This window comes from Oncorhynchus masou, unplaced genomic scaffold (genome assembly GCF_036934945.1).
Source record: "Oncorhynchus masou masou isolate Uvic2021 unplaced genomic scaffold, UVic_Omas_1.1 unplaced_scaffold_747, whole genome shotgun sequence".
Classification (NCBI taxonomy): domain Eukaryota; kingdom Metazoa; phylum Chordata; class Actinopteri; order Salmoniformes; family Salmonidae; genus Oncorhynchus; species Oncorhynchus masou.
The window spans coordinates 171921-297515 of NW_027013929.1; the positions used below are offsets into that span (position 1 = coordinate 171921).

Sequence of the window (125595 nt, forward strand, 5' to 3'; positions counted from 1 at the left end):
TAGACCTATAACTGTAGAGGGCTAGAGGCAGGGTCCAACCATAGACCTATCATAACTGTAGAGGGCTAGAGGCAGGGTCCAACCATAGACCTATAACTGTAGAGGGCTAGAGGCAGGGTCTAACCATAGACCTATAACTGTAGAGGGCTAGAGGCAGGGCCCAACCATAGACCTATAACTGTAGAGGGCTAGAGGCAGGGCCCAACCATAGACCTATAACTGTAGAGGGCTAGAGGCAGGGTCCAACCATAGACCATGTCAACTGTAGAGGGCTAGAGGCAGGGCCCAACCATAGACCTATAACTGTAGAGGGCTAGAGGCAGGGTCCAACCATAGACCTATAACTGTAGAGGGCTAGAGGCAGGGTCCAACCATAGACCTATAACTGTAGAGGGCTAGAGGCAGGGCCCAACCATAGACCTATAACTGTAGAGGGCTAGAGGCAGGGCCCAACCATAGACCTATAACTGTAGAGGGCTAGAGGCAGGGTCCAACCATAGACCTATAACTGTAGAGGGCTAGAGGCAGGGTCCAACCATAGACCATGTCAACTGTAGAGGGCTAGAGGCAGGGCCCAATCATAGACCTATAACTGTAGAGGGCTAGAGGCAGGGCCCAACCATAGACCTATAACTGTAGAGGGCTAGAGGCAGGGTCCAACCATAGACCTATAACTGTAGAGGGCTAGAGGCAGGGTCCAACCATAGACCATGTCAACTGTAGAGGGCTAGAGACAGGGTCCAACCATAGACCTATAACTGTAGAGGGCTAGAGGCAGGGCCCAACCATAGACCATGTCAACTGTAGAGGGCTAGAGGCAGGGCCCAACCATAGACCTATAACTGTAGAGGGCTAGAGGCAGGGTCCAACCATAGACCATGTCAACTGTAGAGGGCTAGAGGCAGGGTCCAACCATAGACCTATAACTGTAGAGGGCTAGAGGCAGGGTCCAACCATAGACCTATAACTGTAGAGGGCTAGAGGCAGGGTCCAACCATAGACCTATAACTGTAGAGGGCTAGAGGCAGGGTCCAACCATAGACCATGTCAACTGTAGAGGGCTAGAGGCAGGGTCCAACCATAGACCATGTCAACTGTAGAGGGCTAGAGGCAGGGCCCAACCATAGACCATGTCAACTGTAGAGGGCTAGAGGCAGGGCCCAACCATAGACCTATAACTGTAGAGGGCTAGAGGCAGGGTCCAACCATAGACCATGTCAACTGTAGAGGGCTAGAGGCAGGGCCCAACCATAGACCATGTCAACTGTAGAGGGCTAGAGGCAGGGTCCAACCATAGACCTATAACTGTAGAGGGCTAGAGGCAGGGTCCAACCATAGACCATGTCAACTGTAGAGGGCTAGAGGCAGGGTCCAACCATAGACCTATAACTGTAGAGGGCTAGAGGCAGGGTCCAACCATAGACCTATAACTGTAGAGGGCTAGAGGCAGGGCCCAACCATAGACCTATCATAACTGTAGAGGGCTAGAGGCAGGGCCCAACCATAGACCTATAACTGTAGAGGGTTAGAGGCAGGGCCCAACCATAGACCTATAACTGTAGAGGGCTAGAGGCAGGGCCCAACCATAGACCTATCATAACTGTAGAGGGCTAGAGGCAGGGTCCAACCATAGACCTATAACTGTAGAGGGATAGAGGCAGGGTCCAACCATAGACCTATAACTGTAGAGGGCTAGAGGCAGGGTCCAACCATAGACCTATAACTGTAGAGGGCTAGAGGCAGGGCCCAACCATAGACCTATAACTGTAGAGGGCTAGAGGCAGGGCCCAACCATAGACCTATAACTGTAGAGGGCTAGAGGCAGGGCCCAACCATAGACCTATAACTGTAGAGGGCTAGAGGCAGGGCCCAACCATAGACCTATAACTGTAGAGGGTTAGAGGCAGGGCCCAACCATAGACCTATAACTGTAGAGGGCTAGAGGCAGGGCCCAACCATAGACCTATAACTGTAGAGGTCTAGAGGCAGGGTCCAACCATAGACCTATCATAACTGTAGAGGGCTAGAGGCAGGGCCCAACCATAGACCTATAACTGTAGAGGGCTAGAGGCAGGGTCCAACCATAGACCTATAACTGTAGAGGGCTAGAGGCAGGGTCCAACCATAGACCTATAACTGTAGAGGGCTAGAGGCAGGGTCCAACCATAGACCTATAACTGTAGAGGGCTAGAGGCAGGGCCCAACCATAGACCTATAACTGTAGAGGGCTAGAGGCAGGGCCCAACCATAGACCTATCATAACTGTAGAGGGCTAGAGGCAGGGTCCAACCATAGACCTATCATAACTGTAGAGGGCTAGAGGCAGGGCCCAACCATAGACCTATAACTGTAGAGGGCTAGAGGCAGGGTCCAACCATAGACCTATAACTGTAGAGGGCTAGAGGCAGGGCCCAACCATAGACCTATAACTGTAGAGGTCTAGAGGCAGGGCCCAACCATAGACCTATAACTGTAGAGGTCTAGAGGCAGGGTCCAACCATAGACCTATAACTGTAGAGGGCTAGAGGCAGGGCCCAACCATAGACCTATAACTGTAGAGGGCTAGAGGCAGGGCCCAACCATAGACCTATAACTGTAGAGGGCTAGAGGCAGGGCCCAACCATAGACCTATAACTGTAGAGGGCTAGAGGCAGGGCCCAACCATAGACCTATCATAACTGTAGAGGGCTAGAGGCAGGGCCCAACCATAGACCTATAACTGTAGAGGGCTATAGGCAGGGCCCAACCATAGACCTATAACTGTAGAGGGCTAGAGGCAGGGCCCAACCATAGACCTATAACTGTAGAGGGCTAGAGGCAGGGCCCAACCATAGACCTATAACTGTAGAGGGCTAGAGGCAGGGCCCAACCATAGACCTATAACTGTAGAGGGTTAGAGGCAGGGTCCAACCATAGACCTATAACTGTAGAGGGCTAGAGGCAGGGTCCAACCATAGACCTATAACTGTAGAGGGCTAGAGGCAGGGTCCAACCATAGACCTATAACTGTAGAGGGCTAGAGGCAGGGCCCAACCATAGACCTATCATAACTGTAGAGGGCTAGAGGCAGGGTCCAACCATAGACCTATAACTGTAGAGGGATAGAGGCAGGGTCCAACCATAGACCTATAACTGTAGAGGGCTAGAGGCAGGGTCCAACCATAGACCTATAACTGTAGAGGGCTAGAGGCAGGGCCCAACCATAGACCTATAACTGTAGAGGGCTAGAGGCAGGGCCCAACCATAGACCTATAACTGTAGAGGGCTAGAAGCAGGGCCCAACCATAGACCTATAACTGTAGAGGGCTAGAGGCAGGGCCCAACCATAGACCTATAACTGTAGAGGGCTAGAGGCAGGGCCCAACCATAGACCTATAACTGTAGAGGGCTAGAGGCAGGGCCCAACCATAGACCTATAACTGTAGAGGGCTAGAGGCAGGGCCCAACCATAGACCTATAACTGTAGAGGGCTAGAGGCAGGGCCCAACCATAGACCTATAACTGTAGAGGGCTAGAGGCAGGGTCCAACCATAGACCTATAACTGTAGAGGGCTAGAGGCAGGGCCCAACCATAGACCTATAACTGTAGAGGGCTAGAGGCAGGGCCCAACCATAGACCTATCATAACTGTAGAGGGCTAGAGGCAGGGTCCAACCATAGACCTATAACTGTAGAGGGCTAGAGGCAGGGCCCAACCATAGACCTATAACTGTAGAGGGCTAGAGGCAGGGCCCAACCATAGACCTATAACTGTAGAGGGCTAGAGGCAGGGTCCAACCATAGACCTATAACTGTAGAGGGCTAGAGGCAGGGCCCAACCATAGACCTATAACTGTAGAGGGCTAGAGGCAGGGCCCAACCATAGACCTATAACTGTAGAGGGCTAGAGGCAGGGCCCAACCATAGACCTATAACTGTAGAGGGCTAGAGGCAGGGCCCAACCATAGACCTATAACTGTAGAGGGCTAGAGGCAGGGCCCAACCATAGACCTATAACTGTAGAGGGTTAGAGGCAGGGCCCAACCATAGACCTATAACTGTAGAGGGCTAGAGGCAGGGTCCAACCATAGACCTATAACTGTAGAGGGCTAGAGGCAGGGCCCAACCATAGACCTATAACTGTAGAGGGCTAGAGGCAGGGCCCAACCATAGACCTATAACTGTAGAGGGCTAGAGGCAGAGTCCAACCATAGACCTATAACTGTAGAGGGCTAGAGGCAGGGTCCAACCATAGACCTATAACTGTAGAGGGCTAGAGGCAGGGTCCAACCATAGACCTATAACTGTAGAGGGCTAGAGGCAGGGTCCAACCATAGACCTATAACTGTAGAGGGCTAGAGGCAGGGCCCAACCATAGACCTATAACTGTAGAGGGCTAGAGGCAGGGTCCAACCATAGACCTATAACTGTAGAGGGCTAGAGGCAGGGCCCAACCATAGACCTATAACTGTAGAGGGCTAGAGGCAGGGCCCAACCATAGACCTATAACTGTAGAGGGCTAGAGGCAGGGTCCAACCATAGACCTATAACTGTAGAGGGCTAGAGGCAGGGCCCAACCATAGACCTATCATAACTGTAGAGGGCTAGAGGCAGGGTCCAACCATAGACCTATAACTGTAGAGGGCTAGAGGCAGGGTCCAACCATAGACCTATAACTGTAGAGGGCTAGAGGCAGGGTCCAACCATAGACCTATAACTGTAGAGGGCTAGAGGCAGGGCCCAACCATAGACCTATAACTGTAGAGGGCTAGAGGCAGGGTCCAACCATAGACCATGTCAACTGTAGAGGGCTAGAGGCAGGGCCCAACCATAGACCTATAACTGTAGAGGGTTAGAGGCAGGGCCCAACCATAGACCTATAACTGTAGAGGGCTAGAGGCAGGGCCCAACCATAGACCTATAACTGTAGAGGGTTAGAGGCAGGGCCCAACCATAGACCTATAACTGTAGAGGGCTAGAGGCAGGGCCCAACCATAGACCTATAACTGTAGAGGGCTAGAGGCAGGGCCCAACCATAGACCTATAACTGTAGAGGGCTAGAGGCAGGGCCCAACCATAGACCTATAACTGTAGAGGGCTAGAGGCAGGGTCCAACCATAGACCTATAACTGTAGAGGGCTAGAGGCAGGGCCCAACCATAGACCTATAACTGTAGAGGGCTAGAGGCAGGGCCCAACCATAGACCTATCATAACTGTAGAGGGCTAGAGGCAGGGTCCAACCATAGACCTATAACTGTAGAGGGCTAGAGGCAGGGCCCAACCATAGACCTATAACTGTAGAGGGCTAGAGGCAGGGCCCAACCATAGACCTATAACTGTAGAGGGCTAGAGGCAGGGTCCAACCATAGACCTATAACTGTAGAGGGCTAGAGGCAGGGCCCAACCATAGACCTATAACTGTAGAGGGCTAGAGGCAGGGCCCAACCATAGACCTATAACTGTAGAGGGCTAGAGGCAGGGCCCAACCATAGACCTATAACTGTAGAGGGCTAGAGGCAGGGCCCAACCATAGACCTATAACTGTAGAGGGCTAGAGGCAGGGCCCAACCATAGACCTATAACTGTAGAGGGTTAGAGGCAGGGCCCAACCATAGACCTATAACTGTAGAGGGCTAGAGGCAGGGTCCAACCATAGACCTATAACTGTAGAGGGCTAGAGGCAGGGCCCAACCATAGACCTATAACTGTAGAGGGCTAGAGGCAGGGCCCAACCATAGACCTATAACTGTAGAGGGCTAGAGGCAGAGTCCAACCATAGACCTATAACTGTAGAGGGCTAGAGGCAGGGTCCAACCATAGACCTATAACTGTAGAGGGCTAGAGGCAGGGTCCAACCATAGACCTATAACTGTAGAGGGCTAGAGGCAGGGTCCAACCATAGACCTATAACTGTAGAGGGCTAGAGGCAGGGCCCAACCATAGACCTATAACTGTAGAGGGCTAGAGGCAGGGTCCAACCATAGACCTATAACTGTAGAGGGCTAGAGGCAGGGCCCAACCATAGACCTATAACTGTAGAGGGCTAGAGGCAGGGCCCAACCATAGACCTATAACTGTAGAGGGCTAGAGGCAGGGTCCAACCATAGACCTATAACTGTAGAGGGCTAGAGGCAGGGCCCAACCATAGACCTATCATAACTGTAGAGGGCTAGAGGCAGGGTCCAACCATAGACCTATAACTGTAGAGGGCTAGAGGCAGGGTCCAACCATAGACCTATAACTGTAGAGGGCTAGAGGCAGGGTCCAACCATAGACCTATAACTGTAGAGGGCTAGAGGCAGGGCCCAACCATAGACCTATAACTGTAGAGGGCTAGAGGCAGGGTCCAACCATAGACCATGTCAACTGTAGAGGGCTAGAGGCAGGGCCCAACCATAGACCTATAACTGTAGAGGGTTAGAGGCAGGGCCCAACCATAGACCTATAACTGTAGAGGGCTAGAGGCAGGGCCCAACCATAGACCTATAACTGTAGAGGTCTAGAGGCAGGGTCCAACCATAGACCTATCATAACTGTAGAGGGCTAGAGGCAGGGCCCAACCATAGACCTATAACTGTAGAGGGCTAGAGGCAGGGTCCAACCATAGACCTATAACTGTAGAGGGCTAGAGGCAGGGTCCAACCATAGACCTATAACTGTAGAGGGCTAGAGGCAGGGTCCAACCATAGACCTATAACTGTAGAGGGCTAGAGGCAGGGCCCAACCATAGACCTATAACTGTAGAGGGCTAGAGGCAGGGCCCAACCATAGACCTATCATAACTGTAGAGGGCTAGAGGCAGGGTCCAACCATAGACCTATCATAACTGTAGAGGGCTAGAGGCAGGGCCCAACCATAGACCTATAACTGTAGAGGGCTAGAGGCAGGGTCCAACCATAGACCTATAACTGTAGAGGGCTAGAGGCAGGGCCCAACCATAGACCTATAACTGTAGAGGGCTAGAGGCAGGGCCCAACCATAGACCTATAACTGTAGAGGTCTAGAGGCAGGGTCCAACCATAGACCTATAACTGTAGAGGGCTAGAGGCAGGGCCCAACCATAGACCTATAACTGTAGAGGGCTAGAGGCAGGGCCCAACCATAGACCTATAACTGTAGAGGGCTAGAGGCAGGGCCCAACCATAGACCTATAACTGTAGAGGGCTAGAGGCAGGGCCCAACCATAGACCTATCATAACTGTAGAGGGCTAGAGGCAGGGCCCAACCATAGACCTATAACTGTAGAGGGCTAGAGGCAGGGCCCAACCATAGACCTATAACTGTAGAGGGCTAGAGGCAGGGCCCAACCATAGACCTATAACTGTAGAGGGCTAGAGGCAGGGCCCAACCATAGACCTATAACTGTAGAGGGCTAGAGGCAGGGCCCAACCATAGACCTATAACTGTAGAGGGTTAGAGGCAGGGTCCAACCATAGACCTATAACTGTAGAGGGCTAGAGGCAGGGTCCAACCATAGACCTATAACTGTAGAGGGCTAGAGGCAGGGTCCAACCATAGACCTATAACTGTAGAGGGCTAGAGGCAGGGCCCAACCATAGACCTATCATAACTGTAGAGGGCTAGAGGCAGGGTCCAACCATAGACCTATAACTGTAGAGGATAGAGGCAGGGTCCAACCATAGACCTATAACTGTAGAGGGCTAGAGGCAGGGTCCAACCATAGACCTATAACTGTAGAGGGCTAGAGGCAGGGCCCAACCATAGACCTATAACTGTAGAGGGCTAGAGGCAGGGCCCAACCATAGACCTATAACTGTAGAGGGCTAGAAGCAGGGCCCAACCATAGACCTATAACTGTAGAGGGCTAGAGGCAGGGCCCAACCATAGACCTATAACTGTAGAGGGTTAGAGGCAGGGCCCAACCATAGACCTATAACTGTAGAGGGCTAGAGGCAGGGCCCAACCATAGACCTATAACTGTAGAGGTCTAGAGGCAGGGTCCAACCATAGACCTATCATAACTGTAGAGGGCTAGAGGCAGGGCCCAACCATAGACCTATAACTGTAGAGGGCTAGAGGCAGGGTCCAACCATAGACCTATAACTGTAGAGGGCTAGAGGCAGGGTCCAACCATAGACCTATAACTGTAGAGGGCTAGAGGCAGGGTCCAACCATAGACCTATAACTGTAGAGGGCTAGAGGCAGGGCCCAACCATAGACCTATAACTGTAGAGGGCTAGAGGCAGGGCCCAACCATAGACCTATAACTGTAGAGGGCTAGAGGCAGGGTCCAACCATAGACCTATAACTGTAGAGGGCTAGAGGCAGGGCCCAACCATAGACCTATAACTGTAGAGGGCTAGAGGCAGGGCCCAACCATAGACCTATAACTGTAGAGGGCTAGAGGCAGAGTCCAACCATAGACCTATAACTGTAGAGGGCTAGAGGCAGGGTCCAACCATAGACCTATAACTGTAGAGGGCTAGAGGCAGGGTCCAACCATAGACCTATAACTGTAGAGGGCTAGAGGCAGGGTCCAACCATAGACCTATAACTGTAGAGGGCTAGAGGCAGGGCCCAACCATAGACCTATAACTGTAGAGGGCTAGAGGCAGGGTCCAACCATAGACCTATAACTGTAGAGGGCTAGAGGCAGGGCCCAACCATAGACCTATAACTGTAGAGGGCTAGAGGCAGGGCCCAACCATAGACCTATAACTGTAGAGGGCTAGAGGCAGGGTCCAACCATAGACCTATAACTGTAGAGGGCTAGAGGCAGGGCCCAACCATAGACCTATCATAACTGTAGAGGGCTAGAGGCAGGGTCCAACCATAGACCTATAACTGTAGAGGGCTAGAGGCAGGGTCCAACCATAGACCTATAACTGTAGAGGGCTAGAGGCAGGGTCCAACCATAGACCTATAACTGTAGAGGGCTAGAGGCAGGGCCCAACCATAGACCTATAACTGTAGAGGGCTAGAGGCAGGGTCCAACCATAGACCATGTCAACTGTAGAGGGCTAGAGGCAGGGTCCAACCATAGACCATGTCAACTGTAGAGGGCTAGAGGCAGGGCCCAACCATAGACCTATAACTGTAGAGGGCTAGAGGCAGGGCCCAACCATAGACCTATAACTGTAGAGGGCTAGAGGCAGGGCCCAACCATAGACCTATAACTGTAGAGGGCTAGAGGCAGGGTCCAACCATAGACCTATAACTGTAGAGGGCTAGAGGCAGGGCCCAACCATAGACCTATCATAACTGTAGAGGGCTAGAGGCAGGGCCCAACCATAGACCTATAACTGTAGAGGGCTAGAGGCAGGGCCCAACCATAGACCTATAACTGTAGAGGGCTAGAGGCAGGGCCCAACCATAGACCTATAACTGTAGAGGGCTAGAGGCAGGGTCCAACCATAGACCTATAACTGTAGAGCCTCAAGAGGTGCTGAATGATTCGTACTGTAACGTGTTGTTCATGGCCTTGTTCCAGGAGGCAGGGCCCAACCATAGACCCATAACTGTAGAGGGCTAGAGGCAGGGCCCAACCATAGACCTATAACTGTAGAGCCTCAAGAGGTGCTGAATGATTCGTACTGTAACGTGTTGTTCATGGCCTTGTTCCAGGCCTGTAGGATGGATGGTGAAAGCTCATCATCTTGGACATTGATCATGAAAAGGATTGTATTACACAGGTTAAAGTTCAGCGTGTCAATGTTAGAAAATAAACCACATGTTGTATACCGTTTCAGATTTTATTTCAACAGTCAACATACATCTACTGCTTATCAGCTTCATCCAAATGTCTGTTGTAAAACTAGCTATATTCTGACACAGCAACAACAACCCCATGACAGACCTACTGTCTCTCTCACACGTCCACACACTGTGGGAGCTGAACCTGTCTCAGGTCTGGGTCAGGACCACTGGTCTCAGGTCAGGGTCCAGGTCTGAGTCAGGACCACTGGTCTCAGGACCACTGGTCTCAGGTCAGGGTTCAGGTCCGGGTCAGGACCACTGGTCTCAGGTCTGGGTCAGGACCACTGGTCTCAGGTCAGGGTTCAGGTCTGGGTCAGGACCACTGGTCTCAGGTCAGGGTTCAGGTCTGGGTCAGGACCACTGGTCTCAGGTCAGGGTTCAGGTCCGGGTCAGGACCACTGGTCTCAGGTCAGGGTTCAGGTCCGGGTCAGGACCACTGGTCTCAGGTCAGGGTTCAGGTCCGGGTCAGGACCACTGATCTCAGGTCTGGGTCAGGACCACTGATCTCAGGTCAGGGTTCAGGTCTGGGTCAGGACCACTGGTCTCAGGTCTGGGTCAGGACCACTGGTCTCAGGTCAGGGTTCAGGTCTGGGTCAGGACCACTGGTCTCAGGTCAGGGTTCAGGTCCGGGTCAGGACCACTGGTCTCAGGTCAGGGTTCAGATCTGGGTCAGGACCACTGGTCTCAGGTCAGGGTTCAGGTCCGGGTCAGGACCACTGGTCTCAGGTCAGGGTTCAGGTCGGGTCAGGACCACTGGTCTCAGGTCAGGGTTCAGGTCGGGTCAGGACCACTGGTCTCAGGTCTGGGTCAGGACCACTGATCTCAGGTCAGGGTTCAGGTCCGGGTCAGGACCACTGGTCTCAGGTCAGGGTTCAGGTCCGGGTCAGGACCACTGGTCTCAGGTCAGGGTTCAGGTCCGGGTCAGGACCACTGGTCTCAGGTCAGGGTTCAGGTCCGGGTCAGGACCACTGGTCTCAGGTCAGGGTTCAGGTCTGGGTCAGGACCACTGGTCTCAGGTCTGGGTCAGGACCACTGGTCTCAGGTCAGGGTTCAGGTCTGGGTCAGGACCACTGGTCTCAGGTCTGGGTCAGGACCACTGGTCTCAGGTCAGGGTTCAGGTCCGGGTCAGGACCACTGATCTCAGGTCTGGGTCAGGACCACTGATCTCAGGTCAGGGTTCAGGTCTGGGTCAGGACCACTGGTCTCAGGTCAGGGTTCAGGTCTGGGTCAGGACCACTGGTCTCAGGTCAGGGTCAGGACCACTGGTCTCAGGTCTGGGTCAGGACCACTGATCTCAGGTCAGGGTTCAGGTCTGGGTCAGGACCACTGATCTCAGGTCAGGGTTCAGGTCCGGGTCAGGACCACTGATCTCAGGTCAGGGTTCAGGTCTGGGTCAGGACCACTGGTCTCAGGTCAGGGTCCAGGTCCGGGTCAGGACCACTGGTCTCAGGTCAGGGTTCAGGTCCGGGTCAGGACCACTGGTCTCAGGTCAGGGTTCAGGTCCGGGTCAGGACCACTGGTCTCAGGTCAGGGTTCAGGTCTGGGTCAGGACCACTGGTCTCAGGTCAGGGTTCAGGTCTGGGTCAGGACCACTGGTCTCAGGTCTGGGTCAGGACCACTGGTCTCAGGACAATGTTCAGGTCTGGGATGGGACCACTGTTCTCAGGACAGGGAAGGGACCACTGGTCTCAAGACAGGGAAGGGACCACAGGGTTCAGGTCAGGGAAGGGACCACAGGGTTCAGGACAGGGAAGGGACCACTGGTCTCCAGTCAGAACTTATTCAAAGCCTTTACCACAGGTATCAGTCATTACATCATTCCTTTACCTCAGGTATCAGTCATTACATCATTCCTTTACCTCAGGTATCAGACAAAACCCACAACCACACCGTTAATAATATATCATATTTAGCGCTTTAATCCAAAGTGACTTACAGCCATGCGTGCGTACATTTTACGTCTGGGCAGCCCCGGGAATCGAACCTACAACCCTGGGGTACAAGCACCATGCTCTAACAACTGAGCTGTTCGGTAGCTGTTCGGGAACTGTTCAGTTGTTCCAGCATCTTTTCTTGCTGCTCAAATAAGCCCTGAGATTTGAATTGTCAATCAGAAGGAGACAGAGGAACAGGAGAAGCCTCTAATTTGGATGCGTGAGTATTGGATGATTTGACACAGGGCTATCAAGGATCTCTGATCACGTTCTTCTTAAGGCTTCATAAAGACTTCATAAAGACTTCATAAGGCTTCATAAGGACTTCATAAGGCTTCATAAGGCTTCATAAAGACTTCTTAAGGCTTCATAAAGACTTCATAAGACTTCATAAAGACTTGTTAAGGCTTCATAAAGACTTCATAAGGCTTCATAAAGACTTCATAAGGCTTCATAAAGACTTCTTAAGGCTTCATAAAGACTTGTTAAGGCTTCATAAAGACTTGTTAAGGCTTCATAAAGACTTGTTAAGGCTTCATAAAGACTTCATAAGGCTTCATAAAGACTTCATAAGGCTTCATAAAGACTTCTTAATGCTTCATAAAGACTTCTTAAGGCTTCATAAAGACTTCATAAGGCTTCATAAAGACTTCACAAGGCTTCATAAAGACTTCATAAGGCTTCATAAAGACTTCATAAGGCTTCATAAAGACTTCATAAGGCTTCATAAAGACTTCATAATGCTTCATAAAGACTTCATAAGGCTTCATAAAGACTTCTTAACGTTTCATAAAGACTTCTTAAGGCTTCATAAAGACTTCATAAGGCTTCATAAAGACTTCATAATGTTTCAGAAAGACTTCATAAGGCTTCATAAAGACTTCATAAGGCTTCATAAAGACTTCATAAGGCTTCATAAAGACTTCTTAAGGCTTCATAAAGACTTCTTAAGGCTTCATAAAGACTTCATAAGGCTTCATAAAGACTTCATAAGGCTTCATAAAGACTTCATAAGGCTTCATAAGGCATCATAAAGACTTCATAAGGCTTCATAAAGACTTCTTAAGGCTTCATAAAAGCTCCATGAATCCAACGTCAGGCAGACATCTACTGCTCCTTGACGACGATCATCAACATTCAGAAATAAATGAAAACGATGAACACTCATCCAAACAAAAGACTCAGTTTGTCTCAGTCCTCTCAGAGTTCACCTCTTCATCACATTCATCATCGTCACACAGCTGCGTTCTGCTTCCAGGTCAAAGTTCAACTACATTAATGCCAACTGTCGCGACAAGAGTACACATAGAGCCGCTTAAATCAACTCAAGGTTCAAGTCCCTAGTGGATAATCAGATGGGTCCATAACAAGTCTTTCCCCTCAACATGGGTCTGATCTGAGGAGGCTATACTCCCTAGAACGGACGTCTCCATTCAAATCAATGATTCCGTAAGGGGTGGACTGGAGGCCATATTGAACGTTCCTCTCAGGACACCTCTATGACCTCCATGCTTCCTGAGAAGCTGCTGTGACTCCCCATCTCCTCCCTGGATCTAGTTTCGCCTCCTCCTCTCATCCTGTCTCCGAGTTCCATCTGACAGGCCCGTCTCTTCAGCTGCTTCTCCAAGGTGCTCTCCTCGTGCCAGCTCCTCCGTGAGTCCCCGTGGTCTCCGCCCCGCTGCCGCCCGCGCCGCCGCACCTCCTCCAACCCCTGACTCACGCTGTACGCCGCCACGCTGCCACCCCCCAGAATGTTAGCCCCGCCTCCTAAGATGGCGGAGGTGGAGTAGAAATGGTGTGACTCGGAGAGGTACCATCCCCCCGACGACACGGTGACGGGACCCAATAGGATGTCAGAGTGCCAGCCCTTCAGGGCGGAGCCTAGGTTAGGGGCGGGCTTGGACAGGTGCTGCTGGGAACGCGACAGGCCAAACAGGAAGCCGGTGGTGTGAGGGGTGTTGTTAGAGCTCTCCTCCATACTGCCACTACGGTGGAGCTGCTGGGAACAGGAGAGGGGAGGTGGAGGAGGCTTAGCCTGGCTGGGCTGCTTCATGCTGGGCTGGTTGGAGGTGGTAGTGCTGGTTGTGGTGGAGACTACAGGAGCAGCAGTGGGAGCTGCAGACGTAGCAGCAGGGTCTGCGGGACCGTCGTCCTGCTCCTTGTCAGGGCTCGGCTCAGGTGTAGACTGCTCTGACATCTCCTTCACAGGAGAGAACTGATACGGTTTCCCTGCAGGCTCCATGAAGCTCACAGATGGATTATAATACTCCTGGGCTCCGGGGTGGGATGTAGGGTGGGGGTACGGCCTCATGGGGGCGCTGCTGCAGCCCCCTGGCTCCCTGTACGACTTGATGTCCAGAGAGAAGGACCTTTTCAGCCGGGCAGCGCTGTCCTCCGTCCCCTGGTCCAGCTGAAGGCCTTGGAGCCCCTGGAGAGCCTGAGCCAGGAGCCTCTCCTCTGGAGGCCAGGGGGCCAGGACACACGGCAGGGTCAGGGGCTCCAGCAAGGCCAAGGCAGGGTCTGGGAGGCTGGGGGTAGGGGGGTCCTGCTCTAGTGGGGGGTGGAGGAGAGGAGAGGGTTTGATCCCGATGGTTTCTCTGATCTCTGACCATCCAGGAGTCTTGATCTTCTTTTCAAAGTCCAGCAGCTGACCCAGGAAGTTGAAGTTAGGAGAGATGGTGGGTCTCTTCTCCTTCACGAACCTGGAGAGGAAAGACAGAAACATACAGGACATCAGTAGAGACACACTGGGTTGTTATAGAGTTGGGAAAACCTAGAGGGTCAAGACAGGGGACATTTATAACTGTAACACAGGACATCGGTAGAGACACACTGGGTTGTTATAGAGTTGGGAAAACCTAGAGGGTCAAGACAGGGGACATTTATAATTGTAACACAGGACATTAGTAGAGATGCTGTAACACACTGGGTTGTTATAGAGTTGGGAAAACCTAGAGGGTCAAGACAGGGGACATTTATAACTGTAACACAGGACAGTAGTAGAGATGCTGTAACACACTGGGTTGTTATAGAGTTGGGAAAACCTAGAGGGTCAAGACAGGGGACATTTATAACTGTAACACAGGACATTAGTAGAGATGCTGTAACACACTGGGTTGTTATAGAGTTGGGAAAACCTAGAGGGTCAAGACAGGGGACATTTATAACTGTAACACAGGACATTAGTAGAGATGCTGTAACACACTGGGTTGTTATAGAGTTGGGAAAACCTAGAGGGTCAAGACAGGGGACATTTATAACTGTAACACAGGACATTAGTAGAGATGCTGTAACACACTGGGTTGTTATAGAGTTGGGAAAACCTAGAGGGTCAAGACAGGGGACATTTATAACTGTAACACAGGGCATCAGTAGAGATGCTGCTGAGGGTACCATCCCAGCCATCATTACAGCCCCCCACAGTGCAGTGTGTTCATTCAGGATGACAAGCTGGGCCTTTCATGGGGTCATGTGACACACAGTGTTGTTTAATCAGGGGTCATGTGAGGATGGGTTCATTAAGACAGACAGGAAGAGGGGGTATCCTCTTAGTTACGGAGAACTTGCAGGGGGGTGGTTGCTGAGTGGTCAAGTTCATAAGCAGGAAGGTGACGTGTACATGAGGCCTTGTGCCTCATTATGGTCCTACAGGGTTCAATCATCTCACCTGTATATCCTTACTATGGTCCTACAGGGTTCAATCATCTCACCTGCATATCCTTATTATGGTCCTACAGGGTTCAATCATCTCACCTGTATATCCTTATTATGGTCCTACAGGGTTCAATCATCTCACCTGTATATCCTTATTATGGTCCTACAGGGTTCAATCATCTCACCTGTATATCCTTATTATGGTCCTACAGGGTTCAATCATCTCACCTGTATATCCTTATTATGGTCCTACAGGGTTCAATCATCTCACCTGTATATCCTTATTATGGTCCTACAGGATTCAATCATCTCACCTGTATATCCTTATTATGGTGGTACAGGGTTCAATCATCTCACCTGTATATCCTCATTATGGTCCTACAGGGTTCAATCATCTCACCTGTATATCCTCATTATGGTCCTACAGGGTTCAATCATCTCACCTGTATATCCTCATTATGGTCCTACAGGGTTCAATCATCTCACCTGTATATCCTTATTATGGTCCTACAGGGTTCAATCATCTCACCTGTAAGCTTCGTCTAGTGACATGTCCATCCTCGTCATGATGTAAGCGATAGCGATGGTTGCCGAGCGGGAGATGCCAGCCAGACAGTGGACCAGCACACAGGCGTTGGAGGCTTTGGCCTTCTCTATGAACTCTACAGATCTGTCCAACCAGGGGAGGATCTTCTCGCAGAAGCTGTCGTTGACAGGAACTCGCAGGAAGTGAGACTCAGGGATGTAGTCTGGTTTGGGACATGTGTTACTGGCATTCAGGACGTACGCTATCTCATTCTGCTGCATCACTTCCTGCAGAGGAGGGAGGAATACAGCTGGTTAGAATGCTTTGCACACATCACTTCCTGCAGAGGAGGGAGGAATACAGCTGGTTAGAATGCTTTACACACATCACTTCCTGCAGAGGAGGGAGGAATACAGCTGGTTAGAATGCTTTACACACATCACTTCCTGCAGAGGAGGGAGGAATACAGCTGGTTAGAATGCTTTACACACATCACTTCCTGCAGAGGAGGGAGGAATACAGCTGGTTAGAATGCTTTGCACACATCACTTCCTGCAGAGGAGGGAGGAATACAGCTGGTTAGAATGCTTTACACACATCACTTCCTGCAGAGGAGGGAGGAATACAGCTGGTTAGAATGCTTTACACACATCACTTCCTGCAGAGGAGGGAGGAATACAGCTGGTTAGAATGCTTTACACACATCACTTCCTGCAGAGGAGGGAGGAATACAGTTGGTTACAATGCTATAACATTTGTAATATATCTAATACCTTGTTGAGCACGTCTCTCTGACAGCCCAGGTAGAGGTGAGGCAGGATGCGTGTTGGCCCAGAGGTGTTGAGGGGCAGGCAGGGCTGAGAGAGGCAGGTGGGGACCAGGCAGGACGTGGCCAGAAGAGACGTACCTTCACATAGACCTGGAAACAGCTGGGAAAATGCTGAGAAACCACCTGAACACAGACACACAGAAACATCCCAATCAAATAAAGGAAGACAGAGGTTACTGTATTAGAGATACCAGAGGTTACTGTATTAGAGATACCAGAGGTTACTGTATTAGAGATACAAGAGGTTACTGTGTTAGAGACACTAGAGGTTACTGTATTAGAGACACTAGAGGTTACTGTATTAGAGATAGAGGTTACTGTATTAGAGATACTAGAGGTTACTGTATTAGAGACACTAGAGGTTACTGTATTAGAGATACTAGAGGTTACTGTATTAGAGATACTAGCAATTACTGTATAAGAGAGACTAGAGGTTACTGTATTAGAGACACTAGAGGTTACTGTATTAGAGATACCAGAGGTTACTGTATTAGAGACACTAGAGGTTACTGTATTAGAGACACTAGAGGTTACTGTATTAGAGATACTAGAGGTTACTGTATTAGAGATACTAGAGGTTACTGTGTTAGAGATACTAGCAATTACTGTATAAGAGAGACTAGAGGTTACTGTATTAGAGACACTAGAGGTTACTGTATTAGAGATACCAGAGGTTACTGTATTAGAGACACTAGAGGTTACTGTATTAGAGACACTAGAGGTTACTGTATTAGAGACACTAGAGGTTACTGTATTAGAGATAGAGGTTACTGTATTAGAGATACTAGAGGTTACTGTATTAGAGACACTAGAGGTTACTGTATTAGAGACACTAGAGGTTACTGTATTAGAGACACTAGAGGTTACTGTATTAGAGATACAAGAGGTTACTGTATTAGAGATACTAGCAATTACTGTATAAGAGAGACTAGAGGTTACTGTATTAGAGACACTAGAGGTTACTGTATTAGAGATACCAGAGGTTACTGTATTAGAGACACTAGAGGTTACTGTATTAGAGACACTAGAGGTTACTGTATTAGAGATACTAGAGGTTACTGTATTAGAGATACTAGAGGTTACTGTGTTAGAGATACTAGAGGTTACTGTATTAGAGATACTAGAGGTTACTGTATTAGAGACACTAGAAATTACTGTATTAGAGAAACCAGAGGTTACTGTATTAGAGATACTAGCAATTACTGTATAAGAGAGACTAGAGGTTACTGTATTAGAGACACTAGAGATTACTGTATTAGAGACACTAGAGGTTACTGTATTAGAGACACTAGAGGTTACTGTATTAGAGATACTAGAGGTTACTGTATTAGAGACACTAGAGATTACTGTATTAGAGACACTAGAGGTTACTGTATTAGAGATACTAGAGGTTACTGTATTAGAGATACTAGAGGTTACTGTATTAGATATACTAGAGGTTACTGTATTAGAGATACTAGAGGTTACTGTATTAGAGACACTAGAGATTACTGTATTAGAGACACTAGAGGTTACTGTATTAGAGACACTAGAGGTTACTGTATTAGAGATACTAGAGGTTACTGTATTAGAGACACTAGAGATTACTGTATTAGAGACACTAGAGGTTACTGTATTAGAGATACTAGAGGTTACTGTATTAGAGATACTAGAGGTTACTGTATTAGATATACTAGAGGTTACTGTATTAGAGACACTAGAGGTTACTGTATTAGAGACACTAGAGGTTACTGTATTAGAGACACTAGAGATTACTGTATTAGAGACACTAGAGGTTACTGTATTAGAGACACTAGAGGTTACTGTATTAGAGATACTAGAGGTTACTGTATTAGAGACACTAGAGATTACTGTATTAGAGACACTAGAGGTTACTGTATTAGAGATACTAGAGGTTACTGTATTAGAGATACTAGAGGTTACTGTATTAGATATACTAGAGGTTACTGTATTAGAGATACTAGAGGTTACTGTATTAGAGACACTAGAGGTTACTGTATTAGAGACACTAGAGGTTACTGTATTAGAGACACTAGAGGTTACTGTATTAGAGACACTAGAGGTTACTGTATTAGAGGCACTAGAGGTTACTGTATTAAAGATACTAGATATGACTGTATTAGAGATACTAGAGGTTACTGTATTAGATACACTAGAGGTTACTGTATTAGAGATATAGGTTACTGTATTAAAGATACTAGAAATTACTGTATTAGAGACACTAGAGGTTACTGTATTAGAGACACTAGAGGTTACTGTATTAGAGATACTAGAGTTTACTGTATTAGAGATACTAGAAATTACTGTATTAGAGATACTAGAGGTTACTGTATTAGAGACACTAGAGGTTACTGTATTAGAGAAACTAGAGGTTACTGTATTAGAGAAACTAGAGGTTACTGTATTAGAGAAACTAGAAATTACTGTATTAGAGATAGAGGTTACTGTATTAGAAATACCAGAGGTTACTGTATTAGAGGTACTAGAAATTACTGTATTAGAGACATTAGAGGTTACTGTATTAGAGATCACACTAGAGGTTACTGTATTAGAGATCACACTAGAGATTACTGTATTATAGATACTAGAGGTTACTGCATTAGAGACACTAGAGGTTACTGTATTAGAGGCACTAGAGGTCACTGTATTAGAGATCACACTAGAGGTTACTGTATTAGAGATACTAGAGGATACTGTATTAGAGTTACTAGAGGTTACTGTATTAGATATACTAGAAGTTACTGTATTAGAGATACTAGAGGTTACTGTATTAGAGATACCAGAGGTTACTGTATTAGAGGTACTAGAGGTTGCGGTATTAGAGATAGAGGTTATGGTATTAGAGATATTAGAGTTACTGTATTAGAGATACTAGAGGTTACTGTATTAGAGATACTAGACGTTACTGTATTTTAGATACTAGAGTTACTGTATTAGATACTAGAGTTACTGTATTAGATACTAGAGTTACTGTATTAGATACTAGAGTTACTGTATTAGAGATACTAGAGGTTACTGTATTAGAGATACTAGAGGTTACTGTATTAGATATACTAGAAGTTACTGTATTAGAGATACTAGAGGTTACTGTATTAGAAATTCCAGAGGTTACTGTATTAGAGGTACTAGAGGTTGCGGTTTTAGAGATAGAGGTTACTGTATTAGAGATATTAGAGTTACTGTATTAGAGATACTAGAGGTTACTGTATTAGAGATACTAGAGGTTACTGTATTAGAGATACTAGAGGTTACTGTATTAGATACTAGAGTTACTGTATTAGATACTAGAGTTACTGTATTAGATACTAGAGTTACTGTATTAGAGATACTAGAGGTTACTGTATTAGAGAACTAGAGGTTACTGTATTAGAGAACTAGAGGTTACTGTATTAGAGATACTAGAGGTTACTGTATTAGAGACACTAGAGGTTACTGTATTAGAGACACTAGAGGTTACTGTATTAGAGACACTAGAGGTTACTGTATTAGAGACACTAGAGGTTACTGTATTAGAGACACTAGAGGGTACTGTATTAGATACACTAGAGGGTACTGTATTAGAGACACTAGAGGTTACTGTATTAGAGACACTAGAGGTTACTGTATTAAAGATACTAGAAAATACTGTATTAGAGATACTAGAGGTTACTGTATTAGAGATACTAGAGGATACTGTATTAGAGTTACTAGAGGTTACTGTATTAGATATACTAGAAGTTACTGTATTAAAGATACTAGAAATTACTGTATTAGAGATACTAGAAATTACTGTATTAGAGATAGAGGTTACTGTATTAGAGACACTAGAGGTTACTTTATTAGAGACACTAGAGGGTACTGTATTAGAGACACTAGAGGGTACTGTATTAGAGACACTAGAGGGTACTGTATTAGAGACACTAGAGGGTACTGTATTAGAGACACTAGAGGGTACTGTATTAGAGACACTAGAGGTTACTGTATTAGAGACACTAGAGGTTACTGTATTAAAGATACTAGAAAATACTGTATTAGAGATACTAGAAATTACTGTATTAGAGGCACTAGAGGTTACTGTATTAAAGATACTAGAAATTACTGTATTAGAGATACTAGAAATTACTGTATTAGAGATAGAGGTTACTGTATTAGAAATACCAGAGGTTACTGTATTAGAGGTGACTGTATTAGAGACACTAGAGGTTACTGTATTAGAGATCACACTAGAGGTTACTGTATTAGAGATACTAGAGGGGACTGTATTAGAGGCACTAGATGTTACTGTATTAGAGATACTAGAGGTTACTGTATTAAAGATACTAGAAATTACTGTATTAGAGATACTAGAGGTTACTGTATTAGAGACACTAGAGGTTACTGTATTAGAGACACTAGAGGTTACTGTATTAGAGACACTAGAGGTTACTGTATTAGAGACACTAGAGGTTACTGTATTAGAGACACTAGAGGTTACTGTATTAAATATACTAGAAATTACTGTATTAGAGACACTAGAGGTTACTGTATTAGAGATACTAGAGGTTACTGTATTAAATATACTAGAAATTACTGTATTAGAGATACTAGAGGTTACTGTATTAGAGATACTAGAAATTACTGTATTAGAGATAGAGGTTACTGTATTAGAAATACCAGAGGTTACTGTATTAGAGGTACTAGAAATTACTGTATTAGAGACACTAGAGGTTACTGTATTAGAGATCACACTAGAGGTTACTGTATTAGAGATACTAGAGGGTACTGTATTAGAGGCACTAGAGGTTACTGTATTAGAGATACTAGAGGTTACTGTATTAGAGATACTAGAGGTTACTGTATTAGAGATACTAGAGGTTACTGTATTAGAGATACTAGAGGGTACTGTATTAGAGGCACTAGAGGTTACTGTATTAGAGATACTAGAAATTACTGTATTAGAGATACTAGAGGTTACTGTATTAGAGATACTAGAGGTTACTGTATTAGAGACACTAGAGGTTACTGTATTAGAGATACTAGAGGTTACTGTATTAAAGATACTAGAGGTTACTGTATTAGAGACACTAGAGGTTACTGTATTAGAGATACTAGAAATTACTGTATTAGAGATAGAGGTTACTGTATTAGAAATACCAGAGGTTACTGTATTAGAGGTACTAGAAATTACTGTATTAGATACATTAGAGGTTACTGTATTAGAGATCACACTAGAGGTTACTGTATTAGAGATACTAGAGATTACTGTATTAGAGACACTAGAGGTTACTGTATTAGAGACACTAGAGGTTACTGTATTAAATATACTAGAAATTACTGTATTAGAGATACTAGAGGTTACTGTATTAGAGATACTAGAAATTACTGTATTAGAGATAGAGGTTACTGTATTAGAAATACCAGAGGTTACTGTATTAGAGGTACTAGAAATTACTGTATTAGAGACACTAGAGGTTACTGTATTAGAGATCACACTAGAGGTTACTGTATTAGAGATACTAGAGGGTACTGTATTAGAGGCACTAGAGGTTACTGTATTAGAGATACTAGAGGTTACTGTATTAGAGATACTAGAGGTTACTGTATTAGAGATACTAGAGGTTACTGTATTAGAGATACTAGAGGGTACTGTATTAGAGGCACTAGAGGTTACTGTATTAGAGATACTAGAAATTACTGTATTAGAGATACTAGAGGTTACTGTATTAGAGATACTAGAGGTTACTGTATTAGAGACACTAGAGGTTACTGTATTAGAGATACTAGAGGTTACTGTATTAAAGATACTAGAGGTTACTGTATTAGAGACACTAGAGGTTACTGTATTAGAGATACTAGAAATTACTGTATTAGAGATAGAGGTTACTGTATTAGAAATACCAGAGGTTACTGTATTAGAGGTACTAGAAATTACTGTATTAGAGACACTAGAGGTTACTGTATTAGAGACATTAGAGGTTACTGTATTAGAGATACTAGAGATTACTGTATTAGAGATACTAGAGGTTACTGTATTAGATATACTAGAGGTTACTGTATTATAGATACTAGAGTTACTGTATTAGAGATACTAGAGGTTGCTGTATTAGAGATAGAGGTTATTGTATTAGAGATAATAGAGTTACTGTATTAGAGATACTAGAGGTTACTGCATTAGAGACACTAGAGGTTACTGTATTAGAGGCACTAGAGGTCACTGTATTAGAGATCACACTAGAGGTTACTGTATTAGAGATAATAGAGGATACTGTATTAGAGATACTAGAGGATACTGTATTAGAGTTACTAGAGGTTACTGTATTAGATATACTAGAAGTTACTGTATTAGATATACTACAGGTTACTGTATTAGAGATACTAGAGTTACTGTATTAGAGATAGAGGTTACTGTATTAAAGATACTAGAGGTTGCTGTATTAGAGATAGAGGTTATTGTATTAGAGATACTAGAGTTACTGTATTAGAGATACTAGAGGTTACTGTATTAGAGATACTACAGGTTACTGTATTAGAGATACTACAGGTTACTGTATTAGAGATACTAGAGTTACTGTATTAGAGATACTAAAGTTACTGTATTAGAGATACTAGAGATTACTGTATTAGATACAAGAGGTTACTGTATTAGAGATACTAGAGGTTACACATCAAACTTCGGTGTGAATGATAGATGCATCAAAATTGGAATGTGTATTTTTTTTACGGAATTCGGATGAAAACATTACAACACAGTTGGTAAAAAAAGGCCTTTAGTAACAAACTCTAATCTCACAAAGAAGCCCTGCACCATCATAAACCAATACAAGCAGGCTCTGATTTTGGACACTAAACCTGCCTAGCAACAGCAGCCAAACTGAATGGTTGTGTTGTACATTATTATCTCGTTGTGTTTATAGAGGACCAACCTGACCTGCTGAGTCCATTACACATTACTGATACACTGCCTTCTGTACCCAGCGACACTACACTGATACACTGCCTTCTGTACCCAGCAACACTACACTGATACACTGCCTTCTGTACCCAGCAACACTACACAATACTGATACACTGCCTTCTGTACCCAGCGACACTACACAATACTGATACACTGCCTTCTGTACCCAGCAACACTACACAATACTGATACACTGCCTTCTGTACCCAGCGACACTACACAATACTGATACACTGCCTTCTGTACCCAGCGACACTACACAATACTGATACACTGCCTTCTGTACCCAGCAACACTACACAATACTGATACACTGCCTTCTGTACCCAGCAACACTACACAATACTGATACACTGCCTTCTGTACCCAGCAACACTACACAATACTGATACACTGCCTTCTGTACCCAGCAACACTACACAATACTGATACACTGCCTTCTGTACCCAGCAACACTACACTGATACACTGCCTTCTGTACCCAGCAACACTACACTGATACACTGCCTTCTGTACCCAGCGACACTACACTGATACACTGCCTTCTGTACCCAGCAACACTACACAATACTGATACACTGCCTTCTGTACCCAGCGACACTACACAATACTGATACACTGCCTTCTGTACCCAGCAACACTACACAATACTGATACACTGCCTTCTGTACCCAGCAACACTACACTGATACACTGCCTTCTGTACCCAGCAACACTACACAATACTGATACACTGCCTTCTGTACCCAGCAACACTACACTGATACACTGCCTTCTGTACCCAGCAACACTACACTGATACACTGCCTTCTGTACCCAGCGACACTACACAATACTGATACACTGCCTTCTGTACCCAGCGACACTACACTGATACACTGCCTTCTGTACCCAGCAACACTACACAATACTGATATACTGCCTTCTGTACCCAGCAACACTACACAATACTGATACACTGCCTTCTGTACCCAGCAACACTACACTGATACACTGCCTTCTGTACCCAGCGACACTACACAATACTGATACACTGCCTTCTGTACCCAGCGACACTACACTGATACACTGCCTTCTGTACCCAGCGACACTACACTGATACACTGCCTTCTGTACCCAGCAACACTACACAATACTGATACACTGCCTTCTGTACCCAGCAACACTACACAATACTGATACACTGCCTTCTGTACCCAGCAACACTACACAATACTGATACACTGCCTTCTGTACCCAGCGACACTACACAATACTGATACACTGCCTTCTGTACCCAGCAACACTACACAATACTGATACACTGCCTTCTGTACCCAGCGACACTACACAATACTGATACACTGCCTTCTGTACCCAGCGACACTACACAATACTGATACACTGCCTTCTGTACCCAGCAACACTACACAATACTGATACACTGCCTTCTGTACCCAGCAACACTACACAATACTGATACACTGCCTTCTGTACCCAGCAACACTACACTGTTACACTGCCTTCTGTACCCAGCAACACTACACAATACTGATACACTGCCTTCTGTACCCAGCGACACTACACAATACTGATACACTGCCTTCTGTACCCAGCGACACTACACAATACTGATACACTGCCTTCTGTACCCAGCAACACTACACAATACTGATACACTGCCTTCTGTACCCAGCGACACTACACAATACTGATACACTGCCTTCTGTACCCAGCAACACTACACAATACTGATACACTGCCTTCTGTACCCAGCAACACTACACTGTTACACTGCCTTCTGTACCCAGCAACACTACACAACACTGATACACTGCCTTCTGTACCCAGCAACACTACACAATACTGATACACTGCCTTCTGTACCCAGCGACACAATACTGATACACTGCCTTCTGTACCCAGCAACACTACACAATACTGATACACTGCCTTCTGTACCCAGCAACACTACACAATACTGATACACTGCCTTCTGTACCCAGCAACACTACACTGTTACACTGCCTTCTGTACCCAGCAACACTACACAATACTGATACACTGCCTTCTGTACCCAGCAACACTACACAATACTGATACACTGCCTTCTGTACCCAGCAACACTACACAATACTGATACACTGCCTTCTGTACCCAGCGACACTACACAATACTGATACACTGCCTTCTGTACCCAGCAACACTACACTGATACACTGCCTTCTGTACCCAGCAACACTACACAATACTGATACACTGCCTTCTGTACCCAGCAACACTACACTGATACACTGCCTTCTGTACCCAGCGACACTACACAATACTGATACACTGCCTTCTGTACCCAGCAACACTACACTGATACACTGCCTTCTGTACCCAGCGACACTACACAATACTGATACACTGCCTTCTGTACCCAGCGACACTACACTGATACACTGCCTTCTGTACCCAGCGACACTACACTGATACACTGCCTTCTGTACCCAGCGACACTACACAATACTGATACACTGCCTTCTGTACCCAGCGACACTACACTGTTACACTGCCTTCTGTACCCAGCAACACTACACAATACTGATACACTGCCTTCTGTACCCAGCAACACTACACTGTTACACTGCCTTCTGTACCCAGCAACACTACACTGATACACTGCCTTCTGTACCCAGCAACACTACACAATACTGATACACAGCCTTCTGTACCCAGCGACACTACACAATACTGATACACTGCCTTCTGTACCCAGCAACACTACACAATACTGATACACTGCCTTCTGTACCCAGCAACACTACACAATACTGATACACTGCCTTCTGTACCCAGCAACACTACACAATACTGATACACTGCCTTCTGTACCCAGCAACACTACACAATACTGATACACTGCCTTCTGTACCCAGCAACACTACACTGATGCACTGCCTTCTGTACCCAGCGACACTACACTGATACACTGCCTTCTGTACCCAGCAACACTACACAATACTGATACACTGCCTTCTGTACCCAGCGACACTACACAATACTGATACACTGCCTTCTGTACCCAGCAACACTACACAATACTGATACACTGCCTTCTGTACCCAGCAACACTACACTGATACACTGCCTTCTGTACCCAGCAACACTACACAATACTGATACACTGCCTTCTGTACCCAGCAACACTACACTGATACACTGCCTTCTGTACCCAGCAACACTACACTGATACACTGCCTTCTGTACCCAGCGACACTACACAATACTGATACACTGCCTTCTGTACCCAGCGACACTACACTGATACACTGCCTTCTGTACCCAGCGACACAATACTGATACACTGCCTTCTGTACCCAGCAACACTACACAATACTGATACACTGCCTTCTGTACCCAGCAACACTACACTGATACACTGCCTTCTGTACCCAGCGACACTACACTGATACACTGCCTTCTGTACCCAGCAACACTACACAATACTGATACACTGCCTTCTGTACCCAGCAACACTACACAATACTGATACACTGCCTTCTGTACCCAGCAACACTACACTGATACACTGCCTTCTGTACCCAGCAACACTACACAATACTGATACACTGCCTTCTGTACCCAGCAACACTACACTGATACACTGCCTTCTGTACCCAGCAACACTACACTGATACACTGCCTTCTGTACCCAGCGACACTACACAATACTGATACACTGCCTTCTGTACCCAGCGACACTACACAATACTGATACACTGCCTTCTGTACCCAGCAACACTACACTGATACACTGCCTTCTGTACCCAGCAACACTACACAATACTGATACACTGCCTTCTGTACCCAGCAACACTACACTGATACACTGCCTTCTGTACCCAGCAACACTACACTGATACACTGCCTTCTGTACCCAGCGACACTACACAATACTGATACACTGCCTTCTGTACCCAGCGACACAATACTGATACACTGCCTTCTGTACCCAGCAACACTACACAATACTGATACACTGCCTTCTGTACCCAGCAACACTACACAATACTGATACACTGCCTTCTGTACCCAGCAACACTACACTGTTACACTGCCTTCTGTACCCAGCAACACTACACAATACTGATACACTGCCTTCTGTACCCAGCAACACTACACAATACTGATACACTGCCTTCTGTACCCAGCAACACTACACTGTTACACTGCCTTCTGTACCCAGCAACACTACACAACACTGATACACTGCCTTCTGTACCCAGCAACACTACACAATACTGATACACTGCCTTCTGTACCCAGCAACACTACACAATACTGATACACTGCCTTCTGTACCCAGCAACACTACACAATACTGATACACTGCCTTCTGTACCCAGCAACACTACACTGATACACTGCCTTCTGTACCCAGCAACACTACACTGATACACTGCCTTCTGTACCCAGCGACACTACACAATACTGATACACTGCCTTCTGTACCCAGCAACACTACACTGATACACTGCCTTCTGTACCCAGCAACACTACACAATACTGATACACTGCCTTCTGTACCCAGCAACACTACACTGATACACTGCCTTCTGTACCCAGCGACACTACACAATACTGATACACTGCCTTCTGTACCCAGCAACACTACACTGATACACTGCCTTCTGTACCCAGCGACACTACACAATACTGATACACTGCCTTCTGTACCCAGCGACACTACACTGATACACTGCCTTCTGTACCCAGCGACACTACACTGATACACTGCCTTCTGTACCCAGCGACACTACACAATACTGATACACTGCCTTCTGTACCCAGCGACACTACACTGTTACACTGCCTTCTGTACCCAGCAACACTACACAATACTGATACACTGCCTTCTGTACCCAGCAACACTACACTGTTACACTGCCTTCTGTACCCAGCAACACTACACTGATACACTGCCTTCTGTACCCAGCAACACTACACAATACTGATACACAGCCTTCTGTACCCAGCGACACTACACAATACTGATACACTGCCTTCTGTACCCAGCGACACTACACTGATACACTGCCTTCTGTACCCAGCGACACTACACAACACTGATACACTGCCTTCTGTACCCAGCAACACTACACAATACTGATACACTGCCTTCTGTACCCAGCGACACTACACAATACTGATACACTGCCTTCTGTACCCAGCAACACTACACAATACTGATACACTGCCTTCTGTACCCAGCGACACTACACAATACTGATACACTGCCTTCTGTACCCAGCAACACTACACAATACTGATACACTGCCTTCTGCACCCAGCAACACTACACTGATACACTGCCTTCTGTACCCAGCAACACTACACTGATACACTGCCTTCTGTACCCAGCAACACTACACTGATACACTGCCTTCTGTACCCAGCAACACTACACTGATACACTGCCTTCTGTACCCAGCAACACTACACAATACTGATATACTGCCTTCTGTACCCAGCAACACTACACAATACTGATACACTGCCTTCTGTACCCAGCAACACTACACTGATACACTGCCTTCTGTACCCAGCGACACTACACTGATACACTGCCTTCTGTACCCAGCAACACTACACAATACTGATACACTGCCTTCTGTACCCAGCAACACTACACAATACTGATACACTGCCTTCTGTACCCAGCAACACTACACAATACTGATACACTGCCTTCTGTACCCAGCAACACTACACAATACTGATACACTGCCTTCTGTACCCAGCAACACTACACTGATACACTGCCTTCTGTACCCAGCAACACTACACAATACTGATACACTGCCTTCTGTACCCAGCAACACTACACTGATACACTGCCTTCTGTACCCAGCAACACTACACAATACTGATATACTGCCTTCTGTACCCAGCAACACTACACAATACTGATACACTGCCTTCTGTACCCAGCAACACTACACTGATACACTGCCTTCTGTACCCAGCGACACTACACTGATACACTGCCTTCTGTACCCAGCAACACTACACAATACTGATACACTGCCTTCTGTACCCAGCAACACTACACAATACTGATACACTGCCTTCTGTACCCAGCAACACTACACAATACTGATACACTGCCTTCTGTACCCAGCAACACTACACAATACTGATACACTGCCTTCTGTACCCAGCAACACTACACTGATACACTGCCTTCTGTACCCAGCAACACTACACAATACTGATACACTGCCTTCTGTACCCAGCAACACTACACTGATACACTGCCTTCTGTACCCAGCGACACTACACAATACTGATACACTGCCTTCTGTACCCAGCAACACAATACTGATACACTGCCTTCTGTACCCAGCAACACTACACTGATACACTGCCTTCTGTACCCAGCGACACTACACAATACTGATACACTGCCTTCTGTACCCAGCAACACTACACTGATACACTGCCTTCTGTACCCAGCAACACTACACAATACTGATACACTGCCTTCTGTACCCAGCGACACACACGGACACACACACGGACACACACACGGACACACACACCAGCAACCTGTACCAGCCGACCCTCAGACAAGCCCAGTCCTAGTTGCTTGGCAACCGTGTACCCATGGCTCTCCAGCCTCTCCTTCAGATCTGTTCGTCCATGGATCCATCCTAAATGGAACCCCGTTCCCTGCATAGTAAGTGCACTACAGTTGAACAGAGCCCCGTGGGCTATATAGGGGATAGGGTGCCATTTAGGACTCAGCCCAGGAGGACTTCATGTGGAAATGTTCTTAAAGCTCACAAACAACCACATCATGCATCTGTCCTCATATCTCTCCTCCTCTCTCATCATCACTCTGCCTCTCTCCTCCTCTCTCATCGTCACTCATCGTCACTCATCGTCACTCATCGTCACTCATCGTCACTCTGCCTCTCTCCACCTCTCTCCTCTCTCCACCTCTCTCATCGCCACTCTGCCTCTCTCCTCCTCTCTCCTCCTCTCTCATCGTCACTCTGCCTCTCTCCACCTCTCTCCACCTCTCTCCTCCTCTCTCCACCTCTCTCCACCTCTCTCATCGTCACTCTGCCTCTCTCCTCCTCTCTCATCGTCACTCTGCCTCTCTCCTCCTCTCTCCTCGTCACTTTGCTTCTCCACCTCTCCTCTCCTCCTCTCTCACATTACAGCAATACTGATGAACCCATCTGATTTATAACATGCAGGATGGATGTACAGCTGTGTATTGTATCCAGGGTTAGGAACCTTCCTCCGTGGGAAATAAACAGGGGCTCTACTGGATGTGGAAGCTTAGTGGTTTGAGTGACACAGTTTGATCAGTCTCATTTCAACACAGTCACTTCCCCATAGCAACCGTGGAGCTGCCGGATCAACGTCCATACTGCCACGTACTGCACCTGTCGTTAGATTCAGTGACATTTGACTGCATTGTTTGTCAGGGCAGAGGACCAACAGCAGAATGATTCACTTCTCTCCAGGGAGAGTTAGAATGTATGATGTCTGAGTCTACCTGATATCTGATAAAGTCTAATGTTACAGGTGTTCTTAGATTGGAGGGAAGTTCCAACCTGATGACATCATCATAGAAACAGGAAGCATATCTGAAAGGAAACAACTTCCTAACTGAGGTGTGAGACAGTAACCACAGAAAGAGGATCTAAAGGTACTTTTAAATGTCATCTGGGACGTTAAGTCTGACAGCGGTCCAGAATAAAGCTGGGAGACTTGGACAACTCATCTGGTGTAAACACACTCACTTAACCCATTCACATCCTCACTAAACCCATTCACGTCCTCACTAAACCCATTCACGTCCTCACTAAACCCATTCACATCCTCATTAAACCCATTCACGTCCTCACTTAACCCATTCACATCCTCACTTAACCCATTCACGTCCTCACTAAACCCATTCACGTCCTCACTAAACCCATTCACGTCCTCACTTAACCCATTCACATCCTCACTTAACCCATTCACGTCCTCACTAAACCCATTCACATCCTCACTTAACCCATTCACATCCTCACTAAACCCATTCACGCCCTCACATCCTCACTTAACCCATTCACATCCTCACTTAACCCATTCACGTCCTCACTTAACCCATTCACATCCTCACTTAACCCACTCACGTCCTCACGTCCTCACTTAACCCATTCACATCCTCACTAAACCCATTCACGTCCTCACATCCTCACTTAACCCATTCACATCCTCACTTAACCCATTCACGTCCTCACTTAACCCATTCACATCCTCACTTAACCCACTCACGTCCTCACGTCCTCACTTAACCCATTCACGTCCTCACTAAACCCATTCACGTCCTCACTAAACCCATTCACGTCCTCATTAAACCCATTCACGTCCTCACTTAACCCATTCACGTCCTCACTAAACCCATTCACATCCTCACTTAACCCATTCACGTCCTCAATTAACCCATTCACGTCCTCAATTAACCCATTCACGTCCTCAATTAACCCATTCACGTCCTCAATTAACCCATTCACGTCCTCACATCCTCACTTAACCCATTCACATCCTCACTAAACCCATTCACGCCCTCACTTAACCCATTCACGTCCTCACTTAACCCATTCACGCCCTCACTTAACCCATTCACGCCCTCACTTAACCCATTCACGCCCTCAATTAACCCATTCACGTCCTCACATCCTCACTTAACCCATTCACATCCTCACTTAACCCATTCACATCCTCACTAAACCCATTCACGCCCTCACTTAACCCATTCACGCCCTCACTTAACCCATTCACGTCCTCACTTAACCCATTCACGCCCTCACTTAACCCATTCACATCCTCACTTAACCCATTCACGTCCTCACTTAACCCATTCACATCCTCACTAAACCCATTCACATCCTCACTAAACCCATTCACGCCCTCACTAAACCCATTCACATCCTCACTTAACCCATTCACATCCTCACTAAACCCATTCACGCCCTCACTTAACCCATTCACGCCCTCACTTAACCCATTCACGTCCTCACATCCTCACTTAACCCATTCACATCCTCACTTAACCCATTCACGTCCTCACTTAACCCATTCACATCCTCACTTAACCCATTCACATCCTCACTTAACCCACTCATGTCCTCACGTCCTCACTTAACCCATTCACGTCCTCACTTAACCCATTCACGTCCTCACTTAACCCATTCACGTCCTCACTTAACCCATTCACGTCCTCACTTAACCCATTCACGTCCTCACTTAACCCATTCACGTCCTCACTTAACCCATTCACGTCCTCACGTCCTCACTTAACCCATTCACGTCCTCACTTAACCCATTCACGTCCTCACTTAAACCCATTCACGTCCTCACTTAACCCATTCACGTCCTCACTTAACCCATTCACGTCCTCACTTAAACCCATTCACGCCCTCACTTAAACCCATTCACGCCCTCACTTAAACCCATTCACGTCCTCACTTAAACCCATTCACGTCCTCACTTAACCCATTCACGTCCTCACTAAACCCATTCACGTCCTCACTAAACCCATTCACGTCCTCACTAAACCCATTCACGTCCTCACTTAACCCATTCACGTCCTCACTTAACCCATTCACGTCCTCACTTAACCCATTCACGTCCTCACTTAACCCATTCACGTCCTCACTTAACCCATTCACGTCCTCACTTAACCCATTCACGTCCTCACTTAACCCATTCACGTCCTCACTTAACCCATTCACGTCCTCACTTAACCCATTCACGTCCTCACTTAACCCATTCACGCCCTCACTTAACCCATTCACGTCCTCACTTAACCCATTCACGTCCTCACTTAACCCATTCACGTCCTCACTTAACCCATTCACGTCCTCACTTAACCCATTCACGTCCTCACTTAACCCATTCACGTCCTCACTTAACCCATTCACGTCCTCACTTAACCCATTCACGTCCTCACTTAACCCATTCACGTCCTCACTTAACCCATTCACGTCCTCACTTAACCCATTCACGTCCTCACTTAACCCATTCACGTCCTCACTTAACCCATTCACGTCCTCACTTAACCCATTCACGTCCTCACTTAACCCATTCACGTCCTCACTTAACCCATTCACGTCCTCACTTAACCCATTACGTCCTCACTTAACCCATTCACGTCCTCACTTAACCCATTCACGTCCTCACTTCCTCACTTAACCCATTCACGTCCTCACTTAACCCATTCACGTCCTCACTTAACCCATTCACGTCCTCACTTAACCCATTCACGTCCTCACTTAACCCATTCACGTCCTCACTTAACCCATTCACGTCCTCACTTAACCCATTCACGTCCTCACTTAACCCATTCACGTCCTCACTTAACCCATTCACGTCCTCACTTAACCCATTCACGTCCTCACTTAACCCATTCACGTCCTCACTTAACCCATTCACGTCCTCACTTAACCCATTCACGTCCTCACTTAACCCATTCACGTCCTCACTTAACCCATTCACGTCCTCACTTAACCCATTCACGTCCTCACTTAACCCATTCACGTCCTCACTTAACCCATTCACGCCCTCACTTAACCCATTCACGTCCTCACTTAACCCATTCACGTCCTCACTTAACCCATTCACGTCCTCACTTAACCCATTCACGTCCTCACTTAACCCATTCACGTCCTCACTTAACCCATTCACGTCCTCACTTAACCCATTCACGTCCTCATTAAACCCATTCACGTCCTCACTTAACCCATTCACGTCCTCATTAAACCCATTCACGTCCTCACTAAACCCATTCACGTCCTCACTAAACCCATTCACATCCTCACTTAACCCATTCACGTCCTCATTAAACCCATTCACGTCCTCATTAAACCCATTCACGTCCTCATTAAACCCATTCACGTCCTCACTAAACCCATTCACATCCTCACTTAACCCATTCACGTCCTCATTAAACCCATTCACGTCCTCATTAAACCCATTCACGTCCTCATTAAACCCATTCACGTCCTCATTAAACCCATTCACGTCCTCACTTGACCCATTCACATCCTCACTTAACCCACTCACATCCTCACTTAACCCATTCACATCCTCACTTAACCCATTCACGTCCTCACTTAACCCATTCACGTCCTCACTTAACCCATTCACATCCTCACCTAACCCATTCACATCCTCACCTAACCCATTCACATCCTCACTTAACCCATTCACATCCTCACTTAACCCATTCACGTCCTCATTAAACCCATTCACGTCCTCACTTAACCCATTCACGTCCTCACTTAACCCATTCACGTCCTCATTAAACCCATTCACATCCTCATTAAACCCATTCACGTCCTCACTAAACCCATTCACGTCCTCACTAAACCCATTCACATCCTCATTCATGAGAGAGAATGAGTACGTGTGAATGATGTTGTGAAAGGATGAAGGAAGGTAGCAGGATGTCCAGCATGTCAGCAGCCTAGTTCTAGCAGCTGATAAGAGAAGGGAGGGAGGAGGGGAAGAGAGGAAGGGGAGGGAGAGAGAGGCAGTGAGGAGGATGAAGGGCTGAGGGGGAGGGAGGAGGGGAAGAGAGGAAGGGGAGGGAGAGAGACGCAGTGAGGAGGATGAAGGGCTGGAGGGGGAGGGAGGAGGGAAAGAGAGGAAGGGGAGAGAGAGAGACGCAGTGAGGAGGATGAAGGGCTGAGGGGGAGGGAGGAGGGGAAGAGAGGAAGGGGAGGGAGAGAGAGAGGCAGTGAGGAGGATGTAGGGCTGAGGGGGAGGGAGGAGGGGAAGAGAGGAAGGGGAGAGAGAGAGGCAGTGAGGAGGATGTAGGGCTGGAGGGGGAGGGAGGAGAGAGGAGGGGAAGAGAGGAAGGGGAGAGAGAGAGGCAGTGAGGAGGATGTAGGGCTGGAGGGGGAGGGAGGAGAGAGGAGGGGAAGAGAGGAAGGGGAGAGAGAGAGACGCAGTGAGGAGGATGAAGGGCTGGAGGGGGAGGAAGGAGGGAAAGAGAGGAAGGGGAGGGAGAGAGACGCAGTGAGGAGGATGAAGGGCTGAGGGGGAGGGAGGAGGGGAAGAGAGGAAGGGGAGGGAGAGAGAGAGGCAGTGAGGAGGATGTAGGGCTGAGGGGGAGGGAGGAGGGGAAGAGAGGAAGGGGAGAGAGAGAGGCAGTGAGGAGGATGTAGGGCTGGAGGGGGAGGGAGGAGAGAGGAGGGGAAGAGAGGAAGGGGAGAGAGAGAGGCAGTGAGGAGGATGTAGGGCTGGAGGGGGAGGGAGGAGGGAAAGAGAGGAAGGGGAGAGAGAGAGACGCAGTGAGGAGGATGTAGGGCTGGAGGGGGAGGGAGGAGGGAAAGAGAGGAAGGGGAGAGAGAGAGACGCAGTGAGGAGGATGAAGGGCTGAGGGGGAGGGAGGAGGGGAAGAGAGGAAGGGGAGGGAGAGAGAGAGGCAGTGAGGAGGATGTAGGGCTGAGGGGGAGGGAGGAGGGGAAGAGAGGAAGGGGAGAGAGAGAGGCAGGAGGAGGATGTAGGGCTGGAGGGGGAGGGAGGAGAGAGGAGGGGAAGAGAGGAAGGGGAGAGAGAGAGACGCAGTGAGGAGGATGAAGGGCTGGAGGGGGAGGAAGGAGGGAAAGAGAGGAAGGGGAGGGAGAGAGACGCAGTGAGGAGGATGAAGGGCTGAGGGGGAGGGAGGAGGGGAAGAGAGGAAGGGGAGGGAGAGAGAGAGGCAGTGAGGAGGATGTAGGGCTGAGGGGGAGGGAGGAGGGGAAGAGAGGAAGGGGAGAGAGAGAGGCAGTGAGGAGGATGTAGGGCTGGAGGGGGAGGGAGGAGAGAGGAGGGGAAGAGAGGAAGGGGGAGAGAGAGAGGCAGTGAGGAGGATGTAGGGCTGGAGGGGGAGGGAGGAGGGAAAGAGAGGAAGGGGGAGAGAGAGAGACGCAGTGAGGAGGATGTAGGGCTGGAGGGGGAGGGAGGAGGGAAAGAGAGGAAGGGGAGAGAGAGAGACGCAGTGAGGAGGATGAAGGGCTGGAGGGGGAGGGAGGAGGGGAAGAGAGGAAGGGGAGAGAGAGAGGCAGTGAGGAGGATGTAGGGCTGGAGGGGGAGGGGAAGAGAGGAAGGGGGAGAGAGAGAGAGAGAGGCAGTGAGGAGGATGAAGGGCTGGGGGGGAGGGAGGAGGGAGGAGGGGAAGAGAGGAAGGGGGAGAGAGAGAGAGAGAGAGGCAGTGAGGAGGATGTAGGGCTGGAGGGGGAGGGAGGAGGGAAAGAGAGGAAGGGGAGAGAGAGGCAGTGAGGAGGATGTAGGGCTGGAGGGGGAGGGAGGAGGAGGGAAAGAGAGGAAGGGGAGAGAGAGAGACGCAGTGAGGAGGATGTAGGGCTGGAGGGGGAGGGAGGAGGGAAAGAGAGGAAGGGGGAGAGAGAGACGCAGTGAGGAGGATGAAGGGCTGGAGGGGGAGGGAGGAGGGGAAGAGAGGAAGGGGAGAGAGAGAGAGAGGCAGTGAGGAGGATGAAGGGCTGAGGGGGGAGGGAGGAGGGGAAGAGAGGAAGGGGAGAGAGAGAGGCAGTGAGGAGGATGTAGGGCTGGAGGGGGAGGGAGGAGGGAGGAGGGGAAGAGAGGAAGGGGGGGGAGAGAGAGAGAGAGAGGCAGTGAGGAGGATGAAGGGCTGGGGGGGAGGGAGGAGGGAGGAGGGGAAGAGAGGAAGGGGGAGAGAGAGAGAGAGAGAGGCAGTGAGGAGGATGAAGGGCTGGGGGGAGGGAGGAGGGAGGAGGGGAAGAGAGGAAGGGGGGAGAGAGAGAGGCAGTGAGGAGGATGTAGGGCTGGAGGGGGAGGGAGGAGGGAAAGAGAGGAAGGGGAGAGAGAGAGGCAGTGAGGAGGATGAAGGGCTGGAGGGGGAGGGAGGAGGGAAAGAGGCAGTGAGGAGGATGTAGGGCTGGAGGGGGAGGGAGGAGGGAAAGAGAGGAAGGGGAGAGAGAGAGAGAGAGGCAGTGAGGAGGATGTAGGGCTGAGTGAGGGTGTCTAACCTGAGAGCAGGTGTACTGAAGGGAAGCTCCTCTCCAGCTTGTCCAATAGGACGGTAAGGAAGGCCTCCGAGGGAAGAGTCAAGGGGTCAGATGAACTCTGGTCATACACCACCACCTCCTGACCACCCACTCGCTCCAACTAGGAGAAAAAGAGCGAGAGAGGAAGGGTTAACAGAATCATTCAGAGAGAGAGAGAGAGAGAGGAAGAGTTCAGAGAAACATTCAGAGAGAGAGGAAGAAAAGTTAACAGAAACATTCAGGGAGAGAGGGGAAGAGTTACTCAAACAGTCTTGTAATCTAAAACAAACACACACTCACAATCAGCAATCATTGATTATGTATTGATTGTCTAAATATTTTAGTGATCAGACAATCACAAAGTCAACACTCAGATCACTGGCTGCCCCGGCAACACAATCCCAAAGCAGAACCTGTCATGCTGTCTCTGAACCAGAAGGAGCTGTCACTTCGGTATAACTAGTTGGAGATGTCGTACCAGTCAGGTTGATGTGTCAGGTTGATGTGTAATGTACCAGTCGGGTTGATATGTCACATACCAGTCAGGTTGATATGTCAGGTTGATGTGTCATGTACCAGCCAGGTTGATATGTCAGGTTGATATGTCATGTACCAGTCAGGTTGATGTGCCATGTACCAGTCAGGTTGATGTGTCAGGTTGATATGTCATGTACCAGTCAGGTTGATATGTCAGGTTGATATGTCAGGTTGATATGTCAGGTTGATATGTCATGTTGATATGTCCTGTAACAGTCAGGTTGATATATCATGTACCAGTCAGGTTGATATGTCATGTACCAGTCAGGTTGATATGTCAGGTTGATATGTCCTGTACCAGTCAGGTTGATAGGTCATGTACCAGTCAGGTTGATATGTCATGTTGATATGTCAGGTTGATATGTCCTGTAACAGTCAGGTTGATATATCATGTACCAGTCAGGTTGATGTGTCAGGTTGATATGTCAGGTTGATATGTCATGTTGATATGTCATGTTGATATGTCCTGTAACAGTCAGGTTGATATATCATGTACCAGTCAGGTTGATATGTCATGTACCAGTCAGGTTGATATGTCCTGTACCAGTCAGGTTGATAGGTCATGTACCAGTCAGGTTGATAGGTCATGTACCAGTCAGGTTGATATGTCATGTTGATATGTCAGGTTGATATGTCCTGTAACAGTCAGGTTGATATATCATGTACCAGTCAGGTTGATATGTCACGTACCAGTCAGGTTGAGATGTCAGGTTGATATGTCCTGTACCAGTCAGGTTGAGATGTCAGGTTGATATGTTAGGTTGATTTGTCAGGTTGATATGTCCTGTACGAGTCAGGTTGATATGTCACGTACCAGTCAGGTTGAAATAAATAATAATAATAATATATCCCATTTAGCAGACGCTTTTGTCCAAAGCGACTTACAAGTCGGCTGGGGCCACTACTGCATATGGGTGGCCCCAGTGGGAACCGAACCCACGACGCTTGGCGTTGCAAGCGCCATGCTCTACCGACTGAGCCACACAGGACTCATGTCACGTACCAGTCAGGTTGATATGTCACGTACCAGTCAGGTTGATATGTCACGTACCAGTCAGGTTGATATGTCACGTACCAGTCAGGTTGATATGTCACGTACCAGTCAGGTTGATATGTCACGTACCAGTCAGGTTGATATGTCCTGTACCAGTCAGGTTGATATGTCACGTACCAGTCAGGTTGATATGTCACGTACCAGTCAGGTTGATATGTCATGTACCAGTCAAGTTGATATGCCATGTACCAGTCAGGTTGATATGTCACGTACCAGTCAGGTTGATATGTCACGTACCAGTCAGGTTGATATGTCACGTACCAGTCAGGTTGATATGTCAGGTTGATTTGTCAGGTTGATATGTCCTGTACGAGTCTGGTTGATATGTCATGTACCAGTCAGGTTGATATGCCATGTACCAGTCAGGTTGATATGTCCTGTACCAGTCAGGTTGATATGTCAGGTTGATATGTCAGGTTGATATGTCACGTACCAGTCAGGTTGATATGTCATGTTCCAGTCAAGTTGATATGTCACGTACCAGTCAGGTTGATATGTCACGTACCAGTCAGGTTGATATGTTCTGTAACAGTCAGGTTGATATGTCCTGTACCAGTCAGGTTGATATGTCAGGTTGATATGTCCTGTACGAGTCTGGTTGATATGTCATGTACCAGTCAGGTTGATATGCCATGTACCAGTCAGGTTGATATGCCATGTACCAGTCAGGTTGAGATGTCAGGTTGATATGTCATGTACCAGTCAAGTTGATATGTCCTGTACCAGTCAGGTTGATATGTCAGGTTGATATGTCCTGTACCAGTCAGGTTGATATGTCAGGTTGATATGTCCTGTACCAGTCAGGTTGATATGTCAGGTTGATATGTCATGTACCAGTCAGGTTGATATGTCAGGTTGATATGTCCTGTACCAGTCAGGTTGATATGCCATGTACCAGTCAGGTTGATATGCCATGTACCAGTCAGGTTGAGATGTCAGGTTGATATGTCATGTACCAGTCAAGTTGATATGTCCTGTACCAGTCAGGTTGATATGTCAGGTTGATATGTCATGTACCAGTCAGGTTGATATGTCAGGTTGATATGTCCTGTACCAGTCAGGTTGATATGTCAGGTTGATATGTCATGTACCAGTCAGGTTGATATGTCAGGTTGATATGTCCTGTACCAGTCAGGTTGATATGTCAGGTTGATATGTCAGGTTGATATGTCATGTACCAGTCAGGTTGAGATGTCAGGTTGATATGTCATGTACCAGTCAGGTTGAGATGTCAGGTTGAGATGTCATATACCAGTCAGGTTGATATGTCAGGTTGATATGTCATGTACCAGTCAGGTTGATATGTTCTGTAACAGTCAGGTTGATATGTCATGTACCAGTCAGGTTGATATGTCCTGTACCAGTCAGGTTGATATGTCCTGTACCAGTCAGGTTGATATGTCATGTAACAGTCAGGTTGATATGTCATGTTGATATGTCAGGTTGATATGTCATGTACCAGTCAGGTTGATATGTCATGTACCAGTCAGGTTGATATGTCATGTACCAGTCAGGTTGATATAACATGTACCAGTCAGGTTGATATGTCACGTACCAGTCAGGTTGATATGTTCTGTACCAGTCATGTTGATATGTCATGTACCAGTCAGGTTGATATGTTCTGTACCAGTCAGGTTGATATGCCATGTACCAGTCAGGTTGATATGTCACGTACCAGTCAGGTTGATATGTCACGTACCAGTCAGGTTGATATGTCACGTACCAGTCAGGTTGATATGTCACGTACCAGTCAGGTTGATATGTCAGGTTGATATGTCACGTACCAGTCAGGTTGATATGCCATGTACCAGTCAGGTTGATATGTCATGTACCAGTCATGTTGATATGTCCTGTACCAGTCAGGTTGATATGTCAGGTTGATATGTCAGGTTGATATGTCACGTACCAGTCAGGTTGATATGCCATGTACCAGTCAGGTTGATATGTCCTGTACCAGTCAGGTTGATATGTCATGTACCAGTCATGTTGATATGTCATGTACCAGTCATGTTGATATGTCATGTACCAGTCATGTTGATATGTCATGTACCAGTCAGGTTGATATGTCAGGTTGATATGTCATGTACCAGTCAAGTTGATATGTCATGTACCAGTCAGGTTGATATGTCATGTTGATATGTCCTGTACCAGTCAGGTTGATATGTCAGGTTGATATGCCATGTACCAGTCAGGTTGATATGTCCTGTACCAGTCAGGTTGATATGTCATGTACCAGTCATGTTGATATGTCCTGTACCAGTCAGGTTGATATGCCATGTACCAGTCAGGTTGATATGCCATGTACCAGTCAGGTTGATATGTCATGTACCAGTCAGGTTGATATGCCATGTACCAGTCAGGTTGATATGTCCTGTTGATATGTCCTGTTGATATGTCAGGTTGATATGCCATGTACCAGTCAGGTTGATATGTTCTGTACCAGTCAGGTTGATATGTCCTGTACCAGTCAGGTTGATATGTCCTGTACCAGTCAGGTTGATATGTTCTGTACCAGTCAGGTTGATATGTCATGTACCAGTCAGGTTGATATGTCCTGTACCAGTCAGGTTGATATGTCATGTACCAGTCAGGTTGATATGTCAGGTTGATATGCCATGTACCAGTCATGTTGATATGTCATGTACCAGTCAGGTTGATATGTCCTGTACCAGTCAGGTTGATATGTTCTGTACCAGTCAGGTTGATATGTCATGTACCAGTCAGGTTGATATGTCCTGTACCAGTCAGGTTGATATGTCATGTACCAGTCAGGTTGATATGTCAGGTTGATATGCCATGTACCAGTCATGTTGATATGTCAGGTTGATATGTCAGGTTGATATGTCATGTACCAGTCAGGTTGATATGTTCTGTACCAGTCAGGTTGATATGTCATGTACCAGTCAGGTTGATATGTCCTGTACCAGTCAGGTTGATATGCCATGTACCAGTCAGGTTGATATGCCATGTACCAGTCAGGTTGATATGTCATGTACCAGTCAGGTTGATATGTCCTGTACCAGTCAGGTTGATATGTCATGTACCAGTCAGGTTGATATGTCCTGTACCAGTCAGGTTGATATGTCAGGTTGATATGTCCTGTACCAGTCAGGTTGATATGTCAGGTTGATATGTCATGTACCAGTCAGGTTGATATGTCCTGTACCAGTCAGGTTGATATGACCTGTACCAGTCAGGTTGATATGTTCTGTACCAGTCATGTTGATATGTCAGGTTGATATGTCAGGTTGATATGCCATGTACCAGTCATGTTGATATGTCAGGTTGATATGTCAGGTTGATATGTCATGTACCAGTCAGGTTGATATGTCAGGTTGATATGTCCTGTACCAGTCAGGTTGATATGTCCTGTACCAGTCATGTTGATATGTCCTGTACCAGTCAGGTTGATATGTCATGTACCAGTCAGGTTGATATGTCCTGTACCAGTCAGGTTGATATGTCATGTACCAGTCAGGTTGATATGTCCTGTACCAGTCATGTTGATATGTCCTGTACCAGTCATGTTGATATGTCATGTTGATATGTCCTGTACCAGTCATGTTGATATGTTCTGTACCAGTCATGTTGATATGTCCTGTACCAGTCATGTTGATATGTCCTGTACCAGTCAGGTTGATATGTCAGGTTGATATGTCCTGTACCAGTCAGGTTGATATGTCAGGTTGATATGCCATGTACCAGTCATGTTGATATGTCAGGTTGATATGTCATGTACCAGTCATGTTGATATGTCAGGTTGATATGTCCTGTACCAGTCAGGTTGATATGACCTGTACCAGTCATGTTGATATGTCAGGTTGATATGCCATGTACCAGTCAGGTTGATATGACCTGTACCAGTCATGTTGATATGTCAGGTTGATATGTCATGTACCAGTCAGGTTGATATGTTCTGTACCAGTCAGGTTGATATGTCCTGTACCAGTCAGGTTGATATGTCCTGTACCAGTCAGGTTGATATGTCATGTACCAGTCATGTTGATATGTCCTGTACCAGTCATGTTGATATGTCAGGTTGATATGTCAGGTTGATATGTCAGGTTGATATGTCATGTACCAGTCAGGTTGATATGTCCTGTACCAGTCAGGTTGATATGTCATGTACCAGTCATGTTGATATGTCCTGTACCAGTCATGTTGATATGTCATGTACCAGTCAGGTTGATATGTCCTGTACCAGTCAGGTTGATATGTCCTGTACCAGTCAGGTTGATATGTCAGGTTGATATGTCCTGTACCAGTCAGGTTGATATGTCATGTACCAGTCATGTTGATATGTCCTGTACCAGTCAGGTTGATATGTCATGTACCAGTCAGGTTGATATGTCAGGTTGATATGTCATGTACCAGTCAGGTTGATATGTCCTGTACCAGTCAGGTTGATATCTCCTGTACCAGTCAGGTTGATATGTCATGTACCAGTCAGGTTGATGTGTCCTGTACCAGTCAGGTTGATATGTCCTGTACCAGTCAGGTTGATATGTCCTGTACCAGTCAGGTTGATATGTCATGTACCAGTCATGTTGATATGTCCTGTACCAGTCAGGTTGATATGTCATGTACCAGTCAGGTTGATATGTCATGTACCAGTCAGGTTGATATGTCCTGTACCAGTCATGTTGATATGTCCTGTACCAGTCAGGTTGATATGTCCTGTACCAGTCAGGTTGATATGTCAGGTTGATATGTCCTGTACCAGTCAGGTTGATATGTCATGTACCAGTCATGTTGATATGTCCTGTACCAGTCAGGTTGATATGTCATGTACCAGTCAGGTTGATATGTCAGGTTGATATGTCCTGTACCAGTCAGGTTGATATCTCCTGTACCAGTCAGGTTGATATGTCATGTACCAGTCAGGTTGATATGTCCTGTACCAGTCAGGTTGATATGTCAGGTTGATATGTCATGTACCAGTCAGGTTGATATGTCCTGTACCAGTCAGGTTGATATGTCAGGTTGATATGTCCTGTACCAGTCATGTTGATATGTCAGGTTGATATGTCCTGTTCCAGTCAGGTTGATATGTCCTGTACCAGTCAGGTTGATATGTCATGTACCAGTCAGGTTGATATGTCCTGTACCAGTCAGGTTGATATGTCCTGTACCAGTCATGTTGATATGTCCTGTACCAGTCATGTTGATATGTCATGTACCAGTCAGGTTGATATGTTCTGTACCAGTCAGGTTGATATGTCAGGTTGATATGTCCTGTACCAGTCAGGTTGATATGTCCTGTACCAGTCATGTTGATATGTCCTGTACCAGTCAGGTTGATATGTCAGGTTGATATGTCCTGTACCAGTCATGTTGATATGTCAGGTTGATATGTCCTGTACCAGTCAGGTTGATATGTCCTGTACCAGTCAGGTTGATATGTCATGTACCAGTCAGGTTGATATGTCCTGTACCAGTCAGGTTGATATGTCATGTACCAGTCAGGTTGATATGTCCTGTACCAGTCATGTTGATATGTCCTGTACCAGTCATGTTGATATGTCATGTACCAGTCAGGTTGATATGTCATGTACCAGTCAGGTTGATATGTCATGTTGATATGTCATGTACCAGTCAGGTTGATATGTCATGTTGATATGCCATGTACCAGTCAGGTTGATATGTCCTGTACCAGTCAGGTTGATATGCCATGTACCAGTCAGGTTGATATGTCCTGTACCAGTCAGGTTGATATGTCCTGTACCAGTCAGGTTGATATGTCATGTTGATATGTCATGTACCAGTCAGGTTGATATGTCCTGTACCAGTCAGGTTGATATGTTCTGTACCAGTCAGGTTGATATGTCCTGTACCAGTCATGTTGATATGTCATGTACCAGTCAGGTTGATATGTCATGTACCAGTCAGGTTGATATGTCATGTTGATATGTCATGTACCAGTCAGGTTGATATGTCATGTTGATATGTCCTGTACCAGTCATGTTGATATGTCCTGTACCAGTCATGTTGATATGTCATGTACCAGTCAGGTTGATATGTTCTGTACCAGTCAGGTTGATATGTCCTGTACCAGTCATGTTGATATGTCATGTACCAGTCAGGTTGATATGTCATGTACCAGTCAGGTTGATATGTCATGTTGATATGTCATGTACCAGTCAGGTTGATATGTCATGTTGATATGTCATGTACCAGTCAGGTTGATATGTCCTGTACCAGTCAGGTTGATATGTCCTGTACCAGTCAGGTTGATATGTAATGTACCAGTCAGGTTGATATGTCATGTATAACCGGTTGGAAACAGAGTGATCGTGGGGTTTATAGTTCTATGGTCCTATTCTAGGGTGGAAAGTTCCACTGCGGTGCCCTTGAACGCGCGCGCACACACACACACACACACACACACACACACACACACACACACACACACACCTGACCTAAATAGCTTGTTGATATCCAGTTTCCACTGCTATGAATAGATATGATTTGAGTCCTCCTGTCGATAGGACTAAAGCCAGATGTACATTACATGTTGTTATTCCCCAACTGCAGGCTACGATCAGCTCATGGAGATTTTTAACAAATCGGAAGAAATCGGAGCAAACCTAACCTGGAAGCACATAAGGTGAATTCACCAATTTGTAAGTCGCTCTGGATAAGAGCGTCTGCCAAATGACTTAAATGTAAATGTAACATAGCCCATTTCAGGTTGATGGGCTCTCGAGAACTCTATGGGCACTTAAGGCATCCCAATAACTTTTATACATGTTGAATATTTTATTTAACTAGGCAAGTCAGTTAAGAACAAATACTTATTTACTATGACGACCTAGGAACAGTGGGTTAACTGACTGGTCGAGGAACGGTGGGTTAACTGACTGGTCGAGGAACGGTGGGTTAACTGACTGGTCTAGGAACGGTGGGTTAACTGACTGGTCTAGGAACAGTGGGTTAACTGACTGGTCTAGGAACAGTGGGTTAACTGACTGGTCTAGGAACGGTGGGTTAACTGACTGGTCTAGGAACGGTGGGTTAACTGACTGGTCGAGGAACGGTGGGTTAACTGACTGGTCGAGGAACGGTGGGTTAACTGACTGGTCGAGGAACGGTGGGTTAACTGACTGGTCGAGGAACGGTGGGTTAACTGACTGGTCTAGGAACGGTGGGTTAACTGACTGGTCTAGGAACAGTGGGTTAACTGACTGGTCTAGGAACAGTGGGTTAACTGACTGGTCTAGGAACAGTGGGTTAACTGACTGGTCTAGGAACAGTGGGTTAACTGACTGGTCTAGGAACAGTGGGTTAACTGACTGGTCTAGGAACAGTGGGTTAACTGACTGTTCTAGGAACAGTGGGTTAACTGACTGGTCTAGGAACAGTGGGTTAACTGACTGGTCTAGGAACAGTGGGTTAACTGACTGGTCTAGGAACAGTGGGTTAACTGGTCTAGGAACAGTGGGTTAACTGCCTTGTTCAGGGGCAGAACGACAGATTTGTCATCTCGGGGATTCTATCTTGCAACATTTCGGTTACTAGTCCAACGCTCTAACCACAAGGCTACCTGCTGGTTACTAGTCCAATGCTCTAACCACTAGGCTACCTGCTGGTAACTAGTCCAACGCTCTAACCACAAGGCTGCCTGCTGGTTACTAGTCCAATGTTCTAACCACTAGGCTACCTGCCGGTTACTAGTCCAACGCTCTAACCACTAGGCTACCTGCCGGTTACTAGTCCAACGCTCTAACCACTAGGCTACCTGCCGGTTACTACTCCAACGCTCTAACCACTAGGCTACCTGCCGGTTACTACTCCAACGCTCTAACCACTAGGCTACCTGCTGGTTACTAGTCCAACGCTCTAACCACTAGGCTACCTGCTGGTTACTGGTCCAACGCTCTAACCACTAGGCTACCTGCTGGTTACTGGTCCAACGCTCTAACCACTAGGCTACCTGCTGGTTACTACTCCAACGCTCTAACCACTAGGCTACCTGCTGGTTACTAGTCCAACGCTCTAACCACTAGGCTACCTGCCGGTTACTAGTCCAACGCTCTAACCACTAGGCTACCTGCCGGTTACTAGTCCAACGCTCTAACCACTAGGCTACCTGATGGTTACTAGTCCCAACGCTCTAACCACTAGGCTACCTGCTGGTTACTGGTCCAACGCTCTAACCACAAGTCTACCTGCTGGATTTACTTCCGGCGCCAACAGAGATGGCCGCCTCACTTCGCGTTCCGAGGAAACTATGCAGTTTTTTGTTTTTGCTACGTGTTATTTCTTACATTGGTACCCCAGGTCATCTTAGGTTTCATTACATACAGTCGAGAAGAACTACTGAATATAAGATCAGCGTCAACTCACCATCAGTACGACCAAGAATATGACTTTCCCGGAGCGGATCCTGTGTTCTGCCTTTCACCCAGGACAACGGAATGGATCCCAGCCTGCGACCCAAAACAACGACGTCGTAAAAGAGGCAAACGAAGCGGTCTTCTGGTCAGACTCCGGAGACGGGCAAATCGCGCGCCACTCCTAAGCATTCTTCTCGCCAATGTCCAGTCTCTTGACAACAAGGTTGATGAAATCCGAGCACGGGTAGCATTCCAGAGGGACATCAGAGACTAACGTTCTTTGCTTCACGGAAACATGGCTCACTCGAGAGACGCTATCGGAGTCGGTGCAGCCAGCTGTTTTCTCCACGCATCGCGCCGACAGAAACAAACATCTTTCTGGTAAGAAAAGGGGCGGGGGCGTATGCTTTATGGTTAACAAGACGTGGTGTGGTCACAACAACATACAGGAACTCAAATCCTTCTGTTCACCTGATTTAGAATTCCTCACAATCAAATGTCGACCGCATTATCTACCAAGAGAATTCTCTTCGATTATAATCACAGCCGTATATATTCCCCCCCAAGCAGACACATCGATGGCACGGAACGAACTTTATTTGACTCTTTGCAAAGTGGAATCCGTACATCCTGAGGCTGCATTCATTGTGGCTGGGGATTTTAACAAGGCCAATCTGAAAACCAGACTCCCTAAATTGTATCAGCATATCGATTGCGCAACCAGGGCTGGTAAAACCTTGGATCATTGCTATTCTAACTTCCGCGATGCATATAAGGCCCTGCCCCGCCCTCCTTTCAGAAAAGCTGACCACGACTCCATTTTGTTGCTCCCTGCCTACAGACCGAAGCTAAAACAAGAAGCTCCCACGCTGAGGTCTGTTCAACGCTGGTCCGACCAATCTGATTCCATGCTCCAAGACTGCTTCTATCACGTGGACTGGGATATGTTTCGTATTGCGTCAGACAACAACATTGACGAATACGCTGATTCGGTGAGCGAGTTAATTAGAACGTGCGTTGAAGATGTCGTTCCATTTACATTACATTTAAGTCATTTAGCAGACGCTCTTATCCAGAGCGACTTACAAATTGGTGAATTCACCTTCTGACATCCAGTGGAACAGCCACTTTACAATAGTGCATCTAAATCATTAAGGGGGGGTGGTGAGAAGGATTACTTATCCTATCCTAGGTATTCCTTGAAGAGGTGGGGTTTCAGGTGTCTCCGGAAGGTGGTGATTGACTCCGCTGTCCTGGCGTCGTGAGGGAGTTTGTTCCACCATTGGGGGGCCAGAGCAGCGAACAGTTTTGACTGGGCTGAGCGGGAACTGTACTTCCTCAATGGTAGGGAGGCGAGCAGGCCAGAGGTGGATGAACGCAGTGCCCTTGCTTGGGTGTAGGGCCTGATCAGAGCCTGGAGGTACTGCGGTGCCGTTCCCCTCACAGCTCCGTAGGCAAGCACCATGGTCTTGTAGCGGATGCGAGCTTCAACTGGAAGCCAGTGGAGGGAGCGGAGGAGCGGGGTGACGTGAGAGAACTTTGGAAGGTTGAACACCAGACGGGCTGCGGCGTTCTGGATGAGTTGTAGGGGTTTAATGGCACAGGCAACGATTAAAACATTCCCAAACCAGGAACCGTGGATTGATGGCAGCATTCGCGTGAAACTGAAAGCGCGAACCACTGCTTTTAAATCAGGGCAAGGTGACCGGAAACATGACGGAATACTGATTAATGTCTTTCCAACTCTCGCTTTCCCCTCCTTGCTACATTTGACCTCCCACTTTCCCAGTCCTCCAACTCACAAGGCAATACACTTGTCCTCATCTTTAATAGAGGCTGCTCCCCTACTGACCTCACTGCAACACCTCTCCAGGTCTCTGCTCACCTACTGACCTCACTGCAACACCCCTCCAGGTCTCTGCTCACCTACTGACCTCACTGCAACACCTCTCCAGGTCTCTGCTCACCTACTGACCTCACTGCAACACCTCTCCAGGTCTCTGCTCACCTACTGACCTCACTGCAACACCTCTCCAGGTCTCTGCTCACCTACTAACCTCACTGCAACACCTCTCCATCTTCTGAAATCATCTGAAACATCTTCAAAGAGTATATTAAATAATCCCCTCCCACCCTTACTAGCTCTAACTTAGCTGACAGATACTTTACTGACTATGACTGGTCCACCTAGCTATCTGAAGATGAATGTACTGACTATGACTGGTCCACCTAGCTATCTGAAGATGAATGTACTGACTATGACTGGTCCACCTAGCTATCTGGAGATGAATGTACTGACTATGACTGGTCCACCTAGCTATCTGGAGATGAATGTACTGACTATGACTGGTCCACCTAGCTATCTGGAGATGAATGTACTGACTATGACTGGTCCACCTAGCTATCTGGAGATGAATGTACTGACTATGACTGGTCCACCTAGCTATCTGGAGATGAATGTACTGACTATGACTGGTCCACCTAGCTATCTGGAGATGAATGTACTGACTATGACTGTGATATGTGGTTGTCTCACCTAGCTATCTGGAGATGAAAGCACTAACTGTAAGTCTCTCTGGGTGAGAGCATCTTCTCAATGACTAACATGTAACAGTAAATGTATTTTTCGGAGCATAACAATGCCCATACAAGGAACGCGATACCTTCCTCGGTTGCCATGATGATTTTCTTACTGAACATGCGCAAACCTGCACAGCAAATATAGCCCGATTCTCCACCCAATTGTCCAATCGTACCGCCCGGAGGTACCACCAGGTGTATGTACTAGATTACTAGTTCACTAGGATTTTGCTGGACTGAATCGCTCAATGGGATAGTATCTCCAATGGTTCAAATCCTGTAGCGTGTTTCAGCCTCAAGATGTGTCTTGACAACGATAAAGGAGAGATGATGAGGAGGAGGAAAAGGAGGAGGAGGAGGAGGAGCAGGTGGAGGAGGAGCAGGTGGAGGAGGAGGAGGGGCAGGTGGAGGAGGAGGAAGAGAAGGAAGAAGAGGAGGAGGAAGATGAGGAGGAGGAGGAGGGGCAAGTGGAGGAGGAGGAGGGGCAGGTGGAGGAGGAGGAAGAAGAGGAGGAGGAAGATCAGGAGGTGGAGGAGGGGCAGGTGGAGGAGGAGGAGGAGCAGGTGGAGGAGGAGGAAGAGGAGGAGGGGAGGAGCAGGAGGAAGAGAAGGAAGAAGAGGAGGAGGAAGAGGAGGAGGTGGAGGAGGGGCAGGTGGAGGAGGTGGAAGAGGAGGAAGAGGAGGAGGGGAGGAGCAGGTGGAGGAGGAGGAGGAGGAAGAGGAGGAGGAAGATGAGGAGGTGGAGGAGGGGCAGGTGGAGGAGGTGGAGGAAGAAGATGAGTAGGTGGAGGAGGAGCAGGTGGAGGAAGAGGAGGAAGGGAGGAGGAGCAGGTGGAAGAAGAAGATGAGGAGGTGGAGGAGGAGCAGGTGGAGGAAGAAGATGAGGAGGAGGAGGAAGAGGAGGAGGAGGAAGAGGAATAAGAGGAAGAGAGGAGGAGGAGGAGGAGGAAGATGAGCCATCCAGATACTGAAACGGTTTCATCTGTATCTGGTGAGAGACAAGGCTCTTTGACTTTGGTCTGAAGTCTGAGAGCTGCACCGACACAGTGAAGACCCCCTCACAACTTCAGCCTTAATGACATGATTGTTGAGTATATTGTCCGTCTGTCATGTTGCTAACTGGAGGCAGAACACAGACCTAAAGAGCCCTGTTTGAGCAGATGGAAATGGAAGTGTGTAAGTACCTGTCTCTCTCAGTCCATGAGCCTCAGATGACCCTCAGACTATTTCCACTATGGAAGGACCTCTGTGGCTTGGCAGCAGCTCAGAATTCAACGCACTCAAGGAAGCTCTACTTTCCCTACCGCGTAAAGAAGCTCTACCTTCCCTACCGCGTTAACATGCTCTACTTTCCCTACCGCGTTAACATGCTCTACTTTCCCTACCGCGTTAACATGCTCTACTTTCCCTACCGCGTTAACATGCTCTACTTTCCCTACCGCGTTAACATGCTCTACTTTCCCTACCGCGTTAACATGCTCTACTTTCCCTACCGCGTTAAGAAGCTCTACTTCCCCTACCGCGTTAAGAAGCTCTACTTCCCCTACCGCGTTAAGATGCTCTACTTTCCCTACCGCGTTAAGATGCTCTACTTTCCCTACCGCGTTAAGAAGCTCTACTTTCCCTACCGCGTTAAGCTCTACTTTCCCTACCGCGTTAAGATCTCTACTTCCCCTACCGCGTTAAGAAGCTCTACTTTCCCTACCGCGTTAAGAAGCTCTACTTTCCCTACCGCGTTAAGATGCTCTACTTTCCCTACCGCGTTAAGATGCTCTACTTTCCCTACCGCGTTAAGAAGCTCTACTTTCCCTACCGCGTTAAGAAGCTCTACTTTCCCTACCGCGTTAAGAAGCTCTACTTTCCCTTCCGCGTTAAGAAGCTCTACTTTCCCAACCGCGTTAAGAAGCTCTACTTTCCCAACCGCGTTAAGAAGCTCTACTTTCCCAACCGCGTTAAGAAGCTCTACTTTCCCTACCGCGTTAAGAAGCTCTACTTTCCCTACCGCGTTAAGAAGCTCTACTTTCCCTACCGCGTTAAGATGCTCTACTTTCCCTACCGCGTTAAGAAGCTCTACTTCCCCTACCGCGTTAAGAAGCTCTACTTCCCCTACCGCGTTAAGATGCTCTACTTTCCCTACCGCGTTAAGATGCTCTACTTTCCCTACCGCGTTAAGAAGCTCTACTTTCCCTACCGCGTTAAGCTCTACTTTCCCTACCGCGTTAAGATCTCTACTTCCCCTACCGCGTTAAGAAGCTCTACTTTCCCTACCGCGTTAAGATGCTCTACTTTCCCTACCGCGTTAAGATGCTCTACTTTCCCTACCGCGTTAAGAAGCTCTACTTTCCCTACCGCGTTAAGAAGCTCTACTTTCCCTACCGCGTTAAGAAGCTCTACTTTCCCTACCGCGTTAAGAAGCTCTACTTTCCCTACCGCGTTAAGAAGCTCTACTTTCCCAACCGCGTTAAGAAGCTCTACTTTCCCAACCGCGTTAAGAAGCTCTACTTTCCCAACCGCGTTAAGAAGCTCTACTTTCCCTACCGCGTTAAGAAGCTCTACTTTCCCTACTGCGTTAAGAAGCTCTACTTTCCCTACCGTGTTAAGATGCTCTACTTTCCCTACCGCGTTAAGAAGCTCTACATTCCCAACCACGTTACGAAGCTCTACTTTCCCTAACGCGTTAAGAAGCTCTACTTTCTTTACCGTGTTAAGAAGCTCTACTTTCCCTACCGTGTTAAGAAGCTCAACTTTCCCAACCACGTTAAGAAGCTCAACTTTCCCAACCGCTTTAAGAAGCTCTACTTTCCCTACCGCGTTAAGAAGCTCTACTTTCCCTACCGTGTTAAGAAGCTCAACTTTCCCAACCACGTTAAGAAGCTCTACTTTCCCTACCGCGTTAAGAAGCTCTACTTTCCCTACCGTGTTAAGATGCTCTACTTTCCCTAAGATGCTCTACTTTCTCTACTGCATTAAGATGCTCTACTTCCCCTACCGTGTTAAGATGCTCTACTTTCCCTACCGTGTTAAGATGCTCTACTTTCCCTACCGCGTTAAGATGCTCTACTTTCCCTACCGCGTTAAGAAGCTCTACTTTCCCTACCGCGTTAAGAAGCTCTACTTTCCCTACCGCGTTAAGAAGCTCTACTTTCCCTACCGCGTTAAGAAGCTCTACTTTCCCTACCGCGTTAAGAAGCTCTACTTCCCCTACCGCGTTAAGAAGCTCTACTTCCCCTACCGCGTTAAGAAGCTCTACTTCCCCTACCGCGTTAAGCTCTACTTTCCCTACCGCGTTAAGAAGCTCTACTTTCCCTACCACGTTAAGATGCTCTACTTTCCCTACCGCGTTAAGAAGCTCTACTTTCCCTACCTCTTTCTAGAAGTTGTTATTTCTCTACCTCATTGCACAGAGTTAACTACAGCTTACAATCATAGGAAAATTTTGCCTCAGTCGTAAAACAAGCAGACAGACGTCCTTAAAACGTGTTATTCCAAACTGTTGCCAAACCACGAGAGGGGAGTGACTGGATTCTACAACACCACTCAGTAAATATCTTTATAATAATGCCCTCTGATTCAGACAACTGATTCCTGGATTCTGTCAGTCTGAAGTCAGTGAGAGAGTGTCAGATCTCCTTCTGGCTCTGCATGAGAAACTCCCTGTCTCTCCTCGACTACTGGCAGATCAGTGATCTGGGTTAGAGTTAGTTAAAGAGAAACTCCCTGTCTCTCCTAGACTCCTGGCAGATCAGTGATCTGGGTTAGAGTTAGTTAAAGAGAAACTCCCTGTCTCTCCTAAACTCCTGGCAGATCAGTGATCTGGGTTAGAGTTAGTTAAAGAGAAACTCCCTGTCTCTCCTCGACTACTGGCAGATCAGTGATCTGGGTTAGAGTTAGTTAAAGAGAAACTCCCTGTCTCTCCTCGACTACTGGCAGATCAGTGATCTGGGTTAGAGTTAGTTAAAGAGAAACTCCCTGTCTCTCCTAGACTCCTGGCAGATCAGTGATCTGGGTTAGAGTTAGTTAAAGAGAAACTCCCTGTCTCTCCTAAACTCCTGGCAGATCAGTGATCTGGGTTAGAGTTAGTTAAAGAGAAACTCCCTGTCTCTCCTAGACTCCTGGCAGATCAGTGATCTGGGTTAGAGTTAGTTAAAGAGACACTCCCTGTCCCTCCTAGACTCCTGGCAGATCAGTGATCTGGGTTAGAGTTAGTTAAAGAGACACTCCCTGTCTCTCTCCTGGCAGATCAGTGATCTGGGTTAGAGTTAGTTAAAGAGACACTCCCTGTCTCTCTCCTGGCAGATCAGTGATCTGGGTTAGAGTTAGTTAAAGAGACACTCCGTCTCTCTCCTGGCAGATCAGTGATCTGGGTTAGAGTTAGTTAAAGAGACACTCCCTGTCTCTCTCCTGGCAGATCAGTGATCTGGGTTAGAGTTAGTTAAAGAGACACTCCCTGTCTCTCTCCTGGCAGATCAGTGATCTGGGTTAGAGTTAGTTAAAGAGACACTCCCTGTCTCTCTCCTGGCAGATCAGTGATCTGGGTTAGAGTTAGTTAAAGAGAAACTCCCTGTCTCTCTCCTGGCAGATCAGTGATCTGGGTTAGAGTTAGTTAAAGAGACACTCCCTGTCTCTCTCCTGGCAGATCAGTGATCTGGGTTAGAGTTAGTTAAAGAGACACTCCCTGTCTCTCTCCTGGCAGATCAGTGATCTGGGTTAGAGTTAGTTAAAGAGACACTCCCTGATACAGGAACTCACCTTCTTCTTAGCAGAGTGTTGCAGCAGTTCGTTGATCTGAACCTTGTCCTGTTGCAGCCGTCTCTTCATCAGTTTTGAACAGTTCACATTGACCGCCTCCAGGATGTGGGAGGAGTTATATTCTACGAAGGGCCGGCTGTCAATCAACAACACGCTGTCCAGACCCCCCTCCAGCAGGGCGACCAGCCCCTCGGCCCCGATGGGACGCACCGAGCCCTGCCTGGTCCCGGATGCAGAGCCTGATACAGGCCCTGAACCTTTGACTCCAGTCCCAGCTCGGGGTCCATTCCCCACCCCAGGTCCAATCACAGTCCCAGCTCGGGGTCCATTCCCCACCCCAGGTCCAATCACAGTCCCGGCTCGGGGTCCATTCCCCACCTCAGGTCCAATCCCAAACCCCCCTGCAGCTCCGGCTGCAATCCCAAAACCAGTCCCTCCAGTTTCAGCTCCAGTGCAGGCTCCCACTCCCACGGGACGTTCCGACATGACGACCCCTTCTTTACCCCTTTCTCACAGCCCCTCCTCCTCTTCCTCCCTCCTCCTCTTCCCCTTCGGCGGGTGGGTGGCTAGCGGTCCAGTTGCACGACGCAGCCCTCAGGAGATGAACAGACCCATTGTGTAGGCTGAGTATGATGTCATCCTGATGGAGCTTAGCAGCACAGCCCAGGCGAGAGAGAGAGCGAGAGCGAGAGACAGAGAGAGAGAGAGTGAGAGAGTGAGAGAGCGAGAGAAGCCTCTCTGGCCCTGAAGGACTAAAAACCTAAACCCCTGCTATCTTTCTTGTGCCTCTGTGTGTGTGTACGTGTGCTCGTGTGTGTGTGTGTGTGTGTTCGTGTTCGTGTGTGTGTGTGTGCAAGGGGGGGGGGGGGGAAGGGCGGTCTCTTTCACACCATTGCAGGAGCGGAACAAAAGAGAGCTTTTCTCGTGGTCTGGCTGACGATTACATCATCATGAACCTCACTCCTCCATTTATATTGAAGAGTTGATCAGCCTGGAGAGGAGAGGAGAGGAGAGGAGAGGAGAGGAGAGGAGAGGAGAGGAGAGGAGAGGAGAGGAGAGGAGAGAATTAGACCAACAACAGGATTGGAACAGAAACAATCGTGGAAACATATTCTGGTCTGGTTTCATAATAATGGACAGTTAATCAGACAACTTGTCCTTATGCTGAAACAGCCACCTGAGGGGGTCCATGGAGAGTCTAGATCAGCGGTTGCCTTCTCCGTCCCTGGGTCACCAAAACACCGTCAGAAACACGTTAGGACCCCAAACCTAGATTTTGTTGTACATAAAATATCTTGGTGGTACTGGTCCCACCAGGTTACTGTTCCCACCAGGTTACTGTTCCCACCAGGTTACTGTTCCCACCAGGTTACTGTTCCCACCAGGTTACTGTTCCCACCGGGTTACTGTTCCCACCAGGTTACTGTTCCCACCAGGTTACTGTTCCCATTATGTTAATGTTCCCACCAGGGTACTGTTCCCACCAGGTTACTGTTCCCACCAGGTTACTGTTCCCACCAGGTTACTGTTCCCACCAGGGTACTGTTCCCACCAGGTTACTGTTCCCACCAGGTTACTGTTCCCACCAGGTTACTGTTCCCACCAGGTTACTGTTCCCACCAGGTTACTGTTCCCACCAGGTTACTGTTCCCACTAGGTTACTGTTCCCACCAGGGTACTGTTCCCACCAGGGTACTGTTCCCACCAGGTTACTGTTCCCACCAGGTTACTGTTCCCAACAGGTTACTGTTCCCATTATGTTACTGTTCCCACCAGGTCACTGTTCCCACCAGGTTACTGTTCCCACCAGGTTACTGTTCCCATTATGTTACTGTTCCCACCAGGTTACTGTTCCCACCAGGTTACTGTTCCCACTATGTTACTGTTCCCACCAGGGTACTGTTCCCACCAGGTTACTGTTCCCACCAGGTTACTGTTCCCACCAGGTTACTGTTCCCATTATGTTACTGTTCCCACCAGGTTACTGTTCCCACCAGGTTACTGTTCCCATTATGTTACTGTTCCCACCAGGTTACTGTTCCCACCAGGTTACTGTTCCCATTATGTTACTGTTCCCACCAGGTTACTGTTCCCACCAGGTTACTGTTCCCACCAGGTTACTGTTCCCACCAGGTTACTGTTCCCACCAGGTTACTGTTCCCACCAGGTTACTGTTCCCACCAGGTTACTGTTCCCACCAGGTTACTGTTCCCACCAGGTTACTGTTCCCACCAGGTTACTGTTCCCACCAGGGTACTGTTCCCACCAGGTTACTGTTCCCACTATGTTACTGTTCCCACCAGGGTACTGTTCCCACCAGGTTACTGTTCCCACCAGGTTACTGTTCCCACCAGGTTACTGTTCCCACCAGGTTACTGTTCCCACCAGGTTACTGTTCCCACCAGGTTACTGTTCCCACCAGGTTACTGTTCCCACCAGGGTACTGTTCCCACCAGGTTACTGTTCCCATTATGTTACTGTTCCCACCAGGTTACTGTTCCCACCAGGTTACTGTTCCCACCAGGGTACTGTTCCCACCAGGGTACTGTTCCCACCAGGGTACTGTTCCCACCAGGTTACTGTTCCCATTATGTTACTGTTCCCACCAGGTTACTGTTCCCACCAGGGTACTGTTCCCACCAGGTTACTGTTCCCATTATGTTACTGTTCCCACCAGGTTACTGTTCCCACCAGGTTACTGTTCCCACCAGGTTACTGTTCCCACCAGGTTACTGTTCCCACCAGGGTACTGTTCCCACCAGGGTACTGTTCCCACCAGGTTACTGTTCCCACCAGGGTACTTTTCCGAGGTATCAAGAACATGAGAATGGTTTTACTGGGAACAGGTCATGTAGACTGTTCTCGTTGATCATACTATATTTATTTATTTATCTTGCTCCTTTTGCACCCCAGTATCTCAACTTGCACATTCATGTTCTATATTCATCTTCTGCACATCCTACCGTTCAAGTGTTTAATTGCTATATTGTAATTACTTCGCCACCATGGACAATTTATTGCCTTTGCCTCCCTTATCTTACCTCATTTGCACACACTGTATATATACTTTTTCTACTGTATTATTGACTGTATGTTTGTTTTATTCCATGTGTAACTGTGTCATTGTTTGTGTCGCACTGCTTTGTGTCGCACTGCTTTCTCAACTGGCCTCCCTGGTTAAATAAAGGTGTTCTCCACTGACCTACCTGGTTAAATAAAGGTGTTCTCCACTGGCCTACCTGGTTAAATAAAGGTGTTCTCCACTGGCCTACCTGGTTAAATAAAGGTGTTCTCAACTGACCTCCCTGGTTAAATAAAGGTGTTCTCAACTGACCTCCCTGGTTAAATAAAGGTGTTCTCCACTGACCTCCCTGGTTAAATAAAGGTGTTCTCCACTGACCTCCCTGGTTAAATAAAGGTGTTCTCAACTGGCCTCCCTGGTTAAATAAAGGTGTTCTCCACTGACCTACCTGGTTAAATAAAGGTGTTCTCCACTGGCCTACCTGGTTAAATAAAGGTGTTCTCCACTGGCCTACCTGGTTAAATAAAGGTGTTCTCCACTGGCCTACCTGGTTAAATAAAGGTGTTCTCCACTGGCCTACCTGGTTAAATAAAGGTGTTCTCCACTGGCCTACCTGGTTAAATAAAGGTGTTCTCCACTGGCCTACCTGGTTAAATAAAGGTGTTCTCAACTGACCTCCCTGGTTAAATAAAGGTGTTCTCCACTGACCTCCCTGGTTAAATAAAGGTGTTCTCCACTGACCTCCCTGGTTAAATAAAGGTGTTCTCCACTGACCTCCCTGGTTAAATAAAGGTGTTCTCAACTGGCCTCCCTGGTTAAATAAAGGTGTTCTCCACTGACCTACCTGGTTAAATAAAGGTGTTCTCCACTGACCTACCTGGTTAAATAAAGGTGTTCTCCACTGGCCTACCTGGTTAAATAAAGGTGTTCTCCACTGGCCTACCTGGTTAAATAAAGGTGTTCTCCACTGGCCTCCCTGGTTAAATAAAGGTGTTCTCCACTGGCCTCCCTGGTTAAATAAAGGTGTTCTCAACTGGCCTCCCTGGTTAAATAAAGGTGTTCTCAACTGGCCTCCCTGGTTAAATAAAGGTGTTCTCAACTGGCCTCCCTGGTTAAATAAAGGTGTTCTCAACTGACCTCCCTGGTTAAATAAAGGTGAAATAAAATAAAAAAGATCTCTGATCAATCTCAACTAAGGTTCCACCATGGCCTCCACTGATATTGACTTCCAATAACAGAAGCTATCATATATATATATATATATATATATATATGTGTGAGTGAGTGAGTGAGTGAGGAACACCAACTTCCCAGTCTGAGCCTGACTCACAGACCAATAGCATTAGGAGAGGAAAATCCCCCATGCCGAGGAACCAACCACACACCCATGTCAAACCAGCAGTTAGGCCAGACAGTAACACCAAGCAGAAATTCCCCCAAACATTTTCCTCCTCGACGCGACCACCCAGAACCACCAATAAAATAGATTGCTTGGCAGACATGTCGATGCCACGTGCCAAAACAAATAAAAGTGTTTCAGCCTATAAACATGTCACCTGTGAACCACACCATGGTCTCCAGACACCTCACCTCAGACACCTCAATCTCACAGGCTCACAGCGCCCAGACATCCCTGGGTCCGCCTCATAGCTCTACACCGTCACTGTCCTTAGAGACTTGGCCACACAGGCGGTCTCACTGATTAATACAGCTACGAAGTATCCCAGAAATGCCAATAATCAATGGACAGGGCTCCACACTGGTCCTGGAACAGTTTAGATGGACAGGGCTCCACACTGGTCCTGGAACAGTTTAGATGGACAGGGCTCCACACTGGTCCTGGAACAGTTTAGATGGACAGGGCTCCGCACTGGTCCTGGAACAGTTTAGATGGACAGGGCTCCGCACTGGTCCTGGAACAGTTTAGATGGACAGGGCTCCACACTGGTCCTGGAACAGTTTAGATGGACAGGGCTCCACACTGGTCCTGGAACAGTTTAGATGGACAGGGCTCCACACTGGTCCTGGAACAGTTTAGATGGACAGGGCTCCACACTGGTCCTGGAACAGTTTAGATGGACAGGGCTCCACACTGGTCCTGGAACAGTTTAGATGGACAGGGCTCCACACTGGTTCTGGAACAGTTTAGATGGACAGGGCTCCACACTGGTTCTGGAACAGTTTAGATGGACAGGGCTCCACACTGGTCCTGGAACAGTTTAGATGGACAGGGCTCCACACTGGTCCTGGAACAGTTTAGATGGACAGGGCTCCACACTGGTCCTGGAACAGTTTAGATGGACAGGGCTCCACACAGATGTCTACCAGTCGAAAATAAGTAGGAAATACAAAATACAAATAACAAATAATTAAAGAGCAGTAGTAAAATAACAGTAGTGAGGCTATATACAGGGGGTACCGGTACAGAGTCAATGTGGAGGCTATATACAGGGTGTTACGGTACAGAGTCAATGTGGAGGCTATATACAGGGTGTTACGGTACAGAGTCAATGTGGAGGCTATATACAGGGTGTTAGGGTACAGAGTCAATGTGGAGGCTATATACAGGGTGTTACGGTACAGAGTCAATGTGGAGGCTATATACAGGGGGTACTGGTACAGAGTCAATGTGGAGGCTATATACAGGGGGTACCGGTACAGAGTCAATGTGGAGGCTATATACAGGGTGTTAGGGTACAGAGTCAATGTGGAGGCTATATACAGGGTATTACGGTACAGAGTCAATGTGGAGACTATATACAGGGGGTACCGGTACAGAGTCAATGTGGAGGCTATATACAGGGTGTTACGGTACAGAGTCAATGTGGAGGCTATATACAGGGTGTTACGGTACAGAGTCAATGTGGAGGCTTTATACAGGGTGTTACGGTTCGGAGTCAATGTGGAGGCTATATACAGGGTATTACGGTACAGAGTCAATGTGGAGGCTATATACAGGGGGTACCGGTACAGAGTCAATGTGGAGGCTTTATACAGGGTGTTACGGTTCGGAGTCAATGTGGAGGCTATATACAGGGTGTTACGGTACAGAGTCAATGTGGAGGCTATATACAGGGTGTTACGGTACAGAGTCAATGTGGAGGCTATATACAGGGTGTTACGGTACAGAGTCAATGTGGAGGCTATATACAGGGTGTTACGGTACAGAGTCAATGTGGAGGCTATATACAGGGTGTTACGGTACAGAGTCAATGTGGAGGCTATATACAGGGTGTTACGGTACAGAGTCAATGTGGAGGCTATATACAGGGTGTTACGGTACAGAGTCAATGTGGAGGCTATAATGTGGAGGCATATAAGTGATTTAGCTCATCTGGTAGGCTCGTGTCACCGGGCAGCTTATGTTTGTGCTTCCCTTTGTAGTCTGTAATAGATTGCCCTGCCACCTCCAACGAGCATCGGTGCCGGCGTAGTACCATTCAATCTTAGTCCTGTATTGACGCTTTGCCTGTTTGGTGGTTCGTTGGAGGGAATAGCAGATTTCTTATAGGCTTCCGGGTTTGAGTCCCGCTCCTTGAAAGCGGCAGCTCTTCCCTTTAGCTCAGTGTGGATATTGCCTGTAATCCATGGCTTCTGGTTGGGGTATGTACGTACGGTCACTGTCGGAACCCTGGCTTTCCTCTGCTATGTTGTATTTCATGATGTTGCCTGTAATCCATGGCTTCTGGTTGGGGTATGTACGTACGGTCACTGTGGGAACCCTGGCACTCCTCTGCTATGTTGTGTTTCATGATGTTGCCTGTAATCCATGGCTTCTGGTTGGGGTATGTATGTACGGTCACTGTGGGAACCCTGGCACTCCTCTGCTATGTTGTGTTTCATGATGTTGCCTGTAATCCATGGCTTCTGGTTGGGGTATGTACGTACGGTCACTGTGGGAACCCTGGCACTCCTCTGCTATGTTGTGTTTCATGATGTTGCCTGTCCTACAGTAGAACGGGTTCTAAAGCGATAGAGGACTGGAAAATAGGCCGACAGCATTCGCCACTTGTCCTTCAGATGGTCATTAGAGAACTTTATGAGAGAGTCAAGGGGAATTCTACTGGATGTCTATGAGAGAGTCAAGGGGAATTCTACTGGATGTTTATGAGAGAGGAAGAGAGGGCAAACAGGTGTGCATAACATGTTCTGAGGTAGGAGGAGAGAGAGAGAGAGAGAGACACACAGAGAGAGGGACAGAGAGACAGAGAGATGAGTGGAGGCTCTCCTCTACTGCTACTCAGAGAGAGAGACAGAGAGAGATGAGTGGAGGCTCTCCTCCTCTACTGCTACTCAGAGACAGAGACAGAGAGAGATGAGTGGAGGCTCTCCTCCTCTACTGCTACTCAGAGAAAGAGACAGAGAGAGATGAGTGGAGGCTCTCCTCCTCTACTGCTACTCAGAGACAGAGAGACAGAGAGAGATGAGTGGAGGCTCTCCTCTACTGCTACTCAGAGAGAGAGACAGAGAGACAGAGAGAGATGAGTGGAGGCTCTCCTCCTCTACTGCTACTCAGAGAGAGAGACAGAGAGACAGAGAGAGATGAGTGGAGGCTCTCCTCCTCTACTGCTACTCAGAGAGAGAGACAGAGAGACAGAGAGAGATGAGTGGAGGCTCTCCTCCTGTACTGCTACTCAGAGAGACAGAGAGACAGAGAGAGATGAGTGGAGGCTCTCCTCCTCTACTGCTACTCAGACAGAGAGACAGAGAGACAGAGAGAGATGAGTGGAGGCTCTCCTCCTGTACTGCTACTCAGAGAGAGAGACAGAGAGAGATGAGTGGAGGCTCTCCTCCTCTACTGCTACTCAGAGAGTGAGACAGAGAGAGATGAGTGGAGGCTCTCCTCCACTACTGCTACTCAGAGAGAGAGACAGAGAGAGATGAGTGGAGGCTCTCCTCCTCTACTGCTACTCGGAGAGAGAGACAGAGAGACAGAGAGAGATGAGTGGAGGCTCTCCTCCTCTACTGCTACTCAGAGAGAGAGACAGAGAGAGATGAGTGGAGGCTCTCCTCCTCTACTGCTACTCAGAGAGAGAGACAGAGAGAGATGAGTGGAGGCTCTCCTCCTGTACTGCTACTCAGAGAGAGAGACAGAGAGAGATGAGTGGAGGCTCTCCTCCTCTACTGCTACTCAGAGAGAGAGACAGAGAGACAGAGAGAGATGAGTGGAGGCTCTTCTCCTGTACTGCTACTCAGAGAGAGAGACAGAGAGAGATGAGTGGAGGCTCTCCTCCTCTACTGCTACTCAGAGAGAGACAGAGAGAGATGAGTGGAGGCTCTCCTCCTCTACTGCTACTCAGAGAGAGACAGAGAGAGATGAGTGGAGGCTCTCCTCCTGTACTGCTACTCAGAGAGAGAGACAGAGAGACAGAGAGAGATGAGTGGAGGCTCTCCTCCTGTACTGCTACTTAGAGAGAGACAGAGAGAGATGAGTGGAGGCTCTCCTCCTCTACTGCTACTCAGAGAGAGAGACAGAGAGAGATGAGTGGAGGCTCTCCTCCTCTACTGCTACTCAGAGAGAGACAGAGAGAGATGAGTGGAGGCTCTCCTCCTCTACTGCTACTCAGACCCAGACTCCCATCCACCTACAGCAGGATACCATGTCATTGAGACAGCTGGAGAGACAGACCCCAGACATTTAATTTAAATGTTTTTCTATTGTAACATTTTATTTCACTAGGCTAAGTCAGTTAAGAACAAATACTTATTCACAATGACAGCCTAAGAACAACAACTGCCTTGTTCAGGGGCAGAAACGACAGATGTTTTACCTTGTCAGCTCAGGGATTCGATCTAGCAACCTTTCGGTTACTGGCCGAACGCTCTACCCACTAGGCTCTGACCACTAGGCTCTGACCACTAGGCTCTGACCACTAGGCTCTGACCACTAGGCTCCCTGCCACCCCATACTAACCACTAGGCTCTACCCACTAGGCTCTAACCACTAGGCTCTAACCACTAGGCTCTAACCACTAGGCTCCCTGCCACCCCATACTAACCACTAGGCTCTACCCACTAGGCTCTAACCACTAGGCTCTAACCACTAGGCTCTAACCACTAGGCTCTAACCACTAGGCTACCTGCCACCCCATACTAACCACTAGGCTACCTGCCACCTCATACTAACCACTAGGCTACCTGCCACCCCATACTAACCACTAGGTTACCTGCCACCCCATAATAACCACTAGGCTACCTGCCTCTAACCACTAGGCTACCTGCCTCTAACCACTAGGCTACCTGCCTCTAACCACTAGGCAACCTGCCTCTAACCACTAGGCTACCTGCCTCTAACCACTAGGCTACCTGCCTCTAACCACTAGGCTACCTGCCACCCCATACTAACCTCTAGGCTACCTGCCTCTAACCACTAGGCTACCTGCCACCCCATACTAACCACGAGGCTACCTGCCACCCCATACTAACCACTAGGCTCTAACCACTAGGCTACATGCCAACCCATACTAACCACTAGGCTCTTACCACAAGGCTCTAACCACTAGGCTACCTGCCGCCCCATACTAACCACTAGGCTCTAACCAATAGGCTAGCTGCCGCCCCATACTAACCACTAGGCTCTAACCAATAGGCTACCTGCCGCCCCATACTAACCACTAGGCTCTAACCACGAGGCTCTAACCACTAGGCTCTAACCACTAGGCTCTATACACTAGGCTACCTGCCGCACCATACTAACCACTAGGCTCTAACCACCAGGCTCTACACACTAGGCCCTAACCACTAGGCTCTCCCCACTAGGCTCTCCCCACTAGGCTCTCCCCACTAGGCTCTCCCCACTAGGCTCTCCCCACTAGGCTCTCCTACACTAGGCTCTCCTACACTAGGCTCTAACCACTAGGCTACCTGCCGCACCATACTAACCACTAGACTCCAGCCACTAGGCTCTAGCCACTAGGCTCTAGCCACTAGGCTCTAACCACTAGGCTCTATACACTAGGCTACCTGCCGCACCATACTAACCACTAGGCTCTAACCACCAGGCTCTACACACTAGGCCCTAACCACTAGGCTCTCCCCACTAGGCTCTCCCCACTAGGCTCTCCCCACTAGGCTCTCCTACACTAGGCTCTCCTACACTAGGCTCTCCTACACTAGGCTCTAACCACTAGGCTACCTGCCGCACCATACTAACCACTAGACTCTAGCCACTAGGCTCTAGCCACTAGGCTCTAGCCACTAGGCTCTAGCCACTAGGCTCTAGCCACTAGGCTCTAGCCACTAGGCTCTAGCCACTAGGCTACCTGCCGCACCATACTAACCACTAGGCTCTAACCTCTAGCCACTAGGCTCTAACCACTAGGCTCTAACCACTAGGCTACCTGCTGCACCATACTAACCACTAGGCTCTACCCACTAGGCTCTACCCACTAGGCTCTACCCACTAGGCTCTACCCACTAGGCTACCTGCTGCACTATACTAACCACTAGGCTCTAACCACTAGGCTCTACCCACTAGGCTCTACCCACTAGGCTCTACCCACTAGGCTACCTGCCGCACCATACTAACCACGGGGCTACCTGCCGCACCATACTAACCACGGGGCTACCTGCCACCCCATACTAACCACGGGGCTACCTGCCACCCCATACTAACCACGGGGCTACCTGCCACCCCATACTAACCACGGGGCTACCTGCCACCCCATAATAACCACTGGGCTACCTGCCACCACATACTAACCACTGGGTTACCTGCCACCCCATACTAACCACTGGGTTACCTGCCACCCCATAATAACCACTAGGCTACCTGCCTCTAACCACTAGGCTACCTGCCACCCCATACTAACCACTGGGCTACCTGCCACCCCATACTAACCACTGGGCTACCTGCCACCCCATACTAACCACTGGGCTACCTGCCACCCCATACTAACCACTGGGCTACCTGCCACCCCATACTAACCACTGGGCTACCTGCCACCCCATACTAACCACTGGGCTACCTGCCACCCCATACTAACCACTGGGCTACCTGCCACCCCATACTAACCACTGGGCTACCTGCCACCCCATACTAACCACTGGGCTACCTGCCTCTAACCACTGGGCTACCTGCCTCTAACCACTAGGCTACCTGCCTCTAACCACTAGGCTACCTGCCTCTAACCACTAGGCTACCTGCCTCTAACCACTAGGCTACCTGCCTCTAACCACTAGGCTACCTGCCACCCCATACTAACCACTGGGCTACCTGCCACCCCATACTAACCACTGGGCTACCTGCCACCCCATACTAACCACTGGGCTACCTGCCACCCCATACTAACCACTGGGCTACCTGCCACCCCATACTAACCACTGGGCTACCTGCCACCCCATACTAACCACTGGGCTACCTGCCTCTAACCACTGGGCTACCTGCCTCTAACCACTAGGCTACCTGCCTCTAACCACTAGGCTACCTGCCTCTAACCACTAGGCTACCTGCCTCTAACCACTAGGCTACCTGCCTCTAACCACTAGGCTACCTGCCTCTAACCACTAGGCTACCTGCCTCTAACCACTAGGCTACCTGCCTCTAACCACTAGGCTACCTGCCTCTAACCACTAGGCTACCTGCCTCTAACCACTAGGCTACCTGCCTCTAACCACTAGGCTACCTGCCTCTAACCACTAGGCTACCTGCCTCTAACCACTAGGCTACCTGCCTCTAACCACTAGGCTACCTGCCTCTAACCACTAGGCTACCTGCCTCTAACCACTAGGCTACCTGCCTCTAACCACTAGGCTACCTGCCTCTAACCACTAGGCTACCTGCCTCTAACCACTAGGCTACCTGCCTCTAACCACTAGGCTACCTGCCTCTAACCACTAGGCTACCTGCCTCTAACCACTAGGCTCTAGGCTACCTGCCTCTAACCACTAGGCTACCTGCCACCCCATACTAACCACGAGGCTACCTGCAACCCCATACTAACCACTAGGCTTTAACCACTAGGCTACATGCCAACCCATACTAACCACTAGCCCTACCTGCCACCCCATACTAACCACTAGGATCTAACCACTAGGATCTAACCACTAGGATCTAACCACTAGGCTACCTGCCACCCCATACTAACCACTAGGATCTAACCACTAGGCTACCTGCCGCCCCATACTAACCACAAGGCTCTAACCAATAGGCTACCTGCCGCCCCATACTAACCACTAGGCTCAAACCACTAGGCCCTTACCACAAGGCTCTAACCAATAGGCTACCTGCCGCCCCATACTAACCACAAGGCTCTAACCAATAGGCTACCTGCCGCCCCATACTAACCACTAGGCTCTAACCACGAGGCACTAACCACTAGGCTACCTGCCGCACCATACTAACCACCTGGCCCTCACCACTAGGCCCTCACCACTAGGCCCTCACCACTAGGCCCTCACCACTAGGCTCTCACCACTAGGCTACCTGCCGCACCATACTAACCACTAGGCTCTAGCCACTAGGCTCTAGCCACTAGGCTCTAGCCACTAGGCTCTAGCCACTAGGCTCTAGCCACTAGGCTACCTGCCGCACCATACTAACCACTAGGCTCTAACCACTAGGCTCTAACCACTAGGCTCTAACCACTAGGCTCTAACCACTAGGCTACCTGCCGCACCATACTAACCACTAGGCTCTACCCACTAGGCTCTACCCACTAGGCTCTACCCACTAGGCTCTACCCACTAGGCTCTACCCACTAGGCTACCTGCCGCACTATACTAACCACTAGGCTCTAACCACTAGGCTCTAACCACTAGGCTCTAACCACTAGGCTCTAACCACTAGGCTACCTGCCACACTATACTAACCACTAGGCTCTAACCACTAGGCTCTAACCACTAGGCTCTAACCACTAGGCTACCTGCCACACTATACTAACCACTAGGCTCTAACCACTAGGCTCTAACCACTAGGCTCTAACCACTAGGCTCTAACCACTAGGCTACCTGCCACACTATACTAACCACTAGGCTCTAACCACTAGGCTCTAACCACTAGGCTCTAACCACTAGGCTCTAACCACTAGGCTCTAACCACTAGGCTACCTGCCGCACCATACTAACCACTAGGCTCTAACCACTAGGCTCTAACCACTAGGCTCTAACCACTAGGCTCTACCCACTAGGCTACCTGCCGCACTATACTAACCACTAGGCTCTAACCACTAGGCTCTAACCACTAGGCTCTAACCACTAGGCTCTAACCACTAGGCTACCTGCCACACTATACTAACCACTAGGCTCTAACCACTAGGCTCTAACCACTAGGCTCTAACCACTAGGCTCTAACCACTAGGCTACCTGCCACACTATACTAACCACTAGGCTCTAACCACTAGGCTCTAACCACTAGGCTCTAACCACTAGGCTCTAACCACTAGGCTCTAACCACTAGGCTCTAACCACTAGGCTACCTGCCGCACCATACTAACCACTAGGCTCTAACCACTAGGCTCTAACCACTAGGCTCTAACCACTAGGCTCTAACCACTAGGCTACCTGCCACACTATACTAACCACTAGGCTCTAACCACTAGGCTCTAACCACTAGGCTCTAACCACTAGGCTACCTGCCACACTATACTAACCACTAGGCTCTAACCACTAGGCTCTAACCACTAGGCTCTAACCACTAGGCTCTAACCACTAGGCTACCTGCCACACTATACTAACCACTAGGCTCTAACCACTAGGCTACCTGCCACACTATACTAACCACTAGGCTCTAACCACTAGGCTCTAACCACTAGGCTACCTGCCACACTATACTAACCACTAGGCTCTAACCACTAGGCTCTAACCACTAGGCTCCCTGCCACACTATACTAACCACTAGGCTCTAACCACTAGGCTCTAACCACTAGGCTACCTGCCACACTATACTAACCACTAGGCTCTAACCACTAGGCTCTAACCACTAGGCTCTAACCACTAGGCTCTAACCACTAGGCTACCTGCCGCACCATACTAACCACTAGGCTCTAACCACTAGGCTCTAACCACTAGGCTCTAACCACTAGGCTACCTGCCGCACTATACTAACCACTAGGCTCTAACCACTAGGCTCTAACCACTAGGCTACCTGCCGCACCATACTAACCACTAGGCTCTAACCACTAGGCTACCTGCCGCACTATACTAACCACTAGACTAACCACTAGGCTCTAACCACTAGGCTCTAACCACTAGGCTACCTGCCGCACCATAATAACCACTAGGCTCTAACCACCAGGCTCTAACCACTAGGCTCTAACCAGTAGGCTCTAACCACCAGGCTCTAACCACTAGGCTCCCTGCCGCACTATACTAACCACTAGGCTCTAGCCACTAGGCTCTAACCACGAGGCTACCTGCCACCCCATACTAACCACTAGGCTCTAACCACCAGGCTCTAACCACTAGGCTCTAACCACTAGGCTAACTGCCACACCATACTACCCACTAGGCTACCTGCCGCACCATACTAACCACTAGGCTCTAACCAGTAGGCTCTAACCAGTAGGCTCTAACCAGTAGGCTCTAACCAGTAGGCTCTAACCACCAGGCTCTAACCACCAGGCTCTAACCACCAGGCTCTAACCACCAGGCTACCTGCCGCACTATACTAGCCACTAGGCTCTAACCACGAGGCTCTAACCACGAGGCTCTAACCACGAGGCTACCTGCCGCACTATACTAACCACTAGGCTCTAGCCACTAGGCTCTAACCACGAGGCTCTAACCACGAGGCTACCTGCCACCCCATACTAACCACTAGGCTCTAACCACCAGGCTCTAACCACTAGGCTCTAACCACTAGGCTCTAGCCACTAGGCTCTAGCCACTAGGCTCTAGCCCCTAACCACTAGGCCCTAACCACTAGGCCCTACACACTAGGCTCTACCCACTAGGCCCTACCCACTAGGCCCTACCCACTAGGCTCTAACCACTAGGCCCTACCCACTAGGCTCTAACCACTAGGCTCTAACCACTAGGCCCTACCCACTAGGCTCTACCCACTAGGCTCTACCCACTAGGCTCTACCCACTAGGCCCTACCCACTAGGCCCTACCCACTAGGCTCTACCCACTAGGCCCTACCCACTAGGCTCTACCCACTAGGCTCTAAACACTAGGCTACCTGCCGCACCATACTAACCACTAGGCTCTAGCCACTAGGCTCTAGCCACTAGGCTCTAACCACTAGGCTACCTGCCGCACCATACTAGCCACTAGGCTCTAACCACTAGGCTCTAACCACTAGGCTCTAACCACTAGGCTACCTGACGCCCCATACTAACCACTAGGCTCTAACCACTAGGCTCTACCCACTAGGCCCTAACCACTAGGCCCTAACCACTAGGCCCTAACCACTAGGCTCTACCCACTAGGCTCTACCCACTAGGCTCTACCCACTAGGCTCTACCCACTAGGCTCTACCCACTAGGCTCTACCCACTAGGCTCTAACCACTAGGCCCTAACCACTAGGCCCTACCCACTAGGCCCTACCCACTAGGCTCTAACCACTAGGCTACCTGCCACATAAGGAATAGAGAGACAGAGGTCTGGATGGGTTTCCTTCCTTCACCAGATCCTTACGGTGTTGTGACCCAGTTCCTAAACTACTCTTTCACTTTTTCTATTGAAACCATGTTGGACTCAGAAGTACAACAAGTCACTTCTGATTGTTAGTGTGGTTTTACAGTGAGAAATGGGACGACACTAGAAGAGCCTTGAAATGGAACTCCTGAGCAGAGAGACTGACAACATGAAGAGACTGACAACACACTGGCATCAATGATTGAATGATCCATTACTATGGACCAGGAAGTTGTTGTACGCCAGCAGGGTAAATATCCTGGTCAGCGGACGCCAGGGTTCAGAAGTGCTAAAGTTCAGTTCAGTGGGTGTGGCAGGCGGCTCACGCTATTGGCTGTTGGGAGACAGGAGGTTACAATGTCCCACTGCTGGGCTGAGAGACAATAAGACACTATTGGACCAGACACTACCATGTCTCCCTGCTGGGCTGAGACAGACACTATTGGACCAGAGACTACCATGTCTCCCTGCTGAGCTGAGAGACAATAAGACACTATTGGACCAGACACTACCATGTCTCCCTGCTGAGCTGAGAGACAATAAGACACTATTGGACCAGACACTACCATGTCTCCCTGCTGAGCTGAGAGACAATAAGACACTATTGGACCAGACACTACCATGTCTCCCTGCTGAGCTGAGAGACAATAAGACACTATTGGACCAGACACTACCATGTCTCCCTGCTGGGCTGAGAGACAATAAGACACTATTGGACCAGACACTACCATGTCTCCCTGCTGGGCTGAGAGACAATAAGACACTATTGGACCAGACACTACCATGTCTCCCTGCTGGGCTGAGAGACAATAAGACACTATTGGACCAGACACTACCATGTCTCCCTGCTGGGCTGAGACAGACACTATTGGACCAGACACTACCATGTCTCCCTGCTGAGCTGAGACAGACACTATTGGACCAGACACTACCATGTCTCCCTGCTGAGCTGAGACAGACACTATTGGACCAGACACTACCATGTCTCCCTGCTGAGCTGAGACAGACACTATTGGACTAGACACTACCATGTCTCCCTGCTGGGCTGAGACAGACACTATTGGACCAGACACGACCATGTCTCCCTGCTGAGCTGAGAGACAATAAGACACTATTGGACCAGACACTACCATGTCTCCCTGCTGAGCTGAGACAGACACTATTGGACCAGACACTACCATGTCTCCCTGCTGAGCTGAGACAGACACTATTGGACCAGACACTACCATGTCTCCCTGCTGAGCTGAGACAGACACTATTGGACCAGACACGACCATGTCTCCCTGCTGAGCTGAGAGACAATAAGACACTATTGGACCAGACACTACCATGTCTCCCTGCTGAGCTGAGACAGACACTATTGGACCAGACACGACCATGTCTCCCTGCTGAGCTGAGAGACAATAAGACACTATTGGACCAGACACTACCATGTCTCCCTGCTGAGCTGAGACAGACACTATTGGACTAGACACTACCATGTCTCCCTGCTGGGCTGAGACAGACACTATTGGACCAGACACTACCATGTCTCCCTGCTGAGCTGAGACAGACACTATTGGACCAGACACTACCATGTCTCCCTGCTGAGCTGAGACAGACACTATTGGACCAGACACTACCATGTCTCCCTGCTGAGCTGAGACAGACACTATTGGACTAGACACTACCATGTCTCCCTGCTGGGCTGAGACAGAGACTATTGGACCAGACACGACCATGTCTCCCTGCTGGGCTGAGAGACAATAAGACACTATTGGACCAGACACTACCATGTCTCCCTGCTGAGCTGAGACAGACACTATTGGACCAGACACTACCATGTCTCCCTGCTGAGCTGAGACAGACACCCTTGGACCAGACACTACCATGTCTCCCTGCTGAGCTGAGAGACAATAAGACACTATTGGACCAGACACTACCATGTCTCCCTGCTGAGCTGAGACAGACACTATTGGACCAGACACTACCATGTCTCCCTGCTGAGCTGAGACAGACACTATTGGACCAGAGACTACCATGTCTCCCTGCTGAGCTGAGAGACAATAAGACACTATTGGACCAGACACTACCATGTCTCCCTGCTGAGCTGAGACAGACACTATTGGACCAGACACTACCATGTCTCCCTGCTGAGCTGAGAGACAATAAGACACTATTGGACCAGACACTACCATGTCTCCCTGCTGAGCTGAGACAGACACTATTGGACCAGACACTACCATGTCTCCCTGCTGGGCTGAGACAGACACTATTGGACCAGACACTACCATGTCTCCCTGCTGAGCTGAGACAGACACTATTGGACCAGACACTACCATGTCTCCCTGCTGAGCTGAGACAGACACTATTGGACCAGACACTACCATGTCTCCCTGCTGAGCTGAGAGACAATAAGACACTATTGGACCAGACACGGCCATGTCTCCCTGCTGGGCTGAGACAGACACTATTGGACCAGACACTACCATGTCTCCCTGCTGAGCTGAGACAGACACTATTGGACCAGACACTACCATGTCTCCCTGCTGAGCTGAGAGACAATAAGACACTATTGGACCAGACACTACCATGTCTCCCTGCTGAGCTGAGACAGACACTATTGGATCAGACACTACCATGTCTCCCTGCTGAGCTGAGAGACAATAAGACACTATTGGACCAGACACTACCATGTCTCCCTGCTGAGCTGAGACAGACACTATTGGACCAGACACTACCATGTCTCCCTGCTGAGCTGAGACAGACACCATTGGACCAGACACTACCATGTCTCCCTGCTGGGCTGAGACAGACACTATTGGACCAGACACTACCATGTCTCCCTGCTGAGCTGAGAGACAATAAGACACTATTGGACCAGACACTACCATGTCTCCCTGCTGAGCTGAGACAGACACCATTGGACCAGACACTACCATGTCTCCCTGCTGAGCTGAGACAGACACTATTGGACCAGACACTACCATGTCTCCCTGCTGGGCTGAGACAGACACTATTGGACCAGACACTACCATGTCTCCCTGCTGAGCTGAGACAGACACTATTGGACCAGACACTACCATGTCTCCCTGCTGGGCTGAGAGACAATAAGACACTATTGGACCAGACACTACCATGTCTCCCTGCTGCGCTGAGACAGACACTATTGGACCAGACACTACCATGTCTCCCTGCTGAGCTGAGACAGACACTATTGGACCAGACACGACCATGTCTCCCTGCTGAGCTGAGACAGACACTATTGGACCAGACACTACCATGTCTCCCTGCTGAGCTGAGAGACAATAAGACACTATTGGACCAGACACTACCATGTCTCCCTGCTGAGCTGAGACAGACACCATTGGACCAGACACTACCATGTCTCCCTGCTGGGCTGAGACAGACACTATTGGACCAGACACTACCATGTCTCCCTGCTGGGCTGAGAGACAATAAGACACCATTGGACCAGACACTACCATGTCTCCCTGCTGGGCTGAGACAGACACTATTGGACCAGACACTACCATGTCTCCCTGCTGGGCTGAGAGACAATAAGACACTATTGGACCAGACACGACCATGTCTCCCTGCTGAGCTGAAACAGACACTATTGGACCAGACACTACCATGTCTCCCTGCTGAGCTGAGAGACAATAAGACACTATTGGACCAGACACTACCATGTTTCCCTGCTGAGCTGAGACAGACACTATTGGACCAGACACTACCATGTCTCCCTGCTGAGCTGAGACAGACACTATTGGACCAGACACTACCATGTCTCCCTGCTGAGCTGAGAGACAATAAGACACTATTGGACCAGACACTACCATGTCTCCCTGCTGAGCTGAGACAGACACTATTGGACCAGACACTACCATGTCTCCCTGCTGGGCTGAGACAGACACTATTGGACCAGACACTACCATGTCTCCCTGCTGAGCTGAGACAGACACTATTGGACCAGACACTACCATGTCTCCCTGCTGAGCTGAGACAGACACTATTGGACCAGACACTACCATGTCTCCCTGCTGAGTTGAGACAGACACTATTGGACCAGACACTACCATGTCTCCCTGCTGAGCTGAGACAGACACTATTGGACCAGACACTACCATGTCTCCCTGCTGGGCTGAGAGACAATAAGACACTATTGGACCAGACACTACCATGTCTCCCTGCTGGGCTGAGAGACAATAAGACACTATTGGACCAGACACTACCATGTCTCCCTGCTGGGCTGAGACAGACACTATTGGACCAGACACTACCATGTCTCCCTGCTGAGCTGAGACAGACACTATTGGACCAGACACTACCATGTCTCCCTGCTGGGCTGAGAGACAATAAGACACTATTGGACCAGACACGGCCATGTCTCCCTGCTGGGCTGAGACAGACACTATTGGACCAGACACTACCATGTCTCCCTGCTGAGCTGAGACAGACACTATTGGACCAGACACTACCATGTCTCCCTGCTGAGCTGAGAGACAATAAGACACTATTGGACCAGACACTACCATGTCTCCCTGCTGAGCTGAGACAGACACTATTGGATCAGACACTACCATGTCTCCCTGCTGAGCTGAGAGACAATAAGACACTATTGGACCAGACACTACCATGTCTCCCTGCTGAGCTGAGACAGACACTATTGGACCAGACACTACCATGTCTCCCTGCTGAGCTGAGACAGACACCATTGGACCAGACACTACCATGTCTCCCTGCTGGGCTGAGACAGGCACTATTGGACCAGACACTACCATGTCTCCCTGCTGAGCTGAGAGACAATAAGACACTATTGGACCAGACACTACCATGTCTCCCTGCTGAGCTGAGACAGACACCATTGGACCAGACACTACCATGTCTCCCTGCTGAGCTGAGACAGACACTATTGGACCAGACACTACCATGTCTCCCTGCTGGGCTGAGACAGACACTATTGGACCAGACACTACCATGTCTCCCTGCTGAGCTGAGACAGACACTATTGGACCAGACACTACCATGTCTCCCTGCTGGGCTGAGAGACAATAAGACACTATTGGACCAGACACTACCATGTCTCCCTGCTGCGCTGAGACAGACACTATTGGACCAGACACTACCATGTCTCCCTGCTGAGCTGAGACAGACACTATTGGACCAGACACGACCATGTCTCCCTGCTGAGCTGAGACAGACACTATTGGACCAGACACTACCATGTCTCCCTGCTGAGCTGAGAGACAATAAGACACTATTGGACCAGACACTACCATGTCTCCCTGCTGAGCTGAGACAGACACCATTGGACCAGACACTACCATGTCTCCCTGCTGGGCTGAGACAGACACTATTGGACCAGACACTACCATGTCTCCCTGCTGGGCTGAGAGACAATAAGACACCATTGGACCAGACACTACCATGTCTCCCTGCTGGGCTGAGACAGACACTATTGGACCAGACACTACCATGTCTCCCTGCTGGGCTGAGAGACAATAAGACACTATTGGACCAGACACGACCATGTCTCCCTGCTGAGCTGAAACAGACACTATTGGACCAGACACTACCATGTCTCCCTGCTGAGCTGAGAGACAATAAGACACTATTGGACCAGACACTACCATGTTTCCCTGCTGAGCTGAGACAGACACTATTGGACCAGACACTACCATGTCTCCCTGCTGAGCTGAGACAGACACTATTGGACCAGACACTACCATGTCTCCCTGCTGAGCTGAGAGACAATAAGACACTATTGGACCAGACACTACCATGTCTCCCTGCTGAGCTGAGACAGACACTATTGGACCAGACACTACCATGTCTCCCTGCTGGGCTGAGACAGACACTATTGGACCAGACACTACCATGTCTCCCTGCTGAGCTGAGACAGACACTATTGGACCAGACACTACCATGTCTCCCTGCTGAGCTGAGACAGACACTATTGGACCAGACACTACCATGTCTCCCTGCTGAGTTGAGACAGACACTATTGGATCAGACACTACCATGTCTCCCTGCTGAGCTGAGACAGACACTATTGGACCAGACACTACCATGTCTCCCTGCTGGGCTGAGAGACAATAAGACACTATTGGATCAGACACTACCATGTCTCCCTGCTGAGCTGAGAGACAATAAGACACTATTGGACCAGACACTACCATGTCTCCCTGCTGGGCTGAGACAGACACTATTGGACCAGACACTACCATGTCTCCCTGCTGAGCTGAGACAGACACTATTGGACCAGACACTACCATGTCTCCCTGCTGGGCTGAGAGACAATAAGACACTATTGGACCAGACACTACCATGTCTCCCTGCTGCGCTGAGACAGACACTATTGGACCAGACACTACCATGTCTCCCTGCTGAGCTGAGACAGACACTATTGGACCAGACACGACCATGTCTCCCTGCTGAGCTGAGACAGACACTATTGGACCAGACACTACCATGTCTCCCTGCTGAGCTGAGAGACAATAAGACACTATTGGACCAGACACTACCATGTCTCCCTGCTGAGCTGAGACAGACACCATTGGACCAGACACTACCATGTCTCCCTGCTGGGCTGAGAGACAATAAGACACTATTGGACCAGACACGACCATGTCTCCCTGCTGAGCTGAAACAGACACTATTGGACCAGACACTACCATGTCTCCCTGCTGAGCTGAGAGACAATAAGACACTATTGGACCAGACACTACCATGTTTCCCTGCTGAGCTGAGACAGACACTATTGGACCAGACACTACCATGTCTCCCTGCTGAGCTGAGACAGACACTATTGGACCAGACACTACCATGTCTCCCTGCTGGGCTGAGACAGACACTATTGGACCAGACACTACCATGTCTCCCTGCTGAGCTGAGACAGACACTATTGGACCAGACACTACCATGTCTCCCTGCTGAGCTGAGAGACAATAAGACACTATTGGACCAGACACTACCATGTCTCCCTGCTGGGCTGAGACAGACACTATTGGACCAGACACTACCATGTCTCCCTGCTGAGCTGAGACAGACACTATTGGACCAGACACTACCATGTCTCCCTGCTGGGCTGAGAGACAATAAGACACTATTGGACCAGACACTACCATGTCTCCCTGCTGCGCTGAGACAGACACTATTGGACCAGACACTACCATGTCTCCCTGCTGAGCTGAGACAGACACTATTGGACCAGACACGACCATGTCTCCCTGCTGAGCTGAGACAGACACTATTGGACCAGACACTACCATGTCTCCCTGCTGAGCTGAGAGACAATAAGACACTATTGGACCAGACACTACCATGTCTCCCTGCTGAGCTGAGACAGACACCATTGGACCAGACACTACCATGTCTCCCTGCTGGGCTGAGACAGACACTATTGGACCAGACACTACCATGTCTCCCTGCTGGGCTGAGAGACAATAAGACACTATTGGACCAGACACGACCATGTCTCCCTGCTGAGCTGAAACAGACACTATTGGACCAGACACTACCATGTCTCCCTGCTGAGCTGAGAGACAATAAGACACTATTGGACCAGACACTACCATGTTTCCCTGCTGAGCTGAGACAGACACTATTGGACCAGACACTACCATGTCTCCCTGCTGAGCTGAGACAGACACTATTGGACCAGACACTACCATGTCTCCCTGCTGAGCTGAGACAGACACCATTGGACCAGACACTACCATGTCTCCCTGCTGGGCTGAGACAGACACTATTGGACCAGACACTACCATGTCTCCCTGCTGGGCTGAGAGACAATAAGACACTATTGGACCAGACACTACCATGTTTCCCTGCTGAGCTGAGACAGACACTATTGGACCAGACACTACCATGTCTCCCTGCTGAGCTGAGACAGACACTATTGGACCAGACACGACCATGTCTCCCTGCTGAGCTGAGAGACAATAAGACACTATTGGACCAGACACTACCATGTCTCCCTGCTGAGCTGAGACAGACACTATTGGACCAGACACTACCATGTCTCCCTGCTGAGCTGAGACAGACACTATTGGACCAGACACTACCATGTCTCCCTGCTGAGCTGAGACAGACACTATTGGACCAGACACTACCATGTCTCCCTGCTGGGCTGAGACAGACACTATTGGACCAGACACTACCATGTCTCCCTGCTGAGCTGAGAGACAATAAGACACTATTGGACCAGACACTACCATGTCTCCCTGCTGAGCTGAGACAGACACTATTGGACCAGACACTACCATGTCTCCCTGCTGAGCTGAGACAAACACTATTGGACCAGACACTACCATGTCTCCCTGCTGAGCTGAGACAGACACTTTTGGACCAGACACTACCATGTCTCCCTGCTGAGTTGAGACAGACACTATTGGACCAGACACTACCATGTCTCCCTGCTGAGCTGAGAGACAATAAGACACTATTGGACCAGACACTAGCATGTCTCCCTGCTGAGCTGAGACAGACACTATTGGACCAGACACTACCATGTCTCCCTGCTGAGCTGAGACAGACACTATTGGACCAGACACTACCATGTCTCCCTGCTGAGCTGAGACAGACACCATTGGACCAGACACTACCATGTCTCCCTGCTGAGCTGAGACAGACACTATTGGACCAGACACTACCATGTCTCCCTGCTGAGTTGAGACAGACACTATTGGACCAGACACTACCATGTCTCCCTGCTGAGCTGAGACAGACACCATTGGACCAGACACTACCATGTCTCCCTGCTGGGCTGAGACAGACACTATTGGACCAGACACTACCATGTCTCCCTGCTGGGCTGAGAGACAATAAGACACTATTGGACCAGACACGACCATGTCTCCCTGCTGAGCTGAAACAGACACTATTGGACCAGACACTACCATGTCTCCCTGCTGAGCTGAGAGACAATAAGACACTATTGGACCAGACACTACCATGTTTCCCTGCTGAGCTGAGACAGACACTATTGGACCAGACACTACCATGTCTCCCTGCTGAGCTGAGACAGACACTATTGGACCAGACACTACCATGTCTCCCTGCTGAGCTGAGAGACAATAAGACACTATTGGACCAGACACTACCATGTCTCCCTGCTGAGCTGAGACAGACACTATTGGACCAGACACTACCATGTCTCCCTGCTGGGCTGAGACAGACACTATTGGACCAGACACTACCATGTCTCCCTGCTGAGCTGAGACAGACACTATTGGACCAGACACTACCATGTCTCCCTGCTGAGCTGAGACAGACACTATTGGACCAGACACTACCATGTCTCCCTGCTGAGTTGAGACAGACACTATTGGATCAGACACTACCATGTCTCCCTGCTGAGCTGAGACAGACACTATTGGACCAGACACTACCATGTCTCCCTGCTGGGCTGAGAGACAATAAGACACTATTGGATCAGACACTACCATGTCTCCCTGCTGAGCTGAGAGACAATAAGACACTATTGGACCAGACACTACCATGTCTCCCTGCTGGGCTGAGACAGACACTATTGGACCAGACACTACCATGTCTCCCTGCTGAGCTGAGACAGACACTATTGGACCAGACACTACCATGTCTCCCTGCTGGGCTGAGAGACAATAAGACACTATTGGACCAGACACTACCATGTCTCCCTGCTGCGCTGAGACAGACACTATTGGACCAGACACTACCATGTCTCCCTGCTGAGCTGAGACAGACACTATTGGACCAGACACGACCATGTCTCCCTGCTGAGCTGAGACAGACACTATTGGACCAGACACTACCATGTCTCCCTGCTGAGCTGAGAGACAATAAGACACTATTGGACCAGACACTACCATGTCTCCCTGCTGAGCTGAGACAGACACCATTGGACCAGACACTACCATGTCTCCCTGCTGGGCTGAGAGACAATAAGACACTATTGGACCAGACACGACCATGTCTCCCTGCTGAGCTGAAACAGACACTATTGGACCAGACACTACCATGTCTCCCTGCTGAGCTGAGAGACAATAAGACACTATTGGACCAGACACTACCATGTTTCCCTGCTGAGCTGAGACAGACACTATTGGACCAGACACTACCATGTCTCCCTGCTGAGCTGAGACAGACACTATCATGTCTCCCTGCTGGGCTGAGACAGACACTATTGGACCAGACACTACCATGTCTCCCTGCTGAGCTGAGACAGACACTATTGGACCAGACACTACCATGTCTCCCTGCTGAGCTGAGAGACAATAAGACACTATTGGACCAGACACTACCATGTCTCCCTGCTGGGCTGAGACAGACACTATTGGACCAGACACTACCATGTCTCCCTGCTGAGCTGAGACAGACACTATTGGACCAGACACTACCATGTCTCCCTGCTGGGCTGAGAGACAATAAGACACTATTGGACCAGACACTACCATGTCTCCCTGCTGCGCTGAGACAGACACTATTGGACCAGACACTACCATGTCTCCCTGCTGAGCTGAGACAGACACTATTGGACCAGACACGACCATGTCTCCCTGCTGAGCTGAGACAGACACTATTGGACCAGACACTACCATGTCTCCCTGCTGAGCTGAGAGACAATAAGACACTATTGGACCAGACACTACCATGTCTCCCTGCTGAGCTGAGACAGACACCATTGGACCAGACACTACCATGTCTCCCTGCTGGGCTGAGACAGACACTATTGGACCAGACACTACCATGTCTCCCTGCTGGGCTGAGAGACAATAAGACACTATTGGACCAGACACGACCATGTCTCCCTGCTGAGCTGAAACAGACACTATTGGACCAGACACTACCATGTCTCCCTGCTGAGCTGAGAGACAATAAGACACTATTGGACCAGACACTACCATGTTTCCCTGCTGAGCTGAGACAGACACTATTGGACCAGACACTACCATGTCTCCCTGCTGAGCTGAGACAGACACTATTGGACCAGACACTACCATGTCTCCCTGCTGAGCTGAGACAGACACCATTGGACCAGACACTACCATGTCTCCCTGCTGGGCTGAGACAGACACTATTGGACCAGACACTACCATGTCTCCCTGCTGGGCTGAGAGACAATAAGACACTATTGGACCAGACACTACCATGTTTCCCTGCTGAGCTGAGACAGACACTATTGGACCAGACACTACCATGTCTCCCTGCTGAGCTGAGACAGACACTATTGGACCAGACACGACCATGTCTCCCTGCTGAGCTGAGAGACAATAAGACACTATTGGACCAGACACTACCATGTCTCCCTGCTGAGCTGAGACAGACACTATTGGACCAGACACTACCATGTCTCCCTGCTGAGCTGAGACAGACACTATTGGACCAGACACTACCATGTCTCCCTGCTGGGCTGAGACAGACACTATTGGACCAGACACTACCATGTCTCCCTGCTGAGCTGAGAGACAATAAGACACTATTGGACCAGACACTACCATGTCTCCCTGCTGAGCTGAGACAGACACTATTGGACCAGACACTACCATGTCTCCCTGCTGAGCTGAGACAAACACTATTGGACCAGACACTACCATGTCTCCCTGCTGAGCTGAGACAGACACTTTTGGACCAGACACTACCATGTCTCCCTGCTGAGTTGAGACAGACACTATTGGACCAGACACTACCATGTCTCCCTGCTGAGCTGAGAGACAATAAGACACTATTGGACCAGACACTAGCATGTCTCCCTGCTGAGCTGAGACAGACACTATTGGACCAGACACTACCATGTCTCCCTGCTGAGCTGAGACAGACACTATTGGACCAGACACTACCATGTCTCCCTGCTGAGCTGAGACAGACACCATTGGACCAGACACTACCATGTCTCCCTGCTGAGCTGAGACAGACACTATTGGACCAGACACTACCATGTCTCCCTGCTGAGTTGAGACAGACACTATTGGACCAGACACTACCATGTCTCCCTGCTGAGCTGAGACAGACACCATTGGACCAGACACTACCATGTCTCCCTGCTGGGCTGAGACAGACACTATTGGACCAGACACTACCATGTCTCCCTGCTGAGCTGAGAGACAATAAGACACTATTGGACCAGACACTACCATGTCTCCCTGCTGAGCTGAGACAGACACTATTGGACCAGACACTACCATGTCTCCCTGCTGAGCTGAGACAGACACTATTGGACCAGACACTACCATGTCTCCCTGCTGGGCTGAGACAGACACCATTGGACCAGACACTACCATGTCTCCCTGCTGAGCTGAGAGAGACACTATTGGACCAGACACTACCATGTCTCCCTGCTGGACTGAGACAGACACTATTGGACCAGACACTACCATGTCTCCCTGCTGAGCTGAGACAGACACTATTGGACCAGACACTACCATGTCTCCCGGCTGGGCTGAGAGACAATAAGACACTATTGGACCAGACACTACCATGTCTCCCTGCTGGGCTGAGACAGACACTATTGGACCAGACACTACCATGTCTCCCGGCTGGGCTGAGAGACAATAAGACACTATTGGACCAGACACTACCATGTCTCCCTGCTGGGCTGAGACAGACACTATTGGACCAGACACTACCATGTCTCCCTGCTGAGCTGAGACAGACACTATTGGACCAGACACTACCATGTCTCCCTGCTGGGCTGAGAGACAATAAGACATACTTTAGGGGGGGGCTCTTCTATCCTCGTGGGGAACTACAATCCACAAAAGGCTCCACAAAGTCAGTAAAACATTATGACAATTCTCCCTCACGGGGACATTTCCACATCCCCATAAGGACAAAGGATATTTTAAGTTTAGGGTTTGGGGTTAGGGTTTGGGGTTAGGGGTTGGGGTTAGGGTTTGAGGTTAGGGGTTAGGGGTTAGGGTTCAGTTTAAGAGGGTTTCTGTTTATGTTGGTATCAAACCTTGGATTGCACTGGCCTATTGTAACTTTCTACCCTGTTCCTGTGTTGTACATCTGACCGGTCTGGAGAGGGTGGGAGAACATGAGAGACAGAGAGCTCTGAGAGGTCACCCATCACAGTTCATCAACAGGTCTGGAGAGGAGAACATGAGAGACAGAGAGCTCTGAGGGGTCACCCATCACAGTTCATCAACAGGTCTGGAGAGGAGAACATGAGAGACAGAGAGCTCTGAGAGGTCACCCATCACAGTTCATCAACAGGTCTGGAGAGGAGAACATGAGAGACAGAGAGCTCTGAGGGGTCACCCATCACAGTTCATCAACAGGTCTGGAGAGGAGAACATGAGAGACAGAGAGCTCTGAGAGGTCACCCATAACAGTTCATCAACAGGTCTGGAGAGGAGAACATGAGAGACAGAGAGCTCTGAGAGGTCACCCATAACAGTTCATCAACAGGTCTGGAGAGGAGAACATTCTGGAGAGGAGAACATGAGAGACAGAGAGCTCTGAGAGGTCACCCATCACAGTTCATCAACAGGTCTGGAGAGGAGAACATGAGAGAGAGAGAGCTCTGAGAGGTCACCCATAACAGTTCATCAACAGGTCTGGAGAGGAGAACATGAGAGACAGAGAGCTCTGAGAGGTCACCCATAACAGTTCATCAACAGGTCTGGAGAGGAGAACATTCTGGAGAGGAGAACATGAGAGACAGAGAGCTCTGAGAGGTCACCCATCACAGTTCATCAACAGGTCTGGAGAGGAGAACATGAGAGACAGAGAGCTCTGAGAGGTCACCCATCACAGTTCATCAACAGGTCTGGAGAGGAGAACATGAGAGAGAGAGAGCTCTGAGAGGTCACCCATAACAGTTCATCAACAGGTCTGGAGAGGAGAACATGAGAGACAGAGAGCTCTGAGAGGTCACCCATAACAGTTCATCAACAGGTCTGGAGAGGGTGGGTAGTTTTACATTCAAGAAGCTGACGTTTTGGGAAACATGAGGTGTCTAAAATGTGGAAGTAGTAAAGTTGTGTTTGTAGGATGTTGCTGGGTTCCTTATTCTGGACAGGAATGATGTTCAGTTACCAGACACAGCTGGTTGTTGTCAACGACCTCTGACCTCCGTATACTTCCACTTCTCTAATCAATGGAAACAGTCCATCCAAACGTCCTGATGGCATTTGGTGGAACAATGAACACACTCAGTATAATACATCTCTGGAACCTCCCAAAGACACCTCTCTGTCCTCCTGTCCAATACGACATGTACATACATACATACATACAGAGACAGACAGACATACATACAGAGACAGACAGACATACATACAGAGACAGAGACATACATACATACAGAGACAGACAGACAGACATACATACAGAGACAGACATACATACACAGACATACATACACAGAGACAGAGACAGAGACAGAGAGAGACACAGACAGACAGAGTATGTTGGTTGGTGATGTCATCATGGTGATGTCATGGAGACTGCTGAATGGAATGCCAGCATCACCTCTCAGACCCAGCTGTGTTTATGAGCTCCTACCAGCATCACCTCTCAGACCCAGCTGTGTTTATGAGCTCCTACCAGCATCACCTCTCAGACCCAGCTGTGTTTATGAGCTCCTACCAGCATCACCTCTCAGACCCAGCTGTGTTATTGAGCTCCTACCAGCATCACCTCTCAGACCCAGCTGTGTTTATGAGCTCCTACCAGCATCACCTCTCAGACCCAGCTGTGTTTATGAGCTCCTACCAGCATCACCTCTCAGACCCAGCTGTGTTTATGAGCTCCTACCAGCATCACCTCTCAGACCCAGCTGTGTTTATGAGCTCCTACCAGCATCACCTCTCAGACCCAGCTGTGCTGCTAGCTTAATGTTAAAGTTTGTACTCATCTGAGACCTATGGCTAGCATATACACTGCTCAAAAAAATAAAGGGAACACTAAAATAACACATCCTAGATCTGAATGAATGAAATATTCTTATTAAATACTTTTTTCTTTACATAGTTGAATGTGCTGACAACAAAATCACACAAAAATGATCAATGGAAATCAAATGTATCAACCCATGGAGGTCTGGATTGGGAGTCACATTCAAAATTAAAGTGGAAAACCACACTACAGGCTGATCCAACTTTGATATAATGTCCTTAAAACAAGTCAAAATGAGGCTCAGTAGTGTGTGTGGCCTCCACGTGCCTGTATGACCTCCCTACAACGCCTGGGCATGCTCCTGATGAGGTGGCGGATGGTCTCCTGAGGGATCTCCTCCCAGAACTGGACTAAAGCATCCGCCAACTCCTGGACAGTCTGTGGTGCAATGTGGTGTTGGTGGATGGAGCGAGACATGATGTCCCAGATGTGCTCAATTGGATTCAGGTCTGGGGAACGGGCGGGCCAGTCCATAGCATCAATGCCTTCCTCTTGCAGGAACTGCTGACACACTCCAGCCACATGAGGTCTAGCATTGTCTTGCATTAGGAGGAACCCAGGGCCAACCGCACCAGCATATGGTCTCACAAGGGGTCTGAGGATCTCATCTCAGTACCGAATGGCAGTCAGGCTACCTCTGGCGAGCACACGGAGGGCTGTGCGGCTCACCAAAGAAATGCCACCCCACATCATGACTGACCCGCCGCCAAACCGGTCATGCTGGAGGATGTTGCAGGCAGCAGAACGTTCTCCACAGCATCTCCAGACTCTGTCACGTGCTCAGTGTGAACCTGCTTTCATCTGTGAAGAGCACAGGGCGCCTGTGGCGAATTTGCCAATCTTGGTGTTCTCGGGCAAATGCCAAACGTCCTGCACGGTGTTGGGCTGTAAGCACAACCCCCACCTGTGGACGTCGGGCCCTCATACCACCCTCATGGAGTCTGCTCTAACAGTCAGAAACAGACACATGCAAATTTGTGGCCTGTTGGAGGTCATTTTGCAGGGCTCTGGCAGTGCTCCTCCTGCTCCTCCTTGCACAAAGGCAGAGGTAGCGGTCTTGCTGCTGGGTTGTTGCCCTCCTACAGCCTCCTCCACATCTCCTGATGTACTGGCCTGTCTCCTGGTAGCGCCGCCATGCTCTGGACACTACGCTGACAGACACAGCAAACCTTCTTGCCACAGCTCGCATTGATGTGCCATCCTGGATGAGCTGCACTACCTGAGCCACTTGTGTGGGTTGTAGACTCCGTCTCATGCTACCACTAGAGTGAAAGCACCGCCAGCTTTCAAAAGTGACCAAAACATCAGCCAGGAAGCATAGGAACTGAGAAGTGGTATGTGGTTACCACCTCCAGAACCACTCCTTTATTGGGGGTGTCTTGCTAATTGCCTATAATTTCCACCTGTTGTCTATTCTATTTGCACAACAGCATGTGAAATTTATTGTCAATCAGTGTTGCTTCCTAAGTGGACAGTTTGATTTCACAGAAGTGTGATTGACTTGGAGTTACATTGTGTTGTTTAAGTGTTTATTTTTTTGAGCAGTGTCGTAATGTAGAACAGAGATGACTAGTATATAATAATGTAGAACAGAGATGACTAGTATATAGTAGTGTAGAACAGAGATGACTAGTATATAGTAATGTAGAACAGAGATGACTACAGCTAGTATATAGTAATGTAGAACAGAGATGACTATAGCTAGTATATAGTAATGTAGAACAGAGATGACTAGTATATAGTAATGTAGAACAGAGATGACTAGTATATAGTAATGTAGAACAGAGATGACTAGTATATAGTAATGTAGACAGAGATGACTAGTATATAATAATGTAGAACAGAGATGACTAGTATATAGTAATGTAGAACAGAGATGACTAGTATATAGTAATGTAGAACAGAGATGACTTGTATATAATAATGTAGAACAGAGATGACTATGACTAGTATATAGTAATGTAGAACAGAGATGACTAGTATATAATAATGTAGAACAGAGATGACTAGTATATAATAATGTAGAACAGAGATGACTAGTATATAGTAATGTAGAACAGAGATGACTAGTATATAGTAATGTAGAACAGAGATGACTATGACTAGTATATAGTAATGTAGAACAGAGATGACTAGTATATAATAATGTAGAACAGAGATGACTGACTAGTATATAGTAATGTAGAACAGAGATGACTAGTATATAGTAATGTAGAACAGAGATGACTAGTATATAATAATGTAGAACAGAGATGACTAGTATATAGTAACGTAGAACAGAGATGACTAGTATATAGTAATGTAGAACAGAGTTGACTAGTATATAGTAATGTAGAACAGAGTTGACTAGTATATAGTAATGTAGAACAGAGATGACTAGTATATAGTAATGTAGAACAGAGATGACTAGTATATAGTAATGTAGAACAGAGATGACTAGTATATAGTAATGTAGAACAGAGATGACTAGTATATAGTAATGTAGAACAGAGATGACTATGACTAGTATATAGTAATGTAGAACAGAGATGACTAGTATATAATAATGTAGAACAGAGATGACTGACTAGTATATAGTAATGTAGAACAGAGATGACTAGTATATAGTAATGTAGAACAGAGATGACTAGTATATAGTAATGTAGAACAGAGATGACTAGTATATAGTAATGTAGAACAGAGATGACTAGTATATAGTAATGTAGAACAGAGATGACTAGTATATAATAATGTAGAACAGAGATGACTAGTATATAATAATGTAGAACAGAGATGACTAGTATATAATAATGTAGAACAGAGATGACTAGTATATAGTAATGTAGAACAGAGATGACTAGTATATAGTAATGTAGAACAGAGATGACTAGTATATAGTAATGTAGAATAGAGATGACTAGTATATAGTAATGTAGAACAGAGATGACTAGTATATAGTAATGTAGAACAGAGATGACTAGTATATAGTAATGTAGAACAGAGATGACTAGTATATAGTAATGTAGAACAGAGATGACTTGTATATAGTAATGTAGAACAGAGATGACTTGTATATAATAATGTAGAACAGAGATGACTAGTATATAGTAATATAGAACAGAGATGACTTGTATATAATAATGTAGAACAGAGATGACTAGTATATAATAATGTAGAACAGAGATGACTAGTATATAGTAATGTAGAACAGAGATGACTTGTATATAATAATGTAGAACAGAGTTTTTTTTTAAAGCAGCCTTTGAGCATGGTGAAGTGATATAGAATGTTGTTATCAATTTATTTATTCATTACACTTTGGGTGGTGTATCAATACACTCAGTCACTACAAAGACACAGGCTTCCTTCCGAACTCAGTTGCCAGAGAGGAAGGAAACTGCTCATGGATTTTTAATATTTTCACATTATGGGGTATTGTGTGTCGATGGGTGAGACAACAAATCAATTTAAGAAATGTTGAATTCAGTCTGTAACACAACAAAATGTGGAATAAGTCAAGGGGTATGAACACTTTCTGAAGGCCCTGTATATTTTTACAAAACTAAACTGTCTCTTGATAACATTCACCTGCTATACTTCCCAGGTAACTAACCCCCTACCAGCCCAGCCTTGGGCCAGGTGTGGATGTATGTAAATACCTTTCTCGTGTTCATTCTTCTTTTCCAAGGACAATTCTAATGCCAAGTGAGAAAAGTAGACCATCCCATAATAACCCCGACATGTCATTATACCATGGAAATAACGGCTCCTCCTCCAGTGTTATCAAACAGTGTGTGAGTTTGTGACCGTGTTTAACTGTGACTAAATTACGATGCATCTCTTTATTCACATTCATATCTCTCGACAACCCCCCGACGAGGACGAGACTATTTAACACAGTTTCCTTCTGGTCCAATATAAATGTTAGGTCTACTAGGATGACGTTATAAGATCACTCACATTACATGTCTGGGCCTAATGGTTTTTACAAGACCGATCGATTGCTATAATTATTTAAATTGATTACTTAGCACTTTTGAGATAAACCGGTAGCTCGATTTTGAACATTTCCCCTCTAACTTCTAGACTGTCACTTTGCTTAGGATGGGTAACTAGTCTACTAACCTTCCTAATCGCCAACAATGTTCTACCTAGGTGACATCAAATGTGGAGTCGGGCCGTTTCGGTCGAACATTAGGACTGATCTCCAATTCTTATTTCTAGTAAAAGTCGCCTGGTACAGTGTCGTACATTATGTTACTTTCTGCTCTCCCGGTTCAACTCACATGGGAAACTCCGTAATTTACAAGGCCCGGTTGCGATACACTCGCTTCGTCATTTATAGAAATTTCGGGGAAACTTACCGTTAGAGAAGTCGCTGTCAGAAAGCGCCGTTTAACATCATCGACATCTATTATCAGGTTAAAGTTGTTGTAAACTCGGGTTAATGAAGAGTAAAAGAGAAGAAAACTACAAAAATCTATGAGATGAAAAAGATTCGCTGGTTAGTAAACTTCAACCATAGAGGATGAGGTCATTGAGATAAAAATAAAAGGTTGGCGTCATTTGAAACCAACTCCTAATGAACAAGCGGCCTTAAAGGCACAAAACCCATCTATAAAACCACCATCTCGCTGCTGACTTTATAGAGTTAATAACTTATTATCGAGTTAGGTAGCCAGTGTCATATATACTCACATAGAAAACCCATAAGTTATTACGCACTTTATAACTTTGAGGACGTTTGAATGAGGGGGCGGGGCGTCGAAGCACCAGTAGTCTAATGAGCTGCAAACAAACTGTGACTGTGATTGGACTAGAGCCAAGTTCCTCCTGCTGGCTAGATGCCCTTTAACCCTTCATATGACGAGAGCCAAGTTCCTCCTGCTGGCTAGATGCCCTTTAACCCTTCATATGACTAGAGCCAAGTTAGTCCTGCTGGCTAGATGCTCTTCATATGACTAGAGCCAAGTTAGTCCTGCTAGCTAGATGCCTTTTAACCCTTCATATGACTAGAGCCAAGTTAGTCCTGCTAGCTAGATGCCTTTTAACCCTTCATATGACTAGAGCCAAGTTAGTCCTGCTAGCTAGATGCTCTTCATATGACTAGAGCCAAGTTAGTCCTGCTAGCTAGATGCTCTTCATATGACTAGAGCCAAGTTAGTCCTGCTGGCTAGATGCCCTTCAACCCTTCATATGACTGGTTCCTTAATTCTAGTAGTTCTTCTATGTCTCTGTCCCCAAGAACAGGTACATGGGCTGGGCTGAGCAGCTATCTAACATATCAAGTGAATCACTGCGGTGTTTGACGTAAAAAAACATATCATCTCGATCCACAACAAACATCAACCGGCTGGGTCAGGATCATAATCGGTTGGATATCTGTGTTTATTGGGCCACAGGCTAATTATTGATTTCCACAACAAACATCAACCGGCTGGGTCGGGATCATAATCGGTTGGATATCTGTGTTTATTGGGCCACAGGCTAATTATTGATTTCCTTCCAAGTCAGTATATTGTTTTGATATCATGCTGTGTGCTGTGGTTACCCCAAACACCTAGACACAGTATGGTAACCCCAAACACCTGGACACAGTGTGGTGTGGTAACCCCAAACACCTGGACACAGTGTGGTGTGGTAACCCGAACACCTGGACACAGTGTGGTGTGGTAACCCGAACACCTGGACACAGTGTGGTGTGGTTACCCCAAACACCTGGACACAGTGTGGTGTGGTAACCCCAAACACCTGGACACAGTGTGGTGTGGTAACCCCAAACACCTGGACACAGTGTGGTGTGGTAACCCCAAACACCTGGACACAGTGTGGTGTGGTAACCCCAAACACCTGGACACAGTGTGGTGTGGTAACCCCAAACACCTGGACACAGTGTGGTGTGGTTACCCCAAACACCTGGACACAGTGTGGTGTGGTAACCCCAAACACCTGGACACAGTGTGGTGTGGTTACCCCAAACACCTGGACACAGTGTGCTGTGGTTACCCCAAACACCTGGACACAGTGTGGTGTGGTAACCCCAAACACCTGGACACAGTGTGGTGTGGTAACCCCAAACACCTGGACACAGTGTGGTGTGGTAACCCCAAACACCTGGACACAGTGTGGTGTGGTTACCCCAAACACCTGGACACAGTGTGCTGTGGTTACCCCAAACACCTGGACACAGTGTGCTGTGGTTACCCCAAACACCTGGACACAGTGTGGTGTGGTAACCCCAAACACCTAGACACAGTATGGTGTGGTAACCCCAAACACCTAGACACAGTGTGGTGTGGTAACCCCAAACACCTAGACACAGTATGGTAACCCCAAACACCTAGACACAGTGTGGTGTGGTAACCCCAAACACCTAGACACAGTGTGGTGTGTTAACCCCAAACACCTTGACACAGTGTGGTGTGGTGTGGTAACCCCAAACACCTAGACACAGTGTGGTGTGGTGTGGTGTGGTAACCCCAAACACTTGGACACAGTGTGGTGTGGTAACCCCAAACACATAGACACAGTGTGGTAACCCCAAACACCTAGACACAGTGTGGTAACCCCAAACACCTAGACACAGTGTGGTGTGGTGTGGTAACCCCAAACACCTGTACACAGTGTGGTGTGGTGTGGTAACCCCAAACACCTGTACAAAGTGTGGTGTGGTAACCCCAAACACCTAGACACAGTGTGATGTGGTAATCCCAAACACCTTGACACAGTGTGGTGTGGTAACCCCAAACACCTTGACACAGTGTGGTGTGGTAACCCCAAACACCTAGACACAGTGTGGTGTGGTAACCCCAAACACCTAGACACAGTGTGGTGTGGTAACCCCAAACACCTAGACACAGTGTGGTAACCCCAAACACCTAGACCCAGTGTGGTGTGGTAACCCCAAACACCTAGACACAGTGTGGTAACCCCAAACACCTAGACCCAGTGTGGTGTGGTAACCCCAAACACCTGGAAACAGTGTGGTGTGGTAACCACAAACACCTAGACACAGTATGGTGTGGTAACCACAAACACCTTGACACAGTGTGGTAACCCCAAACACCTAGACACAGTGTGGTGTGGTAACCCCAAACACCGAGACACAGTATGGTGTGGTAACCCCAAACACCTGGACACAGTGTGGTGTGGTATGGTAACCCCAAACACCTGGACACAGTGTGGTGTGGTTACCCCAAACACCTAGACACAGTGTGGTGTGGTAACCCCAAACACCTAGACACAGTGTGGTGTGGTGTGGTAACCCCAAACACCTTGACACAGTGTGGTGTGGTATGGTAACCCCAAACACCTAGACACAGTATGATGTGGTAACCCCAAACACCTTGACACAGTGTGGTGTGGTGTGGTAACCCCAAACACCTTGACACAGTGTGGTGTGGTGTGGTAACCCCAAACACCTTGACACAGTGTGGTGTGGTATGGTAACCCCAAACACCTAGACACAGTATGGTGTGGTAACCCCAAACACCTAGACACAGTATGGTGTGGTAACCCCAAATACCTGGACACAGTGTGGTGTGGTAACCCCAAACACCTTGACACAGTGTGGTGTGGTAACCCCAAACACCTAGACACAGTATGGTGTGGTAATCCCAAACACCTAGACACAGTGTGGTGTGGTAACCCCAAACACCTGGACACAGTATGGTGTGGTAACCCCAAACACCTAGACACAGTATGGTGTGGTAACCCCAAACACCTAGACACAGTGTGGTGTGGTAACCCTAAACACCTAGACACAGTGTGGTGTGGTGTGGTAACCCCAAACACCTAGACACAGTGTGGTGTGGTGTGGTAACCCCAAACACCTAGACACAGTGTGGTGTGGTGTGGTAACCCCAAACACCTGTACACAGTGTGGTGTGGTGTGGTAACCCCAAACACCTGTACAAAGTGTGGTGTGGTAACCCCAAACACCTAGACACAGTGTGATGTGGTAATCCCAAACACCTTGACACAGTGTGGTGTGGTAACCCCAAACACCTTGACACAGTGTGGTGTGGTAACCCCAAACACCTAGACCCAGTGTGGTGTGGTAACCACAAACACCTAGACACAGTATGGTGTGGTAACCACAAACACCTTGACACAGTGTGGTAACCCCAAACACTTAGACACAGTGTGGTGTGGTAACCCCAAACACCGAGACACAGTATGGTGTGGTAACCCCAAACACCTGGACACAGTGTGGTGTGGTGTGGTAACCCCAAACACCTGGACACAGTGTGGTGTGGTAACCCCAAACACCTAGACACAGTATGGTGTGGTAACCCCAAACACCTAGACACAGTGTGGTGTGGTAACCCCAAACACCTAGACACAGTATGGTGTGGTAACCCCAAACACCTAGACACAGTGTGGTGTGGTAACCCCAAACACCTAGACACAGCATGGTGTGGTAACCCCAAACACCTGGACACAGTGTGGTGTGGTGTGGTAACCCCAAACACCTGGACACAGTGTAGTGTGGTAACCCCAAACACCTAGACACAGTGTGGTGTGGTAACCCCAAACACCTAGACACAGTGTGGTGTGGTGTGGTAACCCCAAACACCTGGACACAGTGTGGTGTGGTGTGGTAACCCCAAACACCTGGACACAGTGTAGTGTGGTAACCCCAAACACCTAGACACAGTGTGGTAACCCCAAACACCTAGACCCAGTGTGGTGTGGTAACCCCAAACACCTGGAAACAGTGTGGTGTGGTAACCACAAACACCTAGACACAGTATGGTGTGGTAACCACAAACACCTTGACACAGTGTGGTAACCCCAAACACCTAGACACAGTGTGGTGTGGTAACCCCAAACACCGAGACACAGTATGGTGTGGTAACCCCAAACACCTGGACACAGTGTGGTGTGGTATGGTAACCCCAAACACCTGGACACAGTGTGGTGTGGTTACCCCAAACACCTAGACACAGTGTGGTGTGGTAACCCCAAACACCTAGACACAGTGTGGTGTGGTGTGGTAACCCCAAACACCTTGACACAGTGTGGTGGTATGGTAACCCCAAACACCTAGACACAGTATGATGTGGTAACCCCAAACACCTTGACACAGTGTGGTGTGGTGTGGTAACCCCAAACACCTTGACACAGTGTGGTGTGGTGTGGTAACCCCAAACACCTTGACACAGTGTGGTGTGGTATGGTAACCCCAAACACCTAGACACAGTATGGTGTGGTAACCCCAAACACCTAGACACAGTATGGTGTGGTAACCCCAAATACCTGGACACAGTGTGGTGTGGTAACCCCAAACACCTTGACACAGTGTGGTGTGGTAACCCCAAACACCTAGACACAGTATGGTGTGGTAATCCCAAACACCTAGACACAGTGTGGTGTGGTAACCCCAAACACCTGGACACAGTATGGTGTGGTAACCCCAAACACCTAGACACAGTATGGTGTGGTAACCCCAAACACCTAGACACAGTGTGGTGTGGTAACCCTAAACACCTAGACACAGTGTGGTGTGGTGTGGTAACCCCAAACACCTAGACACAGTGTGGTGTGGTGTGGTAACCCCAAACACCTAGACACAGTGTGGTGTGGTGTGGTAACCCCAAACACCTGTACACAGTGTGGTGTGGTGTGGTAACCCCAAACACCTGTACAAAGTGTGGTGTGGTAACCCCAAACACCTAGACACAGTGTGATGTGGTAATCCCAAACACCTTGACACAGTGTGGTGTGGTAACCCCAAACACCTTGACACAGTGTGGTGTGGTAACCCCAAACACCTAGACCCAGTGTGGTGTGGTAACCACAAACACCTAGACACAGTATGGTGTGGTAACCACAAACACCTTGACACAGTGTGGTAACCCCAAACACTTAGACACAGTGTGGTGTGGTAACCCCAAACACCGAGACACAGTATGGTGTGGTAACCCCAAACACCTGGACACAGTGTGGTGTGGTGTGGTAACCCCAAACACCTGGACACAGTGTGGTGTGGTAACCCCAAACACCTAGACACAGTATGGTGTGGTAACCCCAAACACCTAGACACAGTGTGGTGTGGTAACCCCAAACACCTAGACACAGTATGGTGTGGTAACCCCAAACACCTAGACACAGTGTGGTGTGGTAACCCCAAACACCTAGACACAGCATGGTGTGGTAACCCCAAACACCTGGACACAGTGTGGTGTGGTGTGGTAACCCCAAACACCTGGACACAGTGTAGTGTGGTAACCCCAAACACCTAGACACAGTGTGGTGTGGTAACCCCAAACACCTAGACACAGTGTGGTGTGGTGTGGTAACCCCAAACACCTGGACACAGTGTGGTGTGGTGTGGTAACCCCAAACACCTGGACACAGTGTAGTGTGGTAACCCCAAACACCTAGACACAGTATGGTGTGGTAACCCCAAACACCTAGACACAGTGTGGTGTGGTAACCCCAAACACCTAGACACAGCATGGTGTGGTAACCCCAAACACCTGGACACAGTGTGGTGTGGTGTGGTAACCCCAAACACCTGGACACAGTGTAGTGTGGTAACCCCAAACACCTAGACACAGTGTGGTGTGGTAACCCCAAACACCTAGACACAGTATGATGTGGTAACCCCAAACACCTTGACACAGTGTGGTGTGGTAACCCCAAACACCTTGACACAGTGTGGTGTGGTGTGGTAACCCCAAACACCTTGACACAGTGTGGTGTGGTGTGGTAACCCCAAACACCTTGACACAGTGTGGTGTGGTAACCCCAAACACCTGGACACAGTATGGTGATGTGTGGTAACCCCAAATACCTGGACACAGTGTGGTGTGGTCACCCCAAACACCTTGACACAGTGTGGATTGGTAACCCCAAACACCTAGACACAGTATGGTGTGGTAACCCCAAACACCTGGACACAGTATGGTGATGTGTGGTAACCCCAAATACCTGGACACAGTGTGGTGTGGTAACCCCAAACACCTTGACACAGTGTGGTGTGGTAACCCCAAACACCTAGACACAGTATGGTGTGGTAACCCCAAACACCTAGACACAGTGTGGTGTGGTAACCCCAAACACCTGGACACAGTATGGTGTGGTAACCCCAAACACCTAGACACAGTATGGTGTGGTAACCCCAAACACCTAGACACAGTGTGGTGTGGTAACCCCAAACACCTAGACACAGTGTGGTGTGGTGTGGTAACCCCAAACACCATGACACAGTGTGATGTGGTAACCCCAAACACCTTGACACAGTGTGATGTGGTAACCCCAAACACCTAGACACAGTGTGGTAACCCCAAACACCTAGACACAGTGTGGTGTGGTAACCCCAAACACCTAGACACAGTATGGTGTGGTGTGGTAACCCCAAACACCTGGACACAGTGTGGTGTGGTGTGGTAACCCCAAACACCTGGACACAGTGTGGTGTGGTAACCCCAAACACCTTGACACAGTATGGTGTGGTAACCCCAAACACCTTGACACAGTATGGTGTGGTACCCCCAAACACCTGGACACAGTGTGGTGTGGTTTGGTAACCCCAAACACCTGGACACAGTGTGGTGTGGTAACCCCAAACACCTGGACACAGTGTGGTGTGGTAACCCCAAACACCTTGACACAGTGTGGTGTGGTAACCCCAAACACCTAGACACAGTATGGTGTGGTAACCCCAAACACCTGGATACAGTGTGGTGTGGTAACCCCAAACACCTGGACACAGTGTGGTGTGGTAACCCCAAACACCTGGACACAGTATGGTGTGGTAACCCCAAACACCTGGACACAGTGTGGTGTGGTAACCCCAAACACCTTGACACAGTGTGGTGTGGTAACCCCAAACACCTGGACACAGTATGGTGTGGTAACCCCAAACACCTGGACTCAGTGTGGTGTGGTGTGGTAACCCCAAACACCTGGACACAGTGTGGTGTGGTAACCCCAAACACCTAGACACAGTGTGGTGTGGTAACCCCAAACACCTAGACACAGTATGGTGTGGTAACCCCAAACACCTAGACACAGTATGGTGTGGTAACCCCAAACACCTGGACACAGTATGGTGATGTGTGGTAACCCCAAACACCTTGAAACAGTGTGGTGTGGTCACCCCAAACACCTTGACACAGTGTGGATTGGTAACCCCAAACACCTAGACACAGTATGGTGTGGTAACCCCAAACACCTGGACACAGTGTGGTGTGGTAACCCCAAACACCTTGACACAGTATGGTGTGGTAACCCCAAACACCTGGACACAGTATGGTGATGTGTGGTAACCCCAAACACCTTGAAACAGTGTGGTGTGGTCACCCCAAACACCTTGACACAGTGTGGTGTGGTAACCCCAAACACCTAGACACAGTATGGTGTGGTAACCCCAAACACCTGGACACAGTATGGTGTGGTAACCCCAAACACCTGTACACAGTGTGGTGTGGTAACCCCAAACACCTGGACACAGTATGGTGTGGTATGGTAACCCCAAACACCTAGACACAGCATGGTGTGGTAACCCCAAACACCTTGACACAGTGTGGTGTGGTGTGGTAACCTTTCATCCCCAAACAGCTCCATGGTAGGGTTACGAAACCTACATCTGGTGTGGTAACCCCAAACAGCTCCATGGTAGGGTTACGAAACCTACATCTGGTGTGGTAACCCCAAACAGCTCCATGGTAGGGTTACGAAACCTACATCCTGTGTGGTAACCCCAAACAGCTCCATGGTAGGGTTACGAAACCTACATCTGGTGTGGTAACCCCAAACAGCTCCATGGTAGGGTTACGAAACCTACATGTGGTGTGGTAACCCCAAACAGCTCCATGGTAGGGTTACGAAACCTACATGTGGTGTGGTAACCCCAAACAGCTCCATGGTAGGGTTACGAAACCTACATGTGGTGTGGTAACCCCAAACAGCTCCATGGTAGGGTTACGAAACCTACATGTGGTGTGGTAACCCCAAACAGCTCCATGGTAGGGTTACGAAACCTACATGTGGTGTGGTAACCCCAAACAGCTCCATGGTAGGGTTACGAAACCTACATGTGGTGTGGTAACCCCAAACAGCTCCATGGTAGGGTTACGAAACCTACATGTGGTGTGGTAACCCCAAACAGCTCCATGGTAGGGTTACGAAACCTACATGTGGTGTGGTAACCCCAAACAGCTCCATGGTAGGGTTACGAAACCTACATGTGGTGTGGTAACCCCAAACTGCTCCATGGTAGGGTTACGAAACCTACATGTGGTGTGGTAACCCCAAACAGCTCCATGGTAGGGTTACGAAACCTACATGTGGTGTGGTAACCCCAAACAGCTTCATGGTAGGGTTACGAAACCTACATGTGGTGTGGTAACCCCAAACAGCTCCATGGTAGGGTTACGAAACCTACATGTGGTGTGGTAACCCCAAACAGCTCCATGGTAGGGTTACGAAACCTACATGTGGTGTGGTAACCCCAAACAGCTCCATGGTAGGGTTACGAAACCTACATGTGGTGTGGTAACCCCAAACAGCTCCATGGTAGGGTTACGAAACCTACATGTGGTGTGGTAACCCCAAACAGCTCCATGGTAGAGTTACGAAACCTACATGTGGTGTGGTAACCCCAAACTGCTCCATGGTAGGGTTACGAAACCTACATGTGGTGTGGTAACCCCAAACAGCTCCATGGTAGGGTTACGAAACCTACATGTGGTGTGGTAACCCCAAACAGCTCCATGGTAGGGTTACGAAACCTACATGTTAGTGCAAGGTCCATTTAATGACATCACACGGTATTTCAGGTGGCCTTCCATCCAGGGCAATGTATCTGCCCCCAAAAGACCTAAAGATTATTCAGGCTTCTGTAGGCCAGAGATATGTTGTGTTTTGTTTCCAGAGGCCTCTGCTGAATACCCAGATTTAGATTTGGGTGTCATTGGTTGACTTTATCAGAAAACACTGCAGTGGGCTCAGATATACAGTAAACTGCTCTGTAGCTCAGATATACAGTAAGCTGCTCTGTAGCTCAGATATACAGTAAACTGCTCTGTTGGCTCAGATATACAGTAAGCTGCTCTGTGGCTCAGATATACAGTAAACTGCTCTGTTGGCTCAGATATACAGTAAACTGCTCTGTAGCTCAGATATACAGTAAACTGCTCTGTAGCTCAGATATACAGTAAACTGCTCTGTGGCTCAGATATACAGTAAGCTGCTCTGTAGCTCAGATATACAGTAAGCTGCTCTGTAGCTCAGATATACAGTAAGCTGCTCTGTAGCTCAGATATACAGTAAGCTGCTCTGTAGCTCAGATATACAGTAAACTGCTCTGTTGGCTCAGATATACAGTAAACTGCTCTGTAGCTCAGATATACAGTAAACTGCTCTGTTGGCTCAGATATACAGTAAACTGCTCTGTGGGCTCAGATATACAGTAAACTGCTCTGTAGCTCAGATATACAGTAAACTGCTCTGTAGCTCAGATATACAGTAAACTGCTCTGTGGCCCAGATATACAGTAAACTGCTCTGTGGCTCAGATATACAGTAAGCTGCTCTGTAGCTCAAATATACAGTAAACTGCTCTGTGGCTCAGATATACAGTAAGCTGCTCTGTAGCTCAGATATACAGTAAACTGCTCTGTAGCTCAGATATACAGTAAACTGCTCTGTGGCTCAGATATACAGTAAACTGCTCTGTGGCTCAGATATACAGTAAGCTGCTCTGTAGCTCAGATATACAGTAAACTGCTCTGTAGCTCAGATATACAGTAAACTGCTCTGTGGCTCAGATATACAGTAAACTGCTCTGTGGCTCAGATATAGGCTATATCCCACATGGCACCCTATGCCCTATGGGTCCTGGTGGAATGTGTGAACTATATAGGGAATAGGGTGCCATCTGGCACTCACCCATATAGTAGGCTGCTCTGGCTTCGATGGGTGAACAAAGCTCATTGTTTCTCATTGATGGGTGACACTGCCTCCAACACAAAGGGGAGATTAGGGGTCTGTCCTTACATCCTGGTATTCAACACCCGGGTCGGCCCGCTGCAAAACAACATCAAACGACATCCTATTCCTTATATAGTGTTCTACTGTCGAAGAGGGCCGATAGGGCACTTACGTAGGGAATGGGGTTCCATTTGGGATGCAGTACACATGTCCAGGTGCCCCACTGTACTTGGCAGCCAGGCCCCTCAGTCTTCAGCTCCCCAGGCCCCAGGCACTATGACATGAACGCATTGTCCGTACACTACCATCAAGCTGGAAAAGGGACACAGACAAATTCATTGCAAGGTGAAAGAGAGCGAGAGAGAGATGACACTTTCCATATTGAGGGAGTTTCACCGTCCGTGACTAGATAATAGCAACGGGCAGGTGCCAACTGGAAGAAAACCTGTCGTATTACGACATCTACATGTCTGATTTAGAAAACACCTCAAAGTGCTCCGTATAGTTACTCTGACGACGGCATCATGGTCCTCCTGTCTGCAGTTCTAATCATCAGTCTCAGCGGTGTAAACAACCTGGAATCGGGCCAACACCGACAGGGCCACTAAATTATATTTCTTCATTATAATCACGGAATGAGGACATGTGATTTGCAATGACTATTATGCTTCACCCTGGTTAACCCAGAACCCTAGCCCTGCTGCCCTGCCCCAGACTCATTATTAACCCAGAACCATAGCCCTGCCCCAGACTCATTATTAACCCAGAACCATAGCCCTGCCCCAGACTCATTATTAACCCAGAACCATAGCCCTGCCCCAGACTCATTATTAACCCAGAACCATAGCCCTGCCCCAGACTCATTATTAACCCAGAACCATAGCCCTGCTGCCCTGCCCCAGGCTCATTATTAACCCAGAACCATAGCCCTGCCCCAGACTCATTATTAACCCAGAACCATAGCCCTGCCCCAGACTCATTATTAACCCAGAACCATAGCCCTGCCCCAGGCTCATTATTAACCCAGAACCATAGCCCTGCTGCCCTGCCCCAGACTCACTATTAACCCAGAACCATAGCCCTGCTGCCCTGCCCCAGACTCATTATTAACCCAGAACCATAGCCCTGCTGCCCTGCCCCAGATTCATTATTAACCCAGAACCATAGCCCTGCTGCCCTGCCCCGGACTCATTATTAACCGAGAACCATAGCCCTGCTGCCCTGCCCCAGACTCATTATTAACCCAGAACCATAGCCCTGCTGCCCTGCCCCAGACTCATTATTAACCCAGAACCATAGCCCTGCCCCAAGCTCATTATTAACCCAGAACCATAGCCCTGCCCCAGACTCATTATTAACCCAGAACCATAGCCCTGCCCCAGACTCACTATTAACCCAGAACCATAGCCCTGCTGCCCTGCCCCAGGCTCATTATTAACCCAGAACCATAGCCCTGCTGCCCTGCCCCAGACTCATTATTAACCCAGAACCATAGCCCTGCCCCAGACTCATTATTAACCCAGAACCATAGCCCTGCCCCAGACTCATTATTAACCCAGAACCATAGCCCTGCCCCAGACTCATTATTAACCCAGAACCATAGCCCTGCCCCAGACTCATTATTAACCCAGAACCATAGCCCTGCCCCAGGCTCATTATTAACCCAGAACCATAGCCCTGCCCCAGGCTCATTATTAACCCAGAACCATAGCCCTGCCCCAGGCTCATTATTAACCCAGAACCATAGCCCTGCCCCAGGCTCATTATTAACCCAGAACCATAGCCCTGCTGCCCTGCCCCAGGCTCATTATTAACCCAGAACCATAGCCCTGCTGCCCTGCCCCAGACTCATTATTAACCATGAACCATAGCCCTGCCCCAGGCTCATCATTAACCCAGAACCATAGCCCTGCTGCCCTGCCCCGGACTCATTATTAACCCAGAACCATAGCCCTGCCCCAGACTCATTATTAACCCAGAACCATAGCCCTGCCCCGGACTCATTATTAACCCAGAACCATAGCCCTGCCCCGGACTCATTATTAACCCAGAACCATAGCCCTGCCCCAGGCTCATTATTAACCCAGAACCATAGCCCTGCCCCGGACTCATTATTAACCCAGAACCATAGCCCTGCCCCAGGCTCATTATTAACCATGAACCATAGCCCTGCCCCAGACTCATTATTAACCCAGAACCCTAGCCCTGCCCCAGACTCATTATTAACCCAGAACCATAGCCCTGCTGCCCTGCCCCAGACTCATTATTAACCCAGAACCATAGCCCTGCTGCCCTGCCCCAGGCTCATTATTAACCCAGAACCATAGCCCTGCCCCAGACTCATTATTAACCCAGAACCATAGCCCTGCCCCAGACTCATTATTAACCCAGAACCATAGCCCTGCCCCAGACTCATTATTAACCCAGAACCATAGCCCTGCCCCAGACTCATTATTAACCCAGAACCATAGCCCTGCCCCAGACTCATTATTAACCCAGAACCATAGCCCTGCCCCAGACTCATTATTAACCCAGAACCATAGCCCTGCCCCAGGCTCATTATTAACCCAGAACCATAGCCCTGCTGCCCTGCCCCAGACTCATTATTAACCCAGAACCATAGCCCTGCCCCAGACTCATTATTAACCCAGAACCATAGCCCTGCCCCAGACTCATTATTAACCCAGAACCATAGCCCTGCCCCAGACTCATTATTAACCCAGAACCATAGCCCTGCCCCAGACTCATTATTAACCCAGAACCATAGCCCTGCCCCAGACTCATTATTAACCCAGAACCATAGCCCTGCCCCAGACTCATTATTAACCCAGAACCATAGCCCTGCCCCAGACTCATTATTAACCCAGAACCATAGCCCTGCCCCAGGCTCATTATTAACCCAGAACCATAGCCCTGCCCCAGACTCATTATTAACCCAGAACCATAGCCCTGCTGCCCTGCCCCAGGCTCATTATTAACCCAGAACCATAGCCCTGCTGCCCTGCCCCAGACTCATTATTAACCATGAACCATAGCCCTGCCCCAGGCTCATCATTAACCCAGAACCATAGCCCTGCTGCCCTGCCCCGGACTCATTATTAACCCAGAACCATAGCCCTGCCCCAGACTCATTATTAACCCAGAACCATAGCCCTGCCCCGGACTCATTATTAACCCAGAACCATAGCCCTGCCCCAGGCTCATTATTAACCATGAACCATAGCCCTGCCCCAGGCTCATTATTAACCCAGAACCATAGCCCTGCTGCCCTGCCCCAGACTCACTATTAACCCAGAACCATAGCCCTGCCCCAGACTCATTATTAACCCAGAACCATAGCCCTGCCCCAGACTCACTATTAACCCAGAACCATAGCCCTGCTGCCCTGCCCCGGACTCATTATTAACCCAGAACCATAGCCCTGCCCCAGGCTCATTATTAACCCAGAACCATAGCCCTGCCCCAGACTCATTATTAACCCAGAACCATAGCCCTGCCCCAGGCTCATTATTAACCCAGAACCATAGCCCTGCCCCAGACTCATTATTAACCCAGAACCATAGCCCTGCTGCCCTGCCCCAGGCTCATTATTAACCCAGAACCATAGCCCTGCTGCCCTGCCCCAGACTCATTATTAACCATGAACCATAGCCCTGCCCCAGGCTCATCATTAACCCAGAACCATAGCCCTGCCCCAGGCTCATTATTAACCCAGAACCATAGCCCTGCTGCCCTGCCCCAGACTCATTATTAACCCAGAACCCTAGCCCTGCTGCCCTGCCCCGGACTCATTATTAACCCAGAACCATAGCCCTGCCCCAGGCTCATTATTAACCCAGAACCATAGCCCTGCCCCAGGCTCATTATTAACCCAGAACCATAGCCCTGCCCCAGGCTCATTATTAACCCAGAACCATAGCCCTGCTGCCCTGCCCCAGACTCATTATTAACCCAGAACCATAGCCCTGCTGCCCTGCCCCGGACTCATTATTAACCCAGAACCATAGCCCTGCCCCAGGCTCATTATTAACCATGAACCATAGCCCTGCCCCAGACTCATTATTAACCCAGAACCATAGCCCTGCTGCCCTGCCCCGGACTCATTATTAACCCAGAACCATAGCCCTGCTGCCCTGCCCCAGACTCATTATTAACCCAGAACCATAGCCCTGCTGCCCTGCCCCAGGCTCATTATTAACCATGAACCATAGCCCTGCCCCAGGCTCATTATTAACCCAGAACCATAGCCCTGCTGCCCTGCCCCAGACTCATTATTAACCCAGAGCCATAGCCCTGCCCCAGGCTCATTATTAACCCAGAACCATAGCCCTGCCCCAGACTCACTATTAACCCAGAACCATAGCCCTGCCCCAGACTCATTATTAACCCAGAACCATAGCCCTGCTGCCCTGCCCCAGGCTCATTATTAACCCAGAACCATAGCCCTGCTGCCCTGCCCCAGACTCATTATTAACCCAGAACCATAGCCCTGCTGCCCTGCCCCGGACTCATTATTAACCCAGAACCATAGCCCTGCTGCCCTGCCCCAGACTCATTATTAACCCAGAACCATAGCCCTGCTGCCCTGCCCCAGACTCATTATTAACCCAGAACCATAGCCCTGCTGCCCTGCCCCAGACTCATTATTAACCCAGAACCATAGCCCTGCTGCCCTGCCCCAGACTCATTATTAACCATGAACCATAGCCCTGCCCCAGACTCATTATTAACCCAGAACCATAGCCCTGCCCCAGACTCATTATTAACCCAGAACCATAGCCCTGCTGCCCTGCCCCAGACTCATTATTAACCATGAACCATAGCCCTGCCCCAGACTCACTATTAACCCAGAACCATAGCCCTGCCCTAGACTCATTATTAACCCAGAACCATAGCCCTGCCCCAGACTCATTATTAACCCAGAACCATAGCCCTGCCCCAGACTCATTATTAACCCAGAACCATAGCCCTGCCCTAGACTCATTATTAACCCAGAACCATAGCCCTGCCCCAGGCTCATTATTAACCATGAACCATAGCCCTGCCCCAGACTCATTATTAACCCAGAACCATAGCCCTGCTGCCCTGCCCCAGACTCACTATTAACCCAGAACCATAGCCCTGCCCCAGACTCATTATTAACCCAGAACCATAGCCCTGCCCCAGACTCATTATTAACCCAGAACCATAGCCCTGCCCCAGGCTCATTATTAACCCAGAACCATAGCCCTGCCCCAGACTCATTATTAACCCAGAACCATAGCCCTGCTGCCCTGCCCCAGACTCACTATTAACCCAGAACCATAGCCCTGCCCCAGGCTCATTATTAACCCAGAACCATAGCCCTGCTGCCCTGCCCCAGACTCACTATTAACCCAGAACCATAGCCCTGCCCCAGACTCATTATTAACCCAGAACCATAGCCCTGCCCCAGGCTCATTATTAACCCAGAACCATAGCCCTGCTGCCCTGCCCCAGGCTCATTATTAACCCAGAACCATAGCCCTGCTGCCCTGCCCCAGACTCATTATTAACCCAGAACCATAGCCCTGCTGCCCTGCCTCGGACTCATTATTAACCCAGAACCATAGCCCTGCTGCCCTACCCCAGACTCATTATTAACCCAGAACCATAGCCCTGCTGCCCTGCCCCAGACTCATTATTAACCCAGAACCATAGCCCTGCTGCCATAGCCCTGCTGCCCTGCCCCAGGCTCATTATTAACCCAGAACCATAGCCCTGCCCCAGACTCATTATTAACCCAGAACCATAGCCCTGCTGCCCTGCCCCAGGCTCATTATTAACCCAGAACCCTACCTCTCTGAAACTCAAACCCTGGTTATGGCCCTAAGCCTAACTGCAGTCAATGTAAACTATTGTTGAGCTTAGAGATGTATTTCAAGCAATCTAAATGTGCGATTCATAACAATATAATAATAATGATGATTATTCAAAGTTTTAAACATCTACTCATTCGAGGGTTTTTCTTTATTTTTATTATTTTCTACATTGTAGAATAATAGTGATGACATCAAAACTATGAAATAACACATATGGAATCATGTAGTAACCAAAAAAAAGTGTTAAACAAATATACAAAATATATTTTATATTTGAGATTCTTCAAATAGCCACCCTTTGCCTTGATGACAGCTTTACTCTTGGAATTCTCTCAAATAGCTTTATCTGGAATGCCTCTCCAACAGCCTTGAAGGAGTTCCCACATATGCTGAGCACTTGCTGGCTGCTTTTATTTTTTTTATTTTTTTTACCTTTATTTAACTTGGCAAGTCAATGGCGGCCTTAGGAACAGTGGGTTAACTGCTTTGTTCATGCAGAAATGTTTACCTTGTCAGCTCAGGGATTCGATCTTGCAACCTTCCAGTTACTAGTCCAACACTTTAACCACTGGGCTCTAACCACTAGGCTACCTGCTTATCCTTCACTCTGCGGTCCAACTCATCCAAAACCATCTCAATTTGGTTGAGGTTGGGGGATTGTGTAGACCAGGTCACCTGATGCAGCACTCAATCACTCTCTTTGGTCAAATAGCCCTTACACAGCTTGAAGGTGTGTTGGGTCATTGTCCTGTTGAAAAGCAAGTGATAGTCCCATTAAACACAAACCAGATGGTATGGCGTATAGCTGCAGAATGCTGTGGTAGCCATGCTGTTTAAGTTTGCCTTAAATTCTAAGTAAATCATGGACAGTTTCACCAGCAAAGCACCCCGACACCATAACACCTCCTCCTCCATGCTTCATGGTGGGAACCACACATGCGGAGATCATCCGTTCATCCACACCGCGTCTCACAAAGACATGGAGATTGGAACCAAAAATCTCCAATCTGGACTCCAGACCAAAGGACAAATTTCCACTGGTCTAATGTCCATTGCTCGTGTTTCTTGGACCAAGCAAGTCTCTTCTTATTATTGGTGTCCTTTAGTGGTGGTTTCTTTGCAGCAATTCAACCATGAAGTCCTGATTCACACAGGCACCTCTGAACAGTTGAGGTTGAGATGTGTCTGTTACTTGACCTCTGTGAAGCATTTATTTGGGCTGCATTTTCTAACGCTAATGAACTTATCCTCTGCAGCAGAGGTAAATCTAGGTCTTCCTTTTCTGTGGTGGCCCTCATGAGAGCCAGTTAAATCTAATGAACTTATCCTCTGCAGCAGAGGTAACTCTGTGTATTCCTTTCCTGTGGCGGTCCTCATGAGAGCCAGTTAACTCTAATGAACTGATCCTCTACAGCAGAGGTAACTCTGGGTCTTTCCTGTTGTGGTCCTCATGAGAGACAGTTAACTCTAATGAACTTAACCTCTGCAGCAGAGGTAACTCTGTGTATTCCTTTCCTGTGGCGGTCCTCATGAGAGCCAGTTAACTCTAATGAACTTATCTTCTGCAGCAGAGGTAACTCTGGGTCTTTCCTGTGGTGGTCCTCATGAGAGCCAGTTAACTCTAATGAACTTATCCTCTGCAGCAGAGGTAACTCTGGGTCTTCCTTTCCTGTGGTGGTCCTCATGAGAGACAGGTAACTCTAATGAACTTATCTTCTGCAGCAGAGGTAACTCTGGGTCTTTCCTGTGGTGGTCCTCATGAGAGACAGGTAACTCTAATGAACTTATCCTCTGCAGCAGAGGTAACTCTGGGTCTTTCCTGTGGGGGTCCTCATGAGAGACAGGTAACTCTGGGTCTTCCTTTCCTGTGGTGGTCCTCATGAGAGACAGGTAACTCTGGGTCTTTCCTGTGGCGGTCCTCATGAGAGACAGGTAACTCTGGGTCTTTCCTGTGGCGGTCCTCATGAGAGACAGGTAACTCTGGGTCTTCCTTTCCTGTGGCAGTCCTCATGAGAGACAGGTAACTCTAATGAACTTATCCTCTGCAGCAGAGGTAACTCTGGGTCTTCCTTTCCTGTGGTGGTCCTCATGAGAGACAGGTAACTCTGGGTCTTTCCTGTGGTGGTCCTCATGAGAGACAGGTAACTCTGGGTCTTTCCTGTGGCGGTCCTCATGAGAGACAGGTAACTCTGGGTCTTTCCTGTGGCGGTCCTCATGAGAGACAGGTAACTGGGTCTTTCCTGTGGCGGTCCTCATGAGAGACAGGTAACTCTGGGTCTTTCCTGTGGGGGTCCTCATGAGAGACAGGTAACTCTGGGTCTTTCCTGTGGTGGTCCTCATGAGAGACAGGTAACTCTGGGTCTTTCCTGTGGGGGTCCTCATGAGAGACAGGTAACTCTGGGTCTTTCCTGTGGTGGTCCTCATGAGAGACAGGTAACTCTGGGTCTTTCCTGTGGTGGTCCTCATGAGAGACAGGTAACTCTGGGTCTTTCCTGTGGTGGTCCTCATGAGAGACAGGTAACTCTGGGTCTTTCCTGTGGTGGTCCTCATGAGAGACAGGTAACTCTGGGTCTTTCCTGTGGTGGTCCTCATGAGAGACAGGTAACTCTGGGTCTTTCCTGTGGTGGTCCTCATGAGAGACAGGTAACTGGGTCTTTCCTGTGGTGGTCCTCATGAGAGACAGGTAACTCTGGGTCTTTCCTGTGGCGGTCCTCATGAGAGACAGTTCCATCATAGCGCTTGATGGTTTTTGCGACTGCACTTAAAGAAACTTTCAAGGTTCTTGACATTTTCCATATTAAATTACCTTCATGTCTTAAAGTGATGATAGAATGTCGTCTCTCTTTGCTTATTTGAGCTGTTCTTGCCATAATATGGACTTGGTCTACCTTGTCACAACACAGTTAATTGGCTCAAACGCATTGAGGAAATAAATTCCACAAATGAACTTTTAACAAGGCACACCTGTTAATTGAAATGCATTCCAGGTGACTACTTCATGAAGCTGGTTGAGGGACTTGCTTGGTAGGTCGATGTCCTCATTGAGGTTTTACAGACGTGTTTAATACGTTTTATGTACGCACTTTATTTGAATATTTATGAAATTAATATTGTTATATTTGGTAACACTTATTTGTTTTCCCTCGACTCCAACCCAATTCTATGGAACGGACGTGGGTGTGGCTAGGTCTACATAAGGGTGCTAATTTAAAAAAACTCACAAGACGTCTGACGAAGGCCGTGAGGCTTGCGGGTTTCTGCTTTTTTTCTCATCTTATTCAACTGTTACCGTGCACCTGCAAAAAAAGATAGCTCAGATGTGCAAGTGCCTTTTGAATTAAGAATCTCAAATATAAAATATATTTTGATTTGTTTAACACTATTTTGGTTACTATATGACTCCATATGTGTTATTTCATAGTTTTGATGTCTTCACAATTATTCTACAATACAGTAAATAGTAAAAAATAAAGACAAACCCTTGAATGAGTAGGTGGTTCTAAAACTTTTGACCGGTAGTGTATGTAATTGAGAATATCTTACCATAATTATACACACTATAATGACTTGCTCCAGACTGATACTGCCCTTATACTGCAAAGTGAAAACGTTAGCGTTTAAAACTTTATAGCTTTATTATGAAAAGAACAAGGATCCTCTCACGGCCCCCATTTGATAGAATATTATTTGGTTCCACCCATATTTTCGTAATGGTTTATGTTAGTTGTAGTTTTCATGCCCCTGGTATGTTGTGAACTTCATTTTGATTGAGTCACGCAAAAAAACATAAAGTCCCAGAATCCCTAGCGAAGAGGGTTCGGTCTGAAGTTACCACAACAGGAAGCGTCACTGTGCTAAAAACATTGGAGAAGGAAAAGTGCAACAAAACGCTGTCGGACACGACGCTGCAGGAATGTTTCCTTTTAAGAAAATGTGTTGATTTGTGAAATTATATTTTTATAATCCACAACATCTCTTCATTTGATCGTCATCCATCTTGAGAACTGTCGAATTTGCGTCACTAGCAGCCCTCGATAGATAGATTGTGTTGACCAAAATGGATGACAGCAAGGTATGTGGTTCTCTTCATGTTGTTTAACTAGCTAAACATGTTTTTGGGCTTAAATCAGTCATGTATGTTAATGCTTTTCTGGTGTGTTGTTACTATTGGGGGAATTGTCTTTACACAGACAACGATCTCAGATGAAAACAATTGGTGTTTGCTTCTCTAACAAGAGGTTAGGTACTGGTGCACTAACTATAGCATTTTCTTTCTGCTGTTATCGCGATAGATGGTGGGAGGCAAAGTCAAGAAACCCGGTAAACGAGGCCGTAAACCCGCTAAGATTGATCTGAAAGCGAAGTTGGAGAGGAGCAGGCAGAGCGCCCGGGAGTGCCGAGCCAGGAAGAAGCTCCGGTATCAGTACCTAGAGGAACTCGTGTCCAGCAAGGAGAGGGCCATCTGCGCCCTGAGGGAGGAGCTGGAGATGGTGACTACATCACCCCGTTCTTCCTAAATGCACCAGCTATTCACGTCAATTATCTAAACCACTCATTTGGTGTTGAAAAATCAGAAGATATTTCACAAAATGTGAATTGTTTTCTTTACCTGCCTCTTGAATAAAGGCCTAGTCTATCCCGTAGAAACTTCTGGAGACACTGACAGTCGCATCACTAATATAGCTAACATTCTAAACAAGCTGCTGTGTTGTGGAGCTTAATAGGTGTTTCCAGACCACAGCTTTTTTTTTTTTGCAGCCAACTCTGTCATCTAACTCTGTTGTTTCTCCCTCTCCTTCAGTACAAGCAGTGGTGTACAGCCATGGACCAGGGGAAGATCCCATCTGAGATAAAGGCCCTACTGACGGGAGACGAGCAGAAGCCTGCTCAGAGCTCCTCCACCAAGAGCTCCAAGAACAGCAACCAGAGCTAATGTGTTGGGGGCGCCAGACCAGAACTAGTCTGACTGTCAGTTTGTTAGAGGTGGCAGCCCTGGGTTGTATTCATTAGGGAAATGATATCAAACGTTGTGCAACAGAAAACAGGGTGTTCATATAATACCTACCCCCTTTTTCCATCCCGTTTGCTTCCGTTTGTTGCCCTGGTGAATACGACCCAGAGCGAGTCTGTCTGATGAAAGGTTCCAGACCAGAGCTCGGCAGTAGGTACTCAGTCTGTCTAATGAAAGGTTCCAGACCAGAGCCCGGCAGTAGGTACTCAGTCTGCCAGACCGCTCCACTGTATAGGCCTCTGTGACGGAGAGTGAAGAGGTGTCTCGCCGGTCTGTCTGTTTCAGCCCCTCCCCCTCTAGAGGAGACGCACAGCAACAGAACTGTCAGAGACGCATATCATTACCAACGCTGGAGGACCTTCAGAGTAATAGCTCATATTATTTACAGTTGTAATCCACATTACTGGCCTGATTTATCATGCGTGGTTCACTATTGCAACTCTTGGATTCATTAATGTTAGCAATGTGAAATATGTTATTAGTTCCAGCTATAGACACCTTTAGACAGCCTGTATTATTGAACAGTTGATTTTAATTTCCTGGTCTGGATGTTGTATCTTCTACGTGTGAGAATTGAGGAAGCGTTTCATGGTACATGGATGAAACCGTAAGAAGTGAAAGGGTTTAGGCTGTGCATGTCCTACCTGGCTGAGACATTCAGACAACACAAAGCACATATTCACCTTCAGATAAGGAATTACTCTTTGACCTTTTATTGGTTAGTTTGTGTTGGGAAAGGAGCAGAACTATGGTCACATCCCAAATGGCACTCCATTCCCTAAATAGAGCCCTGGTCTAAAGTAGTGCACTATATAGGGAACAGGGCACCATTGGGGACATGTATAACTTGTCATAGCAGAAAAGGAAAGATATCATGTATCTGCAGAGATGATGATGTAATGATATACAGCACTGTATGTTGAATTTATATATTTATTTTTATTGGATCACAGAAAGCCCTTTTTTCCCGGTTTTGTCGTGTGATGTTGTAGAACATATAGAAGGTCTGACAGACAAAAGAAAGATCTTTCCCGTTTTGTAGAGATGTTCAAGTCTCTTGTTTGTGTGAAAGGCTAGAATGGGGACACGTCCTTACCAGAACAGAAGCTGCTGAGGCATTGCTCCACCTATGTTGTCTTTCAGTAACGTTACATTGTATCATGTGGTATCTAATCGAGGCCTCAACGACTCATGTTCTTTCACCATAATGCAACCAAATTATAGTAGCCTGTACCTGTTTTGGTTTATAAATGATGATTCTATTGTCCTAAGGCAATTAAATAAGGACTCATTAATAGATATTCATTCTGTCTGACGCTCATTAATAGACATTTTGTTACATTACAGCCTTATTCTAAAATTAATTAAATTATATATTTTTCTCTTCAATCTACACACAATACCCCATAATGACAACGTGACAACAGGTTTTTAGAAATGTTTGTTAATTTTTCAAATTTCAGACGCTTTGCTGTGAGACTTGAAATTGAGCTCAGGTGCATCCTGTTTCAATTGATCATCTTTGAGATGTTTCTCCAACTTGGAGTCCACCTGTGGTACATTACATGTTTTGGACATGTCTTTGGAAAGGCACACACCTGTCTATATAAGGTCCCACAGTTTACAGTGCATGTCAGAGCAAAAACCAAACCATGAGGTCAAAGGAATTATCCATAGAGCTCCGAGAGAGAATTGTGTTGAGGCACAGATCTGGGGAAGGGTACCAAAACATGTCCGCAACATTGAAGGTCCCCAAGAACATAGTGGCCTCCATTGTTAAATGGAAGAAGTTTGGAGCCACCTAGACTCCTCCTAGAGCTGGCCGCCCGGCCAAACTGAGCAGGGCGGAGAAGGGCCTTGGTTAGGGAGTTGACCAAGAACCCGATGATCGCTCCAGAGTTCCTCTGTGGAGATGGGAGAACCTTCCAGAAGGACAACTATCTCTGCAGCACTCCACCAACCAGGCCTTTATGGTAGAGTGGCCAGACGGAAGCTACTCCTCAGTAAAAGGCACGACAGCCTGCTTGGAGTTTGCCAAAATGCACCTAAAGGACTCTGACCATGAGAAACAAGATTCTCTGGTCTGATGAAACCAAGATTGAACTCTTTGACCTGAATGCCAAGCGTTACGTCTGGAGGAAGCCTGGCACCATCCCTACGGTGAAGCATGGTGGTGGCAGCATCATGCTGTGGGGATGTTTTTCAGCGACATTCTGAGAGAATAGTCAGAAGAGAAAGATGATTGGAGAAAAGTACAGAGAGATCCTTGATGAAAACCTGCGCCAGAGCGTTTAGGACCTCAGACAGGGGCGAAGGTTCACCTTCCAACAGGACAACGACCCTAAACACACAGCCAAGACAACGCAGGAGTGGCTTCAGGACAATTTTCTGAATGAGTGGCGCAGCCAGAGCCCGAACTGAATACTTATGTAAAGGTGATTATTTCAGTTTTTATTTTTAATACATTTTGCAAAAAATATCTTAAGAACTTGTTTTTGCTTTGTAATTGTGGGCTAGTGTGTGGAGATTGATGAGGGGGGAGGGGAAAAAACAATTGAATCCATTGTTAAATAAGGCTGTAACAAAATGTGTAAAAAGTCAAGGGGTCTGAATACTTCCTGAATGCTCTCTATAGGCCGCCTCCTGCTGTCCTCCATGTTAAAACAGAGAAAAGGTACAACTAAGGAAAGGATCAACATGTTCAGAATGTTACCTGGAGGACAATGGGGGAGGGTCTTTTTCAACTTCAGCCAATGGGGGAGGGTCTTTTTCAACTTCAGTCAATGGGGGAGGGTCTTTTTCAACTTCAGTCAATGGGGGAGGGTCTTTTTCAACTTCAGTCAATGGGGGAGGGTCTTTTTCAACTTCAGTCAATGGGGGAGGGTCTTTTTCAACTTCAGTCAATGGGGGAGGGTCTTTTTCAACTTCAGTCAATGGGGGGATTATATATGTATATTCAAATCTAGTCCAGAAGAGGGTCATGTAATTGAAATGTCAATGTCTATTTTTTGTTGTTGTTTTTAGTTGCTTATTAGGTTATATATATATATATTTAAATATATACTGTATAGATGTGTGTTCTGATGCTGCCCCTCATCTCTGATTCTTTGCTGGGAGCACAATATCAATTGCACCTATATGCTATTCAGTGTGGTCTCAATCAAATGATCCTATAGGCTACGAAGTGCATGCTGGGAGAAGCACAGAGCAACGTTAGAAGATGAGAAGGAGGACCGGAGGTCAACTTTGATAGCTGGCTACTACTATAATAGATTATTATTAAAACGATATGTTTCTTGCCCATGTATTTATCAGAGTTATTGACCTGACAATAAACCGGACTCTAGTAACTGACATCGTGGTGTTGAAACCTGGAGCAGCAGCCGCAACACAATCAATCAGAAATGGACAGCTCATGGTGCTGAATGGAGGCTCATGGTGCTGAATGGAGGCTCATGGTGCTGAATGGAGACACATCAGAGGCTCATGGTGCTGAATGGAGACATCAGAGGCTCATGGTGCTGAATGGAGACACATCAGAGGCTCATGGTGCTGAATGGAGGCTCATGGTGCTGAATGGAGACACATCAGAGGCTCATGGCGCTGAATGGAGACACATCAGAGGCTCATGGTGCTGAATGGAGACATCAGAGGCTCATGGTGCTGAATGGAGACACATCAGAGGCTCATGGTGCTGAATGGAGGCTCATGGTGCTGAATGGAGACACATCAGAGGCTCATGGTGCTGAATGGAGGCTCATGGTGCTGAATGGAGACATCAGAGGCTCATGGTGCTGAATGGAGACATCAGAGGCTCATGGTGCTGAATGGAGACATCAGAGGCTCATGGTGCTGAATGGAGACACATCAGAGGCTCATGGTGCTGAATGGAGGCTCATCAGAGGCTCATGGTGCTGAATGGAGGCTCATGGTGCTGAATGGAGACACATCAGAGGCTCATGGTGCTGAATGGAGACACATCAGAGGCTCATGGTGCTGAATGGAGACACATCAGAGGCTCATGGTGCTGAATGGAGACACATCAGAGGCTCATGGTGCTGAATGGAGGCTCATGGTGCTGAATGGAGACACATCAGAGGCTCATGGTGCTGAATGGAGGCTCATGGTGCTGAATGGAGACATCAGAGGCTCATGGTGCTGAATGGAGACATCAGAGGCTCATGGTGCTGAATGGAGGCTCATGCTGCTGAATGGAGACATCAGAGGCTCATGGCGCTGAATGGAGACATCAGAGGCTCATGGTGCTGAATGGAGACATCAGAGGCTCATGGTGCTGAATGGAGACATCAGAGGCTCATGGTGCTGAATGGAGACACATCAGAGGCTCATTCCAACAGTCTTCATTTTAATGAGACCTGACGAACAACAAGAGGGCTTTGTGATGGAGCCTCTTCCTTCCTGTTTAAGAAGGAAGCTGTAGTCCCACCTGTCAGACAGACGACATCAGGCTGTAGGCTGCTATATCCACAGATCGGTCGGTCAACTCCTCCACCCACCACACCCTTTAAATAGCCTAAAACTATGCTCCTCTAATATGTACAACTATTTAGAAATGCATTAAAGAAAAATACAAAACACGATGATATATTCAATGCAACTATTTTACTGTAGATGAGATCTTTCCACCCCTCATCTTGTCTGGCCAGACGTGCAGAGCCGTAACATACATTTCTGTGACCTTATTTGACCATTTCTGCTGCTTTTGAGACACGGTTCGATCACTCCCTGGTCACTACTTGTTGAGTAAATTAAAACACTAACCAATCACAACCCAGTACCTATTGGTCACTACTTGTTGAGTAAATTCAAACACTAACCAATCACAACCCAGTACCTATCGGTCACTACATGTTGAGTAAATTAAAACACTAACCAATCACAACCCAGTACCTATCGGTCACTACTTGTTGAGTAAATTAAAACACTAACCAATCACAACGCAGTACCTATCGGTCACTACTTGTTGAGTAAATTAAAACACTAACCAATCACAACCCAGTACCTATCGGTCACTACTTGTTGAGTAAATTAAAACACTAACCAATCACAACACAGTACCTATCGGTCTCTACTTGTTGAGTAAATTAAAACACTAACCAATCACAACCCAGTACCTATTGGTCACTACTTGTTGAGTAAATTAAAACACTAACCAATCACAACCCAGTACCTATTGGTCACTACTTATTGAGTTTAAATCAGAGACATATCAACCAGACACTCCCAGAGGGTTGTAGGTCCGTCCACTTCCTTTAAATCAGAGACATATCAACCAGCAGACACTCCCAGAGGGTTGCAGGTCCGTCCACTTCCTTTAAATCAGAGACATATCACCCAGACACTCCCAGAGGGTTGTAGGTCCGTCCACTTCCTTTAAATCAGAGACATATCCATCTAGGTCTTCCTCAAAATGTTTCTCCCTTCACAGTGTCGTAGGAACTGGTGCAGCCGGTTCAGTAAATACCCCAGAGGAGAGAGCAGAGCAGAGGACTGTTAATCACACAACTAAACACACTGAATGAGTGTCTGGATTCAATCAGATCAAGTGTTCACACAGAGGAGAGAGCAGAGCAGAGGACTGGTGAGAGCTGACACCCCATGTTCACACAGAGGAGAGAGCAGAGCAGAGCACTGTGTCAGAGCTGTCAAATCCACATAGTGGTTGTTTTGGTGGTGTCTGAGGGGGAACTGTGTCAGAGCTGTCAAATCCACATAGTGGTTGTTTTGGTGGTGTCTGAGGGGGAACTGTGTCAGAGCTGTCAAATCCACATAGTGGTTGTTTTGGTGGTGTCTGAGGGGGAACTGTGTTAGAGCTGTCAAATCCACATAGTGGTTGTTTTGGTGGTGTCTGAGGGGGAACTGTGTTAGAGCTGTCAAATCCACATAGTGGTTGTTTTGGTGGTGTCTGAGGGGGAACTGTGTTAGAGCTGTCAAATCCACATAGTGGTTGTTTTGGTGGTGTCTGAGGGGGAACTGTGTCAGAGCTGTCAAATCCACATAGTGGTTGTTTTGGTGGTGTCTGAGGGGGAACTGTGTCAGAGCTGTCAAATCCACATAGTGGTTGTTTTGGTGGTGTCTGAGGGGGAACTGTGTTAGAGCTGTCAAATCCACATAGTGGTTGTTTTGGTGGTGTCTGAGGGGGAACTGTGTTAAGAGCTGTCAAATCCACATAGTGGTTGTTTTGGTGGTGTCTGAGGGGGAACTTTGTCAGAGCTATATAAACATTGGGTTGTTATTTTACCTGAAATGCACAAGGCCTTTTACTCCAATGAATCCCCACATAAAACGGCCATCCGAATCGTTTCTAGTCATCTGTCCTCCATCCAGGCATTTTCTTCTCTGGACTTTATATGGCGATTGGCATCTAAACTGTCATAATAAGAGGTATTACCACAACCAACCGACCGACCGACCAACCGAGTTCATCTTTCAATCACCCACGTCGGTATAACCAATGAGGAGATGGCATGTGGACATATGCCTCTATAAACCAATGAGGAGATGGCATGTGGGCATATGCTTCTATAAACCAATGAGGAGATGGCATGTGGACATATGCCTCTATAAACCAATGAGGAGATGGCATGTGGGCATATGCCTCTATAAACCAATGAGGAGATGGCATGTGGGCATATGCCTCTATAAACCAATGAGGAGATGGGAGAGTCAGAACTGACTTCTATAGCGCTTGGCAACGCAGACTGCTGTCCACTATGTTTTAATTATAATTTTGGGGTTTAGGGGAGGGCCACTTGTTCAGGGGAGGGTTTAGGGGAGGGCCACTTGTTCAGGGGAGGGTTTAGGGGAGGGCCACTTGTTCAGGGAGGGTTTAGGGGAGGGCCACTTGTTCAGGGGAGGGTTTAGGGGAGGGCCACTTGTTCGGGGAGGGTTTAGGGAGGGCCACTTTTTCAGGGGAGGGTTTAGGGGAGGGCCACTTGTTCTGGGAGGGTTTATGGGAGGGCCACTTGTTCAGGGGAGGGTTTAGGGGAGGGCCACTTGTTCAGGGGAGGGTTTAGGGGAGGGCCACTTGTTCAGGGGAGGGTTTAGGGGACGGCCACTTGTTAAGGGAGGGTTTAGGGGAAGGCCACTTGTTCAGGGGAAGGTTTAGGGGAGGGCCACTTGTTCAGGGAGGGTTTAGGGGAGGGCCACTTGTTTAGGGGAGGGCCACTTGTTTAGGGGAGGGTTAAGAGGATGGCCACTTGTTTAGGGGAGGGTTTAGGGGACGTCCACTTGTTCAGGGAGGGTTTAGGGGAGGGCCACTTGTTCAGGGGAGGGTTTAGGGGAGGGCTACTTGTTCAGGGAGGGTTTAGGGGAGGGCCACTTGTTCAGGGAGGGTTTAGGGGAGGGCCACTTGTTCAGGGGAGGGTTTAGGGGACGGCCACTTGTTCAGGGAGGGTTTAGGGGAGGGCCACTTGTTTAGGGGAGGGTTTAGGGGAGGGCCACTTGTTTAGGGGAGGGTTAAGAGGATGGCCACTTGTTTAGGGGAGGGTTTAGGGGAGGGCCACTTGTTCAGGGAGGATTTAAGGGAGGGCCACTTGTTTAGGGGAGGGTTTAGGTGAGGGCCACTTGCTCAGGGGAGGGTTTAGGGGAGGGCCACTTGTTCAGGGAGGGTTTAGGGGAGGGCCACTTGTTCAGTGAAGGTTGAGGTTAAATATATTTTACTGAAGGGAGGACCATCGATTTTAATTTCAGAGAGGTCAGATGTTCTCCATGTAACCCTTATTATTAAAAAGGTTCCCTCCCTGACTGTAACTGTTCTCCATGTAACCCTTATTATTAAAAAGGTTCCCTCCCTGACTAACTGTTCTCCATGTAACCCTTATTATTAAAAAGGTTCCCTCCCTGACTGTGACTGTTCTCCATGTAACCCTTATTATTAAAAAGGTTCCCTCCCTGACTGTAACTGTTCTCCATGTAACCCTTATTATTAAAAAGGTCCCCTCCCTGACTAACTGTTCTCCATGTAACCCTTATTATTAAAAAGGTCCCCTCCCTGACTGTAACTGTTCTCCATGTAACCCTTATTATTAAAAAGGTTCCCTCCCTGACTAACTGTTCTTCATGTAACCCTTATTATTAAAAAGGTTCCCTCCCTGACTAACTGTTCTCCACTGGGATTCTCTGCCTCTAACCCTATTACAGGGGCTGAGTCACTGGCTTACTGGTGCTCTTCCATGCTGTCCCTAGGAGGGCTGAGTCACTGGCTTACTGGTGCTCTTCCATGCCGTCCCTAGGAGGGCTGAGTCACTGGCTTACTGGTGCTCTTCCATACCGTCCCTAGGAGGGCTGAGTCACTGGCTTACTGGTGCTCTTCCATGCCGTCCCTAGGAGGGCTGAGTCACTGGCTTACTGGTGCTCCTCCATGCCGTCCCTAAGAGGGCTGAGTCACTGGCTTACTGGTGCTCTTCCATACCGTCCCTAGGAGGGCTGAGTCACTGGCTTACTGGGGCTCTTCCATGCCGTCCCTAAGAGGGCTGAGTAACTGGCTTACTGGGGCTCTTCCATGCCGTCCCTAGGAGGGCTGAGTCACTGGCTTACTGGTGCTCTTCCATGCCGTCCCTAGGAGGGCTGAGTCACTGGCTTACTGGTGCTCTTCCATACCGTCCCTAGGAGGGCTGAGTCACTGGCTTACTGGGGCTCTTCCATGCTGTCCCTAGGAGGGCTGAGTCACTGGCTTACTGGTGCTCTTCCATGCCGTCCCTAGGAGGGCTGAGTCACTGGCTTACTGGTGCTCTTCCATGCCGTCCCTAGGAGGGCTGAGTCACTGGCTTACTGGTGCTCTTCCATGCTGTCCCTAAGAGGGCTGAGTCACTGGCTTACTGGTGCTCTTCCATGCCGTCCCTAAGAGGGCTGAGTCACTGGCTTACTGGTGCTCTTCCATGCCGTCCCTAAGAGGGCTGAGTCACTGGCTTACTGGTGCTCTTCCATGCCGTCCCTAGGAGGGCTGAGTCACTGGCTTACTGGGGCTCTTCCATGCCGTCCCTAGGAGGGCTGAGTCACTGGCTTACTGGGGCTCTTCCATGCCGTCCCTAGGAGGGCTGAGTCACTGGCTTACTGGGGCTCTTCCATGCCGTCCCTAGGAGGGCTGAGTCACTGGCTTACTGGGGCTCTTCCATGCCGTCCCTAGGAGGGCTGAGTCACTGGCTTAATGGGGCTCTTCCATGCCGTCCCTAGGAGGGCTGAGTCACTGGCTTACTGGTGCTCTTCCATGCTGTCCCTAGGAGGGCTGAGTCACTGGCTTACTGGGGCTCTTCCATGCCGTCCCTAGGAGGGCTGAGTCACTGGCTTACTGGTCCTCTTCCATGCCGTCCCTAGGAGGGCTGAGTCACTGGCTTACTGGTGCTCTTCCATGCCGTCCCTAGGAGGGCTGAGTCACTGGCTTACTGGGGCTCTTCCATGCCGTCCCTAGGAGGGCTGAGTCACTGGCTTACTGGTCCTCTTCCATGCCGTCCCTAGGAGGGCTGAGTCACTGGCTTACTGGTCCTCTTCCATGCCGTCCCTAGGAGGGCTGAGTCACTGGCTTACTGGTCCTCTTCCATGCCGTCCCTAGGAGGGCTGAGTCACTGGCTTACTGGTGCTCTTCCATGCCGTCCCTAGGAGGGCTGAGTCACTGGCTTACTGGGGCTCTTCCATGCTGTCCCTAGGAGGGCTGAGTCACTGGCTTACTGGTGCTCTTCCATGCCGTCCCTAGGAGGGCTGAGTCACTGGCTTACTGGTGCTCTTCCATGCCGTCCCTAGGAGGGCTGAGTCAATGGCTTACTGGTGCTCTTCCATGCCGTCCCTAGGAGGGCTGAGTCACTGGCTTACTGGGGCTCTTCCATGCTGTCCCTAGGAGGGCTGAGTCACTGGCTTACTGGGGCTCTTCCATGCCGTCCCTAGGAGGGCTGAGTCACTGGCTTACTGGTGCTCTTCCATGCCGTCCCTAGGAGGGCTGAGTCACTGGCTTACTGGTGCTCTTCCATGCCGTCCCTAGGAGGGCTGAGTCACTGGCTTACTGGGGCTCTTCCATGCCGTCCCTAGGAGGGCTGAGTCACTGGCTTACTGGGGCTCTTCCATGCCGTCCCTAGGAGGGGTGCGTCACTTGAGTGGGTTGAATTACTGACGTGATCTTCCTGTCTGGGTTGCCCCCCCCCCCCTCGGGTTCGTGCTGTGGGGGAGATCTCCGTGGGCTATACTCGGCCTTGTCTCAGGGTAGTAGTTTGGGGTTTACGGATATCAATCTAGTGGTGTGGGGGCGCTGTGCTTTGGCAAAGTGGGTGGGGTTATATCCTGCCTGTTTGGCCCCTGTACGGGGGTATCGTCATTGTCATGTGTGTGTACATGATGCTGTGTGTGTGTGTACATGATGCTGTGTGTGTGTGTACATGATGCTGTGTGTGTGTACATGATGCTGTGTGTGTGTGTGTACATGATGCTGTGTGTGTGTGTGTGTACATGATGCTGTGTGTGTGTGTGTACATGATGCTGTGTGTGTACATGATGCTGTGTGTGTGTGTACATGATGCTGTGTGTGTACATGATGCTGTGTGTGTGTGTGTACATGATGCTGTGTGTGTACATGATGCTGTGTGTGTGTACATGATGCTGTGTGTGTGTGTGTACATGATGCTGTGTGTGTGTGTGTACATGATGCTGTGTGTGTGTGTGTACATGATGCTGTGTGTGTACATGATGCTGTGTGTGTGTGTGTACATGATGCTGTGTGTGTGTGTGTACATGATGCTGTGTGTGTGTACATGATGCTGTGTGTGTGTGTACATGATGCTGTGTGTGTGTACATGATGCTGTGTGTGTGTACATGATGCTGTGTGTGTGTACATGATGCTGTGTGTGTGTGTACATGATGCTGTGTGTGTGTACATGATGCTGTGTGTGTACATGATGCTGTGTGTGTACATGATGCTGTGTGTGTGTGTGTACATGATGCTGTGTGTGTACATGATGCTGTGTGTGTACATGATGCTGTGTGTGTACATGATGCTGTGTGTGTGTGTGTACATGATGCTGTGTGTGTGTGTACATGACGCTGTGTGTGTGTACATGATGCTGTGTGTGTGTGTACATGATGCTGTGTGTGTACATGATGCTGTGTGTGTACATGATGCTGTGTGTGTGTGTACATGATGCTGTGTGTGTACATGATGCTGTGTGTGTGTACATGATGCTGTGTGTGTGTGTGTACATGATGCTGTGTGTGTACATGATGCTGTGTGTGTACATGATGCTGTGTGTGTACATGATGCTGTGTGTGTACATGATGCTGTGTGTGTGTGTACATGATGCTGTGTGTGTGTACATGATGCTGTGTGTGTACATGATGCTGTGTGTGTACATGATGCTGTGTGTGTACATGATGCTGTGTGTGTGTGTACACGACGTGTCATTGGTTCCTGGAAAGAAAAGGAATGTTAAACTGAATCTGTGTTAAATGGGAAAAAATAGACCAGAACCTGTTGAATATTCATGTCCAGAACCTGTTGAATATTCATGTCCAGAACCTGTTGAATATTCGGGCCACATCTCTTAACACCAGATTACATTAAGAACCAGGAAGTGAAGTGTTATCTATAGGCCTGTTCGCGTGTCATCTAAACTCCTTCCAAGATATGTCTCTATGTCCATCATTTCTCCATGATAACTCACAAAAGTGAGAATGCAACATTCAGTTCTGTCTCCTGTAGTGTCCTCTCTACAACGTTCTGTCTCCTGTAGTGTCCTCTCTACAACGTTCTGTCTCCTGTAGTGTCCTCTCTACAACGTTCTGTCTCCTATAGTGTCCTATCTACAACGTTCTGTCTCCTGTAGTGTCCTCTCTACAACGTTCTGTCTCCTGTAGTGTCCTCTCTACAACGTTCTGTCTCCTGTAGTGTCCTCTCTACAACGTTCTGTCTCCTGTAGTGTCCTCTCTACAACGTTCTGTCTCCTGTAGTGTCCTCTCTACAACGTTCTGTCTCCTGTAGTGTCCTCTCTACAACGTTCTGTCTCCTGTAGTGTCCTCTCTACATCGTTCTGTCTCCTGTAGTGTCCTCTCTACAACGTTCTGTCTCCTGTAGTGTCCTCTCTACAACGTTCTGTCTCCTGTAGTGTCCTCTCTACAACGTTCTGTCTCCTGTAGTGTCCTCTCTACAACGTTCTGTCTCCTGTAGTGTCCTCTCTACAACGTTCTGTCTCCTGTAGTGTCCTCTCTACAGCGTTCTGTCTCCTGTAGTGTCCTCTCTACAACGTTCTGTCTCCTGTAGTGTCCTCTCTACAACGTTCTGTCTCCTGTAGTGTCCTCTCTACAACGTTCTGTCTCCTGTAGTGTCCTCTCTACAGCGTTCTGTCTCCTGTAGTGTCCTCTCTACAACGTTCTGTCTCCTGTAGTGTCCTCTCTACAACGTTCTGTCTCCTGTAGTGTCCTCTCTACAACGTTCTGTCTCCTGTAGTGTCCTCTCTACAACGTTCTGTCTCCTGTCGTGTCCTCTCTACAACGTTCTGTCTCCTGTAGTGTCCTCTCTACAACGTTCTGTCTCCTGTAGTGTCCTCTCTACAACGTTCTGTCTCCTGTAGTGTCCTCTCTACAACGTTCTGTCTCCTGTAGTGTCCTCTCTACAACGTTCTGTCTCCTGTAGTGTCCTCTCTACAACGTTCTGTCTCCTGTAGTGTCCTCTCTACAACGTTCTGTCTCCTGTAGTGTCCTCTCTACAGCGTTCTGTCTCCTGTAGTGTCCTCTCTACAACGTTCTGTCTCCTGTAGTGTCCTCTCTACAACGTTCTGTCTCCTGTAGTGTCCTCTCTACAACGTTCTGTCTCCTGTAGTGTCCTCTCTACAACGTTCTGTCTCCTGTAGTGTCCTCTCTACAACGTTCTGTCTCCTGTAGTGTCCTCTCTACAACGTTCTGTCTCCTGTAGTGTCCTCTCTACAGCGTTCTGTCTCCTGTAGTGTCCTCTCTACAACGTTCTGTCTCCTGTAGTGTCCTCTCTACAACGTTCTGTCTCCTGTAGTGTCCTCTCTACAACGTTCTGTCTCCTGTCGTGTCCTCTCTACAACGTTCTGTCTCCTGTAGTGTCCTCTCTACAACGTTCTGTCTCCTGTAGTGTCCTCTCTACAACGTTCTGTCTCCTGTAGTGTCCTCTCTACAACGTTCTGTCTCCTGTAGTGTCCTCTCTACAACGTTCTGTCTCCTGTAGTGTCCTCTCTACAACGTTCTGTCTCCTGTAGTGTCCTCTCTACAACGTTCTGTCTCCTGTAGTGTCCTCTCTACAACGTTCTGTCTCCTGTAGTGTCCTCTCTACAACGTTCTGTCTCCTGTAGTGTCCTCTCTACAACGTTCTGTCTCCTGTAGTGTCCTCTCTACAACGTTCTGTCTCCTGTAGTGTCCTCTCTACAACGTTCTGTCTCCTGTAGTGTCCTCTCTACAACGTTCTGTCTCCTGTAGTGTCCTCTCTACAACGTTCTGTCTCCTGTAGTGTCCTCTCTACAACGTTCTGTCTCCTGTAGTGTCCTCTCTACAGCGTTCTGTCTCCTGTAGTGTCCTCTCTACAACGTTCTGTCTCCTGTAGTGTCCTCTCTACAACGTTCTGTCTCCTGTAGTGTCCTCTCTACAACGTTCTGTCTCCTGTAGTGTCCTCTCTACAGCGTTCTGTCTCCTGTAGTGTCCTCTCTACAACGTTCTGTCTCCTGTAGTGTCCTCTCTACAACGTTCTGTCTCCTGTAGTGTCCTCTCTACAACGTTCTGTCTCCTGTCATGTCCTCTCTACAACGTTCTGTCTCCTGTAGTGTCCTCTCTACAACGTTCTGTCTCCTGTAGTGTCCTCTCTACAACGTTCTGTCTCCTGTAGTGTCCTCTCTACAACGTTCTGTCTCCTGTAGTGTCCTCTCTACAACGTTCTGTCTCCTGTAGTGTCCTCTCTACAACGTTCTGTCTCCTGTAGTGTCCTCTCTACAACGTTCTGTCTCCTGTAGTGTCCTCTCTACAACGTTCTGTCTCCTGTAGTGTCCTCTCTACAACGTTCTGTCTCCTGTAGTGTCCTCTCTACAACGTTCTGTCTCCTGTAGTGTCCTCTCTACAACGTTCTGTCTCCTGTAGTGTCCTCTCTACAGCGTTCTGTCTCCTGTAGTGTCCTCTCTACAACGTTCTGTCTCCTGTAGTGTCCTCTCTACAACGTTCTGTCTCCTGTAGTGTCCTCTCTACAACGTTCTGTCTCCTGTAGTGTCCTCTCTACAACGTTCTGTCTCCTGTAGTGTCCTCTCTACAACGTTCTGTCTCCTGTCATGTCCTCTCTACAACGTTCTGTCTCCTGTAGTGTCCTCTCTACAGCGTTCTGTCTCCTGTAGTGTCCTCTCTACAACGTTCTGTCTCCTGTAGTGTCCTCTCTACAGCGTTCTGTCTCCTGTAGTGTCCTCTCTACAACGTTCTGTCTCCTGTAGTGTCCTCTCTACAACGTTCTGTCTCCTGTAGTGTCCTCTCTACAACGTTCTGTTTCTTGTAGTGTCCTCTCTACAACGTT

General features: G+C 48.2%; 3 protein-coding genes across 6 annotated transcripts; 1 reads left to right on the forward strand and 2 right to left on the reverse strand.

Annotated features, from left to right (window-relative positions):
• Positions 1-11593: 11593 nt before the first annotated feature.
• LOC135537297 (dual specificity protein phosphatase 16-like) lies at positions 11594-90010 on the reverse strand. Of its 4 annotated transcripts, none has more exons than XM_064963499.1 (7): positions 89657-90010; positions 55738-55838; positions 54848-55496; positions 37575-37713; positions 16585-16763; positions 15815-16098; positions 11594-14333 (listed from the first exon to the last, which is right to left on the reverse strand). In XM_064963499.1, the coding sequence occupies exons 3-7, from the start codon at positions 55331-55333 to the stop codon at positions 13118-13120; spliced, it is 2304 nt and encodes a 767-aa protein (XP_064819571.1). In that variant the 5' UTR covers positions 55334-55496; positions 55738-55838; positions 89657-90010; the 3' UTR covers positions 11594-13117. The 4 variants fall into 4 exon arrangements, with proteins under 4 accessions (XP_064819571.1, XP_064819569.1, XP_064819568.1 ...); XM_064963497.1 differs by adding an exon at positions 56025-56072 and having other exon boundaries at positions 54848-55838; XM_064963496.1 differs by having other exon boundaries at positions 54848-55838.
• Positions 16918-34971, reverse strand: LOC135537296 (uncharacterized). Its single transcript, XM_064963495.1, has 3 exons — positions 34317-34971; positions 17484-18649; positions 16918-16926 (listed from the first exon to the last, which is right to left on the reverse strand). The coding sequence occupies exons 1-3, from the start codon at positions 34969-34971 to the stop codon at positions 16918-16920; spliced, it is 1830 nt and encodes a 609-aa protein (XP_064819567.1).
• Positions 90011-109891: 19881 nt separating the features above from the next.
• LOC135537298 (cAMP-responsive element-binding protein-like 2) lies at positions 109892-112390 on the forward strand. Its single transcript, XM_064963500.1, has 3 exons — positions 109892-110146; positions 110367-110564; positions 110876-112390. The coding sequence occupies exons 1-3, from the start codon at positions 110132-110134 to the stop codon at positions 111005-111007; spliced, it is 345 nt and encodes a 114-aa protein (XP_064819572.1). The 5' UTR covers positions 109892-110131; the 3' UTR covers positions 111008-112390.
• The last annotated feature ends 13205 nt before the right edge of the window (positions 112391-125595 follow it).

Coding starts and splice junctions, on each gene's coding strand:
- LOC135537296 (XM_064963495.1), bottom strand. CDS start 34,971: ATGAATGAGGATGTGAATGGGTTTAGTGAGGACGTGAATGGGTTTAGT. Junction 18,650..34,316: donor TGAGGACGTGAATGGGTTAA/GTGAGGACGTGA, acceptor CAGTAACCTCTA/GTGTCTCTAATACAGTAACC.
- LOC135537297 (XM_064963499.1), bottom strand. CDS start 55,333: ATGTCGGAACGTCCCGTGGGAGTGGGAGCCTGCACTGGAGCTGAAACT. Junction 16,764..37,574: donor TTCAGTACACCTGCTCTCAG/GTTAGACACCCT, acceptor GTCTGTGTTCAG/GTGGTTTCTCAGCATTTTCC. Junction 16,099..16,584: donor AGAGAGACGTGCTCAACAAG/GTATTAGATATA, acceptor CCTCCTCTGCAG/GAAGTGATGCAGCAGAATGA.
- LOC135537298 (XM_064963500.1), top strand. Junction 110,565..110,875: donor TGAGGGAGGAGCTGGAGATG/GTGACTACATCA, acceptor CCTCTCCTTCAG/TACAAGCAGTGGTGTACAGC.